The 144,179-nt window shown below is 39.6% G+C and overlaps 1 protein-coding gene across 6 annotated transcripts; it reads left to right on the top strand.

Annotated features, from left to right (window-relative positions):
• The first annotated feature begins 28,020 nt into the window (after positions 1 to 28,020).
• LOC127989788 (regulator of G-protein signaling 3) lies at positions 28,021 to 91,849 on the top strand. Of its 6 annotated transcripts, none has more exons than XM_052591449.1 (7): positions 28,021 to 28,218; positions 45,240 to 46,109; positions 73,376 to 73,446; positions 86,301 to 86,405; positions 87,674 to 87,735; positions 88,684 to 88,850; positions 90,071 to 91,849. In XM_052591449.1, the coding sequence occupies exons 1-7, from the start codon at positions 28,204 to 28,206 to the stop codon at positions 90,269 to 90,271; spliced, it is 1,491 nt and encodes a 496-aa protein (XP_052447409.1). In that variant the 5' UTR covers positions 28,021 to 28,203; the 3' UTR covers positions 90,272 to 91,849. The 6 variants fall into 6 exon arrangements, with proteins under 6 accessions (XP_052447409.1, XP_052447410.1, XP_052447411.1 ...); XM_052591450.1 differs by lacking the exon at positions 28,021 to 28,218 and adding an exon at positions 30,085 to 30,208; XM_052591454.1 differs by lacking the exons at positions 28,021 to 28,218; positions 45,240 to 46,109 and adding an exon at positions 73,166 to 73,281.
• Positions 91,850 to 144,179: the final 52,330 nt, after the last annotated feature.

Genomic DNA, 144,179 nt, shown 5'->3' with positions numbered 1-144,179 from the left:
TGTCAGACACATTAAACAAGTCAACATCTTAATTAATTTGTGGATTAATGCGTATTGGAGACGCGAACCGTTTAAAACGATTCAGTTCGATTTGGTGAACTGTTTCAAAAAGATTCGGTTACATCGAATGATTCGTTCGCGAACCGGATATCACAAACTGCTTTGTTTTTAACTGTCTTACAACAGAGACGGAAGAGAAGACAATGCTGAATAAAGTCGTAGTTTTTGCTATTTTTGGACCAAAATTTATTTTCGATGCTTCAAAAGATTCTAACTGACCCTCTGATGTCACATGGACTACTTTGATGATGTTTTTCTTACCTTTCTTGACATGTACAGTATATCGTACACACAGCTTCAATGGAGGGACTGAGAGCTCTCGGACTAAATCTAAAATATCTTAAACCGTATTCCAAAAATAAACTGAGGTTTTACGGGTTTGAAACTACACGAGGGTAAGTTATTAATGACATAATTTTGCAAATTGGGCGAACTAACCCTAGTAACCGTTTTTTGTTTACAAAAAGTTACAGTCAAATGAATTGTGATTGTCCTTTAGGTTAATCATTTGAAATAGTAAAAACAATATGTTCAAACTTTTGACTACGTTCTTTAATAGCTACATAACACAATACTTCTACTTTTACTTTCAGTACTTGAGTAGTAAATTTTAAAATAGACTACTTGCAATACTTAAGTACAAAAAATGTTGAATACTTTAGTACTTCTACTTAAGTGTGGTGCTTAAAGAGCACTTCAACTTCTACTCAAGTCACTTTTTTGATAGAGCACTTGTACTTTTACTCAAGTCTGGGTCTCTAGTACTTTATACATCTCTGCATATATTATAAAGTACATTTTATGTCCCTCATAAAAATTATGATTTTATTATTAAAAACCACAGAATAAGGACCTTAATTAAAAAGTTAACTTACTGACTGATAGGACTTTATTGCTGGTAAGGCGTAGTACGTCCCTGATGTAGATGGCTTTGAACACTGTATAGATTTTTCTGTACTTGATAACACCAACAGAAGTCTTGAAGGAAATGGAGAGTCAGGTACTTGCGTAGAACTATTAATTCTATTTGGCTTAACTGGGGTTGACTGAGGAACACCAGATAAATTTACAGCTGACGATATTTCCTCTGTAACTGTGTTTTCACTTTGATCAGTTACTTGTGGAAGAAGACCTGTAAGGAGTGGACCTGCTGACTGGGGGTCCTGACTGAGTTGAGATGGATCCTTTGATTCCTAAAACATTTCAAGTCAATGTTGTAACTCCGCTTAAATTCACTGTATTATGTATTATGTTTTTTTTATTTAATATATAGCCAAATACAAATAAAGACAAAACTAAATGAGTGTTTAATGACTTTAACAATTACCATATACTGCTTCCACTTACCTTACTGGTCTGTTTAAACAAGTTGGGCACAGCTGTTGATTTCAGTAATCTTTTCTGTTGAACTGATTTTAAGTCGTCTGGAGAAAAATGTTCACTGCACAACTTCATGTGCTTGACGAAATTAATTGGTAAATTAACATCCAGATGAGCAGCCAGCAGCCATAGATTCAGTCGCTCATGGTCATTTGATGGGAAACGGTGAAAGGTAAGCCGTTCATTTTGTGGCAATGTTAAGGCACCTTTACGTTTACTCGTTAGTTTTCCACGATTCGGACATCCAGGAAATGCACACTTTCTAACCATTGTAAACAATTACTTAGAGCGAGACCAAAAGCACGATCAATGTCGAATTCAATAGCTTACACAGCGCGCGCGTTCACCAGCTTGTAAAAAAAGTTTCACGCTTCCGGCTAAACTGTTTATTTTTTTTCACACTAAAAGTATTATTGTCGCTTGAGAAACGTACGGTTGAGCCACTGTAGTGGCATGGACTATTTAAACATTTTCTTTACTGACTTTCTGGACGGACAAGTTTGGGCCCCCTTAAAGCCAATGGAGGAGTATTCCAGCGCTCATATTTAATCATAAAAATATTAATTTGTGATCCGAAGATGAATGAAAGGTTTACATGGTTGGATCAACATGAGGGTGAGTACTATAATAAGTACATAGTATGTACATGAGGAACAGGACTGTAAAATAAAGTGCTACCCTTTATTTTACAGTCCTGTTCCTCATGTACATACTATGAACTTATGATAGTAATTACAATAACTATGTAATAACTAGGTACTAACCCTGAACCTACCCCTAAAACTAACCCTACCCCATGTAGTTACCTTGTATTACCAGAACTTTCTTAGATAAATACACTGTAAGTACATGTTAGTACACATACTGTAAAATAAAGTGCAGCCGATATTATTTGTACTCTAACAACAACATTACACACCAACTAAAGTTTAAAACATGGGATCACTAAGAATGGGACATTTAAGGACTCTTTTATACATTTTTGTGTGCTGTTTGATTTCAGTTTATTTTTTTCTCTGGTGTGCATAAGTAAACTGACCCTGACTTGAATTATATGCATTCTGTTAGCAATCATTTAGTACATGGCACGTGCTGATTGGGCTCTGCTGATTCTGCAGCCAATTAGCTTGGTAATGCAAAATTTGGTTCAGTGTTCGCTGAAAAGCTGGTTCTTCAGCAAACTGTCAGAGTTCCTCTGGAGGGCGCTATGAGAACACTGTCAGCGTGACTGATGTATGAAGCATGAATTAAATAATGACAATGAACTTGACATTGGCAGACGGATGCCTATGACATAAGCAAATGAGTGACTGCAGATATAAAAGGGCACCTGTAGAACACATCATCCTCTTTTTTGTTCCTAGGAAACACACGCATGATGCCGAAGCATGGCACAGAGATGCAGCGTCTCGTTCCCTATTCTCAGGGAACCATGGTTACATACGTAACCTGAGACATTCCCTTTCGAAAGGGAACTCAACGCTACATCCTCTAGAGGCTGCTATGGGAATGGTATACCAACGCCACCATGCCGAGGGATAATGCCTGGGTAACTGTTTCCCAAAGTCAGGACTTGAGGAACAGTATCCATACTATCGAAACCGCTAGGCTTTACGGCAGGCTCAAGCTCCAACCATCATAGACTAACTCACCCTCCAGAGTGGAGGTCTCAGCAAAATGATTCTCTAAACTGAGAGGAGACCTAGCTACACTGAGACTCAAGTAAAGAAAGCCTATTACTCACATTAATGACTAAGCTATGGGGAGCTATGGGGAGTGGAGGCTTCGGCAGAATGACTTTCTTAATTGAGAGGAAAACTACGCATTCAATCCTAGTTTGAGCTCTTAAGAGTGGAGGCCACACCATAGTGACTCTCTAGACAAGAGGAGGCCTGACAACACTCAGCACTAAAGACAGTTAGCGAGGCTCACAAAAAGGAGCCTACATACCAATAGTACTGTCTTAGCAGAGTTATGGAAAGTGGAGGCTCCAGCAGAATGACTCTCTTAAATAAGAGGAAATCTGCACTCCATCCTAGTTTGAGCCTTTAAGAGTGCAGGCTTCAGCATAATGACTCTCTAAGATGAGAGGAGACCTAGCCACACTCAGTGTCAAAGGCAGTAAATGAGGCTCAGAACAGAAGAGCCTACACTCCTCTTACTACCTAAGCTGAGCTCTGGGGAGCGAAGGCCTCAGCAGAATGACTCTCTAAAACGAGAGGAAACCTACATGCTTGCCTTGGTAGGGGAGCTCTAAAGAGTGGAGGTTTCAGCATAGCACATCTCTAAAGCGTGAGATACACTCAGCGCCAGAGGCAGTTAGTGAGGCTCAAAGAAATAGCCCATGACAGGATATCACTGCCGATGACAGGGCTCTGGAGAGCAGATGCTTCAGCAGAATGATTCTCCTAACAGCGAGGAAGCCAATAGGAGCACCCTGCTCACCATAACCCTCCATGCTGAGGGGAGTGTTGCTTAAATTGTGTTAGTATAGACACACTTGTTGAGTGGAACCCAAGGTACTGAGGTCTAACCAACTCAGGGAACAAAGCTAATACGCGTAACCCTTTCAGCTCTGGGGAGCGGAGGCTTCAGCAGGATGACTCTCTAAATGAAAGGAAACCTACTATGCTCAATAGAGCCATACAAACACTTAATTCCCTCAAGAATCAGGAAAGAGCAGAAAACACCACGAATGCGTTGCATTAAGCTTGTTCAACTCCCACCAGAGGCGAACGTGCTCATGCAAATGTTGGCAAAAAGCTTGAGTACAGACCTCTTCTCTAGTAGTTCCACGAACGCAACAGTGAGTGCATCCTTCTCTCTTATGAGTCAAACACATTTGTGCTTCGTACATAAGGTCTCTTGAAGACAAAAAAGAGGATGATGTGTTTTAGAGGTGCCCTTTTATATCTGCAGTCGCTCATAGGCTTCCACCTGCCAATATCAAGTTCATTGCATTATTTCATTCATGCTTCAGACACCGGACACGCTGACAGTGTTCCTTTAGCGCCCTCTAGAGGATGCAGCATGGAGTTCCCTTTCGAAAGGGAACCTTCCACCTCCCCCAGCTTCACCTTAGGGATCTGCATTTCAGTCCGATAGGGCCCTGACTTATTTATGCCCCTAGGGTTTCGGTCCAGTTTATTTATTTTATTATTTGTATTTATTTTTTTTTATTTATAAAGTATATTTAGCATGCTAGTTGTTCGTTTGATGTCTGCGAGGCATCTGCGATGCTTCAGTGTGCCTCTTTGATGCGTTGAGTAGTTCACACGTAAAGATTGCCGAGAGTTTATCACTCGCTGATTGTCCCCCAATCACAGCTCGTTAACTTGCTTGTGTACTTTTGTAATGGGGAGGGAAAAACAAAACAAAAAATAAAACACATGATCTAGTCTGACTCCGGCCAAACTTTCTTTCATTAAAAACTTTTTCCCTGCTTGCACTGGCCTCCATCAAGAGGGTAGGGTACCTACACCTGCACCAGCGCTCTCCCAGGTACCTGCACCTGCACAAGCTGTCTCCCAGGTAACTTGAGGCCCTGGCCCAGTTAAGTGCCCAAGGTTCCCAGCGCTTCCTTCAGGGATCAGGTGGTGAGCCTGCAAGCACTGCCCCCAGAGAATGCCATCTCTAAGCAGAGGATGGCCCACTGGATTGTGGATGCCCTCACCATTGCTTATTAGGCACAGGGTGTGCCTTGCCCACTCAGGTTGCGACCTCACTCTACTAGAAGTATTGCACCCTCAAGGGCACCTTCGTATGGAGCCAGTATCCTCCTGTGTTCTCACCACAAAGGGGTAGAGGCACTGAGAGGCCCTGGTTAGTGTCGGCTTGCTATTACTGCTCCAGAGTGTCCGTAACTGTAAACTCTGTCGAGCTCCCCCTTCCCCTCTGCAGCCAGACGTGGCAGAATGTCCAGTGCCAGGCCTTCACTCGATGAGTCCTTGACAACTGGTGGAAGGCTGGGTTCCATTAAAGTTGATTTATATAGCACTTTTAACAATACAGATTGTATCAAAGCAACTGAACAGCATTAAATAGGGAAATAGTGTATCTAATGAAGACATCATCCAGCTCAGTTCAGTTTAAATAGTATCTTTGCAACCAAGTCGACAAAATTGCAGGAAATTAAGTATCCCCAACTAAGCAAGCCACAAGGAGAATGGAGGAAATACCTTAGGAGAAATAAGGCTCAGTCTTACTGTCAGGGCCAGTTCTCCTCTGGCCAGATGAAATCAGCAGTTCAATTCCAGCAAAGTCAGATTGTGCAGAAGAATCATCTGTTTCATGTGGTCTTTGTCTGGTGGCCGCCTAGGAGACGGTCTTGACTATGGATCTGTCTCTGGTGCTTATCTAGTTGTCCTGGTCTCCGCTGACATTCAGGGCTGTAGAGGTCCTCTCTACAGGTGCATCTCAATAAATTAGAATGTTGTGGAAAAGTTAATTTATTTCAGTAATTCAACTCAAATTGTGAAACTTGTGTATTAAATAAACTCAATGCAGACAGACTGAAGTAGTTTAAGTCTTTGGTTCTTTTAATCTCAACAATTTAGAATATGGTGACATGCCAATCAGCTAATCCACTGAAGACTGGAAAGGTTTGCTGAGTCTTCAAAATGGTCTCTCAGTTTGGTTTACTAGGCTACACAATAATGGGGAAGACTGCTGATCTGACAGTTGTCCAGAAGACAATCATTGACACCCTTCACAAGGAGGGTAAGTCACAAACATCCATTGCCAAAGAAGCTGGCTGTTCACAGAGTGCTGTGTCCAAGAATGTTAACTTGTAGTTGAGTGGAATGAAAAAGTGTGGAAGGAAAAAATGCACAACCAACTGAGAGAACCACAGCCTTATGAGGATTGTAAGGCAAAATCGATTCAAGAATTTGAATGAACTTCACAAGGAATGGACTGAGGCTGGGGTCAAAGCATACAGACGTGTCAAGGAATTTGACTACAGTTGTTGTATTCCTCTTGTTAAGCCACTCCTGAAACCCATAGACAACAACAGAGGCATCTTATCTGGGCCAAGGAGAAGAAGAACTGGACTGTTGCCCAGTGGTCCAAAGTACTCTCTTCAGATGAGAGACAGTTTTTTATTTCATTTAGAAACCAAGGTCCTAGAGTCTGGAAGAAGGTTGGAGAAGCTTATAGCGCAAGTTGCTTGGAGTCCAGTGTTAAGTGAAGTGAGTCTGTGCTGATTTGGGGTGCAATGTCATCTGCTGGTGTTGGTCCATTGTGTTTTTTGAAAATCAAAGTCACTGCACCTGTTTACCAAGAAATTTTGGAGCATTTCATGCTTCCTTCTGCTAGCCAGCTTTTTGAAGATACAGATTTCATTTTCCAGAAGGATTTGGCACCTGCCCACACTGCCGAAAGCACCAAAAGTTGGTTAAATGACCATGGTGTTTGTGTGCTTGACTGGCCAACAAACTCACCAGACCTGAACCCCATAGAAAATCTACGGGCTATTGTCAAGTGCAAAATTAGAAACAAGAAACCAAAAAATGCAGATGAGTTGAAGGCCACTGTCAAAGAAACCTGGGCTTCCATACCACCTCAGCAGTGCCACAAACTGATCAACTCCACGCCATGCCAAATTGAGGCAGTAATTAAAGCAAAAGGACCCCCTACCAAGTATTGAGTACATGTACAGTGAATGAACATACTTTCCAGAAGGCCAACAATTCATAAAAAAATATTTTTATTTTATTTAATTTTTTTATTGGTCTTATGATGTATTCTTATTGGTTGAGATCATGAATTGGTAGGTTTTTGTTAAATGTGAGCCAAAATCATCACAATTAAAAGAACCATATACTTAAACTACTACAGTCGGTGTGCATTTAATTAATTTAATACACAAGTTTTACAATTTTAGTTGAATTACTGAACAAAATTAACTTTTCCATGACATTCTAATTAAATGAGATGCACCTGTAGGTTCCTAACTGATGACAAAGAATTGACAGAGCAGCCATCATGTCCTAGACAGCGTTCTGGGTTATTACATCCAGAGTTTTTAGGTCCTATAATTAACACCACTGTTTTTTTTTCTTCAAAGTTTAGCAGTAAGAAATTACCCCTCATCAGGTTTTTATATTTATTTTGCATTCCATATATTTTTTAAATTGGTATGTTTTTTCCGGGCCTCAAAGAAATATAGAGGTGAAAGCTAACTCCGTGCTTCCTTATGATCTCCCAAGGGGAACATGTAAAGCATGAAAAGTAACAGCACTAGTACTGAACCTTGAGGTACTCCATATTTGTGATCAATAGGATACCTCTTCGTTGACTGAAACAAATTGATGGTGTTCAGATAAGTATGATTTAAGCCATGATAATGCACTTCCATTAATGCCTGCAAAGTTTTCTAGTCTACTCGAGAGAATGTTGTGGTCAATAGTGTCGGATGCAGCACTTAGATCCAACAACACTAATAGAGAGACACAACCATGATCAGATTATAAGAGCAAGTCATTTGTAACTCTAAGGAGAGCAGTTTCAGTACTATGATACAGGCTAAATCCTGACTGGAAATCCTGACAAATACCATTTTTCTCTAAGAAGGAATATAATTGTGAGGATACTACCTTTTTTAGTATCTTGGACAAAAGTTCTTTGGTGTCTAGTTTTTTGATGAAAGGCATTATAACAGCCATTGTCAAGGTTTTTATTTTTTATTTTTTTAAAGTGACAGTACACATTAATTAGCATGAGTAAACAAGTCTTAACATGTAAATGTGTTAGATTTAGCCATTCAAGCTAATTTTCATCTGCAGTCCTTGCATGGTTTGGGGACATATCCTAAAGACAATGATGAATTAATAATAGTCTGAAGAGGATCTATGAATTCTGGTAGCACGTCTTCTAGGAGCTTAGATGGAATAGGGTCTAACATACATATTGTTGGTTTAGATGATTTAACAAGTTTATACAGTTCTTCCTATCCTAAAGTAGAGAATGAGTGGAACTGTTCCTCAGGGGATCTATAGTCTGATGTGATACTGTATCTAGCGGCTGCATGGTTACAACTTTATCTCTAATAGTATCGATCTTGGAAGTAGATTAGTTCATAAAGTCATTACTGCTGTGCTGTTGGGAAATGTCAACACCTGTTGATGCTTTATGTTGCATTAATTTAGCCACTGTATTGAATAAATATCCGGAGTTTTGTTTGTTTTCTTCTAAAAGATAAGAAAAATAATCAGATCTAGCACTTTTTAATGCTTTTCTGTAGGATAGATTACTTTCCCGCCAAACAATACAAAATACTAGTTTTGTGAGAAAGCGATCCTGAGAATCAACATCCAGGACCTCTGAGGGCGGCCCCTGCTAGGGAAAAGCGGGGTGCACCGCATTGCACACTGTCCGTCTCTCCTCAGAGCCCTCAGGAGATGTCTGCTTACCCTGCCAGTGTTCCAGGGTGCAGCAGTCTCCAGCGAGCAGTTAGTTCAGTCGTCTCCTGCAGGTCCTCCACTTCAGGGCACCGAGCTAGCAACTCCGAGTACATCAGGGACCAGTCTCGAGAGACTGGATCACTTATTTGACTATTTAGTAGTGTGGAAACTTCTACCAAATGTGTCTCCTTTGGTCTTGAAGACTGTAGAAAAAGGCTATTGAATTTTATTCTGCACTCCACTGCTGCCTTTCAAGAGGGTCTTTCTGCTGGCTCAGATATTAGAACAGGAAGTATACACCATCGAGGTGGTCCCTCCTCATGACAGAGAGTCCAGGTTCTACACATACTTCATTGTTCCAAAGAAGGATAGAGGGTTGGGTACTATTTTATATCTGCATCAGTTAAACTGCTCAGTCATGCGACGGAAGTTCAAGATGCTTTCTATCAAACAGGTTGTGTCTCAGATCAGATCTGAGGACTGGTTTGTCACGATAGATCTAAATTAGCTTACTTTCATGTCTCCATCCTTCCCACTCACAGGAAAGTTCCTAAGGTTTGCTTTCAGGGGCTAAGTTAACCAGTATCGAGCCTAGCACTCTCACCCCGAACTTTCACAAAGTGTTTGGATGCTGCTCTGGCTCCACTATGACTCCAGGGCATCCGCATACTAAATTATATCAACGATTGGTTGATTCTGGCTCAATCAGAGCAGATGGTGGTTTGGCACTGAGATGTTGTTCTTGCCCACTTATCTGGGCGTGGTGTGGGATTCGACCACAATGCAGGCATGATTGTCCCCTGCTTGGATCGAGAGTCAAGGAAGGCTGGTCATACACTGTCAAGCAGTTTCAGAAATGAATGGCAGTTGTGTCCATTGTGATACTTTTTAGCCTGCTGTACATGAGACTTCTACAGTGGTGGCTCAAGACCATCAACTTGACACATCAACTGCTTAGAGATGCTGGCCGTATTTCGAGAATTTAATCATTTTCTCCCAGACCTAAGAGATCGCCATGTGTTGATGTGCACTGACAACACAGCAGTGGTCTCTTATATCAACCACCAAGGGGGACTGCACTCACGCCGTTTGTACAAACTAGTGTACCAGATCGTTATGTAGTCCCAGGGTAAACTCCTTTCACTGAGAGCAGTACATATTCCTAGGCATGTGAATATGGGAGCAGACATTCTGTCGAGGCAGATGCCCGGGGAAAGGAAGCTTCACCCTGAGGTGGTGAAGCAGATATGGAGAATTTTTGGCCTGGCTCAGGTGGATCTGTTTGCGACTCAGATGACATTGCATTGTCCCCTTTGGTTCTCTCTGACTCATCAAGCTCCACTGGGGATGGCATGGTACAGACATGGCCGAGGTTTCGTCTACATGCTTCTCACCCGATCGCTCTGCTCCTGGGAGTTTTGGAGAGAATGCGCCTGGACAGTGTCTGTCTTCTATTAGTACCCTGTTCTGGCTTGGTCAAGTATGTTTTTTGTACTTGATTTCTCTCCTCGACTGTGCTCCATTGGAGATTCCCATCAGGAGGGATCTCCTCTAACAGGCGGAGGGCACGATATTCCGCCCCCGCCTGGAGCTGTGGAAGTTATGGGTATGGCCCCTGAAGGGGCACATCTCGTAGCTTCTGGTCTCTCAACTGAAGTTGTTGAGACCATACCTTAATCCAATGCTCCCTTGGTGAGGAAACTGCATGCCATGAGGTGGAATCTTTTCACTTCTTGGTGTGAAGATCACCAACTTGACCCAGTTAACTGCCCAGTTTGTACAGTGCTGGAGTTCCTGCAGGCCCATTTCTACACAGTGTTGACCCACTCCACTCTGAAGGTCTACTTGGTGGCCATTGTGGCCTACCACGCTCCTCTTGGTGACCAGTCAGTGGGCAGACACCCACTAGTTACATGTTTCTTCCGTGCTGCATTGAGGCTGAGGCCCCCAGTACAATCTCGTGTCCCCACGTGGGACCTGGCTGTGATGCTAGAAGCTCTTTGTAAGCCTCCTTTCAAGCCTATTGAAGACGTTTCTGATCACTATCTCAGAATTAAGACTGCCTTTCTTAAGGCTACACATACATCCACAGAGCTGCCCTGTGGAGAAGCGTGGACCAACTGCTTGTGTGCTATGGTCCCCCTAAGAGAGGTCTTCCAGCTACAAAACGGACCCTTAGTAGGTGGATAGTGGATGCTATTACTATTGCTTATGGGTCTTGATGAGATTTTATGGTCTAGATCTGAGAGCCACCCCGGGTTCTTCTGTTCTTTTGCCTTGGCTGTGCTTTTAGGATATACACTAGGCAGGGATTTGCAAGTCTGGCAGCGTGTGCATTCTCATTCCTATAACATTTTCTAACACAGCTCGAGTTCCTGAAGGGGAACATCCCAGGTTACGTATGTAAATTGAACATCGCGTTAGTTTAGTCAGGCCACGTTAGTCATGCTTGAATCAGCTGACAGTCAGCTGTTCCTAACGTGTACCAATCCAGTCTTGACCCCTATCACATGTGGTCTATTTAAATTCCCATTATTCAGTGTCTCTTCCATCGCATCCCTGCTTGCAATTAACTCCCTCCTCCAACCCCAACTCCACCAACTGAACCTGTAATCTGATCTAACTTTGATCTTTCTTTACAGTCACTTCAATGGAAGCAGTCTCTATGACATTTTGTTTACAACTCATGTAATTGTGAATTGTAATTATGTATGCTTATAATGGTTCTGTTCTGTACCCCAGGGGGGGGTTTGTCTGGCTGCTCTCCCCGCTCTGTCCAAGCATGGCTGCATGGACAGGCGTGTGGAGTGTTACCCAGAACATAACCATACCTTCAACACTAATTGTATGCAATATAATTGTCATGAAATATACTTGACGTAAGTGGTCCTGATTGAACCACTGCCCGAAAGGGCAACGAGATTCTGCGTCTCAAGAACATACTTCCGGCATCCCTGCCAGAGTTTGCTTCATAGAATTTGATGCCGGCTCCACCTCACATGCTTTTATAGCTTCCTGGACGATACGTCACACGCCTTTGATGTCTCGCCCTTTCATTGGACTGATTACACATGTGATTACACATGTGACACTGATAGCATTCCCATAGCATTTTCCAACACATTATCTCATTCCCCTAGAGGAACCATGGTTACATACTGTACGTAACCTGGGATGTTATCCAAGCATGAATGGCAAGAGAATGGCCACATATGAAGTATTTCTTAGAGATTATAGTAGCTCACCTCATTTGAGTGTAAAAACTTTTTTGTGATAAATAGGAGTTTTTGCGTGATTGAAGTGTTTCCATTAGCCGCATTTTCAATTTGCGCAATTTGAAGGGTAATGGAAATGCAGATGATACTGTGCATGTTCATTAACGTGATATATCATATTATCAGATATCGGGCACATATCTCACAGGAACATAAAGTGATTCCCGACCTACATAATACAAAATGAAATAAGCCTTGCAGAGGCACGCATGTAAGGGGTAGAATTAAATTTTGGTTTGTAGCTACTGAATCAAGTCTAAAAGTTTTTAATTTAAAACAAATGTACTCTCACAAGTTTTGTAACACTCTGTACCAAAGAATCCAGAAATGTACATTGTTTGTTTGTTTTGCCATTTTTTTAACCAAGCAAGTAAATTAAGAATGCTTTCTATTTTAACAAAGACTAGAAGGAGAGAAACATACATTCTGCAGTAATTTCTGCAAATTATTCCAGTCGGTAGGTGTAACAAAATTAAAATCGTGACCATAAGCATTTTTTTCTGAGACACTGAAAATAGTACTTTTAAAGAATCTAGTATGTTATGCTACAGGGTGATAATGCAAAACATTTTAAAGATGAATGTATACAAATGAAACCATCACTGGTTTGTGTATATATATATATATATATATATATATATATATATATATATATATATATATATATACTTAAGTGTGTAAATGAGAAAAATCATTCATTATCAGCCTTAAAATAAACCCTGGCTGTAGTAGCAAAGCAATTTGTCATGGGATGGATTAACATAGATTACATAATCCAAAAGATCTACATATCAAAATGTGTTTCCTCTGATATCGGCTGCAGATGTTTGAATGGAAACACATTTACTCCTGGGCTGACATCATCTGGGCTAGTCATTTGCCTCTCAAGGCCTGGAAAATGTGTGCAAGCAAGCAGGGAGTGGGAGCACCACCTCCCCACCCACTGACTCTAAGATGCTGTGCTGTCCTGAACGCTGTGTGTGCACATGGCCACTCGCCTGTAAAACACAGCCGCTGTGTGCCTGCGTTGATCCCATCACACCAGGCCGACTGCTGAGGATCTGTAGAAGGGAGGTAAGATGCATAATGTTGGTTTTCATGTGTCGAGGATGTGTTTTCCCTTGAAAAATTTTGACCGGAGACAGACTCTGGAGGTTTTGGCTCAAGCTAGTTTACAGTTCAGAAATGGGAGCAATTTCTGTGTGAAAACTGATAATAATTATAAAATCTTGAAGTAATAAAGGTTTAGTAAAAATGTATGGTTAACCAGAAGTGGTTATGTTTTTTGCAGAAGATATTAGTAGTTGCTTATACTTTGAACAAACACACACCTTCAGAACTAAACTTCTTTTGTGCTGCAAATGACCTCAAATAGTATTGTTTACTGTATACTGTTGAGATTTACTACTCGTTCTTGGGCCTTTTTATTTGGCAAACCCATAAACTGACATTGATGAAGGGGCTTTAGCCATTGAGACCAGAAAATGTTAGAGACATGGGTGTGGGCGAAATGGCAACCACCTAGTGACACTATTGCATCGTGGCATGGGGGAAGCTCCAGCTGGCACTGGATGCAGCTGGCATCAAATGAAAACACAGTAATCTTTATGCTCATAATAACATTTTATGTAAAATCTTTCTTTCTTTTCTTTCCTTTTTACAGTTTGCATCCAATGAAAATGTTTATTTTTTTCCTCCAGCTTAGCAGACTTCTCATGGCATGCTACAGATAAAGATGGTGAGATGATGGCAATTTTAATATACCAAGTCACTTGTCTAGACTACTTGCAGAGACCCTCTTTTGATTTGTTTTTGTTATTTTTTTCTCTCTACTAAATTGTGCTCACTCACTGTCCCTTTAAAACAATTTAAAGGTTACAAATGGTCCAGTGCTCTTTTGCTGTTCTCTGTGCTTTGTTCAGAAGTATTAGTCTAATAAATGGATTTGATGGGCTTCTCTCATCTCAGGTCACAATCGCCAGGCACCCCACATCTAAGAAGAAGTCTGATTATTTTAACATCATGCTTAGGAGCCCTTACTGTAGATTTCTACAAGACAGAATTGGAGCACAGAAAGGGTGAGAATGCAGTGGCATCAGACAAAAAAAAAAAAAAACGAACTGTAACTAAATTAAGTTGTTACGTTACATGAAATTAAGTAATGTGACAACAGGTCAGCACTTTAAAACATGTAGAAGTCATAATACAACCAACAGTAACATGACCAAATGCAATGTTATTGGTTTTATTTACAATATTAGATAAAAATATGTTTTAATGTTTAATGGAATTTCTTTTTTTATTATTATTATAATTTTAAAAATAAGTCTCCTATGCTCACCAAGGCTGCAATTATTTGATCATAACACAGTAAAAACAGTAATATTGTCTAATATTAATATTAATATTTTTTTTATTGTTATTGTATTACACCTTATTGTGAAGCACTTTGTGATTTTTATCTGTGAAAAGCGCTATATAAATACATTTTACTTACTTACTTACTTACTAATATTATTACAATTTCAAATTGTATTTGAATATATTTTAAATGTAATTCAATGACACATAAACCCTCAGAAATAATGATAATTATTCATTATTTATAATAATTTCAATATTTAAGTTATCATTAATTATTATTAATTTATTAACAGTCATAGAATAAATATATTTTTTAATAAAAATTAAGGCACCCTTTTCGAGCCTTTTCAAAAACATCAAACATAAAATTATTATTAGTAGCTGTAGTAGTAGCATTTTATTATTAATTATTCCAAACTTTTGACAGTGTAAGCAGCTTTACAGATAAGCTGATTGAAGGTGTTGCTTTATTTTCGGTAACTGGTTGGTTTGTCCTGAGTGATCGAGGAAGCTTTGGCAATTAACCCTCTTGGTAGATGTCATAACTATTATGCATTATGCAGAAAGTAATTAAAGAAATATGTAAATACTGGGTAGCTTGTAGCCTGGCCAACATTCATGCACACAACACTCATTCTCAACATGAAACACTTGTGACTGAAAGTAGCAGATTATGAGGGCCTGATTGCTTTGTGGTAAAAAGCAGCAATCCACAGCTCTAGAGCATCAGTTAATGGGCGGTCATAAATGTAATCTTGGTAAGTTGAGTGTTTGACAGCATTAATTATTCATTGTGTTCTGAGACTGTAATCCACCCATAACATCCAGTATAGTTCGATAAGCAGCTCTATTCTCATGGGCATCTTTTTACAGTTCACTCAGCCTTCAAGGCACTGATATACTACAGATGCCTCCGTTTTTTTTTCTCCCCGGGTTGTGCTTTCAGGGAAGTGTGTGGTTATTGGATTCTGTGGCCCTTGTCAGCAAATTTGCCAGCTATATGGTTGCCATCTGTCTTCTTTGCTCTGCTTGGAATTTTCAGAAAATGGTTTTGCCCCTGTTTAATCCCATAGGCTTGGAAAATTTGTAGTTTTGGAAAATAGAAAAAGACTAATAATTATATTACATAATATAGTACACTGGACACATTTAAGCTACGTTTCCAAGCCTAGTGAGCTATATTGCTGCCTACTATGAACACAGTCAGCTTCTAAACTGAAGCTTCAAACAGCTTGTAAGTGGCTGAAAAAGTAGAAACTTTCAAGGGAAAAATATACCTAAAATAACATGCAGTGTGCTTAACTGATTATGGTTAATGTTTAAAGCACCTTTGTATTTACTACAGCAGAGAGTGATTTTCAAATTAGCGCATCTTGATTTGTCAATTTTCTTGCCTACGACCAAAGATGAAGCACCCCACGACCCTACAGGGGACAAGCGGTTCAGAGAATGGATGGATGGATTTGTCAATTTTTTCCCACTCTTCCTTGTAAAAGAGCTCCAGATCGATTAAATCTCCTGTCTACAGCCCTATTCAAGTCATTCCATTAGTTGTTCGATTGAATTTAGGTCTGGGCTCTTGCTCGGCCATTGCAAATTGTTTTTTTTTTTTTTTTTTTTTTTTTGTTGATCTAGAAATGTGTTTGTGGTTATGATCAAGCTGAAAGATGAAATTAACATTCATCTTCAGCTTTGAAATGCTGGTTTTGTGTCACATCGGTCCAGTTTTACTATCAAATTTTCTTTTTGTCTTGACTACTGCCCCATTCCCAGCTAAAGAAAAACAGTCCTATAGCATGATGCTTGCATCACCACTCTTTATCATGGTTATGGTGTTGTTTGAGTTACGAGTTGTTCTTACAGCAAATATTTTGGCCAAAATTATATTTTCAACTGTGGTTCATCAAACTATAAATTATTTTGCATCATTGGTTTGCCAAAATTTAGGCGAGCAATGTTTTTGTAGGTTTTTTTTGTAAGTAATGGCTTCCATCTGGCTATCCCACACATATAAAGAAAAAGGATATTGTTGTTACATGCTGCAAGTGATCAGTACTTGCCAGAAATTCCTCTGCAGATCCTTTAATGTTGCTGTAAATCTAATGCCAGCCTCCTTGATAAATTTAAGTGCTACAATGCTCTTTTGGCAAGCCTTTCAGTTCACTGGAACTGCAACTCTGACCTCAGTACAATCATGCTTCCCACCAGTTATTATAACTGAATGAGCGGCCCTTGACTGTTTCTTCACGAAGAAGCACAAAGTCACTTTCCCCTCCACCTGGTCTGCTGAGATGATCACAGATTTAAAAGAAGCAGCTAAAGGCACACCTTTTCTACAAGCATAATACAACTTATTTTCTGTCTGCGTGTTAACTTCACTCTTTTATGGCATTGTAAAAGTTTATTTGCCTTTCTTCTGAGGTTTTCCTGTGCTCCAGAGCGTTTTTGTTTGGTCATGTAATACAAACTTTTACAGTACTGCTGACTACTCCCTCACTTCAAACCTCTCCTTTACCTGCACCAACTGCTGATAATGGATCTAGCAGCAGCCACCATTCACCCACAAGACCAAATACTCTGCCTGCAAGAGAATGGGTGCCCACTGGAAAAATATGTGGAGGAGTTCATCAAGGCACTCTCAAGGTCTGCTTCTGGTGTGGGTTGGATGATACCCTGTTTGTATGGATGCCAGCTGAAGTCACCACTCATTACATAGAGTATGCACTGTGGCTGAGTGGATCCTCAATTACCACTTGTGAAGTTGAAGAGAACAACATCACCAATTTGGCCATAGTTTCTCCAGTCTACTCTTATTGTCTGGGTGTTGTCATCTTCACCCAGAACTCCTCCCTGGTCCATCCCCACCCCTCTTTCCACCTGTTATGAGCCAGCAAAAAGACATACAATGGAGCATGTAGCCTGTCATCCATCTAGCTTTACCAGGGTCTTTAAACACTGTTTTCTTCTAGGCCTGCAGCTGCACCTGAGCCCTTCATTCCTTCTGCTCCACCAGGTTCTTTCAACCCTCTGGCTCTAACCTTCATCTTTGTTCCCACTGGGTCTGCCTAGGTTTTCTGAACACCCAGCTGCCCTTCGGTTCCTTCAGCTCTGCCTTGGCCCTCCAGTCCAGTAACTTGGTCTCCAGCATCCCTGAATCCACCAGTCTTTTTTTCTACCTAGTACCACCTAAACTCTAACATGGTCCTTCAACCTTCCAGCTCTGTCAGGGCATCCCACTTGACCAGTTCCAACAGTTTGTCTTTTCCCGTTCCAGTGGTCTCTTCCTCTGCTGGTTCGTCCATAGAATCATCCTCTCCAGAATGGGTTCAGTTCCAGCAGAGGTGACTGTCAAATATTTTTTTGTAATTGCAACAGCTTAGCTTTCTGATAAAATAGCCCACCCCAAGAGAATAAAGTGAATTTGTTTTATATTAAATGCTGTTGACGAACCACAGTGGGTCTTTTTTTATAATTTGCCCAGTGCTACAGACTAGGATTCAAAATAATTGTAAAACTTCACATAGGCTAAATGTTGTCTGAGATTCTGATGATTAGTTATATGGCATGTTGATTTTCTTACGGTACTGTAATTGGCTGGGTATTTCAGTGGCCCATAGTGGAATTTCCTGTGATGAATGAAATCTGTAAATTGTCGGTAGAGATGGTGTCCCTAAAAAAAGCCTAAAGTCCTTTTAGATATGTCCACTTCCAAAATCACAAAATAAAGACATGTTAGCCACACAGGTCCTTCATTAAAATGTTAGGCAGACGGGCCCTTAAAATAGTCTCTCTAACTGCAGACTGATCTGCAGTAAGAAGGGAAAATACTGAATGACTAAGACCTGTTTCCCATGTGTGTTCAATATTATTTAACGTGTAATCAGTACTGTATCTGACTGCATCACAAGAATGTCCCATGTGCTGTGACAGTTATCCTAATGTGCCACAGCCAGTCTTCCTGGTTCAGGGGCTCTGGTTTGTGGCTGGATGAAGAGACCAACAGCAGCTGGGAAATGTTGGAACAGAAGTCTCTTGGTCCCCGAGGCGGCCAGATGCAGTTTATATCTGAGCTGCAGATCTGGCTGATAGTTGTCCAGGAACACATTTCTGGAATAGGATGTTCCCAGTTACAGTGTTTCGTGGTGGAAGCTGTGTGAATTTGCAAATCTTTTATCATCTCAGTATTTTTGTTTTATCCCATGTGATGGAACATACAGTAATGATTTAAAAAATAAGTCATCCTGAAGATCTGTTGTCTATACATCATTGTCCATTTCCATTGTTTGCAAAAGAGACATTCTTCCTAACATTTCAATGAGGAAAATGATACAGGGCTGGAATAACACTAGTAAAACGATGACAAATTTTCATTTCAAGAAACTGCTCCTTCAATAACTTTCTTTAATGACTTTCAAAATTGACATCATCAGCACTGGCTATATGCAGCTTTATAGGGACTGATGGTCTCAGGCCGCTTTATTAAGATGAAATGATGGATCGAGGAGAATTGACTTGTATTGATTTTGGTGCTGGACTGAGAAGCCACTGCGCTTCATCATTCTTCACACAATAAAAGAGCAGCTTCCCCTTAGCATCTGTGCTTTGTTTCTTTTCTGTCTGACATTCAGGGCATAAATGCTTCATAATAATAATAAACTTCATCCATGACCGTGAGACATGATCTGGGTGGAGTTTATGATCACTTCAGTGTTTACACCTGCTGCACAGTTTTACAGATTAAACACCATCATGATAACACATGACACACTGATTCAAATATACGCCTTACTGTATAATGTTGTTTACTGATCTCATTTATATTTTAACCTTGCCATTGTGTTCTTCAAACATAGTTGGCTCTTACAGATGGCTTGTAATGTTCCTCATTTGTAAGATAAAAATCTCTATATAAACAGCATTAAACACCTTCCAGCCCTTCAGAATTACATTTTATTTCCACCACGGAATAAAAAAATAAAATAAAATATAAAAAATGAAAGTCCTTTCAATGATTTGAGAACCAATGTGTGTGTGTATGTCTCTGTGTGTTGTTAGCATTTGTCATTTGTCTGTGTAGACAATGTGTTCTTGTGGTGCATCAGTTAGCATCATTATGACATCATCCTTCTGGATCACACCCATATCTCTAATCACTTCTGGCAGTGCTTGAGACACACAGGCACATAAGAGCTTTTCTCTTTCTCTCACCACAGAGCAACTGTTCTTCACTTGACCAAACCACTGACCAGACCAAATATTTGCATACTACAATATACTGTACATCTCTGTTTCTCTCTCTGTGTGTGTGTCTCAGCAGAAATGTGATTGTCTTCTGGGTCTGGAAGAAAATTCTCTGGAGCAAAAAACAAGAGTGTGTCAGTGTTTGAGTGAGAACATAAAAAAAAAAAAAAAAAAAAAAAAAAACAGCTACAGCTGCATGGGAGACAGACTTTCTTCCCACCTCAGCAGGTACAATGCATCGCTTTTTCTCTGGACATATACAGGGATTAACAATAAGGGCCTGAAGCTGACGTGGTACTGTGTCAGTGATTCTGCACATCTTACATTGGTTATCATGTACATGCAGTGTGTGGTACGGTTCTCCAGACTCTCATTATTTGGAATAAACAGTTTCTTTTTAGTTTTTCATACATATTTGTAACATACTTTCTTATCTGGTTAAATGTAAGTGCCTCAAGCCTTAAAGGAACAGTTCACCCAAAATGGAAATTTGCTGAAAATGTACTTCTCAGGCTATCCAATATGTAGATGAGTTTGTTTCTTCATCAGGTTTGGAGAAATGTAGCATTGCATCACTTGCTTACCAATGGATGCTCTGCAGTGAATGGGTGCCGTCAGAATGTCGTCAGAGTCCAAATAGCTAATAATAACATCACAATAATTCACAAGTAATCCACACCACTCCAGTCCATCAGTTAATGTTTAGTGATGTGGAAAGCTGTGTGTTTATAAGAAACAAATCCATGAATAATGCTACATTTATCAGATAAGGAAATAAACACATCTATGTCTTGGATGGCCTGAGGGTGAGAAAAATTGTCATAAAATATTTGGATGAATTAATCCTTTAAGACCTGTAGTCTCTCCATCAGCAGGTTCACACAATTCATGACTCCATGAGCATGGGTGACTCAAGATTACTGTCAGCATACTGAAGACTGCAAGGAAATTGTTCTGAAGTGCTGACATCTGTTGTACTATTAGCTGTCAGTCCATAGACATCACAGTCTGTGGCACTGTTTTCTCTCTGAACAGAATGAACAAACTGGGTAATAATCTCTTTCTGGATCACATTGCTCATCCAATTGCCTCTTGTTATCACTCGCTCTCTTTCCATAGGTAGATTGTAGGTGTGGCACATTTCGATATCAACTTGCAAAGCATCAACTAGAAATGCTTTTCTTCCGTTCATCACACAACATGATCATGTTGCTTCATAAGACTTGGATTGAACTACTGGTTCTTTTTGGAGATTTGTGATGTCACATGAACACTGTGGCACCCTGCTAATGATAAGCATTCACCTTTGATGAAATAAAAACATCAGAGCGTGTATGTTTTGAAACTAAGTCTGTTAATATGTGCTAATAATGCCATTTTTTGTATGTGAGTCTTCAGCCAACAGAGCACTGATATATATGGCTGGAAGTATTATATTTAGTAGAAATATTCCACATTGATTGGAAGACAGAATAAGTCCAATAGGCTTTGGGTCAGATCTTGCACCATATATCACCACATGAAAAAAAAAGGTGTGTGTTGATCACATTTGCTTTTATCAGCCTTTGAATCAGCTTTCACTGCTTTTCAATCATTTTCTCTGTCCATCTTTTGCTTTATGCTACTGTTCACCTCTCTGTTCCACGTTCTGACTGTGTGTCTGCCTGTTTGTGGGGTTCCATACAGGTTGATCAAGCAGGACTCGCTGCAGTTGTGAAATGTGGCTGAACAGTTTAAATGTCTCTCTGTGTGTCTGTCTTGTATATAATTTAGGACTGCAGTTCCCAAAATGGAAAACAATAAGACTTTCGTAATTGAGTGATGTTGCATTTTTGCCACCGTAATCATTGTAATACTCAATTAATTAAATATTATAATTAATTATTTCTGTATCTGTTTCAGACATACAGACATGTAATAAGAAATGTATTTGGGAAAAAAGAAGAAACTTTCAAATCAATGTCCATATTTTTGTGCAAATTAATCTTTTCCCTGGTAGATACTGACCAAATTAGGAATAATAATAAAAAATAATAAAATAAAATAAATAAATAAATAAAATAAAACAAAGATGGAGGGCTGTAACGAGACAAGAACCTAAGTGTAATTTTCAGTTTAAGTTACTGTAATTTAAATTTAAATCGAATATTTCACAATATAGATAGTGAAATGTCAATGGGAAATGTGTGAGAATTCTTCTTGGTTAATGTTTTAGAAGATTAAGCAATGCAAAGCCTTTGTTACGTTAAGCTTTCCCCTTTGAGGTTACCTTTTAGATATATTCTAATAATGCTATATCATTATTTCTGGAATGTTGATTTCATTATAAAAATATTGCTACTTTAATCTTGCTCATGTAATGTTAAGACTTTATTCACTTAAGAAGCCTATCATGAATTTACAATTTACTTATAATAATAATAAATAAACAAAATAAATGAATAATAAAAAACAAAACACCAAAACTGGTAGGAACCAGCTAAAATTGCATATATATATATATATATATATATATATATATATATATATATATATATATATATATATATATATATATATATATATATATATAACTATAAACGTTTCAGATCGCAAATAGAGGTAATGCAAATTACTTTATACTTCAGTACTGTACTGCTGTGAGGGAGTCGTAGGCGACAACATGGAAGCTGTCTAAGATCCAAATGCAGGAAATGTAATAACACTCAGCAAGCTAATCCAAATCCAAAGGGCGTATCAGAGTAAATAAAACTATCAACCTTGTATCAAACTATCAAGAAATCAGTCCAACAAGGCAGAAACAGTAATCCAGAAATCAGTAGTCAAAAGGCAAGCACAATGGTCATAACAAAAGGGCAAATACTAAGGAAAAAATAAGCTTGGTAAGGCAGTGGGAGCTGGCAATACTTTGCAATGAGAGATAGAAACAGCATGGTTTAAATATGAATAACATTCAATATTCGAGAGGATGGATATTTGGATGGATGGCCAACAGCCCCATCTGTTACAGAATTACAGAATTCTCCCCTCTACAAACCCCTCCAGTGGTTCTTCTCCTTGGTCGACCCATAGGACGTGGTGCTATGCAGATGGGATGCACTCGATGAAACTCCTGAAAAAGAGACGGGTCCAGTACATCCTTGGAGGCCACCCAAGATCTCTCCTTTGGTCCGTAGCCCTCCCAGTCCACCAGATATTGCAACTGACCTCCTCTGCGGCGTGAGTACAGGATCTCATTAACTAAGTATGCAGGTACGCCATCAATCTCAAAGGGTGGAGGAGGCTCAGGGCCTGAGGTCCCGGGGGCAGATGCCAGGTGCACCAGTTTCAGGAGGGAAACGTGAAATGAAGATGTGATAATCAGCAGGAAGCTGTAGATGGTATGTAACTGGATTGATCTGCTTGAGAATCTTGAAAGGTTCTACGCACCTTGGAGTGAGATTTCTGTTCTATAGTCGTGGTCAGAGATGTCGGGTGTCAAGCCAGACTCTCTGGCTGTGTTGATAGTTGGGGTGAGGTCACCTACTGTGATCTGCTTGGATCCTCTAGGATCTTACTGCTCAGATGAGCGCTGACCCACACTTGTTCACTGAGCTTGATCCAGTCATCCACTGACAGCACCATGGAAGGCTCTCCTGACAAAGGAAACACATGGGGCTTGTAGCCTAGAACACACTGAAAAGGGCTTAGACCAGTGAATGAATGGGTGAGGGAGTTCTGAGTGTATTTGGCCCATGGGAGGAAGTTGCTCCATTTATCCTGCTTTCAACTACAATAAGACCTGAGGTAACATCCGATTTCTTGATTCAGTGTCCCACTTGACCATTAGACTCTGGATGATACCCAGAGGTCAGATTGACATTAATGTCCTGTTGCTAACAAAAAGCCTGCCACATTGTAGAAATGTAAATTGTTGACCTTAGTCTGACACAATATCCTCGGGGATTCCGTAGATTCGGAATACATGCTGAAAAAGTTCAAGGGCAGTCTAAATGGCAGTGGGTAGACCCTTCAGTTTTACCAGTCTGTAAGCCTTAGAAAAGCAATTAACAGTTACTTGATGGCTGCGTAACCAATGGACTTTGATAAGTCTGTGATCAAATCTATGGTTAGGTGTGACCAGGGACAGTGTAGGATTGGCAGAGGTTTTAGCAGACTGGCAGGAAGTTCACAATCTGGTTTTGGACTGAGTGCAAGTGGTGCAAGACTTGACAAAGTTAGTAATCTCTCTGTTCATGTGAGGCCACCAGAATGGATTCTGTACCAGAGTAGAAGTTTGATGGTTACCAGGATATCCCAAACTTAGTGAAGTGTGAACCCACCTGATAGCCGATTACAGAGTGCTTGAGGAACATATTGTCGGTTAGGTGGGCATTCTGGTGGGGGTGGTTCATCCTGTTGTGCCTGTTGTATTTCCTCCAAAATGTCCCAACTGATCTGAGTGATGATATCGCTAGGTAAGTGATAAGATGTAAACACTGGTAGGTGATAAGATGGAAACACTGGTTTGGTCACCTTGGTCTATGTCATGTCAGAGGGAGAAAGTGTCAGTCTTGAGAACCATGTTGCCAGGGCTGTACGTGACAGAGAAACTAAAGTGGGTGAAGAATAATGACCAACTACCTTGTCTGGGGGTTGATTCGCTTGGCTCTCTTGATATATTTAAAATTCTTGTGGTCTGTGATAATCTGGAAGAGATGAACGGCTCCCTCAAGCCAATGACACCAGTCCTCTAATGTTGCCTTCATTCAACATTACAACATTAATGTTCAATGTGTGTTTCAGTGTTTAATGAAGCAAACTTGTCTCTTGTTGACTGTTTTACAGCATGAGCTCATGTGTAATTCATAAGCACGATGTAGTCCTTTCTATGTGTGATGTCCCACATTTAACATGAGAAGTTTTATGTCCAGGGATTATAGAAACATTGCTTTTTGCAGTTGTTGTTCTGTGACATTCCTGGAAGAGGCTAAAAATAACCCCATATCGCTTAAAGGTTCTTGCATCATATTGGACACTTTATCTCACACTAGTGTGCGTGCACATACACCTACTGTCTATCATTAGTGTGTGTGCGTAAGATGGGACAAAGCAGTTTGTGAGCAAAAATATATGATTGTCAAATTATCTTATGGAAGAAGTTTAGCATTGGGAACATACTTAGGTTGTTTTAAAAATCACTGGTATTCCTTCAAAAAGTGTGGTTCTAGCACACACACACTTCCTACTACATTATAAAAGTATTCACAGTTCAGTACGTACCTTGGTTTTTGGGGTACGATTTGATACGAGGTTGGTACAACAGGAATTTATTTATTTATTTTTTAGTTATTTTGATCAGACAGTAGTGCTACATATATGTAGCATAGTAGTATTTGATTTGAATTTGATTTGCATCATTTCAAGATTTAAAGCAAAAATAAAATGGTCTGACTTCAGATATGTGAAATTATGTTTCATAAGACACCCTTAAAAAACAGCTGATGGATTAAATGAAAATGCTCATTTATTCTCTGACATCAGGTGGCGTTTATGGAACAGCAGCAGTGTAAAGTTTCCTTGTTTATCGTTGTAAACATAGCAGCTGCAATAATACACTACTTTACTATGCATTATATCAAAGACTACAGAACATCCAAGATGTGCCACTTGTATAGTTTTGAATGGGAGAAAATGCAATGCTCAATATGGCCACTCCATCGAAAGAATCCCTGCCTTTTGAGTAAAAGAGCCAATCGTTGTTAAAGAAACAATCAGCATTCTCAGATGCACCCTTAGGATTGTGCATTCGCACTGGCTGGTCTAGCCTAAAGATTATATATATATATATATATATATATATATTATATAATGCTATTTGCGCAAAAGAAACAACATTTAGTTTTAACAACATTTCAGATTTCATTGGTTATTTCAATTATGAAATTTAATTGTAAGCTTGGTGTACAATTTAGGAGAATTTGATGTTTCCCCATTCAGAGAGTTAGTAGCTGCACTTGCATCTTTCAAAGCTGGCCACCGAGTGAAATGACTTGCCTTAAAGGGACTTTGATTGTATTGAGTTGAGGAAAAGAAAATGCCATTGAAACATCTGAAGACATTCATGCAAACCCCCACATACTGTATTTATCCCTCCTATATTTCAATCATCACATACAGTGAGCTTGATCTGTCTGGTACAGTCAGATCCATCCAACCAGAAGTTGAATTTGAATGATGGAAATAAGAATGCTTACAAATAACTTATATCTGTTTTTATTTTTATGAATGTCAATGAACCTTCAAACTTCAAGTCTTTAAAACATTTGTAGTTTTGTTTTTTTTGTCTTGACAAACTGTAAAAAAATAAAAAAAATAAAATAAAAAAGAAAATGTATAATTCTGATTCACAGCTCTAGTCCCAATATCACTTGCAAATACCTACAAATACTAGTGGGATGATGCTGGCAGCTCACTAGGTTTTGAAACAGTGTTTAGGTGTAAATTCCTGAAAATTGTTGAGATATACTTAAAGCACACACACACACACACACACAAACACACGCACACTGACCGTTTCTCATTTTGTTCTTTAGGAGAGTGCAATTAGTGAGTAGAAGCTGTACAGAGAGAAATGGCTGTGCAGTAAATCTGTGTTTTTGTCATTAAAGGGATAGTTAGGGATAGTTCATTAATCAATATTGTGTAAATGAAAGCCTAAATAAAATATGTTTATCATTGTGCGATTGTGTCTCTTCAGAAGACTTGGATTAAACTGCTTTATTTATCTAGATTACCTTTACAGTAAACATTTTGAACTTGAGAATTTTGGTGGAATGGACTTACAATAGATGGACAGAAATCTTTCAGGTTTATTTGAAAAATATAATATTTATAATTTATAATATTTATATTATTGTATGTGTTTCAAATAATAATTAAAGTGAAGCAGTCAGTCAAGTTTTCCACTTCCACTTCTACTTTCCACATGATTTCCACTTCAATAAAAAGTTAATTATATATATATATATATATATATATATATATATATATATATATATATATATATATATATATATATATATATATATATATATATACTTGACTGACAGCTTCACTTCCACTTTAAAGTCTTACTAATGATGACATACTTTTTATTTTTAGGTAAAAAATCAAGATGTATTCTGTCTTGTTGTCTCTTTATTATAAATATGAATTCGCTTTCAGTCTTTATAATTGCCCACATTTATTTAATTTCACTTCATCAATTCTCTTGTCAAGCTTTAAACAGGAATAGTTTTTGATGGATCTTGTTTGGTTGTCTTTAAAAAGAGGACAATCTATAACTATTCATTACTTTAATGTTATGTAAAGTCCTGTATGACATATATGTTTCATGGTAATTAAATAGGTCTTGAGACAGATCTCATTTATTGCTTTCTGATGAACAGATTTCAGCATAGGGTTTATGAGTCTTTAATGACACTGATGTGCAAATGTAATCTGATTTATATTCAGTTTGCATTAATATGTATATCATACAGGCTGATGCAGTTTAATTCATGTACTGCAATTTAGACAATATGCACTCAGCTTATTAAAAATAGACATTGTGCATCATCCATTAGCATTGCAACTGCTATTTCAGGGTGGTTTTAACTGTGTGTGTGATAAATGTGACATCTCTAATTAAACTGATTGTTGAAGAGCTGAAGGGTTAAAGGTTTCACATGACCTTGATTGATTGTATTTGTTTAGGATCTATCATGTATCTACAGGTCAGGCGGCTTTATCTTTGGCCATTATCGCTGAGTCTAAATTATAATAGCTGATATATTGAGTTTTCTGTAGTGTAATATGAGAACACAATGATCATATTTCCTCAGTAATGACCTCACAAAAATCAAGCATCTTGCAGTTTCTCTGCACCAGGACTGACGAAATTTGCACAAATGGCTGAGCGGGGATTGTTTGTGTTTGTGTGTGTGAGATACAGATCCCCTGATCTGCTGGCGTACAGTATGTATGACATGTGCCCGTTTCTTTTGCGAGCTTTTGATTCACGTCTAGGCTGCTTCTAAAAATAACAGCAAGCAGAGCGGGACAGCGGCCTGTCTCTGGAGAGAGAGAGAAAGAGAGAGACAGGACATGGGCAGTGCTCCTCTCGTTTTCTTTCTCCCTCTCTCACTCTCTCTCTCTCTCCAGTCATTTTGTTCAGCAGCACAGTCGCGCCTCAGAGCAGCTGCTAACACACACACACATACACACACACACACACATACACACAGACTCTGCAGCAAATGTAGTGGTACTCGCAATGAAACCGTGGACAGAGTGAGAACAATCCACAGAGAGAGAGGTAAGGAAAAAGGTAGACTTGAACAAAACAGACGCAAAAAGGAAACATACAGTACATTTCTAGGCAAAAGTACAGAAGAAGACGTCTACTGGACAGGATTCAGAATCAGCACATGTGAAAGAGACACGTTCACAGCGGCCAGATGCCTGTATTCAAGGTACACCTGCTTTACTGCTAATGGGATCAAAACGGAGCTTTTACTCCTGATTTAACACAGTTTGTGTGCATGAGTGTGTGTGTCCGGGAATAAATGTTTCTAAAGCTGCATGGTTTACCTTGCTGTTTTATCAGGTTTTTTTTTAATAAATGTGGAGCTGACATTTATGTTGCAGTTTCATTTAATATCACAACAGATTTCAGTAAAGTTTACTTTTTTTTTTTATAATTTTTTTTTTACTTAAAAAAACAACAACTTTATATTTTACAATATATTATATTATTATAATATTTAATATTTTGTGGATATTGTTTTGGATTTATTTCCTTTTTTAGGAAGCAATATATTTTTTAAAATAAGCAATGACGTTTATGATGAGTGATGAACACTACATATTAAATGTTTACCATGGTCATATTTTATGTATGCCTGTTTAAGTGTGTGTGTGTGTGTGTTTTATTGGTAATAAATGGGGCTTGCTGAGATAAGCAAGTGGTAAATTGTTAAATAAAGTTTCTTGTACTCATTTTCACATAGAGCAAAACATACACAGAGAGAGAGGTGACTTGCGCGACGACAGATTGCTTCATGAGGTTGATATGAGTGACATTTCCAACAAAGCTCACAGAGGCGAGGTAAACCACAACTGTATGAGACAGACATGTATGTCTGCAGAGGAAATGTCCTTTCAGGAAGTTTCTGATGTGCACATACCTGAAGACAATTTCTCAACTTGTTAGTTTTGAACACTTTCTGAAATAGTTGTTTTGACAAGAAGTTTTGTTTTAAAAAAAAGCTGAAATTCAAATATCAGAAGTATTACTTTTTACAGTTGAATAGTTCAGATAATTTACCCATAAATTCTGTCATTATTTATGCACCTTTGTGTCAATCCAAACCCGTTTTGATATATTCTGTGAAACACAAAAGGAGAAATTAAGTGTTCATACTGCTCTTTTCCATACAAAGACAGAACTATAAAAATAGTCCATATGACCGGTGTGCTATATTTGAAACCATTCAGTAGCTGTTGTGTGAGTAATAAACCATATTTAAGTTCCTGAAAATCTTCCGTCATTGCTTGCGCAAATTCAGATATGCCGTGCCAAGACATGTCATGTCAGGTTTCACGTCAATGATAAGACACATTTAATTAATGTCAGTGAGGTCAAATATGGCGTGATGTGTACGTTGCAATAGGACACACAGAGACACAATGACAAATTAGATGTAAGAGCTGCTTGTTTAACATAGAGGCGTTTCATAGAGAGAAAAGGGGGATGGGGAGGGAGGAAATCTAGACAGATAGATAGATAGATAGATAGATAGATAGATAGATAGATAGATAGATAGATAGATAGATAGATAGATCCCCTTTTGTGTTTGAGAGAAAAAATAAGATGAACAATTGGCTTACTGTATATATCTGACTTCATAGTTGTAATTTTTTAGTTGCATTCAAATATGTTTGCTCTTGTTTACTATTCTTGAGTGTCTCCTTTTTGGGCCATTTTGAGCAGCACAAGCAGAACAGATAGGCCTCTCTCTCTCTCTCTCTCTCTCTCTCTCTCTCTCTCTCTCTCTCTCTCTCTCTGTGTGTATAGTGGACGTTAATGATTGTGTATTCAGTCATACATGGAAGTCCAGCCAAGTGGCATGATGTCTTGAGTGAGGCTGGGGTGAGTGATCAGTGCTTAATAGTGTGTTTGTGAAAGACACTTTGACACACACACACTCACACACTCTCTCTCTCTCTCTCTCTCTCTCTCTCTCTCTCTTTCCTTTCACTCATGATGTGTTTATGTGAAGAGGGTGACGCCCATTTGACCACTAGATTTCTCTCAGCTTTTTTTTTTCTCTCTTTGACTTCTTGCCGTCTCACAGAAGAAACTGGAATCTGCATGCACTGACACACACAAACATTTACACACACATGCAGATGCTCATCAGATTTTGATTCTTGTGTCTTGGCTGCATGTCCATCCTGACGGTGAGTGTGTGTTGATGGTGCGCATTACTTCTGTCTGTGTGTTTACAAGTGTTTCTGTGAAAGTGCTTGTGTCCTGTATGTGTGTTTGATGCTGTTGTGTAGAAGCTTACAGGAAGTTAAAAAGAGTCTGTGGAAAACATTTGTTTTTTTTCTCAGAGGTTGCTCTTTCATATCTCTAAAGGGATCATCTTTGTCTCAAATAACAATTGAAACTAATGTGTTGCCATACAGAGTGATAAACTAAATGTATTGAATGAGTGAAAGAATGAAAGAATGAGTGTTGAATGAAAAATGTTTGAGTTCGTATTGACATCTCAGACTTCTCTTAAACCTGAGCATGTTTTGAAACATCAAGAACAAGCATTTTTAAAAGATACACTATTGTCATTATTATTTTATTATTTTTTTTTTACAAGAGAAACATCTTAGATACAAAACCTCTTTTTAATGTAACTGCTGTCTAAGAGCAACAATTGATACATTAAGGTCAGCTAAATTTTGTTGCGTCTGTTGAAGCCAATTGAATAATGGCTCATCAGATCTTGTGGAGTCCATGCAACCTTCAGTGCTGCTCTCAATAAAGCAAAAAGAAGTCAAAAAACCAAACCTTTAAACTATAAAGCCTACTGTATCATATTCTATACGCAAATTTCTAAGGCCTCTAAATTATTAACATGATCAAAAATCTGCTGATAAACTTGTTGCACGCAATCTACTACATTACATTTTTAAAGGTCTTTTAGTATAATTGTACAAAGATCCACCTTTAGCTTGTGGCTTGTGTCTTTCTGCCATGAAATATTTACAAATGCATAGCCTACTGTATATTAAACTACATGTTGTGCTCCTTTAAAGTTAAAAAACTTTCACAAAAAGAAAAAAAAAAAAAACAGTACCAGTACCAACAAATTTTCCTTAATTTCAACAGTATATGTAGGGCATGTTGTAACACTGCATTACAATGAGCCCTGCTATAAGAACTAGGTGATTCCATGTACTTACAGAGATAATTCACATAATTCCCGTTTGTGAATTCTATTTACTGCAGCATGAGAAAGTATGGAGTCCCCCAAGGGTCATGTACAGTAGGATAATGATTTCTAATAATCTGGTGTCTACGGTTTTGCAGCCGGTGCTCTGTTTATTGTGATTTTGTAAACACTTCCCTCATTTAAATGTAATTTGAGCTCTCAATTTAGTAGTCTGTACTCTCAGATTTCACAACAGTGTACTCTGTATGGACAGGTTTGTAGCTCGATTTTGATTTGCAGCTCGTCCCCTCAATTTAGAAAAATGTAATGCTATAAGATGCTATATATTTTTCCTCCTTTGTTACTTCAGAGGGGGTTTCTGTAAGAAACAGTACCTAAATGTAAAATGATTACATGGATTTTACAGCATTTTTACCTTTCATAGCTGTTTGTGGAGGGTATAGTGTGCTAAACTATATGTGTTTTATTGAACATGTTTTCCTTTTTTTTAAATAAAGGTAATTAGCAAATGCTTTATTTTATTTGGAAAAAGTTGCTTTTTTTTATTTTTTACTTATTTTGTTTGTGGAGGATAGGGAATGGTGATACTGGGCATGAGGGATCAAGAAAGCAAGGCTTCCCTGTGGCGGCCATGTTAATGACTGATCAGCCACAATGCACTGTGTCAGTTGGCCAATCAGAGCAGATGTGCTTGTCAGAAGGAGGGACTTTGTAGAAAACGACGCATTTGGGAGATGCGGGGCATAGAGGACAATAATAAAAAAAAAAAATAGTAATAAATCAACATATTCTGTTACACCAAATACTTAAAATAGAGATCTTAAAAAAAAAAGAAGAAAAAAAAAAAGATTCATACAGGTATGACCCCTTTTTTTCCACATCTGGCTACATTTCTAGCTGAACTAAATTATTTGTATTTCTATACAAAAGCAAAACAATAGAGTGGGTGCATGATGCTGTGGTGGGCAACTAATGTAATTGGTGTATGACCAAACACCATATAATACAACAAGCTTAGTGTTATTGTAACTTCGTCATTCTTGTTATGTGCCAAATTGCGGGATGGCGGGACCTATGCTGTATTTTTTTGACTGTCCACTCCAACCCCCGAAATAAAGGTAAAACGACCTGGTCCCACAAGATTTGCATTGCATTCACAGGATCCCAATCCCAATGCAGCTGTTTACTTTAAAGTACTAAAATATACCATTTAGGGGTAAACAAGGTGCAAATGTACCTTTTTTGTTCCGACCACACTATTGCCTTAGGGTAACAGCCCAGTGACAGCTTTTTGGAAAGCTGAGTGTGTACAGTGTAAAGTTCCCCTGAAACCCTTCACCTCTCCCAGCTCGGCCTGTCTATATCTGCTAAAACATATTCATGCAGCAGCAGCATATCTTCCGTGCTCACAGCAATGTGTCTGTGTATCTATTGGCAGTAGGGGTTGCATGACTACTAATTTCTACTAGTCGATTTTTTATTTAAAAAAATAATCGAGTTACTCGACTACTCGTGGTTCATGCTACTGTAAATGAAAAGACATTAAATATATTTTTTTATTATCAATAAATGCTTATTAATTCATAGCCTTATTCAACAATTACATATATAAATTGTCAAAACTATTATGACATTACATATTTACATTTTCATGTAACAGCCAGTATTTGTATTTGTGTCTGTAACAATCACACAATTTTTCATATCTACATTCGGATACAATGCCGTACAGTACTTGATAAGTCCATAATGGCTATCTTTTTTTTCATAGTTATCACTGAACAAGTATGCCGTGTTAAACTAAAATAATTATTAATTTCTAAAATAATATTTATCATGCAAGCAGAGAGATGTCATGACAAACGTTTAGTGATCATTTGAACATGACTAAATCACAATAAAGATGCAAACATGTAGGCCAAATAGAAAATGTATCTGTATCTAAGTTGATTATTAGCCTGCTCTCTCTAGAGATGCGCAGCATGCTGTTTGATTGGTGAGCACACTGTGCTTATTCCTTTCATTCGTATCATATCATAGCCTAAACTTTAAAGCATTGCCTTTTAAATATATACAAATAATATAACGTGTATGATGTATTATTATAGGTGGTATTATTCTTGCCAAGCTCTGATTTCTGAAAGATGCAGGGAGAGAAAACAGTAATGTTGTGTTTGATTTGCGATCTTTTCACTCATAAAGTTTACATTGATTCACTTCACACTCGTGACTTTAGAGGTCTGTGTATAATATTGCGCTCATCCCCTGGCTCCATTATCTGTGCCATTGGGAATAAGGTATTCGGCTTCAGGCACGCCACTATTTAAATATTTTAATTTTACATGCAACATAGATAAGGTCATAGAAAGTAACAGCTACATGCAATATTGTAATCCTAAAATTGACATCGTACTTGCAAACTCTTTGTACGCATTATGGTTAATGCATGCTCGAGTAGTCAATTGTTTCCGACAGCGCCAACTAGTGGTTGAAATAGTCGATCACTCGACTACTCAACTAGTCTATGCAAGCCCTAATTGGCAATAAGTCTCTTTTACTAAAGCAGCAGCAGTGCACGTAGCAGATATAGTAAACCAAGACCAAATACATTAACATTGCCATATCCATTAACATGCTAAAAGTATTCAGAAAGTTGTCATGATTACGGTAAATATGTGTGTATTGTCTCTGTATCTCACCTCGTTCCTCTTGTTAGTGGGTATGCATGTGATCTGGAGGTGTTTTGGTGTGTGAGGCACATCCCCTCGCCTTGTGTTTGCCCACCATCCCAACAGTTAGGCCTTTAATCTGCTGTTTCTAATGCTGTACTGATGCCGCTGTAAAGTCATGTCTCTCCCACTGATTTCCCTCATTCTGGGAACGTGGACCCACCGGGACAGCTGCCAATTATCTTCAGTGTCCCATTGATTTATCAATCATCCTAGCATTAATGTTCACCAACATTACTCTTTGGTCGATTCCTGGTGACTGAATCTTTCAAGACAGTAAAAAACACTTAAACTGACAATGTGTGTCTGAATCCTGAACATTATGAATGCAATTCCAGATAGAGAGTAAGATGTTGGCTTTGCATTTACTTCTAATGGATTGACAAAAATTATGAGAGTGTATACATGTTTGATCAGAAGATGATGGTAGCTTTAGGCAGGTCATGTTAGTCAAGTGTGCCTCTAATGAGTTGAGTGCCAGAACATTATTATTTAATGAAAATTATCTTTTTTTTTCTTTTTTTTTTTTTTGGTTGACACTAGCTGAACTTAGCAGAAAACATATGAAAATGTTCTATAAACCTGTCAACACAAGCTTTTGAAATATTGGATGAGACAGCACACAATAATGCAGTCAACTACTCACCCACTACTTGCAAAAACACCTCTGTTTGGCTTGATGCAATTTACAGTACATGCAGTTACCGATATACAGTAAACCTGACTAAATCTGAAATTCTAAACAGTTAATATTCTGCACTCAATATTCTGTAACTTAATGTTGTATTTTTGTTTAACACAAATTTTCCTCAAACAATAATTGGAGTATTCCCTGCAGTGCCACCACAGAGCTGCTGGGAGTTGCAAAGCCCTGAAAAATATCACAAAGCAGACAATATTAATGGTCCTTAAAATGGGCATACTTTTCCTTATTTAATTTCCCTTTTCTTGCTTTTGATTTTTTAATAACATATGTATGACAGGTTTCTGAGATTCATCCATTTAGTTTACTTGATTCAAGGTTCTTAAAGAAATATTTGCAATAAAAAAAACCTTCCTGATAATTATGAAATAATACATTTTGTTGTGAGGTATTACTTTTGTCTGGGATTCTTTATCTTTTAGATTCTCTAGTTGAGATTACTTAAGACGGTAACACTTTAAAATAAGGTTCCATTAGTTAATGCTAGTTAACTACTTTCGTTAACATGAACTAAGCAAGAACAATCCTTCTACAGCATTTATAAGTCTTAGTTCATGTTAATTTCAACATTTACTAATGCATTATTTAAATCAAAAGTTGTGCTTGTTAACATTAGTTAATGCACTGTGAATTACCATGAACTAACAATGAATAACTGTATTTTCATTAACTAACATTAACGAAGATGAATAAATACAGTAATAAATGTATTATTCATTGTTTGTTCATGTTAATTAATACATTAACTAACATTAACTAATGGAACCTTATTCTAAAGTGTTACCCTTAAGACAACTCAAGTGTTGAAGGCTACTGGTTTAGACAATATTCCAGCTAGGTTTGAGATGTGACTGACATTAGTGCACCAACTATAACATATTAATTAATTTATTAATTTATTTATTAAAGGCAGTGTTCCCTTTCAAGTCATTCACTTCAGTAACTGACACTATAGAAAATATGCCTAGGAGTGACAATCTCTGAAGCCTGTATAGCATCTTGCAAATTCACTGGCGGATGATGCTCATCCCTGTATGGAGGTGTCCTTGTTAATAGGTATATGTATTAACATAAAACCACAATTTTGTCAGAATATTGTTTTCAGCATCCTAATTCCATCTTGTCTTTGTTTCACCCTGACTCAGCTGAGCTGCTCACGTCTATGCACATTACGAGTGCATGAGGCTAAAAATTGCTTCTCTCCCAGATTGCTTTCTTTAAAAAGAAATCTCTCCAACCTTTGTGGTGCCTGAGGGGCCATGTGAGCTAGGGAAGCAAGAACAAGACACTGATCACGAGGTCTCCAATGATAAGCTAATGCCTGCTCAAGGCTTATGAGTCTCATCTTCTCTTGAAATGGTGTTGCTCTATTAGTTTGCTTGTGATGACATGCGCACAATGGGTTCGCCGTGTCCGGTCATGTTTGACTGTGAAGATGAGGAGATCAATACTTGCTGGAGGCTTCTGACAATAAGGCTTGGTCATTCTCATATGAGGCGTGCTTAGAATCTCTCCCGTGTTGTAAAGGCCTTGAAAACATTGTACTCTGCTCAAGTGCAGGTTCCACTTCCTTGGACCGTGCTGCACAGAGTGGGTATCTCTGATGGTTCCTTCAGTCTTGCATGCCCACTTAAAGGCACAATTAAAATGATTATTATTATAATAATTGAAATATCCAAAAATCACTAGAACAGTGTTATATAGTTTGCTGACTTGTGTTCTTATATTATACAAAATGTTTCAAAGAATGTTTAAATACAGAGAAATAAGCTATTTTAAATAGCGACACAGGCCATGTCCATAGTGTCATTGTTTCGCCTGCCAATGACACCATAACCTCTCTATTTAGTTTTTTAGAAAACATGGAAACACCATAGATGCTTTAAAATGTTGTGCGTTTTAATAATCCGGCAACGACAGCACAGAGTAGCATTATAACAGAACTTTTAAACTGCTTTTCCCCCCGCATATTCACAACAGGAAGGAGGAGTTCTGCTACTTTTGAGCCGCGTGTTGCTCTCGTTCAGCGGCCTTGTTTCACTTTGATGGCTTTCAACCTCACCATGCTTCATTCTACTAAGTTAATAAATCATTAGCTCATCCATGAACATGATCTCTGCCCAAGTCACATCTTATTGCAATGGCTGTGAGGATGAAGACCAAAACTCCCATTATTCCACAAAACTCCCATTATTCCACAATCAGTCATGGCGTCATCAAACTACACTACCTGGTCTTTGTTTATTTTGAATACGCACTCTTCAGTGGCAAAAACGACATATTTAGCCTTTAAGCCCATTTGTGGAAATCTAGGCAGTGCTTCCATTCAGGTGTGCATTTCCCAAAAACATGGTAAGCCGACTATGTTCATAAGTTCCTTGTTAGTATGACATGTGGACTTGAGTAGCTAATACACTTGAACAAAATAAGCAATCTAAAATGCAGTCCACTTTGTATCTTTCAATCAGTATTGAGGATGGGCAGCTCTGCTCCTTTCAACGATTCCAACCTCAAACCATAAAAACCAAGTGAACTGTGGTTTCTTGTTTTATATGTCAGTCAGACAATCAATAAATAGATAATGCTTTGTTTACGCGCTGCAGTGTTTAATTCTCAATGGAATGCGCTAAATCATTCCCCTCATAACCCTTACGAAAAATACGTTTATTCAAATGTGCTATTAGTATACTTCTTTTAAACTAAAAATAGGAAAGTATTCCTTTAGTTGACATATGTACTTCCCAGAAATGGCCTTTATGTTCTTCTGAGAAATATACTTAAAATGACATTTAAGTAAACTTGACTCATACTTATAAAAAGTTTAAATATATTTGAGCTATACTTGTGCTCCTAGAATCTGTGTTTTCATTGTTATATGGTAGAGGGCGCTAGTACACATCTTCTGCACAGAATTTCCACAAAAAAAAGTGAAGAAGAAAAAGAAACAACAGATACTAACACATGTAATCTAACCTGATCATCTGTCATGAAACAGCATCAAAACTGTAACAATATGGAAATAAAATGTCGACCAATGAAGAGTTAATAATTACAGTCAAGCTTTTGGGTGCTGATCGACTCCATCTACATTTTGATTATCATTCTGAATCCAATTCATAGTCTTTTTTCAGCTTTTTGTTCAAAACTGTATTATTTTTTTTTATTTTTTAAGAAACTTTAAAGTGTTTAAAAAAAAGAATGCATGGTGATAGAATCACTGTTGGAAACGTTACTTTAAAAAAGTAATTAGTTATAGTTACTCACTACTTGTTCCAAAAAGTAACTTAGTTAGTAACTGAATTACTCTATATAAAAGTAACTCGTTACTCAGTAATTTGCATTACTGTGAAAAAAAAAAATTGCTACATGTCAAAGAATATATATTTTACAGTTTTCACAAGTCAGTTAAAATGAGTAGAACAGACAGGTGTTCGTACATAACTTTCGATATTTATTGCATGTCAACAGACAGTTTTATCCTGCACTTCAAGTATTATATTTGTAAGAAAAGTGTTTTTTGGCCACTAGCTTTGGATGCGTGTGTCACACATTACATGTACAGGTTACATGCACGTTCTTGCCTTTGACTGCAATGAATTTGAAGTAGTGCTTATATCTCCATCTTGAAAATGCCAACTTTTCATCGGATTGCTCCTGATTTGCCATTTCTGCTGCTGCTGCGAATCTCTGTGTAGCTTTTGCGTGTGTGTTGTGTGTTTAGCGCTGCTTGCGCATGTGCCGGCATGTGTGTAAAAACACTGGCTCTGATTGGCTACCATGAAACACATGACTCTGCCTTAGCCAATCATAATCGCTTATCTCGTTATTAGCCCACCTCCTCACTCGCTGTGTGAGCCAGAGGTGCATTCAGATTACATAGTTTATTAAATTAATGCATAGTAATGCACCACATTTAATGTCCAATAATGGTAACGGCGTTGTAGTTAGTTAGATTACCCCGTTACTGAAAAAATAACATCGTTACCTAACGCCGTTCTTTTAAACGCCGTTATTCTAAACACTGGATATAATAACATGTTTTCATTTACAAGCAGATAGCCTGTTCTTTCTTTGGATTTTTTGTATGTTCAGATATTCATATAACAAAATATATACAAATTTAAACCTAAATAGGGACATAGTAGTATACTTAAAGTATGACGTAAAGTTCACTTAAAGAAAACGTATTAGTATACTTGCAGTATAAAACTACTAAACTAGTAGTTTACTGAGACTATAATTCAAAGTGTACAACGTATTTATTTAGTAAACTATCGGTATAACTACAAGTTCACTTTTAGTATAATTGCATTACAAACTACAAACATAGAAGTAAACTAGTTGTGTACTCAAAGTGTATATAAAATACTTTTACATACTAGAAAGTGGGCCACTTTAGTCCCAAGCAGTATTAAAACAGTACACTTACAAGTATACTACTAGAACACTGATATTAGTATACTTGCTACATAAATTATACTTAAAAATATACTTGTGCCTTGTCCAAATACCCACACTTGCGATCTGGCCACTTGTGAGCACATGCACTCGACAGAAAGTAAGCCAAAGCGCAGTGCCCTTAACGCACACTTAGTCCACACTATCTCAAATACTACTCCAGAGCAGTATTCGAGGCTAAGTGTATCCCATCATGCAACATGTTGTGGAAATAAATATTGAGACTTTTTGCCAAGATCGCAAAAGGTCAAGGAAAACTTTCCAAATATTAATAATAATTAGATATTACATATAATTTGATAGTAAAACAAAGTGCTACACAGTTTATTGTTGCATAGATTAGTATATTTGTTTTGTACAACATTTGGAACTGCATTTTATCACTTAATTAGAAGTACCACAAATTAAAATTGTCATGTTATAGGGACCACTGAACAGACATTTAGAAGTTGATTTCAAAATGCTAAATATTCAAAATTTTAATTTAAATTAAGCTATGTTAAGCTGGTTGTGTGGAGGTAAATCATTCATGACCTACATTTGCTGTAGCTCTTTCCGCCTCATTCAACAATGGCTTTGCCTCTTGTGTGATCTGTGACTTCCTCCAGCATGACATTTATTCTACACACTTGCTGTATTTGACATTTGCAGCAGGGGATCACAGCTCAACACCAGACCTATTGCTCTCAGAGTCTTATACCAGAAAAGCTATCACGCAAATATGCAGATGCAAATTCTTGGTTATATTAGTGAGCTGTCCTTTAAATACACAATGTGTTAACTTTAAAGGTGTCATGAAATGCAGTTTAATTTGTAAAGTTAGTTTATAAGCTTTGCAACTTTTTTTGCATAACAATATTTGTAAAAATGACCACTGTCCATCCTTATTTTCACTCTCTGTGAAAAAGTCTAAATTTCAAGGAATGTTACCTCTTACAGAAACGGAAGTAAATGGCAACTGCTGAGGTTGGATAACATTATTGCATCGTATCCATGTTTTGATACTCAAGATGGCAATCACTGTGACAGAGCCATATAAAGTATATATGAGTCCGAGGCAGAAGAAATTGAAACAAAGAAACCACAACAACTACAACAGCCTGTTACAGCGTGATACTTGGTTTTGCTTGCTTAATTGCTTAATTTTCATTAGTGTTGGTATTAGGGATATGCTGGTATATAATTTTCCTGTGATTAATTGCTCATGCTTTTTTCACGGTATATGGTATTGGAATTTTTTTTTTTATTATTATTTTTAAAGTGTTCATAATACATTATAACATATTAAATTACTTTTTTTTCTTATATTGAAAATAACTTAACATTTAAATACAATAAAGTAATATTTCTATATTTGCTACCGAAGTTATTAATCTTTTTTATTTTTATTTTTTATTTTTATTTTTATAGACTTGTAAAAATACAAGTCTTAGTTCTTGTTAGCTCATTAAATAATACAGTTGCAACTTTAGATTTGAATGTTAAATATTGGAATACCTACGATTAATGAATGTTCAGAAGAATTTTTAATTGGCAGTTTGTGTTAACTAGTTAACTAACTAACTACTGAATCCCTAATGTAAAGTGTGAATGAATAATAAAGAGTCATAACACTTTCCAACAATGTCTAGGGCATGTTGTAGTCCAGATAAAAAATTAAAAAATAAAATAAAAAGTTTGAACATAAATAGCCTATTTAGTCTAAATATTTAAGTATTTGGCACTGTGATGGACATCACAGTGAATACACAAATCTGAATGGCTATTTAAAATTATTTAAATATATTTTAAAAGTAGTGCAGCTGCTTTATTTATGGGGTTTTTAGGGCAAGGGCTGCATTTTCTGCAGTTTAGCGTCATCTGCTGTCAGAGAGTGAATGTGCTTTCATTCTGAGCGTCTCTCACATGTGCTTCTCATGTGAGCTTGTTTACATCAGAGCATACATGAGTTTTTAAGCAGCATACAACTGTGTTGTGCATTTTTGCCAGTTGATGGGAATAGTATTCTTAAAATGCATTCCAAATTCAGAATAATTTGTAATATATAATTATTCACGGTATTTAGAAGTGCCCACATAACAATATTGTGCATATTCATTACTGTGATGAATACTGGCACATGTCGAGTTGGTATTTAGTGGTAAATAGTGATATTATTATTACAAAAGACACTGCGGCAAATTAAAAATTTATCTTGATGTCATTAAAAAGAAACTAGGAAGGATATGCAAAGTTTTAGGAGATGCAGTTTCTTTTCATCCTCTGACAGAACAACATGTGAGTTTGCCGGTCTTACTCGACATCTATATCCAACAGCAATATGACTATTGTGATTGATGGACATACACGAGTTGTTCCGAACACTCCTCTTTGATTACACAGGACACAAGAAGGGTAGAAAAGAATCATTCATATTTTAAACTGGGGAGTTACTCTTATGTTCTGAAACTTATGGTTTTGATCACTTATGGTGTGTAAATATCAAAAACATTTTGATTCTCCAGGTCATGACCCCTTTAAATAAAGATGCTTCATACTGTTGCTCCTTCTTTGCAGTAGCTGACCTGACTGAGAAAATTTTATGTAGAAAAAGACAGTTTGTGTTAATGTTTTCTGTACCGCCCTTTCAGCGCTGAAGAAGAAATTCCATTAATTGCAGTCAGACACATTTCAGAACACAATGCAATGAAAACAAGACATTGCATTGCTAGCTGCACACTGTCTGTGTTCACGTACTTGCATAGAATGAGTCTAAAACGTCACACATCTTATATTAGGAACGACTCTGGTTTCACATGCAAATGTAAGTGTCCATACCATTCAAAGTTATTTTGTATAATCCACAGTATCTTGGCAAATTCTGCAGACTCATTTGATGAGAAAATACATTTTCCAGTCATTATGTTGGACAGCTTAGTGCTTTGAATGAATAATAGATTAGATGATTTCCTTGGAGTGACTAAAAGGTTGTACAGTACAAGCATCTAGAATAGAGTAATACTGCACCCTTATTGGATAAATAATTAGTGGTGTTTGCAAAGGCATAACTTTCACTTTGAGTCAACCAGAAATCACCCAGAATATTAACAATTACCTAGAAATGTGATGAAATGCTTAGAACACCTTAGCAATACCCTCAAAATGACCTTTTCATTTTGGGAGTTTTGTACAGGCAAAACATTGAGTTGATATATACTTTAGTCTTTGTATAATCCACTCTCTTCATTTCTTTCAGATAAATAAATGTAGTTGATATCTGAGTTCTCATATGTCGCTGTCTTATTCTATATGTTTCTTTTTATCCAAACACTTTCAAGTTTTTTTCTTTTTCTTCACATTATGTAAGTGTGGAAAAAAAAGTGATGCATGAGGGACTCAACGAACACCAACTGAACCATCCCGTCACAGATAACAGAGCAAAATTCAGAGTTTAAGGAAATCATCTGTCTTCGGTTCTTGTGTCCTAATTTCCTCAGCGTCGCTCGGTTCGGTAGTAATCTTTCACACAACCTAAAAATACCACAGGCGAGATAAGAGGCTCATTCGTAGTGAAGCTCCAGTTATGGATGGGAGAGAGCTAATATGCCGTACATCATGTGAGCAGGGTAATATGAATTCCGTCTTATGACTTCTGCTTCTGGCTGCATCAGCTGAGCTTGTTTTCTGTTGCAGTAAACCCTTCTGAAAAGCACTCAGAGGAGTTTATTTCTCACCAGCTTTGGTTACACACTATTAGAGTGAGTGGTAAGCAGCATGGGCTGGTTTCGAGGGAGAGCTGATTAGAATAGTGTTGTGAAACATTAAATGACACAGTGATGCAGAAGGTAGACACAGGCTTCCAGTAGGTAGCTAAAATTAAATATGCATTCCTGGTATGTAGACCATCATTTGCTATAGTTTTAGCATCAAATAAAAATATATATATGTACCTGTCTGTCTGCCATGTAATGATGTTTTGAGAGGCAGCAAAATCTAGTTAACTGTTTGATCTAGATGAAGAACTAGAAGTAGTAAACTAGTTTCCCTGATAATCAGGGGCGCTGCACAAGATCCCGGGCCCTATGCAAAGGCAGTCCTAATGGGCCCCACCCCCTTGAAAATATATATTCCAGACTTTTCAAGGGCCCTCTCTTCCTTTGGTGCCCTGGTAATCAGTACTGGTTTTATCCCCCCTGCCTGATATGCCCACTTCTGGTCATTTATATATTTTTCATCATCTTCTACTGTTAAAACGGGATGCATTTCCGACAGAAGATGGTGAAATATGTTTTCCTGACAACTTAAAAAGCAAAGACAGAAAAAATGCATAGGTTAATATATAAAAGATAGAATGATATGTTCCCCCATTTAAAAAAAGAGGTTTGTATTGTAAAAGAGCTGACCTGAGGCCCATCTAATGATTAAATGAAGTAATACCATGTGACTTTTATGGGTTATGATGAGTAAAACTCCATTGGGACGGGTCTAATTTTTGAGAGAAATTTGTATTTCACTGACTCACATTGTGGCGAGTGAGTTTTTTTTTTTTTTTTTTTTTTTTTTCACACATTCTCTGTACACATTCCAGTAATTCCAAATTACTTATTGTGTCTATTTTTGTTTGTTTGATTTTTTGGCTATCCCCTCTGAGAAATCTAATCTGAAATCTAATCTAATTTCATCTAAATGTGAATGTCTGTGATTACTGCTAGTATATTTTCAAACCTCTTTTCCTCAAGTGTTTTGGCTTTCATGAACTACTGTAAATAATCCTTTTCAACCTTCATTCAACCTTTCACTGTCTAAATTCAATTACTTCTTTTTTTTTCATCATATCATTGTATCCTTTTTTTGGCAGTGTACCTGAGCTCCCATTAAAGTCGGCATGAAATAAAAATGTTGTTTACTAGCGCAAATTGCTAGCCTTGATGTAAACAATTAATCCGTGCAAGTTAATCCACTGTAAAAAAAAATAAAAATAAAAATAAAAAAACGTAAGTTTCATTTCATAATTTCAATCATTTACTTCCACTCTGGAATGGCATTGCTTTTCTGATGACATCAGTTGATGGCTTGAGCAGAATATCTTTAAACACACCCCTCCAACTGTTAGATTGCTATGAGTGAGAGACAGGGAGGAGGAGCGCAAACATAAAACCATTCCCTCTATTCAGTATTCCGTTTCAGATGGAAATGCGTCACAACACTGAAATAAAGTTGGCAGCAACTTCCGGTTCACACGGACTTTAACAGCATCATTTATCTGCTTATCTATGATAACACCCAGGTTGCACAACTGTGTTGTTGTGCAAGTTTAAAGATAAAGCACCGACAGTAATTGTCAGTATTAGCAATTCATAATGAAGAGCCAAAGACAGTCTGTCTTCATCGAGCTTGAGGCCATTTTTAGACATCCCTAATTTCTTTTCTCAAGGCAAGAGATGAGATTGCTGAAAAAAGCAGCAATCGTTTGACCCGACAGGAAGGTAAAGACATGTACACTATGTCTGCATAAAAGTGATAAGTGACTAAAAGAGAATAAAATAAGATAACTTAGCTCAGCGTCGTGAAGACATTCTGAGATGAATAGAGGGTGAAATATAGCCAGCTGATGTGGATGCTTGAACCTCTTCTTGCTATCCTGTTCCTTTACACAAGGAAGGCAGATTGTGACTGTTCTTGGGGTAGTCAAATTAGCCCAACTTCAGTGATAATTTGTGGGCAAAGAGTACATGTCAATCAACTATGTAATAATACTGAATAGACCTTATATAGGAATGCCGTGATGGGCGTCATATCCCTATAGGTAGACATCAGGTGAGCAACAAATATCATATCGCTGGGTATGGAAATTGATATTATATTTTATCATGACTAACTGTCTGATTAACACACATAACTTCCAACAAACAGCAAAATAAAATGTTGCAAGATTCATGTTCATATGTTTAAATCAAACTGAATAGCTTTTAGTGCCACTTTGAACATTGACAGAAGCACATTACACTGAAATGCATTTCTTCTTAACTACAGCAAATTACTGTATATTTTCTGCACTATTTCTACAATAATTGTTCTGCAGTTACTGACTGTAATTAAGTGATATTGTGACACTAGTAAAGACACTAGTAATGTAACGGTTTTGCAACACTGTGTTCTTCTGTTGGTAGATGTTCGAACCCAAACAGGATGAGCCATGTGACCTCAGGGGCCTGAGAATGACCTCTGAGGATGACTGTTCCCTGGGCCACCTGTCCGATGCATTAGTCACCGCTGCGAGCAGCCCTCAGTCCAGTGGTCTCACCCTGCTGGAGGATCTGTGCAGCCCTCTGGTTCCACCAACACCTCCGCCCTCTGCTGAGGGGGAAGATGGGAAAAGCACAGAGAGCGGCATGAATGAGTTGTGGAGGGAGGATGAAGACAAAGAGAAAGAGGAGGAGAGGGGGAATACTGAGCCCGTGACCGAAGCGAAAGAAGGAGAGCAGGAGCTCTCGCAAGCACACGCGAGAGATAGTGAAGATGAAAAACATCTGGTTGTTGATGAGGATAATGCTTCAGAGGCAGTGGACACAAACGCTCCACCTTCATCCTCTTCCTCATCATTTGTCATCCCTGAGTTGCGATTAGATCGGTCCTTCAGTACAGATGCCCTCTCCACCCCCGGAACTGATGAAGAGTATGAAGAAGATGAAGATGAAGATGATGATGAGGAGGAGGAGGATGAGGAGGACAGTGATGATAACTACCTGGAACGCAGTGACAGCAAACGGAGGAGCATGGTAGAATCCACTTCCTGTGAAAAGCACTCGGGTGGACTCAGCGTGCAGAATTCCCTGCGCAGACGCACACACAGCGAGGGCAGTCTTCTCCAGGACCCTCGCACAACCTGCTTCACATCTGACAATGCCATCAACTGTGTGGAGGTGACCGGGACACAGAAGGGAGGCTGGATGCTTCCGTCACCCAAAACCCTGAAGAAAGAGCTGACTAAGAATGGAGGGTCCATGCACCAGCTGTGTATGCTGTTCTCCGGACGAAAAGTAAGTCCTTGTTCTAGCTCTGACAATCAAACGGTTTAGAAATCATTTCTTTTCGTCATGTTACTTGCTTTAGCTGATATATATTACTGAGGCCAAGGCAAGCAATACTATTAGAAACTGCTTTAACATTAAGGACTTTTCTAGGGACATTTAGGGAAAATAGAAACGTGTCCTTCACCATTTGCATTTTGGACACTTGCTATTACTTGTCCAAATGGTCAGACAATGGTCAGACAATGGTTGGATTGGGACCTTGGGACCGGGCTTTTTGAATTAATTATTTTTTTTACTTGGGCCAATGAAGCAAAGTAAAGTAAAGCACAGGAGTAAAAGCAAAGCAAAAGCCTGTTCTGGCAGCAAGCTACACACAGGTCTTCACAAAAGCACATGCACAGCACGAGACAGAGACAGAAATGTCCCATTAGCACTCACACGAAAGACGATTTTTATCATTTGTATCCTCAGCATAAACTGCAGAACAAGGTATAGGGGTTTGGTCCAGTCACATCAGTTCATCCTGACACTTGCCTTCATAAACAGATTCTGTTTCTGCACAGAGAAAAAAAAATGAAAGTAGTTTGTAGTAATGTGTAAACTGTCATTTGAAATTCTACTGATATTTTAATGCACTATATTCCATGTGTAATTTGCTTCTAGATATTTGTTCATATGCACATAGGGATGCACTCTCAGTTTTGTCCACCAAGTGGCGTTCTGTCAATTCATTAAGTTCTCCAACCAGAGTGACAGTATTTGAAGATGTTAACTAGACAAACTGTTTTAAGAACACTCGCTTATATACATGTCTGTGAATACATGCTGAAATGACTGGTTTTTTAAATGTAAGTAATTGTGAATTATATTGCTCTAATTTAAATATAATCAGAAGCAAGTAAATACATAGCCAATAATTCACTGAAGACATTCCTGTAGTGCAAAACCAGTGAATTTGTGAATCAAGTGAAGCTGCCATCGATTAAAACAATCCTGCAAAAACATTTTATACTGTTTACAATGCAAAATAATTATCCCTTAATATCATGGTATACATACCTTGGTATTACCACCTCATATCATCACTGTAACATGATTTTTCCACGACTATGTAAGTGTCTTAGAGAAGGTTTGTAGTCAATAGTGACACGTGCAAATTATGCCCTCAAGCAAATGTTTGGTTGCTGTTTTTGATTAAAGACTAAATAATGACTCTGGACACTACAAGAAGATAAGGGTGCATGATGGGATGTCTGTGTTCTAGTAGTAACTAATGAAAAGTTTGAGACTGATTCAGTGTGAGAGAATGAGGTGAATGATTCAGAGTGAGTGACTGAATCAGTGACTCACAAGTTTTTTTTTTTTTTTACATGTGTTCAAAGAATCCTTCCTTGATGCTCTTCTTTTCCTAAGGTCCATTGGCATGGTCTGTAGCAGCCTGCTTAAAACAAATGAGCTCGTTCGCTGATGTCTGTGAATGTCTTCCTTTCATTCATTTCACATATATTGACTCAACAACATATTTAAAGACAAGTAAATAACTAGCAACGTTTTAGTTATATTTATATTCAATTGTATTATTAGATGTTTTGATAGTATAACAAATACTGTAGTATTAATTTGTATCTGTATTTTACAAATATTGTGAAATAAAAATAAAAAAATAATAATAATCTATTTATGATTATGATCTTTCCAGCTCTTGTGATGAAGGGAACTTTAATAATTTTAAACAATACCAGCGCATTTCAGCCTAAGAGCAAAAATAAACATTTAAAAACACATCTCCATATCAGATTACTAATTCACATTCGTCTTCCATTAATAAATGATCATTAGTAAGATGCTCCATCACCTACAGCTTGTATAAACTTCTACACTACATGAAATGACTTCAAATCATTTATAACCTTCATTGTATTATGCAGGCTGTCTGTCGCATACAGCTTTTAAGGCCTTCCATTGATTAGCACTGCCATATTTAACTGCTTCAATCTCTCCTTACTGTATGTTCCTATTGTCACCCTTAGATCCAGTGCTGCTAACTTGCTTACTGTACCTTAGTTTAAACTGTGTTCAGATTGTTCTTAAGGGGGAAATCACCCCCCATTTAAACCTGCCTATTAAAATAAAGTCACATCATATTGAGCTTTTTTTGTTCCTACTAACTGTTGTTCGGCTCATTCTATCATTTGTACCTTAGTCACTCAATTCTTTTTCAGAAACTTGTGTCACTTCCATGACATTGCCGGCACTGCCTCTGAAAAAACTTGTCTTATATGCACCCAAAATTAGCTCAGACAGCTCATTGTGAAGGACAAACTTCTACACATCGCCACCTTTATAGTTCACTTAAGGAAATGTGAAACAAAAGCTATAAATCCAGCACTCCAGTGATGATAGTCAGTTCGCACCCCGTTCTCAGCCGCAGGCAGTTTCTTTCGGCCTGTGTCTGGTGCATAATGAGACTATTAATATCCTGAATGGGCACATGATCCTGTGTCCGTCTGCGCATGCATTTGGAGAAAATTACTGCATTCCTAGGAAATTAAAATCTTATCTTAAATTAAAAAAAAAAAAATGTACATCATTACTGTGTTTAGCTTCTTTTTTTTTAATCAAATAAATGCATCCTTAAAACCAATAAAAAACCATACCAACCCATACTTTTGAGCAGTGGATACTGTTTATACAGTAATCAGATATGATGCAGGATGCAGTTTCTGTCTGTTTTCTCTTTTTCACAATGTGGATTTCTTAAAGATTATTTACTTGGTCAGTAGAATTATGTGACTTTGCCGGTTCTTTCCTAGTAGCTATTAGTCTTTCATCATGACCCAGAGAGCCAGAGTTTACACCAGGGGCCAGCTGACGAATCTCTGACAGTGCGTAAGAGCCAGAGCCTGGAAATCCTCAAGGAGTTGAGTAGGACATTTTTGCCATGTAGGAGCAGAGGAGACGATGCCTAAAGAACAGGAGCTATCGATCATATCTTCCAGACTTGTTATGGGGAATGTGAGATCACTAGTGAAAAAGATGGGAGAGTACTGTAACATCACTTAATAAAAGTAATAAGATGTTTTGTGAGGGTTGTGTCATGTTCAACTGAGGATTTCGGCATGTACATGTGATGAAAAATGTTGCCTGGTCTGATGAGTCTCGATTTCTGTTGAGACATTCAGATGGTAGAGTCAGAATTTGGCGTAAACAGAATGAGAACATGGATCCATCATGCCTTGTTACCACTGTGCAGGCTGGTGGTGGTGTAATGGTGTGGGGGATGTTTTCTTCGCACACTTTAGGCCCCTTAGTGGCAAATGGGCATCGTTTAAATGCCACAGCCTACCTGAGCATTGTTTCTGACCATGTCCATCCTTTTATGACCACCATGTACCCATCCTCTGATGGCTAAATCCAGCAGGATAATGCACCATGTCACAAAGCTCGAATCATTTCAAATTTGTTTATTGAACATGACAATGAGTTCACTGTACTAAAATGGCCCCCACAGTCACCAGATCTCAACCCAATAGAGCATCTTTGGGATGTGGTGGAACGGGAGCTTCATACCCTGGATGTGCATCCCTCAAATCTCCATCAATTGCAAGATGCTATCCTATCAATATGGGCCAACATCTCTAAAGAATGCTTTCAGCACCTTGTTGAATCAATGCCATGCAGAATTAAGGCAGTTCTGAAGGCGAAGGGGGTCAAACACAGTATTAGTATGGTGTTCCTAATAATCCTTTAGGTGAGTGTATTTGCACTGAAAACAGTGAAGTGGCTGTGTTATTTTCATTTGGTGATAAAACTCTACTGTCAGGGTTACTAAAGACATGAAGGCAGTTATTTTTGTGCTTGACCATATTAGTAGTTCCTCTTCAGGAACTCGAGCTGCATCAAGTGCTTTGGGGAAACACCTTTGGCAAGATCAACACTGAATATTGTGTGCAATATGTTCAATGGAAGGGCGTGACGTAGCGACCAGGAAGCTATAAAGGCACCTGCCATGCAGCTGACTTCAGCTTCGCGTCTTTCAGCAAGCGCTCTGTGTGTGCATGTCTAAAGTCTGTCTTGTGAGTCTTATTTATTGTTGTCTGTCCCAATAAACAACATAATGCCAAAGAGCAAAGCAAAGACATGACATTTGAAGGATGATTCCAGATCACGCTATAGATTGTGTGTTCCTCCCTGCCCATGCTGTATTGAGGTGGTCACTCCTCTAGACAGGGAGTCCGGACAGGACTGGTTTGTCACAAAAGATCTCAAGATGCATACTTCCATATATCCATCCTTCCACAACACAGGAATTTTCTGAGGTTCACTTTCGGGGGGAAAGCCCACCAATATCAAGAACTTCCCTTCCCTTGCACTCTCACCCCGCATGTTCATGAAATGTGTAGATGCTTCTCTGGTTCCCCTCCGTATGCAGGGCATCCGCATTCTGAACTATATCGATGATTGGTGGATTTTAGCTCAATCAGAGCAGATGGTGGTTCGACATCAAGATGCCGTTCTCGCACATATGGGGGAGCTGGGTTTGAGACTGAACCCCAAGAAGAGTGTACTTTCTCCAGTTCAGAGAACCACCTATCTAGGCATAGTGTGGGATTCGATCATGATGCAGGCACGTATGTCTCCTGCTCGGATCGAGTCAATCCTTACCTCAGTCAAGAGGGTCAGAGAAGGCCAGTAACTCACTGTCAAGCAGTTTCAGAGACTGTTAGGGCTTATGGCAGATGTGTCCAAAGTGATACCTTTTGGCCTCCTGCACATGAGACCCCTAGAGTGGTGGCTCAAGACGAAGGGATTTTCCCCGAGCGGGAATCCATTATGAACTATCAAGGTCACGCAGCGAGCCTTCGTGCCTTAGACATGTGGAAGAAACCTTGGTTTTTGAATCAGGGCCCGGTGCTGGGAGCTCTTGGTCACCGTGTAATGCTCATTGGTTGGGATAAGTGGCCACCCTGCCCGCGGTCTGTGGAGCGGTTGCCATCTGACATGACATACCAGTTGTCTAGAGATGCTAGCTTTGCATCGAGCATTGAAATATTTCCTCTTAGACCTGAGAGGTCACCATGTGTTGGTGCGCACCGACAACACATTGGCGATCTCTCATATCAGTCACTAGAGAGATCTGCATTCGCGCCCCTTGTACAAGCTGGCACACCAGATCCTTCTGTGGTCCCAGGACAGCTCGTTCTGGGACCACAGAGCAGTGTATTTCTTGGGAAATTGACTGTAGGAGCAGACATAATGTTGAGACAGGGGACGGGGCCGGGGGGCTTCACCCCAAGGTGGTGAAGTAGATATGGAGAGTTTTTGGACCTCTTTGCGACTCAAGAAACATTGCAATGTCCCCTCTGTTTCTCTCTAGTTCATCCAGCTCCTCTGGGACTGGACGCTATGGTACAGACCAGGCTGAGGCTTCGTCTGTACGCCTTTCCCCCTATCGCTCTGCTCCCGGGAGTTCTGGTCAGAGTACGCCGGGACGTGGTCCGTCTTCTATTAGTAGCCCCGTTCTGGCTGGGCCCAGTATGGCTTGCAGATCTGATCTCTCTCCTCGACGGCTCTCCATGGGAGATTCCGATCTGGACAGATCTACTGTCTCAGGCGCAGGGCAAAATAATTCACCCTCGCCCGGAGTTGTGGAAGTTGTGGGTGTGGCCCCTGAGGGGGCACAGCTCATAGCTTCCGGTCTCTCAACCAAGGTTGTTGAGACCCCCCCTCCAATCCAGAGCTCCCTCTATGAGTAAACTGTATCCCCTGAGATTGAAACTCTTCTCCTCATGGTGCAGAGACCGCCAGCTTGACCCTGTTAACTGCCCAGTTGGTACAGTTCTGGAGTTTCTACAAGCTAGGCTCTCTGCGGGGTTAACTCACTCCACCTTAAAGGTGTACGTGGCGGCCATAGCTGCTTACCACGTCCCTTTCAATGGTCAGTCAGTGGGTAGACACCCCCTAGTTACACATTTCCTCCACGGTGCACTGAGGCTGAGACCTCGAGTACGGTTCCGTATACCCTCGAGCGGGTTATGTTCCTTAAGTTCCCTCTGTTACGCCACAGCCTATAGTACTACAGGCCTTCTGCCCTCCTCCCTTTCGGGAGCCAGACCAGGAGAAGCTAAATTGTATGTGTCCAGTACTCGCACTGGACGCATATGTCCACAGAGCTGCCCTGTGGAGAAAATCTGACCAAATTGCTTGTTTGCTAAGGTCCTCCCAAAAAAGGTTCCCCTGCCTCTAAGCAGACCCTTAGTTGTTGGATAGTCGAGGCTATCAACGTCTCCTATGAGTCCTCTGGTCTTCCCCTTCCTTTGGGAGCCAAGGCTCACTCTACTCAGGGGTATGGCTGCCTCTAAGGCCTTTCTAGCAGGTGTGTCCCTCTTGGACATCTGCAACGCTGCAGGATGGTCCACACCCTCTACATTTGCCAGATTTTACAATCTCGATATGCGAGCTGCTCCTGGCTCTTCTGTCCTCTTGCCTAAGCTGTGCTCTTCGGATACACTCTAGGCAGAGGATTGGTAGTCTGGCAGCGTTGGCACATCGTTTCCCAAAGTGCTTGATGCAGCTCGAGTTCCTGAAGAGGAACGTCTCTAGGTTACGAATGTAACTCTAGTTCCTCGAAGGAACGAGACGCTGCGTTGCAGAGCCATACTCCCGGCACCCCTGTCGGCGCTTGCTTCCCTACTCGAAGCTGAAGTCAGCTGCGTGGCAGGTGCCTTTATAGCTTCCTGGTCGCTACGTCACCCCGCCTGTGACGTCACGCCCTTCCATTGAACAGATAGCATACAATATTCAGAGTTGATCTTGCCAAAGGCGTTTCCCCAAAGCGCTTGACGCAGCGTCTTGTTCCTTCGAGGAACTAGGATTACATTCATAACCTAGAGACGTTTTCTTTTCAGATGCAATGATTATGGGAGAAGAATTTAAATCTCTGATAGCACTCATACATCATGGAGACGTCTAGCTCATGTCTGCATTTACATCTGCAAGACTATTTTTTTTATATTTTCTCATCTGCAATAGAACTGTAGGACATTTCCTAAAGGCGTGTTACTTAACTGGATTCATGTGGATCCAAACATTTAAAAGTATCAAGTACCTGACATATTAAACACCAACTGTGACTATTTCAACATACAATATGGTTAATGAAAAAAGATAGACTCGGATGCACTGTAGTAATAACTATATATATATATTAAAAAAATATATCTCTTTGCTGAGAGCGCTGTTTCTCACACACATGCAAAGAAAGAGAGAGAAAGCCAGAGAGTCTACATGCTTCATGTAAACCATATTCTTTGTTGTATTTTCCTGTCAAAATAGAGTTCATTTGGAATTCTTTAGCTTTTAAGAACAACTCTGTAATGCTCGCCCTTATCGGAAGAGGTTACATTTATTAAATGTGGTTAAATTACACTGTGTGAGGTAAAATAAGTGCTTTAAAAGATGAGATAAACGACAAAAGTAGAATGAATAAATTCAGAAGGAACTTTAAACAATAAAACTAGAACAACTTAAGCTGTTAAAGCAGATTGTCCATTTGAATCATACAATACAACAGTCCTTAAGAATCCTATTGTGTAAAAGTGAAAGTGTCCTCCAGTGTATATACAATCTAAAGAAATTGAAAAGCCAAAACAAGTGAGATACTGGAATGGAAAGTCCATAAAACAACTCCTAAGTGCAGTGTTCTTGTCATTGAATCTGCTTGCTTTAAACATAGACAGTAAAAGAAATGGACACAGCAACCCCATTGAATTCAACGAAGACAAGTGAAGTCAGTTAGATGCATGCACTTCCTGGGGGTCGAGCGTACTACGCTGACTCAAACTGATCTTGATGAAGTAGATGTCACGTGAGCAACCTGTCCCCTTACGAAAGGAAAATATATTTACCAATATATTTCTTAAAATATATTGTGATATATTGTAATATATTATTTTCTCTTTTTATTTCTAATATTTTATATATTTGAATACATTTAATAATATATTGATGATACATATATTATATAATATATTGCAAAATATACAAATGATTGCCGCTTTCAATATATTGCAATATATTGGAAAAAATAAATATATATAAGAATATATGCCTAATATATTACATGATATTTGCCAATATACTGCAATATATTTTTGTTTCATAAGGGTCTGACAATTGTAAGTCTTCTAATCGCTGTGCCAAGACAAATCTGAATCACCCACATCTTGCAGACGTTGTTGAATAATTTTGTCCCGTTGCTTTTATGGACTCTCTATGGGCTTTTACCTTGACTTCATGCCTCCACATCCCCCCGATAGCCTCATAGAAAGTAAAAGATTGTCTGCGAGCTTCTCCTCCTGTCCATACGGTAATTTCTCTACTGTGCGACATCGTTAGCCTATTTTTCTTCTTTTTGCTTCTTTTTTTTTTTTGCTTCTACGGGGCCACAACGTAAGATACAAAGTAATGGGACCTTACATTATAAATTTTCGTGTTTCTTTAAAAATAATTAATGGACAAAAGGAGTCTTAAACACATCAGATGTAAAGTTATTCGCTGTCAAAGTGAAGCCAAAATGAATGGGAGTCAATTGAATGTTAACAGCAGGTGGGGGTCCGCTAGCCAATGGCGGCGCCCAGGGGTGTCTGGGCCCTCGTCCGAACGCACCCATAAACGTATTAATGTCTGGCATGCTTTAATGCTCATTGCTTTTATAAGACAGAAGAACATTTACAGCACATAGAAAAAAAAATTAATCCACTCTTAAGGATCTCTGCCAGTTTGTTTGACTGATATTCACGTTGTACTTTTGCAGCAGGCTTGTGGGGATCTATCGGACTTTGACACAAAATCAGCTTGTATTTAACTATTCGTTGCACATTTTTTGGTTGGTGGCCTAGGTCAGCTGTGTACAGAACATACTTATCAAGCAAAATAGCCCCAAAAAGCTCAGATTCACAGATTTACAGTTTAATTGAAAGTATTTAAATCTATACAAATTAACTATTCATATCTAGTATTATCTAACTACACATGTGGGTCAGGAAATAAGCTCAGCTGCTAGATAGCAAGATATGATAGCTCTTATTTAGTTTAGGCCTTCAAATTAATCTATGGATCTTTAGCAAAAACTTTTCATTGAAAGCAATGAGCTTACGGTTTTAGCCACATCTCAATAAAGTCTCTACAAGGCTCTTTTGAAATCTGTATAGTCACACACACAAAACACTTGGCCAAACAGCAGGATTTGGCGCCTTGAGAGTTAGCACGGGTTGTGATACATGATAGATGTGTCTGCATACCCAGCTGTTTTAAATGTGAGAACCAAATATCATTTGCCCTCCCAGCAGGAAACAGATGGCTGTAAAAGACAAATACTATTGAAATTGGCATCTTAAACTGAACTAAAGATGGGTTAAATATACTCAGTTGTGGTAAATTTGAACTATTCTGAGTACAATAAAAATGTTGGTGCCATTACAAATGCATCTCATTCAAACTGTGAGAGTGCCAAATGTTGTTTTATTTTACTTTTTTTTTTTTACATCCCTAATGGCTGCATTTATTTGATAAAAAATTGAGGTAAAAACACTTTGTGAAATATTACTACAATGTAAATGTCCTGATTTCGCATTTGTTCATAAAATGACTATGATTATTTTGTTTTTATATGTTGTTGAATGTGGTTTGTGACTTCTGGATTACAGATGTGATAGGACGTTGAGCAGGACATTTCCTTTTCGCTGCTGCTGCCGCCATATCTTTTCTGTACTCTGCTGTGTGTCTTGATTTTTAATGATAAATTCAACTTGTCATGTTGTATGTTTTTGCAGATGTACCCCCTCTAGACAATTCAGCAGAACAGTGTCTGCCATTTTTTGCGTCTTTCTCTGACACAAAAAATGTTTCCACACTGCCGACATGCTTTCTGCATTTAAAGCATGTGCGCCTCTGACTCTACTTGCTATTTTATCGCATAATCAAAATTGTTCGGTAAATTTGATTCCGTCATTTCACTTATTCGGCCAAATACCGAAAGTGCTTTATATACACACACACACACACATACACATATACATATATATATATATATATATATATATATATATATATATACACATACATACATACATACATACATATATACATATATATATATATATATATATATATATTTATATAGATATAGATAGATAGATAGATAGATAGATAGATAGATAGATAGATAGATAGATAGATAGATATAAAATTTTTTTTTTATTTTTTTCAGCGCCAAATAATTTTGGTTGCAGAACATTCAGGTGTATCCCTAGTATCATTGAAATAAATGTATTGCATATTGCAGAGTCATGCCAGTTACATTTGTACTGTATGTATGTCACCATTCCTTTATGCTTATAATAACTACAAAATTAATACTGGCACTGCTTTAAAAATGCAAAAACAGAGCATTGAAAAAAAAAAAATCCGATGTACCTAGCATGCAAATGTCTACCAAGTATGCACAACTCTCAAATCAGTCACTTTATTTTTGTATTAATAATTATGAGAGGGGTGCAGTTCCCAGCTGAATGAACACTAGAGGCAGTAACTGATTAATAAATACTCATTTTTACACAGTTACTTATACAATACTATGTCTTGGCCAGTGTTGACTGCCTTAAGTAACATGAGTTTTTTTATGTAACTAGTAAATGCATTACTTTTAGAAGAAACTATTTGAGTTTTCAATGTATTGACTCACAGCCCTCTGGTTGCCATGTTGAGAAAAATCAGGAGTGAGTGCAGAGGTGTTGTGTGAACATGATGTTACTATAGTTCTAGACTAAATGGGAATTTACTCATCTCACTTTAACAAAGTTTCATCATCAGTATATTAAACTCATTATGCAAACCTGCAACTACAGAACACAAAAATTCTTAATGTAAAAACTAATGCAAAAGTAACGTAATGGATTACTTTTTACAATAAATAATTAAGTAATGCAATAAAAAAAAAACTAACGCAATATTGTAATGCATTACCTTTAAAAGTAACTTTTTTCAACACTGGTTATAATCTACAAACACTTTTGCCATAGTGCAAAGTCAAACTAAGACATGTTCAGTGATGTCAATGACACTCTACCCACCAGCTATCTCTATTGTTTTTTGTAACAGTGCATTGGGCAGGCCATTTTTCAGCAACATTGTGCTCGTCCTACTATTCATCTGCTTGTTGCATTATTGAGTATATTACTGGAAAAGCTGCAAGAGTCAGCAGCTGACGTTAATTCACTGTAGCCCATCAGTCGTCATAGACACAGGGTGATTTGCCGCTATGTGTTTTACCCCGCTGTGGTTGCCATAGCAGAGCTGGTGCCAGTGTGACTGTTCTGACGGAGGCAGTGCTTCAGCTCACTCTACAGCAAGCCAGTGATGCAGTACAAGTGACTGTAAACCCACCGTGTAACAGCCAATTACCGTAAGTCATTGGGCTCTGTTGTCATTGTTTCAAAACCTCTGGCTGGCATGGAACTGTGCTTTAAAGTGTGAAGAGGGGGGATTTATTGGGTGTTTTTAAAAATTTACAAGTTTGTTCCTTAAAGGGATAGTTTACCCCCCCCCCCCCCCAAAAAAAAATAAAATAAAAATAAAAATAAAAAATCTTCTCAGATTTTTCCGTTTGCAGACAAAAGACAAAAAGACATAATTTTGAGTTTTGGGTGAATTACCCTCGATTCATTAGTGCATCTGCTCTTCTTCTGTGTTTTGCGTGTCTTTGGTCTATATCTATGTATGTCTGTGTCTGAGTATTCACCATGTAGAGGTCAGCATGTTTAACCCTGAGATGTCATGACACCAGCCACCTCTGCTCAAATTGATGGAGTCTTAGTTTCAGTGTGTCTGATAGGAAGACAAAATTATTCACATGCTTTTGGGCTTTCACGAGGCCTTCATTCTTCTTTTCCAGCTCTATTGTTGGCTCTTCTACCAGAAATTGCTTGTGATAATATTTTTTATTTGAATAAAAGTGTCTAAATGAATCTAAATGAACATTCTGTGTTTCTTTGAGAAACACAAACCCGAGGCATTGGCTTGATCTCCAGGAATGCTACGATTTCAATGTAAAGTCATTGACAGTGATTCAGGGCTGTGCTGATGGCTATTCAATGAATGTCTAAATGATTTTCAAAAGCTGGAGCACTTAGCAACACATCCCTGCTGGATTATGACCCATTTAGTCTTGAGAGAGGAAGTCTAGAGGATGGTGAGCCACACAGCACAATATTCACAAACATCCTTCATCACAGGATGCCACCACACAGTCAGGAAGTGACTATGTTCTGCTTTAACAGAGATCAATAACAGCAGGAAAGCTGAAAGTTAATACACACACACACACATACACATTCATCATTCCCAGCTTCAGCACTTGTTGTTACTATTGTTGTTGATTACATGGTACTTGAGGCATCACTATTATTAATAATTAGGGCTGTGGACTGAAACTAAGATAACATTTTATTTTGATGGTCTCATTTAGACATTCTGTCGACTATAAGTATCGTTGCAACTCAATGTCAGCTAGCAGTCATTAGAGGATTAGCAGATTGTCTGCTTAATATCTGCTAACACTTTATTTTGATGGTTCCCCAGCACATATTTTACAGTGCATAACTTGAAAAAGCATGCCAACTTATTCTACTAACCCTAACCTAAACAGTCTACTAATACTCTAATGACTACTGAGAGTTTGTTCTCATGTACAGTAGTTGAAAATTGGCTTATTGTTAGCAGAATATCTAAAGGGGACCATCACAATTAAGTGTAACTGACATTTACCAATTATTAAAATGTGTGCATAGCTCATCCCAGACTACTTCAGATCATGTGGCTTGTTGATGGGAGCTGTGCTTTTACTGTAGGTGTGGACAGCAAAATTGAACAGGCAAAAAGTCCATTGTCAGTAATGTAGCAATGTATGAAGCACATCTCATAGAGAAGTCACTTTCAAACCAAGTAGCTTTCTGTTGGTCAAAATCTGTGCTGGTAAATCTTTTGCCCTCAAGCTAAATTTCTGATATTGAAATGTCTCGATTATGTCCATGAAATGTGACTTGACCTTTCTAAGGTGTTTATTACACTGAACACATCAATTTTTGATTGCATTGACGTAAGTTGTTAGTAAATCTGTCCCTAGATGAATAAGCCACAATAGTCCTTGTAGGCAAGAAATTGCAAAAAAGGCCCTCACACTCCAAAAGTGAAAAAGGACAACAACAACAACAAAACAAACTAACAGTCGGTCACAAACTTTAGGCACTGCAGAAGGTCATGTGAAACGTTTGCCGTGGTTTGCTGTAGTTTTCATCTCACATTTACTTTTTTGTTGTCCTCTTTCAGCTTTATAGTGGACAGGCCTTTTCTGCAACTTTCGAAATATCTTAATTCAGCAGATGTAGAGGAGAAGGCAGCTTACAGTTATTATCCCCAGCACGACAGCTTTCACAATACTTGTTTTTATGCAAACCGTGCTTTTTTCAGACTAAACTGCCGGTGTGAAAACTCTCTTTGTGATCACACCTTCAATGTAAGTCTAATCTCTTTTTAAAACCTGTTTTTCCTGACTATTCATCTGACCAGAATACCCAGAGATCAATTTACATTGACACATGAAAAAAATCTAGTAGCAACCAGTGAATCTGACAGATGTGCACATGAACGTGTGAGTTGTTGTGTGTGTGCTTTGGTTTAGTGTATTTGGATGCACATGACACCTGCTAGCTTCTACGACAGGTTCTTATTTCTAGCTCTGCTAGGCCTGTTCACTTCCTGTCTTTCTTGAGCTATGTCCCTCTCCATTGTGAAAGGGAGCCCTCAGGAGTGCAGCCATGCCCTTAGGGTTCTTATCCACATCAGTCTCACCCACAACCAGCACAATGCAAGGAAACTCAAATCCTGAGCACTCACAGTAACCAATGCAGAATAAACAGGAGAGGTAATTTGGAAACATAGAAGTTACAAAGAGAGGAGGGAAATAATAATAACATAATGTGAAGGAAAATTAGGTCTGCAGAGACTGTGGTTGCCCAGAAAGAAATAGCATGGTTGACCTCTGTGTTGGATACTGTCAAAATCTGCAATAATAAAGACTGTTTTCAATTATCTTTCCCCCATAGATTTGGCAAATAGAGCCAGAGGCGAATCTTTGGAATTACATGGGAGGATAAAAGGATTGATAAAAGATGTTAGTGACTAGATTGTTACAGTTGGGTTGTGCAAGTGAAAATCCAGGGGAATTTATTTTTAATAATAACTTATGAACAATTAAAGACAGACTTACTGTGAGCTTTGAGGTTGTTTATTAATGATATATGCTTTGTTGAAGCCCAATATTTTTACATTATAATAATAATAAAAATAATCATTATTTTAAAATAGTAATGTTTAGAGGAAAAAGCCCAGCCCAAAAATTTAAATCAGCTATAAATTTACTACCCCTTGGGCCATCCAAGGTGTAGATGAGTTTGTTTGTTTTTCTTCATGGAAACATATTTGGAGAAATTTAGCATTTCATCACTGTCTCACCAATGAATGTTCTGCAGTGAATGGGTGCCGTCAGAATGAGAGTCCACAGCACTCCAGTCCATCTGTCAGCATCTTGTGTAGTGAAAAGCTGCATGTCTGTAGGAAACAAATCCATCCTCTATCCATAATGAAAAAGGAGAGAAATATGCACAGAATCAGCACCAGTGGTTTAAAGTTAAAATGACCTAAATTATTGATTTGTTTCTTACAACACAGCTTTTCACTACACTAGATGTTAACTGATGGACTGGAGTGCTGTGGATATATATATATATATATATATATATATATATATATATATATATATATATATATGCTTGTTTTGCAATACTGTACATATAAGTATATTGTTACTATATACATAGCAATCATATTTTTTATCTTTATATTTCCAAAACCATGGCTGCTAAAAAGTGCAGGAACTCTTACAGTCTAGAAAGAAAAGAATAAATGCATAATGGAATGAGCGAGCAATAATAGTAATAATTCATCCCTGGATAAATAACTAATGCAGCTGGATTATAAAGGCTACTGTATGTAATTACATGCATGGCTACATGTGACTGCAATCCAGGCTCAGATTGGTTTATAGGTGCTCGCACAATCAATTCATCTGTCTGTTTTCACCCTGGCATTTGTGAAGAGTATAATAGGTCAGTACAACTGATGTAGCCTACCTAATCGAGCACTGCAGTTGTCCTTCAAACCTAGTGAAAGCATTCATTATTAGCTTGTGGTTTAAAAGTGTATTTTTGCAAAACAAGGCAAAAAAATGAAGAACATGCACAAACTTATTGAGTTGTGCTTTATTTTTGCTTAAATCAGCTTCACTGTTGGCGCATTCATTTCAGGCGTTACAGTTATATTATGCCACATACATGTCAGCTAATTTAAAAAAAGTTATTGCATTCCTATGTCCTCAGTGTGTTATAGTTTTACAGTAATTCTGTTACAGTTCTAAAATGAGCTTCCACAATTGTGTGGAAAAACACCTATTGTTCACAATGATCATAATGATGAAGAAAGGGAATCATGCTAGCTCTGTCTGTGTTTCACTGATTGGCTGTTCAGCGTGTCAGCAGTTTAGCCTGTATATTGATTGAAGCACTGGGACATCCATGAGCACCTGCTCTTACCAGTGACTCTTCAACGTTTCTGTCTTCTGTTTTTAATTTCTTAAATCTAGCTTTCTAGATACGTTTCCAAACAGATTTCCCTCCCTTTTTTGTCCTGATTTTTCCCTCTCTTTCTTTCTCTGTGGTGCGGCCCATGTGGGTAGGTTATTTTTAGCTCAGGGCCAGTACACAAGCCCGGCTCACGCTGGGAGAGATTCAGATGGAGGGTTTGAGCATGTGTTTTGTGGTATACACAGGAAGATATGAGCCAACAGTGTTTTCCCACAGACTGGGATTCAGAGTCTTTTACAGTGTCAACAGTATTCAGCTAATCTTAATATTGACAAAGCTGATGTTAAAGACTTAACTGTCCTGGTGAAAATGGAGCTTGCTTTTAAAAAACAATGCTTTTATTTATATATATATATATATATATATATATATATTTTTAATATACTGTAACTATTGCATGTTGTTTGTGTCTAAAATATATAACAGTGTACATGCAATTATTATTAACTTCAGATCATTTTTATTTTTAATATTAGTGCATATATTTTATATATAATTTCATAATTAATACTATTGTCTTCAGAATATGGTTAGTGTACAGCTGAATGTACTGATAAACATTTATGGTAAACTATGATTATTTTTTTTAACCATATAGAAATTCTATTGTAATTTTAATACTGTTAATATATTTGAAATTACATATTTGTAATGATATAGTTGCATTTAGTACATTTAAGATATATTAAATGTAAATGTAAATGCATCAGCTTTAAATGCAATATTGAATGACACATTACAGTTAAAAGTATTTTGCAGATCAAAATAGGTGCACTTCTGTAAAGCATCACAAAACATTTAAACAAAAAAAAAAGATTTAAAATGTAGTCATGAAAGTGTCTTCTTTTTAATTACACTTAAAATATATACATATATAAGGTTTGAAGTACACTAAAAGTGCACATTCAATGCAGTTAAGCATACTTCCTTTTCACATATGTGCAGAGGACACACAATGGATATTAATGATATAGTTCCATCATCACTGACCGTTTCATACAGTATGAAAGTATTATTGAAGTTTGCAAAGATCATACCATTGATGCCTGCAGTATTATTATTGCGTTAGGGTTTTAAGTAATGCCAAAGCAACCACCCAGATCACTCTAGCAATTGCAGATCCGTGGGTTAAAAGCACTCAGAGCAGCTGATAAGCAATGACCTGGCGACCAAAAAGCAAAAGCAGTCCTGCTGATGAATAAATCAGTGACGTTCAGTGGTTCCTCTGTATTGGAACATAACTATGGCCACCCTTTAGTGTGCCAAAACATACACTTCACCAAAGTCAAGAATATGGCCCACTTGCTCTGGAATAAATAAACATAAAAAAACAGTTATAGCAACATAAACTGTGTGATGAACTGTTTACATAGCAATCTGACACTACAGTCTATACTAGCCAGAGTGTGAGGAACACTTCACCCACCACAGCCTACATCGACCTCTTCATTTAGGATGGACTCCAAAAACTATAAATCAAACATTATCCTTATAAGTTTTTAATCTTCATATATATATATATATATGACAATCTTACAGAGATTATTTATTCATTTACTGCCACAGATGTATTTAGCTTGCTCACTGCATAGCCCGAGAACGGTTTTCTGTAAAAATGTTTTGAAACAATATATTTTAAAAAAAAAATTGGCATGATCTTACTTGATAGGTGATGGAAGCATAATTTGAAAGTGACATACAGCCAAGCATGGTGACCCATGGTCAGAAGTTATGCTCTGCATTTAATCCATCCAAAGTGCACACACAGCAGTGAACACACACACACACACACACACTGTGAGCACAGACCCAGAGCAGTGGGCAGCCATTCACAGTATGCTGCGGCACCCGGGGAGCAGTTGGGGGTTCGGTGCCTTGTTCAAGGGCACCTCAGTCGTGGTACTGCTGGCCTGAGAGTCAAGCCCACAACCACTAGGAGTCAAACTCTCTAAACACTAGGCCACGACTTCCCCATAAACAATTTATAAACATCCTGTTGAGAAACACTAGGTTCATACACATCCTGTTGAGAAACACTATAGGGTAAATATTGTTACATCTGTGGTTCACCTGAAGGCTTTATGTGACTGTTTTATAGAAGCCTGCTTTTCACACACTAAAAGACTTCCTCTAAAGTAATTTTATGTGTGTGTGGATTTACATCAGTAGCATTCTGATGTTTTACTTGACATTTTAGTGGGCTCTTTTTATTGAAGAAACAGCATTTCGTACATTAACTGTAGGGAAATCCTCCTGAAGCATAGCTGAGCAGCTCGCTTTAAAGCACATTAATGTTTTCTCTGGTTTCTGAATCACCGCTACTTTGGACAGAGTCCAGGGCACTGAAGAAATAGTTTACCCCATGAACTAAATTTAATTTTGCTACCATTTACTCCAAAATAAATGTTAAGACAAGAAAGTATATGTTGAATCAGTGATGTTAATGTGTCCTCTATAAAGAAAAGCATATAAAAGCACCAAGTTCTTAGAAATTTAAGAATTGTTCTATTTCTTCTATTCAAGTCAAAGACATTAAGATGTCCGAATCAAAAGAAATTTAGAAAAAAGATTTTAAATCCATAGAAAGCACATTACATATAAGTAAAGTATCTTCATTTAAGGTTTAAAATACTTTTTTGAAGAACAAAATTTGGTTTAAAAAATGTTACATTGTTATTCATTGTAACACATGAACTGGTGAACTGGTTCAAGATCCGGTTACATCAAATGATTCGTTCGCGAACCGGATATAACTACACTACACAACAGACACGGAAGAGAAGACAATGATTAGATTAGATTAGATTTAACTTTATTGTCACTGCACATGTATGTACAAGGCAACGAAATGCAGTTAGCATCTAACCAGAAGTGCAATAAGCAGTAAGTACAGAATATACAAGGTCTATAATATGTACAATAACTATACAGATAAGTATTATGGACATAATTTACAGACTTTAAATACTATTAGCATGATATACAGATAGGTGTACTATGAACATACTGTACAGATGGATTATGTTAAAGTGTTTGTACACTATAGGCAGAACTATGAACATATGAACATAATTACACTATTGCAATGGACAGTAAAGTGCATAGAAAATATTTCAGTGTGCAAATGGATTATTCAATGTTCCTGTATGAACAGACAGAAGTGCAAGTAATAACAAGTTACTGTTTTTTGCTTGATGTGAATAAATAAATAAATAAATCAGAGTGTTGAAGAGGGGGAGGAGTCTATGTGTGGTGTGGGGGATGTTGAGGGGTGTCAGAGGGCAGAGTTCAGCAAGGAGACAGCTTTAGGGAAAAAGCTGTTCCTGTATGTTGTGGTCCTTGTCCGGAGGCTCCTGAAGAGGGTGGTTAAACAGTCCATGGTCAGGGTGAGAGGAGTCCTTGAGAATACTGCGAGCTCGTCGTAGACAGCGTTTCCTCTGGATGTCCTCAAGAGCAGGAAGTGGTGTCCCTGTGATGCGTTGGGCAGTTTTCACCACCCTCTGCAGTGCCTTGCGGTCAGCAACTGAGCAGTTCCCATACCAGACTGTGATGCAACTGGTCAGGATGCTCTCAATCGCACACAGGTGTGCGTGTTATTAAAATATAATAAGGTTAACCAGGAAGGATGAAGACAGCTGGTTCTTCTTCAGTGTCCTGAGGAAGAAAAGGCGCTGGTGAGTCTTCTTGACCAGGCTGGAGGTGTTTGTGGCCCAGGACAGTTCCTCCGAGATGGTGGTTCCCAGGAACTTGAAGCTGGAGACACGTTCAACAACCATCCCGTTAATGTGGATGGGGTCATGCGTGCTTCCTTTCTTCTTCATGAAGTCCACACTGAGCTCCTTGGTCTTATTGGTGTTAAGGAGCAGGTTATTGTCAGTGCACCATGTGGCCAGGTGCTGTACCTCTTTCCTGTAGGCAGTCTCATCATTGTCTGTGATGAGGCCAATCACCGTGGTGTCGTCTGCAAACTTAATGATGGAGTTGGATCCATGCACAGGCTTGCAGTCGTGGGTGTAAAGGGAGTAGAGGAATGGGCTCAGCACACAGCCCTGTGGTACGCCAGTGTTAAGTGTGATGGTGGTGGAGTGGGTGTGGCCTGAACATGCTGAGGCCTGTTGGTCAAAAAGTCCATAATCCAGTTGCAGAGGGAGGTGTAAATGTCCAGGTCTCCAAGTTTTGTGGTCAGCTTGGAGGGAATGACGGTGTTAAATGCTGAACTGAAGTCAACAAACAACATCCTAACATACGTGCATACTGCATCCTCTGTGCTCCTATTTCTGCGGTAGGCAAATTGGTGTGGGTCCAGTGTGAGTGGGAGGCAGTCTTTCGCGTTTCCACTGTCACTTCCGGGGCTTGATCGTGCCTCGCTGGGGCTTCCTCGGGGCCAACGGCCAGGGTTTTTTGGCCCGACGAAAACCTTGGGCCAAAGCGGGCCAGCTGGGGCTAGAGGAGGGGTTATGAACGAAGGTGGAGTTTCTCCGTGTCTGGAGAGTGTTATCATTACAGAAAGATAAGAGCGATATAACTTTAGCATTAAAGACTTTTTAAAATCAGTGGAGTTCAAAAATCACTCTTAGCTACTCAGCAGCAAGTGTTTGAAATAACTTGATCCGATGTAGATTATCACTAAACAAGGCAGAAATCTTTATAAGCGATGTAAAAGATTATGCACGCTAAACATTAATAACGTTACCATAGTAAACATGGTAAATGCAACCAGGAGAGATCAGACGTCAGCTTCTTATTCTCTATCACAATTGTGTATTTATTTAACATATTTTATCTGTCATAAGTCTTGACTCGAGAGTTTAGCTTCACGTAGCATATATCATCAAAATATAATAAGTTATAATATTATAATATAATATAATAAAATATAATAAAATAAAATTTTTGTTCGGGAGCTTTTATAAAAATATAGAGTGTCTGCCCTGCGGATCATTTCAGAAAGCTAACAGCTATAACACCAGCATTAAACACTTTAAAATAAGTTGAGCTCAAAACTCACTTTCAATCAGCAGAGAGTGTTTGAAATAACTTGATCCGATGTGGAGTATAATCACGTAAACAAGGCAGAAATATTTTAAGCGATGTAAAAGACTATGTAAATATGACCACTTGAAGAAATCAGATGACTCAGCTTCTTATTCTCTATCACAATCTTGTAATTATTTACACTTATACTATCCGTCACAAGCCTCGTCTCGAGAGTTTAGCTCCACGTTGCCTATCATAAAAAATATACTAATAATGTTTTTGTTCGGGAGCTTTTATAAAAATAGAGATATTATCATTCTTTCTTAATGTGATGGCTACTGTGGCTACAAATAAACAGAAAGACTCGACTTAATAAGCAGGCTATTTTCATAAGCGTTAAAAATAAATAAATAAAATAGAAATAAGTGTATTTATGTGTGATTAATTTTGAGTCCTGATAAGTTAAATCAATATGATCAATGTATCACTTATTCTATAGTAGAAGAACATCGATGCTTTTGAATTTGAATATTTAACAATGCATGCAAACAAACGGCCACTTTTATCATGTTCGTTTTGTGATTGTGCATGTTCCAGTGATTTATTTCTTATTAGTTTTCTGATAACTTCTCTTTGTTGCTGAAATTATGAGGTTGCATGACGTTGTTCTGAGAGGCGTGTAAAGGACGTGTTTTAGTGACGCAGCAGAGCTTCAGGCCCTGACTGTGGAAACCCTGCGCTATTCTGGCCTCGGTGCTACTGGTCCGAGGCTATGAGCCCTGCCCTGCCCGCTTTAAGCCCTGGCTCGCACTGGCCCGACAGTGGAAATGCGGCTATTCAGGCACGTTGGGGAGGAGTGTTTCTGTACTGGCACAATGGATGTGGACTTGAAACATGTTGGCACAGTTGCTTGGGTGAGGGACAGGTTGAAAATGTCTGTGAAGACCCCTGCAAGCTGCTCTGCACATGCCCCAAGCACACGTCCAGGAATGCCATCAGGGCCAGCAGCCTTGCGTGCATTGATCCGGCTCAGTGCAGTGTGGACATCTGTGGAGGTGAGTTTGAGAGGTTGGTGGTCTGCTGAGTGTGTAATTTTGGTGGCCATTTCCTTGCTGTCACTGTTGAAGCGAGCATAAAAGTCATTTAGCTCGTTAAGGAAGGAGACGTCCGTGACCGTTGGAGTGGAGTTGCTTGACTTGTAGTCACTGATGATCTGGATGCCCTGCCACATGAGTCGGGGGTCAGAGTTGGAAAAGTGTTCCTCTACCTTCAGCTTGTAGCAGTACTTGGCCTTTTTGATGCCCCTTTTCAGGTTAGCCCTGGATTTACTGTAGGCCTGAGCGTCATCTGACCTAAAGGCAGTGTTGCGGGCTTTCAGCAGAAGTCGCACCTCCTTGTTCATCCATGGCTTCTTATTAGGGTATGTTGTTGTATGTTTTTCTGTTGTAACACTGTCAATGGTGGAGTTGATGTGATCCAGTACAGAGGAGGTGTAGATATCTATGTTCGTGTGAGAGCCACAGGAAGCCTGAGAAGCAAACATACTCCAGTCAGTGTGTTGAAACCTGTCTTGAAGTAAAGAGTCTGCTCCAGTTGGCAACACTTTCATGGTCCTCACTGATGGCTTCACACGGTTGATGAGGGGTGAAAACTTAGGGGTGAGAAACAAAGAAAGGTGATCAGACTGTCCGAGGTGGGGGAAGGGGGTCGCGATGTAAGCTCCATTAATGTTTGTGTTTGTCCAAAGTTTTGTCTCCTCTAGTGTGGCAGGAAACATGCTGGTGAAATTTGGGGAGCACTGTTTTTAATTTGCAGTGATTAAAATCATCCGCGACAATAAAAGCAGCCTCCGGGTGAGCAGTCTGTTGTTTACTAATGGCTGCATGAAGTTCGTTCAAAGCAAGCTTGGCATTAGCATCCAGTGGAATATAGACTGTGGTTGTTATTATGGTGGAAGTGAACTCCCGTGGCAGATAAAAAGTTCTACATTTAACCATGAGAAACTCTAGGTTAGCTGAGTCGTAGTTTTTGCTATTTTTGGATCAAAATTTATTTTCGATGCTTCAAAAAATTCTAACTGACACTCTGATGTCACATGGACTACTTTGAAGATGTATTTATTACCTTTCTGGACATGGACAGTATACCGTGCACACAGTTTTAATGGAGGGACTGAGAGCTCTCGGACTAAATCAAAAATATTTTAAACTGTGTTCCAAAGATAAATGGAAGTCTCACGGGTTTGGCACTACAAGAGGGTCAGTTATTAATGACATAATTTTGATTATTGGGTGAACTAAGCCTTTAAGTTCTGTGTTTTCCACTGGTGCTTTTGTCTATTATCATTTGGATTTGTGTTTGGTGGTGCCGATTCTCTCCTGTGGAATATTAAAAGCACTCTGTGATTATACTCCTTTGTGTGCTAACTTTTCTTAAGTTTTTCAAATAAGAACTTTTTACCTTCTCTAATAACTAATAATAAAATATTGTCAAAATACAAAAGTTTTTCTTTACAATAATTTCATTCTTTTAATTTTTTTCTTCATCGTTATTTAAGAAGTATCACCCTGATGTTTCATTGATCCATATGACTTGTGCCATGTTAGTAGTCTACTGAAGCCAAATGATAGATATGTGGGACAACCAAAATGTGGAAATGCAGGAAAACCTTCCTCTGCTGGGATGCGCCAAGATTGAATAAGCTTTGAAAGGCATAGTGTAAAACTTGATTTTGTGAACTATAACTCTTAAACTTCAGACATGGTACCCCTGGTATAAATTTATGTTATGATTAGCTAAGCAACTAGAAGATGCCCTGTTTTCAAAAGGTACAGTATGAGGTAAAATAAACCCCCCACCTTTGGCAAGTATCACAGCTTGGAAATGTGACCCTGGAGCACAAAACAAGCCTTAAAGGGATAGTTCACTTTCAAATAAAATTTTGGTATGTTTTAGCTTACCTCATACACGCACGAGAGATAACTTCCGGGGCTTTCCGCGCTTGCGCAGACTAAGCCAGAGCACGCGCAAACATCACACGACAACAGGAAGCACGTGCTCCCTCAGAGCAGTTGGATGTGGTTGTGTACAAGAGGTAAAAACAATAAAAATTATCTTCGTTTTCTTACACAAACCGCTCGTTTCGTGTCTTAGGTCATCAATGTATGATGGGGAATTGTTTAATGTGTAATTGTTGTTTAATTGTTTAATGTGCATGCTCTTTGAGGTGGTGACCATAGACCTCCATTATATGAGTCACAGACAAGAACGGTTTGACCTAAAAATATAAAAATGGGAACTACTGCGGAAACAAAGACACCTACATCTTGGATGCCCTTGAGCTAAGCTAAAACGTATCAAAATATAATTTGAAAGTGAACCATTCCTTTAAGTCTCTGGGTTATATTTGTAGCAATAGCCAAAAATACACTGTTTGGGTCAAAATGCTAAATTTTTATTTTATGCCAATAATCATGTTATTGATGTGATATGATATTTGTGCAGTGCACTTCAGAGTCTTCTTGAAGCAGTCAAACACAAGTTTTAAAATGCATTTTTAGCAATCTTGCACGCAGTTCTTTCTGAAAGTGTTCTTGTTCTTCCAGACCTCAGCTTGACCTCCACCATTCCTGTTTACTGCCATTTCTTAATTACATTACGAACTGAGGAAATTACTGCTTAGAGGAACCCGTGGCTTTTGATTGTTGGAACTTTTGAGAAGGCAGAGTGTTTATAAAACTGAAATTTGCATCAGCTGGCCTTTTCTAACAATGATTGTGATCAAGCTTTAGATCTAACAAGCTAATGTCTGAGACCTTGGTAAAGGTTATCTGATAGCTCAAGTCTTCTGCATGAGGCACAATTCGTTTTTATTAATTAATTTATTTTACTCTGACACTGTATTATTTAAAAACAATGCACTACTCTTTCTTCAAGATTCAAAATGCAAGATTTTTATTCGTGACATACAAAATTATATATAGCATATATAACCAGCAGTGAAATGTGAGTCAGGTCCGCTCCATGGACAGTGCAATTATTAAAGAAAACAACACAGATGAAAATATACATAAATAAAGCTATGTTAGAACGAAATAAAAGTAAACAATAAAAATATAAGAATAAAATATAAAAAATGTATATTGTAGAATTAAATATAGCACGCAAAATAATGTGCATGAATGTAAACTGTAGTCTTAAATATTAAGATGTACAGGGATGTACAATGTGCATATATGCATTTTACTGTAGTCTTAAATATTAAGATACCCAGGAATGTACAAGAAGCAAATGTGCAAAACAGGGCGACACTGTCAGTGTGTCTATGTGAGGTAGTGAGTAAAAAGATAAAGTGAACATTAAGTGGAGGCATGAGGATGTTAAGAAGCTGGTTTAGAGTTTAAGAGCCTGATGGCCTGGGGGAAGAAACTCCTCCTGAGTCTCTCAGTTTTTGCCATCAGGCTACGGAAGCGCTTACCAGATGGCAGCAAAGTGAAAATATGATTACTGGGGTGGATGGAGTCTTTGATGATTTTTGCAGCTCTACTTCTGCAGCGTTTGAGGTAGATGTCCTGCAGAGAGGGGAGAGCAGACCCTGAAATGCGCTCAGCTAAGCGCACAACTCTCTGCAGGGCTTTGCAGTCTTGACTGGAGCTGTTCCCATACCACACTGAGATACACTGAGTCAATACACTTTCTATAGCCCCAGAATAGAAAGTTTTCAGGATTGCTGGTGAGACCCTGAATTTCCTCAGCTGTCACAGATGGTACAGTCTTTGCCTGGCTTTATTGACCTGTGTTTGAATGTGAGTAGTCCAAGTGAGGTCCTCCGAGATGTTTACACCAAGGTACTTGAAGCTGCTCACCCTCTCCACAGAGGTCCCGCTGATCATAAGAGGAGTATAGGGCTGCTGCTGTCTCTACCTGAAGTCCACAATCAGTTCTTAAGAAGTTGAAAAGACCGATTCATCTTTATAGATCTATATATCTGTTGGACAGTGGTTCATAATCTACTCACTTAACTATTCATAATAATAAATAGATAAATGAACAAATAAATAAACCAGGGATGCACAAATTTCGCATGCCACTGTATCTGTGCAGGTGTTTTTTTTTTTTTTCATGCATTCTCCGGCAGTTTAGAGTGATTATACTGTGACATTTATGTAAAATGTCATATTGTGTGAATCTCTTTTATTGCAATGTTTTACTATAAAGTCAATAGTACATGAAAATTATTTTACAATTGAGAGGTAAAGAGAGGGGAAAAAAAAGATCAATCATCTATAACTCAGCTCTCCAGCTCTTGGCATCAGAGCTTACAGAAATGGCTCCTTTGGGAGTCTTGGTTTTCTGCTTCCCACATTCAAGGTCCTAAGATTAGTTGCTTTATTGTGATGCCACAGTTAACCTTTCTGACCCCTTGAGATTATGGGTGGGTTCTGATAACTGTATACCCATGTGACCTCTAAGTTCTGGAGTTTGTTAAATTTAAGACAACTCAGTTATGCCCAGTCAAGTTATTAATGCTATTAATCCTCTTAAACTCCACATATGTTTCCATTCCTTCCATTTTTGGTTGTTACACCCATATTTTTTTTCCCAATCAACAGTCAAAAGCCTACTGTTTATTATTATTATTATTATTATTATTATTTTGCTTTTGTTTTTGTTCAAATAATCTGTTGCACTTGGATGTACAACACAATAAAGAAGAAGAAGAAGAAGAAGAAGAGGAAGAGGAAGAAAAATAACTGTAAATCCTTCAGTTTCATTCCGACATTAGATTTTGCATGAACCCAGGTCTAGTTTCAAACACGCTACAAAAAAAGTGTTGTACAAATATACAAAATATGACCTTACAATTTAAATAAAATAAAAAAGAAGAAGAAGACAAAAGAAAGACAGCAATATTTCTTATAGTTGTGCCAGTGTCACAAGAGATTGTTGAAACAATGCTTTTGCACAAGATGGCCTAATTTTCAGAGGTGTGACTAATCCTGAGGGAGCTCAGATGCGATACAAAACATGATATACAGAAGGGGAAATATTTGTCTAACAAAGAGAGCCAAGAAAAGCTGTTTATTGTCCAGTCGCAACATGAGAGTTCTATGCCTTGAACGGCCACAGCCAGACCATGGGTCAATATGTGACCTACACACAATGGCTAATTCTTTTACATACAAAGTTGTCTCAACCCTTCAGACTGACAGCCCCCTCCCCTCCCCCTGTTTTCCCCTCAGTCCATTCCTCCTATTATATCCCTCTGAGGACAGGAAGTGTAATGTGACTCCACGGTCTGAGCCCCTTGTTTTAATCTGGGCATGGCTGGAGGCCAAGTGAGTCTATCACATTCACACACAGTCTCACACACTCGCTGTGGAGGATTACAGCGACCAGGGTCTCTCACACACACAGTGTAGAGCTATGGCCTGTACCAGGCGGTGAGGATTAACTTGTCTTGGTTTAGCTACTTGTGGAACTGGAATTCTGCATTGTTTCCTTGCTGGATGATGCCGACTGTTGGTCTCTCCACAGCTGAGCGCCGGCTCCGAATGCAGCTGTGAAGAGGGTCCTGACGGGACCAAGAAGAAGAAATCCAAAAACCTGTAAGTCCCATTCCCAATTTCTCATGTTTGTCACTAATGTTGGAGAGCGTTAGCAGTCTCCACAAGTTTCTTATTTTGTCATCTAATGTGATGTTTTGAAATAGCTAAGGATTCTCAGAAAAATCTAATAGTTGTTCTTCAGTTCTTCCTTAGTTCTTTCAGCCTAGTTCAGTTTCCACTAGTTTTGTGACGCAACAATGGCAAATGCAAGGCTAGACCCTGAAATGATTTCTCTTTTTAAAGAGGTCTCATTTGTTAACATTTAATGTTGTCTAATTTAGTCAATTCAGTAACTTACAATAAGCAATACATTTGTTACAATATCTTTGGTAATGTTACTAAATAAAAAGCAGCTGTTCATTTAAGTTCATGTTAGCCGAGGTCAGTTAAATAATATTAACAGATACATTTTTTTTCTTTTTCAAAGTTGCAAATAAAAGAAAATTGAATTTCAGTCTTTCTACTTCAGTATTTTACCTTTCATTTAATGTTGCTTCATTGTTTTTGAGGCTGAATCAGTATTGATCTTTCATAGACTCAAGACAATAACACCACATCATGAAATCAGAATGATTATAGTCAGGATTTAGAATGGCTAGGGGTTTGAATTGGAAATGAATGAATGAAGGGCACGCTATCTTTTACCTAATTTGGCTAATTTTAAGGTAGAATTGCATGCATCCTTCAAATATAGTTTAAAAATGAACACTCTATTTGTGTGTGCTCTGTATTGTGTTACTAGTTTAGAAACATGCTGTTAAACTCTATTTTTGAGTTGATTCACATTCTTAGTTCCATGTTGGTTATGTTGGTTATGAGCTTGTGTGTGTGTGTGTGTGTGTATGCGTGTGTGTGTGTGTGTGTGTGTGTGTGTCCCATCCTGAGTGATACTATGTTAAACTTATCAAACAGTTAATCTGAGCCTTTGTATCACGAGGTGTGAATCGTGCTGAAGTGTCTCTTGGATTATATTAAAGGGGTCATATGATGTGATTTCAAGTGTTCCTTTCTCTTTGGCGTGTTACAAGATGATTGATAGATAAGATCCCTGAAGTTGCAAAGACTAAAGTCTCAAATCCAAAGAGATATTCTTTATCAAAGTTAAGACTGCAACGACCCTTAAACGGCTTGTTCAAACATGCCCCCACATGTCTACGTCACTATGTGGAAATATTTGTGTAATGCCGCCCAAATGTTCACGCAAAGAAGGAAGGAGTGGTTTCAGTAACCTTGCTGCAGTTAGTGTTGAAGCAGCTGTGTCAGGGTGTGAGTGTGTGGCGTGCCTGAGAGAGAGAGAGAGCAAGAGAGAGAATGTGTTATGATATGGTGAATCTCATAGATAGATATTTAAAAATGTATCATGTCATATACAGACATAATTTTTTGAATTAATTATTTCCAAAAGCCTTTAACTTTAACATCAGACTTCAGCAGGGGAGGGACCCGAGCCTTTTTTGCTTTAATACAGTATATTGTAAAAAGTAATTATTTGCTGTGATCAAAGCTGAATTTTCAGCAATGTTGAAAACGGTTGTGCTGCTTATGTTTTGTTTTTTTGTTTTTTTCAGGTTTCTTTGATAAGTAGAAAGTAAACATTTATTAGAAAATTCCTTACTGTTACTTTTGATGAATTGAATTTCTAAATAGAAGTATATGTATATATATATATATATATATATATATATATATATATATATATATATATATATATATTCAAAATAACAAATAAAAAATGTTACTTAACCCAGATTTTTGTACATACAAAAGCAAATACAGTTAAAGAATACATACATACATACATATATATATATATATATATATATTTTTTTTTTTTTTTTTTTTGTCATTAACATGAATCATCTTGAATTTAGAATTTGCTGAAATGTGTCTATAAATGTATTTCTTTTTAACAGTGTTTTTCACTTAGAATTGAATTTAAACAGACACAAAGAGAAGTGTTTAGAGCATTGACACCATTTTATTAGCCGTGCAGATCTTGATCTGTGGTGAAATGATCTGGCATCTTTACTAGCCGCTGCTTTCCCAGATCCGTTAGACTAGAGGGATTAAAACGTAATATTCCACTGACTTGTTTAGAATATCTCTACTCTCTCTCAAAATGTTGTAATGGTTGAATCTTGGACATAAACTAACTGGCCATATTATTTAAATCAGAAGGACATTAGATCTCAGTGCAAGTAATTCATGTTGTGGGAGAGGGTTATTTTACACACACACACACACACACACACACACTATTAGTTAGCAGCTGTTCCAGTTCTGTTGTTTCAGCTGCATTAAGTCACAGTAACACTAGACTTTGCACTGAATTCACTTCCATTCATACACATGTGAAAGTGGGAGATTGGAAACACAAACTCAATGTGAAGAAGTTTCATCTTCCACTGCGTATCGGAGTTCACCTGTAAAATAAGCTGTGTCCCGACAGAGGATGTAAAAATCACAGATTAACCAGTTAACCAAATTCATAGAAAACAAACTCAAAAGCATAGTCTGCAGTGTAGTAATAAACCCCGATTTGTATTCAATTATCCTTTCTTTTACGTAATGTCAGTTTGCAAATAGCTGGTTGGCAAATGTTATTTACACTAACTCCACCAACTACTGGGAAGTCGTGGCCTAATGGTTAGAGGGTTGGACTCCCAATCGAAGGGTTGTGAGTTCTAGTCTCGGGCTGGACGGAATTGTGGGTGGGGGGAGTGCATGTACAGTTCTCTCTCCACCTTCAATACCATGACTTAGGTGCCCTTGAGCAAGGCATCGAACCCCCAACTGCTCCCTGGGCGCCGCAGCATAAATGGCTGCCCACTGCTCCGGGTGTGTGCTCACAGTGTGTGTGTGTGTGTTCACTGCTCTGTGTGTGTGCATTTCGGATGGGTTAAATGCAGAGCACAAATTCTGAGCATGGGTCACCATACTTGGCTGAATGTCACTTCACTTTTTTTTTTTTTCACTTTTATTGTTTGATTGATCCAGACAGCATTACAAAAGAAACCAACTTGGCAATTGGGACAGTAACAGAGACTAGCAACAATGGATCTAGCTTTTGACAGTCGACCGACTTGAATTTGCCTTAATCTGATGCAATGCTTCTCCCTTTTCCTATCACATATCAGTTCAGAGAGGCGTTTATTTAAAATATTTTGTTGCCACTGTTGTTCCTTTCCTGGACTCTTTAGATACACAACAAAATGGCCTATGTGAGTCCACACACACACACACACACACACACACGTTTGTTTTTGTGAAAAGTGGGTTCATCCCATAGGTGTAATGGTTTTTATACTGTACAAACTGTATATTCTATGGCCCTACACCAACCCTACACCTAACCCTAACCCTCACAGGAAACTTTGTGCATTTTTACTTTCTCAAAAAATCTCATTCTGTATGATTTATAAGCGTTTTGAAAAATGGGGACATGGGTTATGTCCTCATAAGTCACCCTCTCCTTGTAATACCTGTGTCATACCCATGTCATTATACAGAGTTGTGTCCTGATATGATATAAAAACAAGAGCACATACACACACACACACACACACACACACTTTCATTTTTCTACAGGACTCAGTGAATGCCCACAATGCAGCATATGCAATTACAGACATGCTGTTATAGTGAGCGTGGAATGTGGGCAGCACTCTGTTGTGAAATGTATGTGAAAGTGAGCCTCATTTGGAGGAATGACATCACTAGGGTTGAATTTACATCTTTTACAGTTTGTATGACATCTCAGCAACCGTTGCGATTCTACAGTGACTTATAATATCATAAATATGTTTTTACAGTCACTTCCTGCTGTAATGTTTGTGAAATCCAGCATTCAGTTGCTCATGTGAAGCAGGATAGACAGTGTATTTACCTACGGAATATGGGGGAAGCTGGTATCATCTTCCAAGCTTAGCAGACCCTTTGCAAATATGAGTTCACTAGTGGTCTCATTTTATTAGCTGTATATCTCTAACATTTTTAATGAAAGATCAGGTCAAGGTCTCGCTGAGCAGCTAATATCTGTGGCATATGCAGGGAAATATGAAAGTGCTGACACTCAATTTAGTAATGCACTCAGATCACTCAAATTGCTTGTGGTCACTAAAGAGTAGAAAGATGTGCTCTGAAAGGATGGAGCACACAGACAAATGTATTCAGTTCATTTTTAGCCATGCAACATTTTGGAGAAATATGAATATGCGGATTCGTTTAACATGCACTAACCTGCACACAAATCCAACTGAATTACAGAAACAAATGTACACTTTTTGTTCTACTTAAAACTTTTGTCCTGTAAATCCTTTATATTTGAACACAGAGATGCTGTAGTGCTTCTACCGTCAGAATGGAGTAATGCATGTAAATAAATAAACAAACTTCATTCAACTTCTTTTCATTTATTTTATAAATAAATAAGTGAATAAAATACAAAGGTGTTACAACTCACCGCATTTTACAACAATCTCGCTCTCCCCTGTTTGTTTCAAGTTACAAAAAAGGACACACTTGAGAACGCAGTGGTGTGTGAAATTGATCTTAAGTTGCTAGAAGCGTTTTCAAGTTTGATCTAAAGATCAGAGATCAGTTCACATGATAGCAGCTGCACCTGGTTTGGCTCTAACAGCAGACTAGACACGGAAAGCAGACACTGGTGCTCATCTGAGATCAGTATTACTGCAGACCTCTGGTGAAAGAGAGTCTGCATGTTCAACTGATCTGAAAACAGCTGAGCTGTGGCTCACCCAAGGGTCCAGGACACAGCTGCTTTCACGTTACAGGATGCATCTGCAGACCTTCACTGTCAACATCAGCTTTCGAGCACGGTTCCCAGGTGTGGTGTCTGAAGTGCCTGTCACCTCATTACCACATTATGAGCATTTCCATTCAAAGACAAATTCAACAGAGATGAAATTAATGGGCATCTGGTGAAAGCTACTCAGTGTGATCGTGAATAGTCTCAATGATCCATAACATGCACTCTAATGCCATGTACACTACTTATATATATAACACCTTTATTTGAAAGAGAGAGAGACAGATGTGATACCACGTTTATTTGAAATGAACTAGTGAGAGCAAACAAAGAAATAAATAAATACAAAATGGCGATCACTCAACACCACCTAAAACGTTCACTTGAACATTGAAATCAATTTAACAGAAACAATTAATATTCATAGAAAAGCTGTCAACTAGATGTAGACGGACAGACTGTATGTGGAAGAGTGAGTGTGCTGTAAACACACTGACACACAGTACAGCAGTCTGGGGTAGTGGAGATCTGGACTGTGATTGGCTCACACTAGTTCTTCCTCCATGAGATCTTGTGCTATATAAAGACACAGAAGCTGTGTGCGGTTGGAGGAATGTGATGGTCCCAGCACCTTGCTTTTGCACTCCTCACACACATTACACACAATGGTGGATTTCTCTGAGAGGTACCTTGAAAGGTAGGGACCAAACGCTCCTATAAGTGTCTCCTCTGGCGCTCGGAGAGTTCTCTCAGTAATGAGATGAGGGAAGGAGGGAGGTCAGAAATACTTTAGAAGAGGGAGAAGATGAGGGTGACTGGAGTTGACGTCTCCTGTGGTTTGTCTGACAGGGCGTTTGGGAGGGCTTCACGTGATGTTTCAGCTTCTCTTTCTTTTGATATTTGGAGGTTCTGCTTTGGACTGTTTATGTTGAAACTTATTTACATGAAAGTGTCTTTACCATTTTGTCTTGGTTTAAATCTGACGGTAAACTTGAATGTTTTCTTTCCTTATGTTCTATCTATCTATCTATCTATCTATCTATCTATCTATCTATCTATCTATCTATCTATCTATCTGTCTATCTGTCTATCTATCTATCTATCTATCTATCTATCTATCTATCTATCTATCTATCTATGCACACAAAATATAGTTCACTTCATTTTAATGAGAAAATCATGAAAATGACATTAATACACTATTACAATGGTAAAATATTTATGCATAATTTATACATATTTATACCGACTTTATTGAATATTTTTGTATCACTTAAGTAATAAAAACTCATTTTTAATTAATATTATCATAGATAATAATGAAAGATATCAGTAATATGTTTGTTGTGTGTGTGTGTTAAAGTGATTTTTTTATGAGAGTGACAAAACATAATAATACATAAAATAAATAAATAACATGGAGTTTCAAGAAAACTTTTGTGACTTAATGTGATAAAATTCCATATGACTATAGTCCAACATTTCTTAGTTTTTAGTTGTGAAGTCTGTGAAATGGTCTTCAATAATGCACTGAGCAAAAGGTGACATTAAAGTGACATTTACAAACCAGGTAACGAGCGCAGATGTACAAAAACACATTGCTTGAACAAATACATCATTCATAGCTTAACCAGTGTTTTGGTGCAGAATCCAGAAACAGGACTCCTGTTGGATGGACATCTGTTTTAAACTGAAGTCTTACTGCGAGTCATCACAATAGCTGTCACATCCGAAATGTCTTTCCCAGGGCAAGTGTCCTGGTTTCACGGCCTGGAATAGTGCTGAGCTCTATTATGGGCAATAATATGAGCCGGGCAGAAAGGGAATTGGCAAAGCCTGGAGATAATTGTGGCTTGCAGCCATCTCCTCTCCTCCTCTATCTCTGGCTAACCCTGCAGGGCTGGCCGTGGGGAAATGTCTGTCGACAGGCCCAGAGGAGCATCCTAATTTGATCAATTCCAGTGAGGGCGTGTCCTTCCTGCTGAGAGATTACAGGAGGCACGGGAGCAGCTGCTTCTGCTTGATAATTAGCCCTAAATGAGGGGTCACGATCTCTCAAGAATGATAGACGCTTGTCTGCTGCCTCGCTCAAGCAATGCAGTCAGCTTTAGGCCGCATTTACACTGCATGGTTCAAGTGGACCAATTTAGATTTTCTCCTCCTGTGTGGGACAGATCAGAAATGGCCAATGAAGATGTAGGGAAAAAGCACATGGATTCCGTGGATTTTTTCCCGATCAGTTTCAGGGCTCATCATATGTGGAAATAAATCTGATAAGAATCGCATGTGTGCCTGCCGTGATAGCAGACAGATCAGATATTCCCCTTAATGTGAGTTGCATGTTTTTGAAAGTAACGAATGAAAGATACCTAGTTGATTAGAGGAGTATTCATTTTGTTAGTTTGTGTGAAATAAGAGGCGATCTGGCACTGAAATGTGTTGCTTTTGAAATCATTGCCGCTGTTATCAGTGAGAGCAACTTGTGCAAAGACAAGTGCTTCAGTCTATTCCTGACTGTTTTGGAGACTCTCTGTTTGTTTGAAATCACAAAATAAAATGCATGCAAAAACATGCCTCTGCTCTTGTTATACTATCACTGATGAACACATTTGGTTTTAATGAGAAAAAAAAAATATACAAGGACAGATTAGGACACAGAACCGCTAAATGCTAACCATTAACCGCTAGATGGTTATAGTGGATCTGTGTATATAATCACTGTCGTGAAGAATCGGTACTAATTCGTTATTTTGATACAAGGATGAAACTTGATTAAAATGTTTCTATGAGTTTTGTCAATAAATTAAACTCATTGCATTTATATTTTGGATTCATCTGCTTTTCTATACATAGTATGATTTACAAAGTGTGTGCAGTTTGGACTTTAATATTACTGTCTAATACATTAGCCCTGTTAAGCGTTCTTCAAGTTAAGGCTGTGTAGTGTAAATGCAGAGAAGTTGTAAGTGGCTCATGAAAAAAATAAAAAAATAAAAATAAAATACCTTTCAGATATAGTCAACCACATTTGCAGTGTAAATGCAGGCTTAATACATCAGCTTCTGACAAAACTGGACATGCAAACAATCATGTACTATGCCATATGGTGTCTGAAAAGTTTTAATTAAAGAGCTTAGCAGTTCAGATGTTTAAGCTTGTAAATAAGAAGGGGAGACCAACATCATCCAGTCTAAACATTTAAGTTGTAAGTGTATATATATATATATATATATATAAATGATTTGTGATCATGTTAATAGATGTTAAATTCTAATGTTAAATAACGTCCGAATCAGCAGATTTTATAGTTTAATTTCTCTTAAAACCTTTACCTAATTCTTTCAAGTCCGAGTTATGACCTTGACATTAATTTAATAGTTCTGATCTTATACTTTGTCAACCGTCGACTCCGGGAATTTTATTTATTTATTTATTTATTTATTTGTAGCTGAAAAAGTACAGCATCATACTAATGGCAATGGGTTCGATTTCCTGATATATGAAATTATAAAACTGAATGCACTTTGGCTAAAAGCATAGCCAAATATGAAATGGTGTTCTTCATAGGAACAGATTTGTAGAACTGTAGCATCACAACACTTGCTCAGCCAAGGATCCTCTACCGTAAATGGGTGCCGTCAGTTCAAGCATCTGATAAAAACATCACAATAATCCACAATTAATCCACTCCAGTCCATCAGTTGACATCTTGTGAAACAAAAAGCTGCATGTTTGTAAGAAATAAATGCATCATTAATGCATTTTAATTCCAAACTGAATTCTATATCCATAATATTGCATTCTCCAGTCAAAGAGTAATCTTGTCTGAATCAGGAGAGAAATATGCACTGATCAAGCACCATTTGCTAGTCAAAAAAAACAAATGTGGGTGGATTTTGATGTTAGATTACAACAGAAGATGGACTAGGGATTTTGGCTGGAAAGGTGAAGTTGAGTAAATATTCACATCACTTTCATAATTGTGTGAACTATTCCTTTAAACGAAACAACACTGAGATCACTATTTAGTCTCTAGGGCTACGAAACAGCAATAAAACAGGCATGCAGTGCATCTTATTTTCCTCTGGTGAAGCTCATCTTACCCTGCACTCTCTACTTACACTGCATTTTTTGGGAAGTACTGTAACAGCACTAAATGTGTCCTTGAGTATTTTTTCAGTCCACTTTCTTCCTCTTTTTATAGCTCAACTAATACTCTGTGACACATTTCAACTGGTGTGGCTTTCTTCTCGTGCAGAAGGGCAGGCGGACTGATGCCACATGGCCATTACTAATGCTGTTGCAAAGCAGTGTGGAATCTCAACACTGTGGCACTGAACGGCCAGAGGGGGTTTCCTTGGCCACGCACGCACACACACATGCACACACATACACACACACACACACACACACACACACACGCACGCACGCACGCACGCACACACACACTTGAATGTTCACTGAATGCCAATAGACACTAAATATGATCTTATCACTACATAGATATCCTGTGGCACCCTTCTCTACATGACACTTTTTTCATATTTTTTACTTTTTTCTTATCTCTGTTTTTCTTATCTCATGAAGAACATGTGCTGTGTTGATGGTTGTTTCAAGCATTTTGGAGAAGTTGCTAACTAGCAAGTAGCTTCTGTCTATGTGAGATCAGATCTTTGTTTGGGTCATACTTCATCTTGTTGGTCACATTGTTCCAAATATATATATATATATATATATATATATATATATATATATATATATATATATATATATATATATATATATATACATACATACACAGATTATTACAATATTACCTAAAGGAATGTTTGAGAATAGTGTGTGCACGCAAATTTAAACAGTATGTTAAATATTATACATTTTACTTATGGTTGACATTTATATAATAGTTTTGGTATAGTTATTTATCTTAAAATCCTTTATATTTAAGAGTCTGGAGGTGATTTCAAGTGTATTCCTGTAGTGTTTTTGTAGGTGGTTAAACTGGTGGTGTCACAGCTCTCTCCCATTCATCGTGTTAATAATGATCATATCCAGTAGGTGGAAGCATTGCATTTAATATCACTCTGGGAGCCTTACAAAACCTGTGTTTTTCTATGTGTTGAATGAGGACAAACTCAGCCTTATGTCACTGTGTACATTAGCTATAGTCCCAAAGCACTGTTCTTAGGTCTGTTTTTCTGTTGTTTGCATTTGTCTGTTTTCGCCAAAGCTACTCAGCTCAAAGTGAAACCTGAACTGGATCATAAAGTGTTTCATTACAATATTTTCCAGGTCCCATAAACTGACCAGAATCTTTCCTCTTGTGCGTATGATCCAACACCCTCCTCCTCAGACCTTCTCATTTTAAGCCAGATCTCCCACTGGAAGTTAAAAATAAATCAGTCTGACACATTTCTATTGGCCAACTTTCCTTTATTCCTTGTAAAAGCACTATTTCTGTACCAAAAAAGCGCTTTGGAATTAAATTTCTTGTGATTTATTTGTTTCCTCTGCTCCGTTATCTTTTGCAAGTGGGCAAAGTTTGACATACAAACTTAAATGCAATCAACCAGAATCCATCCATAATAGGCATTTTCAATGATTTAAGAGCTGTTTGAAATCTAAGTCATGTGTGTAAGTTAGTTTATCTCTGATGATTTCAGCATTGTAAGATGTTATCTAAGCAGACTGACTTTACATGTTTCAATTTACGTCTCACAATAATCCACAATAAGAAATGTTTACGTGTTAACGTCAGAGAGCTTAATATAAAACAGATTTGACTTGACGATTTTAGATTGTTTCAATTGTTTAGAAATCTCAAATCTTACACCAGAATGAAGTTCTCACGATACTGGATTCTCTTTGTTGTTGTACTACAGCATTCATGTGCGCACATTTATTCTCCCCAGTTAACTAAATCTAAAGCTTTCCTTTGGCACCATCCTCAAATGTTAACACCAGTTATAAATATTGTTTACTACAACTTTATTGTAGTTAATAAACTAAAATTGAAAGATGTGTGCACCCATTATGTTATAGGCGCTATAGTTTTTCAAGCAGTTGATTGCTCATAGCTTTCAAAATAGCGTTGTCGCCTTATTTCTGAAGCATCTGGCGTGAGGAACTTCCTCTCAGTTTTAGACACACCACAGCTGACTAATGTTTTTCCCAGCTTGCAAAGCAGACTGGATTCTCAGATACTAACATCCTTCTCTTTGGGACATAGGGGGTACTTTAAACAAACTATTTTAATTCTGTATTCTTGATGTATGAACCTTTCACTCAGAACTCGGGCTGTAATTTTCCCTGGAAAGAGAGGAGTCTGGTGTTGTATTTTGGTCACCAGATAGATCCGCTTAAAGAGGGGGAATTTTTAGCAGCTCCGGCCTACAGGACGACATAATATGTCATAAATAGTTGCAGACTTCCTTTTTCCTGTTGAGGCTTGTCTACGCATTCCGTCATCATAGATAGAGGACTGAAACTTCTTTGGTCAGATTATTAACTGGCACTTGTTACAGAATTTGACTTATTTCTGCTGTTGCACGGCAAAGGCTGTTGCTGTGTTCCCACTCTTAATACAAATTGCTGTATAATCAGTTATTACTTTCATAAATACTGTATTATTGCTATGTATATGCTGTACTGTTTAAAATAATTAGATTGATCAAAAGTGACAGCAAAATCATTTACATTGCTACAAAATTACTCTATTTCAAATAAATTCTGAATTTGTTTTCAAATGAAATCTTTTGAACTTTGTTCAATCAAAGAATCCTGAAAAACTGTATCATGGTTTCCAGAAAAAAAAAAAAAGAAGCTGCTCAACTGTTTTCAGCATCGATAATAATATTCAGAAATGTGTCTTGTGCAACAAATCAGCCCATCTGAAGGATTTCTGAAGGATCATGTGACACTGGAGACTAGAGTAATGATGCTGAAAATACAGCTTTGATCACAGAATTAAATTACATTTGACAGTATATCCAAATTGAACATTGTTATTTTAAATTATAAAACTGTTTTAGAATTTTACTGATTTTAATCTATTTCTGATCAAATAAAGGCAGCTTTGAATGGAGTGTATGTACAGATATAACAGATGTTAACACAAGCTGCCTGATAAATCCATTAATAAACGGTGACAAATCACAAAATGAATAGTTCTGACATTAAATTCTGGTGTTTTTATACAATAGACGATATACATTGTCTCAGTGTGACAAAAAAACAGCTATGCCGATGTGCTATATTAAGTGACAGAAGATTTGTTTATTCTGATTATTACTAGTCATTTATAAATTATATTTTGTTTCTAGCATCTTGTAAAAGGCATTTGAACTGTAGAAACGTCATGTTTTGTCTAACAACACCTCATGCCTATTCTCCAGTCATGGACCGCAGGAACACTCGGTGTGTGCTTTATGTGGGAACTGTGGCCTTGGGAGAGCCAAAAATGGTATTCAGCTTCTTTTTTTGGTACTGTCATCAGCGTGTGCCTGTGTTACGAGAGGCCAAATGGAGCTGATGAGGTCAGAGAATCTGTAAAGCCACAGTGGAAATCAGTGGGCAGAAACTGTGCGAAGCCTGTTCCTCTGGAAGAGGTACGTGAGGTCAGGGAGAGGGAGGACGGGCATCTCCAGAGACGTGGATCCAGGGGTGAACAGTCAAGTTTTTGGAGATTTGGAGATGCAGCTGCACTCTACAGCGGTCCCCGGGGCCCATTGGCCCTAGGTTAAGGCCTCTGAGACTTCCCGTGGCACCTGAACAGTGGAGCGATGGTTGTAGAGAGTGGCACAACCCTCCCTTCACTCATCCTCTCGCTCAGACGCAAGACTGGCGAGAAGGAAGAGAGATCGACGAGAGGCAGAAAGAGTTTCTCAAAACGGCTCCGAGAACTTCAGACGTCCTCTTAACTTGGATAACTGCGAATTGAGGAAAGCATGTACGGCGGACAAACTTTTTACGGGTTACTGCATTGATGATCTGAGTCGGATTTATGGGGTTGTTTTCCATGACTGCGATTGATTTGTTGGTTCGTTTATGACCTACAGAACTCAGCTCTTTCCCTTTTGTGCAGGGCCAAAGACATGAAGAACCGACTCGCTTTCCTGAGAAGGAGGAATGAGTCTCCCGGAAGCACCCCAGTCGGCAAGCCCGACAAATCCATGTCCAAGTCTGTCAAGTGAGTGTGTGTGTGTGTGTGTGTTTGTGATGTCCTTTTGGTTCCTGGGTAATGATCCAGCTGGTGGCTCTCTGCTCATGTGTGTGGGATGAAAGAGACAGAAACACTGAGTAAGCTCTTAAAACATGTCTTTTAGATGTACAGTATACTTTTTTTTTTTTTTTTTTGAAAATATAAATGATCTAAAGTTGAGCATTTTCAATGTATTTATAACCTTTTGATTTGGTGTTTTGCCCTAAATAAATGATTTCTTTTGGGAGAGTTACACATCTGTACTGCAGTAGTAATGTATAGACAGATCGGTGGTTATAGATATTGCATATTCAACAGATAGATGATTCATCACCACATTGTCACAGGATTACTACTAAAAATAAAATTGTAACAAAAACACAACAAATATTAACTCAAATAAATTAAAACATAAAATAAACTTATTTTATTCCAGTTTGTTGCCAATAAATAAAAAGTAAATAATATATGAATAATTAATAAAACTGTATAGCCATTAAAATTCTAAAACTTCAACACACACATAGATAATAATAATAATAATAATAATAATAATAATAATGACAGTCAAATAGAATTCAGATAATGGTTCAGATAATCACATTTGGTGGTTAGAATGACTTAAAAAATGTCTAATGTAGAGGATGCCATGCACCAAAGGGCTAAATTATGATTAGAAATGTGCTGCAAAAAAAAACATTTATACTGCGGAGATGGTCTGAGTGAGTGACACTGCTAGCATTAGTATTTCAAGTTTGTTCAGCTATACATGCTCTAGAACTTAAAAAAAAAAACAAAAAAAAAAAAAAACACTTGTTTCATGGTACAGATCTCAATGCTCAGAAGCTGCAAGTAGGTCAGAATAAAAAAGATCTTTGTTTGCTTGCTCTCTCTTTTGATTTATGGTTTTATTTTAAATAACGCTCCCCTGTTCCCTTATTTGGCAGTGCCAAAGTAAGTGTTAAAGCTGCAGACTGTAGGTGCTGAGTTTAGACAGACAATGAAGGCAAGAATGAGTCTTCGAGAGAAGCTGTGGGCGGAGCCTCTGACTGATTTGTAATCCTATTGGTGAAACCTGATCCCACCCCGTCCTCTCCACACTGAGAAGTATAAAAGAGAGACTTACTCAGATGCTCACACACTCAGACAGACAAACACAACTCAAGCGAGAGAAGGGCAGAGCTTCGAATGGGTCATACAATGAGAAATCTGACAGAGATGGGTCTGCTGAAAAACCGTTCTGCCTTTATTTGCAGGCCCACTCCAGAAGAGGCAATGAAGTGGGGTGAATCTTTGGACAAGCTACTCATCCATAAATGTAAGACATATTCTCTTTATATCATTTGTTTTCCCTTTGTCATGTATGTAATGAACTTGTTGTATTGGATGTGTTTGATGAACTCCATTGGCTGCTGTTAATGGCTCTCAAAGTAATCCCAGATTAATTGAATCCTGGACCCTATGGAGTCAGAGGGAGACCACAGATTAAAACCCACCATCCATATCATGGCTTTCAATCAAATTCATTTGTTTCGTGAAGTTGAAAGTGCTTGTGACGCAATTAATTCCTGAGATTTTAGGCAGGAGATGTCTTTTTCTGCAGTGATTGTTTCCCTAATATGAAAGGCTGAGAGCATCCACATGCTGTTATCAGCAGGCTCTTATGAGAACGGAAAGGTGATTGCGTGCTTTGGGACGGGGCCACACTTCCTTCTATTTTAATACTGGGCGCCTTTAGAGTGGAAAGGAAATCTAAAAAATGTCCGTGTGTAATGCTACTGAATACGTAAATCAACGTGATGCATATGCTGCAAAACAATCATGCTTAAAAAATAAAATAAAAAAATTATATATATATATATATATATATATATATATATATATATATATATATATATATATATATATATATATATATATATATATATATATATATGGAATTTAACTTTTGCATTGCATTTGCAACAATAGCAGCCTGCAGTACAAATAATGTGAGTTTAAGTTGAGTCATTGAAAGTGATTAAAATAATTCTTAATTAAAATACGAAATGCTGAAAAAAATAAAATAATATGAAAAGTCTTGGGGGAGAACAAATGAAATTGCTGTTTGGAGTTGTGTTCTCATGTTAATGCAGTAAGTAATGACTCAGACCCAGGCTCAGAGCTGCCTCTTCAGTGGAGGCTGTCGTTGCCATGGTTCTCTGTTTATCCATCTAATAACATCTCCCCTTTTCTGCCTCTTTATTTTTTCCCTCTCCCTCATCAGATGGGCTGGCGGCGTTTAGAGCTTTCTTGCGCACAGAGTTTAGTGAAGAGAATCTGGATTTCTGGCTGGCCTGCGAAGATTACAAGAAGATTAAATCACAGTCCAAGATGGCATCGAAAGCTAAGAAAATCTTTGCGGAATTCATCGCTATCCAGTCTTGTAAGGAGGTGAGTATATGGTCTCATATGTATTTCATGTTTCACTGACTGCAATCATCTGACAGTAAAAGTAATTATTTCATATTAATTGGGAGAAAAGAAAGTTGTGCACCACTTAAAAATGCCACCATTCTACAAAAAATAAACTGTTCCCAAAATAGTCAGCTTTGTGTTATAAGCCTAGAAAATTGGTCAAAGAAAAAGCCATGGAGGATATGATGTCATGCCTGACTAATGGTCTCCCTCTTGGCTGCATAACACAGCAGATATTATGAGTGCATGTTTTCATTTTTAAACTTGGAATGCAGTTTGGAAATTCAGAATCAGATGAGCAGCAGGACCTTGGAGCAGAAGTCACTCAGGCTGAGCTTTGTGTAGTTTCAATTTTCCATTTGCATTTTTAGCATAAAGTCCAGTCCAGATTTCAGCTTAATCTGACTATACTCGCTTAGACTGGAAGAGACCACCTTACCAGCATGTTAAACGACCAACCAAAGTTTGTTTATGTGCCATTTAGGAGCAGGTTTCTATAAAAAGATTAATGTTTCTCATCTAGTTTTAGATTCAGGACCCTGACTTTACATTGAACACCAAGCAGTGACCTTACACGATAATCAAATGTTGGGCAGTAATAATCAAACAAAAATGTACTAAATTACCAATGCCAGCATCAAAAGATACATAACGATTTTTTATAAAAAATAAATAGCCTGTCTATTTTGTGTGTTGATGTCCATGAATGGGTGTAAAGAAATTGTAGTAGAAACCTACTAATTTGTGTTTAAGTCTACTTGACTTGTCAGAATTTCCACAAATAGTAAACACTGAGTATGTCATAGTCAATGTAAACAAGACTTTTTTCTTTTTCCCATTTGGAAAGAAAAAACACTTGGATGCTGGATTTAGCAGTTTGCAATTTGTGCTACAGTGTACATGAAACCAAAGGGTGTCCAGTCTTTCCATCAGAGTTTAGCTACAATAGACTGCCTAGAAGTTTCTATTAATCCTGAAGACCTTGATTAATGGGTTCAGCTGTGTTTATTTAGGGATACAGCTGAACGTTGCTGGAAGGTGGCCCTTCTGGATCACGAGGTCTATAGAAAGTCCATAAATAGATGGGGAAATCCATAACCAAAACATGTGTTCTTACTAAACTGTCTGTGACCTCACTGTGACTTGAAGTAAAACAACTGTTAACATGGAAGTAATGACCTTTTGTTTGTCCTCAGGTGAATTTGGATTCCTCCACCAGGGAACACACTAAAGAGAACTTACAAAACATCAGTCGCTCTTGCTTCGACCTGGCCCAGAGAAGGATATACGGCCTTATGGAGAAAGACTCGTACCCTCGATTTCTGCGCTCAGAACTCTACGTGGACTTAGTGAATCAAAAGAAACCCATCACCACATCGACATCATCGTCCTCCTAAGATGACAGAGAGAGACTATAAAAAGTAGCATTGGAGAGGTTTCTTTCACTTCTCATTTCATTCTCATCAGCCATTCTGTGTGTTGACGTGGCGAAAAGACAAGGAGTGGAGAAATGCTCAAGGCATCGTTTACAGGTGGTGAAAGAGAAAGAAAAATGAATTGTGACCTGATCTAATGGTGCTGGACGAGTTGGGCACCACCATGCTGAATAATGCTGGTTATTCCCATTTGAATTATTTTATTTAATTGGTTTTCCAAGTGTGCTGGAGAAATTAGAGGCGATTATTTAACTCTAAGACAGCTGGGTACTGTTTACCATATTTCTCATCTTCACGGCCACCGTGAGAAGAGTCTTCTGCAACCAACCTCTCTTTGTTCTCCATTTCATGATGATTTTCCTGGACATTTCACAAATGAGTCGTCCCTAAGGGGATGGATGTCTGGATGGCACGTAGAAAATGACAATGATCATGCACTTATCGCTCAGTGGTGTTCCTGTGAACCATCATCCATGTCTGTCGACTCCATATCATATGAAGGGGTGCAAAAATGCATGCACAAAACATAATTTAAAACACAATTCATAAATAAATAACGCTCTAGAGGAATGGACTAAACTGCAGCTGAACACTGGAGCATTTCGCTCTGAACTTGAAATGGACTTGAAATTGGTCGTTGGTCTCTAAAGAGTACAAAACATGCTTAGCTGCGATATGTAAAGCCAATAAGCCATTTGTTGTAGCTCCACATTAAGAATTGAAGAGTCAGTATTCTCAGGACATTATGGCACTCAACTATGAAGCTTCCAGACTTATTTTAACCTTCTGTTTCTATGCTTAATTTTTTTTTTTTTTCTGACTTTAGGTTTAATCATGCAGTCTATATTTAATAGCGGTCATTTAGGATATTTCCCTATATTTGTTAATAAGACAACATATTTTACAAATACAGAAAAGTAGTTATTTATTTAGGGGTTTCACTGGTTGCTTTGTTCATTGCACTCAGCTGAACTTCCCTTTTCCACTTTGGACCAGGTCCACAGCTGTCCTGATGTAAGTGCAATATGTTTATTATTTTAGTTTTTTTTTTTTGACTTATCTCATGGATAAGTTTACCTTTTTTATGAAAAGACAATGGATTGAGATCTGTATTAATTTTATTGTAAGTTGCAGGTAATGTAAGAATTACATTACAGTACACAAGTTATTCTATCTGTGTTTCCCTGGCAGCAGGCAGCCAGGTTAATGGATGTATATATGATTCTTAAGAAAAAATGGCAAAAATATAAAAACACACAAGGTTTTGTGGGTGTACCATGAAGCATTGGTGTACCTATGTAAATATGTGAACCTTAAAGCGATAAAATGACATGTATTGTTATAAATCGGGGCCGAGCAGGTATGGTCGTCCTATGCCTTGGACGTACACTGCTTGTAAGTAGTTTTATGAACTGTACTTTAGCATTTTCACTGTTTACAATTCCAACGCATCTCCTAACTTAGCAAGTGCAAAAGAAATAGAGATTTAAAAAGCCAGTGTCATTGCGAAACACAAATAAAACATTAAGATGGTAAAAATATTGCCTCCTGCCTCTTTTTTATTATTATTTCTATATATTTGCATTTTGTGGCTTTTTAAAAAAAATGTATTTTGCATTTTGTTTTGCATTGCATTGCAACTTAGAAAGGGGTCAATATTAACCCCACACTCAAAATAAAGAAATACAAAATAATATTTTGCTTAAAAAATTAAGCCCATATTGTTCTTGCCATTATTTTCATGAGAATTTAGCCACATTTTCTCAAATATTCCATATATATATATATATATATATATATATATATATATATATATATATATATTTATGGTTATTTAGGGTGGGGTAAATACTTAATTGTCATGAAAACACAATGTCACAGTATATAACCCTGCTAAATGTTCTGATTTGGGGACTTTTGAAAATTTGGTGAGGAAAAAAACTAGCATTGAGACGAATAAGTAATGGGATATATGCAAAATAATAACTGTCTGTTTTTGACACTTTTTTTTTTTTTTTTGGTTTCCTTTATTACAATACATTCCTCTTCATAATATTCTTCAAAAGCTTTACTAGGATTTCCCATAATTTAGGTCTGGGGATCAAACAAATCCCAGGAGAATGTGTTGTTTTCATAGAGGAGATCTCTGTGAATGAACGTAAGGTTTGCCTCTCTTGCAGTCTCAACACTGCAAATAGCAGCAAATGAGTGACCTCTTCAGTGAGTTGCTAGGGAAATACTAGCTTCTTCTGCCAGCTGCCATTGGGAACCCATGGCCCTTGATCGCTGCAAGTGGCTCTGCTTACCCAACAAAGGCACTTTATCTGAATGAGCTTCACAATAGTCTTGGCCACCAGGCAGATCTGAATGCTCTCGCGAGCAGCTGTCTGCTCTTCAGTCAGTGAAAAAAAAAAAAAACAACAACAGAAAAACACACTGTATGATTTATTCAGATTTGGATCTACAAAATTGTGTTTCTGTTCTGAACTTGATTTCTTTGCTTTTGATTAGTGCAATTAAGGTAATGTGCTATCTATTGAAATAAAAATTGTGAGGTGAATTTGAACCAATCAAGAACTCAAAAATTTGTTTTGCTTTTGACATTGCTAAAACTCCAGTTCCCAGTATGCTTCACATGTGACGTGAATTAATGGAGAAAAATTGCTGAAATTCTGCACTATTTCAGATGTTTTTAAGCAATATGAATAAAAAAGAGACTTGATAGTTTTAGATAATGTTCAATTATTTTTGGTTACCGTTTTGGTGAAGAGTGGAGTATTTGCTTTGGCTGAGGTTTGGTTAAACAAAGCAAATTTTTTGCTACTTTTCTCAACATTTAGCATGGTAGTTGTCACGGTTTTACGCTGCCTGAAGGAATACGGAGTCGAGGATAAACGGAACAAGGCTTTTAATATATCCAACACAGGGGATATCCAACATGGAGCACAGAGGTAGACACACGTAAGTAGCAAATGTCACAAGTGAGCTGCAAGTGAGAAGACCCGACAACACAGAACTGAAGGGACACGGCTTATGAACAACAGATAATTGGGGAAACACAGGTGGATGGAATCATTAAATTAACAGGGACATGGAACACATGAGGAAGATAATGGACACACCTGGGAACAAATCACGGAAGACAGAAACTGGGTCACTGGGGCAAAAACACTAAATGAGTCCAGGTGTGTGACAGTACTCCCCCCTCCCGGTAGGTGCGTCCTCGCACCGTAGAAACAACAGAGGGAGGCGTGGGTGGGAACTTGGGAGGAGGTTCCGGTGGAGGACGGACTCCCAGGAGGGGGCCAGCAGACAGGGACCACAGAAGGAGGAGCCAGGGAGGAGACGACGGAGGGAGGAGCCAGGGAGGAGACAGGAGCAGGAGGAGCCAGATGGTCCACCAGAGACCAGCCAGGACGGAGATCCAAGGTGGAGTCGACGGCGGGAGGAGCCATGGTGAAGGAAGGGTCGACGACACCAGGGGGCCGACAGGCGGAGACTGTACCGGTGGGTGAGGAGCCCAAGATGGAGCAGCACAGCCGCAGAGCCAGGGTGGCGTCGAGGATCCGGAGGGCCTAGGTGGAGCTGAAGGCTCAGGCGACCAAGGCGGAGGCAGGGTCCTGGCAGACCGATGTGGAGCCGGAGCGACCGAGGATGGAGGTGGAACCGGAGGGAAGGAGGAGCCTGACAGAGCCGGAGGGATGGAGTGACGAGGTGGAACCAGAGGAGTGGAGTCCCGAGGCGGCGGATGGTCGACGACTGACCAAGGTGGAGCCGGAGGGACGAGGGAGCCCGGTGGAGCAGGTGGGATGACAGGCCACGGTGGAGACGAGGGAGCTAAGAGCCAAGGCGGAGCCGCTGGGTCGAAGGACCGAGGAGGAGTCCAGGGCTCGGAGGCTGGAGGCGGAGACAGGGCCTTAACACGCCAAGGCGGAGCTGGAGACTGGCAGTCCAGCGGCGAACCACCGCGCCCCGATGGCGCGGACTGAGGGTGAGCTGCGGGACTGGCTGGCACCAGCAGGGATGACGAGGAACTGGCAGGTCTAGGAGGAGGAGAGAGGAGAAGGATGGGAGGAAGGACAGGAGGATCAGGACTGGACGGAACCAGCGAAAGAGGAGTAGAGGGACCAGCAGGTTTGGGAGGAGGCGGGAGAGGGAGGCTGGGAGGGAATACAGGAAATACAGAAGATTCAGAGCTGGGCGGAACCAGCGGAGACACAGAAAATTCAGAGCTGGGCGGAACCAGCGGAGACACAGAAGATTTAGAGCTGGGCGGAACCAGCGGAGACACAGAAGATTCAGAGCTGGGCGGAACCAGCGGAGACACAGAAGATTCAGAGCTGGGCGGAACCAGCGGAGACACAGAAGATTCAGAGCTGGGCGGAACCAGCGGAGAAACAGAAAATTCAGGGCTGGGCGGAACCAGCGGAGAAACAGAAGATTCAGAGCTGGGCGGAACCAGCGGAGAAACAGAAGATTCAGGGCTGGGCGGAACCAGCGGAGAAACAGAAAATTCAGGGCTGGGCGGAACCAGCGGAGAAACAGAAAATTCAGGGCTGGGCGGAACCAGCGGAGAAACAGAAAACTGAGAAACAGAAAACTCAGAGCTGGGCGGAACCAGCGGAGAAACAGAAAATTCATGGCTGGATGGAACCAGCGGAAATGGAGCAGAGGAAATGACTGGAGGAGGTAGGAGTGGGAGACTGAGAGGGTATACAGGGGAATCAGGGCTGGACGGAACCAGCGGGGAAACAGGAATATTAGGGATTACCTCCGTAGACCAGTCCATCAGATCCAGAACTTGCTCCATATAACTTTCAGAGACTGTATACAGCTCACCCTCAGTTGCAGGAGTGTGGGCAGGGCTTTCCTCCATGCCCTCGATCTCCACGAGGACTCCCACGATGCACAGTGTTGCCGGCTCACACACCTGGTCAGTCGCGCTCTCGAGATCCGGCTCCCTGTCAGTGGATGGCTCGGACTCTGCGGCTGCGGTGGGCTCTGGCTCCGTGCGGCGTGATGGTGGCTGGCTGGTCTCTGGGTCGGGAGTGGGGCTGGCGAGGTCCTCTATTGGGCAGACGGTGAGAGGTGACCCATTTCTCGCCAGAGTCCACTCCACGTATGCGGCGAAATCCTCTCGAGGACCATCTTCGGACGACAACGCTCTGCATTTGGAGTTCAGGCTGGTGTTGTAGAAGGTGCAGAGCGCGTTGTCCGGGTAGCTGGTGGCATTAGCTAATAGAATAAACTGTCTGGTATGGTCCCCGAGAGAACGTCCTTCCTGCTTCAGCAGAAGGATGAGGAATTCGGGACGATAGAGGGGATCCATAGAAACACTACAAAACAAAAAGACTGAGAAAAAACGAAAGCAAAACGGAGGGAAAGACGCGGTTTTCTACTTTCTCTTTTGAGGTCGGGTCTTCTGTCACGGTTTTACGCTGCCTGAAGGAATACGGAGTCGAGGATAAACGGAACAAGGCTTTTAATATATCCAACACAGGGGATATCCAACATGGAGCACAGAGGTAGACACACGTAAGTAGCAAATGTCACAAGTGAGCTGCAAGTGAGAAGACCCGACAACACAGAACTGAAGGGACACGGCTTATGAACAACAGATAATTGGGGAAACACAGGTGGATGGAATCATTAAATTAACAGGGACATGGAACACATGAGGAAGATAATGGACACACCTGGGAACAAATCACGGAAGACAGAAACTGGGTCACTGGGGCAAAAACACTAAATGAGTCCAGGTGTGTGACAGTAGTATGTTATTGCTAGTTAAAATTCTGGCTAATAGAATGCAATCTGAATTATTACATATTATCAGATTTATAAATTTTTTATATATAAATTATATACATTTTTATATACCTACATATAAGAGATTCCATTCACCTGAATGTAGCCTTTGCCAGGAAGAGCTGGTGTTATCAAAAGTGAAAGTGAAAGTGACATTCAGCCAAGTATGGTGACCCATACTCAGAATTTGTGCTCTGCATTTAACCCATCCGAAATGCACACACACAGAGCAGTGAACACACACACACACACTGTGAGCACACACCCCGAGCAGTGGGCAGCCATTTATGCTGCAGCGCCCGGGGAGCAGTTGGGGGTTCAATGCCTTGCTCAAGGGCACCTAAGTCGTGGTATTGTAGGTGGAGAGAGAGCTGTTCATGCACTCCCCCCCACCCACAATTCCGTCCAGCCCGAGACTCGAACTCACAACCCTTCGATTGGGAGTCCGACGCTCTAACCATTAGGCCACGACTTCCCTAAATGTGTTTCAATGGTATTATGCATAGTGCAAAAAAAATATTGAGGCTGTGAACATAATGTGTGAGCATTTCTGTAGCTGAAACAGCAGAGAATATAGCATTAGTAAAACCAAGGTCATTGGTTTGATTCTCAAAAATGCATAAAAATAATGCATAAACTTGAAATGTAAACTGCTTGGGATAAAAGCTGGTTATCCCTATGCCTTGTAATAAATGTAAATTTTAGTAATTGTAATTTTCTGTAATTATGCCATTATGCATATTTATTGAATAAATCTAGACTGAAGAACATAAATGTATGAGTTACAATGCTGTAGATGCTGACATGTTAATGGGGCTTAATTCACTGCTGTACACAGGAAAACATCCTATTCCAGGGCACAACAATACAGAGCAGATCATCTCACCACTTTATTCAACTTACCTTGTTTATGTGTCTTGTGAAGCTGGCTGTTCATATCCTTCCCTAATTTTTTCCCCCACTACAATTTTGGAGAATGCAAACTAGTTCTCTGAGGCATGGACTTCTGGATCTGTCCAATGCAGTCCCGTCATCATTTACCTTCTTATTCTGTAATGATAAAGGTGAACGATATCTTGGTTATTAGCAGATATCCCTGATGCTAAAGGCACAGGAAAAGCCAGTCTACAGTCTCCCATCTGATCACTGGCAGTATCAGGTCTTCCATTTAGGCTACATGGGTCACCGGCCACCTTCCAAATACTGCCTCCCCATCATAGGCGTTGGCAGTATGGGGTGACAAGATTTTGGGACACTGGTTAACAGTCCCTTTGACTCTTTACTGTCAAACCCTCTGCCCCAGACTCATATCTTCATGACAGATGAAGACATCCCTCTCTGTAGAGACCTGACAAGACCCTGCTTAAGTACCACCCATTCCACATGTAGCAGGGTAAGGTATTAGCCCAGATATGATTGGTTGGCGTCATGCCAGCCTTGGAACCTATCAGTGTTCCTACTCCATCATTGGTTAAAATGGTTTAAATCCAATGAACGTATCAATGTTGGGATTGATCCTATTAAAAAGGTAATGGTTTGATTTACTCAAGATGCATCGTACTAGATCATTGTGGAAAGTCATGGACAAAGGATAGGGTTTGTTGTATCTCCCTGTTGGTGTCTTAAGTAGGCCTTTTTTCAGGTTAGTTTCCCAATTCTGAGAAGAGGATTTGCTTTTTATAAAGGGGTTTTATTGTTGTCTTTTGTTCATCAGCATGCTAGCAGCTGTGGTCTCGTGTGGTAAGCAACCATGCGTTTTGCTACATTGGAATTCTCTCTCGGTATGTATGATGTGAGGTTGTCATGTGTTTTATGAGTGTAATGTAGGTCATCTTTGTGTTATGTTCAGCAGGTGTAACTACACTTCCAGGGGTTTCCAGTACCTTGGTTCAAGATGAATGTACATCAGTATGACTGCACTGCTGCTTTGGTTTTCGTGTTTGTTGTGTAACCATTTAACTCTTGTGAAATGAATGTCTGAGTTTATACCAGTTAATTATGATATTTATGAGTAGTAACTTTTAAAGCGGGGGTTTTATACTTTCAGTGTGTCCACTTGGGGTAATGTGGTGTTTGGCCAATTGTATTCCTTTCACAATTAAGTGGTTTGTGGTATGATGTGAGGTGATAATCCAAAAGCCCCTGCTGGTCATTTTTCTCCTCTTGGTCATTTTGTATTTGGTAGACTTGTGTATTAGGCATGTTTTATATTGTATCCAAAAAAACAAAACAAATGTTTGAACCATTACAGTGGTGTGTGTGTATATAAATAAATTGCAAGTGTTTTATACTCTCTGTCTCCATGCTCAACCTGGCTGTTGGCCATGAACCTGTGTGCCCTTTCGTAGGGCTGTTATGTCCCGGTATATTCCGGGTGGCGTAGTCGATGTATATCCACTTTTGGTGGGTCCGCTCCCCTACCTGACCGCTTCTTGCCACACACAGTTCAACTAAATATTTTTTTTGAGCAAGACTGAGTTTTGTGAATGACCTCTGCTAATGCAGAATGCTGTGTGAAGGTCGTCTGTGATCTACAAATCTCCCTGTGGAGGACAAAAAGGGCTGTGAGGGTAATCAACGTTAGTGATGGAGCATCAGCTGTACCCAACTAGCCTCAGTTTCTACAGTTATTTCACGGAACATTACCTTAGCTTTTTTTAACATAAAATACAGTTCAACAGGTAAAGTGCTCTCCATCTAGCTGCTTGCTGGGTCTGCTATTCATATCCTATTGTATATGCCATGCTACATACTGTGGGTGGTCATACACTTTGTAAATTACTTCATTAAGCAGCGCAACACATAGCCTGACAACTCAATTGTTGTATTTTTTAAAACTGGGTTTTAGTAAATTTGTTTCTGACCTGCTGGTTAATAAGACCATACATTGCTTAAGATATTCAGTCTTAAGGTATACATGATGTCTGTCCAGTCACTGCAGGATCAGCCTTACATGATGGATAAGCTCATGAAGAGTGGCAGACACTGAAGATTTCCTCTATGTAAGACAGAAAGACTAAGGGGGCACTGACCAGGTGATACAGCATGACTCCGTACTGTCTTGGCCTAACAGTTAGAGGGTTGTAACCCAAAGGTCCCGGGTTCGATTCTCAGTACTGGCAGGAATTATAGGTGGGGGTGTGAATGTACAGAGCTTTCTTCCACCTTCAATACCCATGACTGAGGTACCCTTGAGCAAGGCACCGAACTCCAATTTGCTCCCTGGGTGAACGTCACATCACTTCAGCGAATGTGGATGAGGTTGAATGGCCCCTCTCAGGGGCTCAAGACTTTCAAAATAACTTCACTTAACAAAGATTGAATTCAAAGGATGGTAAAACATGACCAAAGACCCTTATCCTATTTGGCCTGTGGAAAGTGGATGTGGCAAGAGAGGTGGATGGGTGAATATAACCCCATCAAATAACATCAATATTCTCCTTCATCACCTGATGTTCTGGGAACAACAGGGTCCATTCAGAAAAAGGAGGGCCACTGAGTAATTTGATGGCACATTTGGAGAGAGTGGTGTGGAATATTGGATCTCCCAGAGGTAGAGTTGTGAGAGTGAGTGGGAGTGGCCAGAAAGACATCAAGGGAGAAAGTATAAGTTTCTTCTCCATTAGAAGTTTATGAAGTGGGTGTAGTGGATGGACCTTTCGAACTCTCAGGATAGGCAAATATACATGAAATGGTCAGCAACTCCACAATAGAGTTAAAGATGACATTTTTGTCTCCTCCTCTATTCTGATGCCATCTGTCAGGTGGTGATGAGATGCATCAGAACTTTTCTAAGTGGATTTGGCTGGCAGGGAAATGGAAACTCTCTTGATGTTATGGGGGAAATGTGAGCATGTTTCATGGCAGGATTGGAGACAATATTCCAATCTGAGGGATAACTGGGTGATCTGTTCAGGTTGCATAGTATCAATTACATAACTGAGTTTTAGTTTTAGTGTCATAGTCAGCACTTGGAGATACAGTAGGTGTCTATAAGAGCAGGCTCATTCCAACTATAATGACTGGCTAGATGTTCAAAGACCTCCTGAAATTGAGCGACAAACAGGTTGGCTGACTGGGAAACTGGATCTTCCTGCCTGCAATTCGTAGAGCACCACTATAAAGCTTTCCTCATCAGGAAATAGATGCGGACTGCTGTTGTATCCTGTCCTTACGACACTTTCATCGAGACTGCATCTTGAATGCCAGCAAACAATGTAGAAGGAAGATTCTGCACTCCCTCATGGAGCCAGAATAGCTTGCCTGGGTTGTCTTGTGCTGAATTAAGCCAAAACTGGAAGAGGTTGGCTCTGTGGAGCTGATGTGGAATGCACTGATAACCTGTAAATCAACTTTATGGGTTATCAGTGACTCCTGACTCCTGATGAAGTGGAGACTGAAGGGAGTGTGACATGCTTTACTCATGACATGTTTTCTTATCATTTGTAATGGAAATTATAAGACTGTAAAATAGCAACTTCACCTCCACCTTAACACTCCACTACAATATCTGAATAAAGTGTGATTGGTCACACTTTATTTTATGGTCCAATTCTCGCAATTAACAAACCATTAACTATGACTCATTAACTATCACTCATATGCTTAGAATTGTGCATGCCTCCTTTATCTATCACACCTGGTTGTACTCATCAGCTCATTAGTAGAAACTGCAAGACCAGAATTGGGGGTATGGGGGAGAATATACAAAGCTGGTGGTTTTGGGCACCACTGCCCTAAAATCTCAAGTACAGCAATTTATTACATTCTGTAAAGGATCCAATGTGACTTCCCCTACAACTTCCAATTCTATGTTGTCAATTTTCCCAGAAATTATGATTCACAACTGGAAGCAGAACCATTGTTGCCAAGTCTGAATATTGGAAAGGACAAAAACAATTTGAGAGCTGCGTTCCACAGATCATAGTTGTTCTGTGATTAAAGGATGACAATTTTGGGTGAACTACATCAGGACTGGTCACAAGGTCACAGAAAATATAACAGCTTGACATCTGGATAGGGTAATTTCCTGAGACTCAAATGATTAACACAGGACACCAAGGTACTGTTTATACTTCCCCCAATCATTTCATCAGCCAAATTATTTCTGTAAAGAAAATGCTACATCATGTGAAAGCAATGTTGTGCTATGCTAAAATATAACATTATAATCATGAACAAGCAACATAACTGTGATTATTTACATAATGCTTAATATGAGAATGTTATGTATACATAACTTTAATGATATATACTGTAATTGTAATGAGTGCAGTCGTATGACTGTGAAGACCTAAAAAAAAAAAAAAGAGGACGTTGTCAAAACTGGATATACGTCATGCCAATATGGCCCTTTAAATAATTTTCTTATTCTGCCTATTTGCTCTTGAGGAGGATTTGACTGGTGTGTCATTTATGTTATTGTGCAAGACTATTAAAATAGTTTGTAATCTCCCACACTGCAGAGGTTGTGTTCTCATAAATCCACCTGACACTTGAGACTCCCACATTTTTTTGTAATTTTATAACTGCAGCTTGTCAGTAGCTAGTCATATTGAACATTTCTTTATACCAAAAGTATATCATCATCATCATTGCAGTACTCCTTGGTTGTTTATTAGATGGCCATGGAAGGAGATTTTTCATTATGGACCCCATATATATATATATATATACGCACACACACACACACACACACACAAACAATATATATATAAATATATTAGAATCAAATGTCATTTAATCAGCCATTGTCTGGCATGTCACACGACGTGAATCTGAATTAATCTGTTCAAAAAAGCTATCCAAAATCTTTAAGCATTTGTAAAAGGCAATAAAACAATATATACAGTTCCCTCCATAAGAATTGGAACAGTAAAGTTTAAACTGCTTTCTCTGCTGTGGAGTCAAGACATTTGCAAATATGATTAAAAGATGAACATGCGACAAAACTATAGAATGCCATATTTTATTATAAACTCTTTCGACACATACATGTTCTACCAAATAAAAAGGACAGCACTTTTAGAGTTCATCCCACTTTTCGATTTGAGCATAAGTATTGGAAGAGTTGAACTTAAGGCAGATGTAAAGAAGTTTAGTTGCAGATCTCTTGCATAAAATAAGAGTCTGCAACCAATAGACATCACCAGACTCTTGGTCTTATACTTTGAAATGCTTTTCCCCAACCTTTAATGCAGCCAATTCCAACTGTTGCTTGTTTTGGCCATTTCTGTCTTAAGTCTCTTCTTCAGCTGGTGAAATTAATGTTCAATCTTATTTAAATCTGGAGATTGATTTGGGTAATATCCTTGACTGATCTGGCAGGTTGTTTTAGGTCATTGTCCTGATCCAATATGAAGTGCTTTCTAATGAGTTTGGTGGCATTTTTTTTTTATATTGGTAGCCAAGATGATTTTGTACCCTTCCATATTCATTCTGCTACTGCCATCATACATTAGGTCATCATTAAAATTAAGAGGTCCTGTTCTAGAGACAGCCATGCATGCCCAAGCCTTGACACTAATCCACCAAGCTTTACCGATGATCATGTATGCTCAGGATCATTTGTAGTTCCCTTTTTTCTCCACACTTTTGCTTTCCTATCATTTAGATAAAGGTTCATCTTAGTCTCATCAGTCCATCAAGAATCTTGAGTTTCTATTTTTGGTGCTGATCAGAGGTTTGCATCTTGCAGTGTATCTTCTGTAATTCTGTGTCAAATTCTCCTGCGGACTGTAGATTGACAGAGCATCACTCCAGCTTTCTGGAGTTTGTTGGTGATTTTACAGACATGTATTTTAGGGTTCATTTTCACAGCTTTTATGATCTGTCTGTCATAAACTAGTGTTGTTTTTCTCAGCCGATCAGGTCATTGTTGGTTGCTGATGTTGCCGGTAGTTTTCAAACTCTTGATTTCTCCATGCCCTTTGTTTTTCCTTTAGTTTCTACTTGACTTTCTCTTCTCTTTTAGCATCCAAATTGCTTGCTTTTCTTTCAGAGTCGGCTTCCTCGTATTAATCCTGGTTTGTGTGTGTCATCATCAAATGCAAGACTTAGAAAGGAGAAGGAATGGATACAACTGATAAGACACATTCCTTGATTTTAATATCTGAAGAATTAATGCAACAGGACACAACTGAACACTTAGAAAGTGTGGGGCAACTGTTCCAATACTTGTGCTCACATCAGATAGGGAGATGAAACACTAAAAGTGCTGATCTTCTTAGCTGGTACAACATCTTTGTATTGAATCACCCAATAATTAAATGTGACATTCCATAGTTTTGTCGAATATTCATCTTTTAATAATGTTTACAGATTTCTTGACTCTACAGCAAACAGGACAATTTTGTCTTTACTGTTCCAATACTTATGGAGGGCACCATAAATAAAATAATTAAATAAATATGTGTATTATGTGAAGGAACGTATACTGTAGTTGCCTTGTAAAATGATCCAAATTTAAGATGTCTTCTCAGTTAATTTAATCTGCCATGAACTATAAAAAAATATATATTTTTTAGAAGGTCTATAGAAGGTAATTTGTCCTTGGTTTGTTTCAACTCATCTGCTATACTTCTGGACTGAATCCACTATCTTCTCCTGACTGTTACTTAAAACTGTAAATAGAAGATTAAGATTAACCAGATTACTCTTTACACTGGATATTGAAATCAGTCAAGTCTATTCAATAATGCTGAAATTCGAATTTAGTCTCAAGTCACTTAACATTACATAATTCATTTAATCAAAAATTACAACATTATAAAATTATATAGCCAAAACCAGTGCTTACATTTGTGTTCAATATAATTTATTGCATTTTTAGCTATACTGTAATGTAATACATACGCATACGTCAAATGACCCAGAGAACACTGCAATGTGCTGAGCTGCCCTAATATGGTATTTTTTGAAAACAATTTTATATTTCATATTTTGATCACAACAAAGATAGAAATTCTCAGAATGTCTTGATTATTATTATTATTATTTTAACCCCTTAACTGTCACTCACAGTTTTGAACTTAGACTTTATAGTGCACATTCCAAACTTAAATTTTTATAATTCATGAATGAAAATATTTTGTAACATGATATTGATGTACTATTTATATGGTAATGCAATGTCTGATTTTAAAATGGGTTTTAAAGGATGAATTTTGAGATTTAAAGTTTTCAGTTGATAAATAATTTCTGATGATTTCTAAAATGTGTTAGAGAGAAAAAAAATATGTCTTTTTTTTTAACAAAGGTCAAAACTGCTGTTATAATTAAAATTTTTGAGGGTGCGCGTCATAAATTAATCTAGTACTTTTCCTACATAAAGGCCCCAATACCACTCACTTCTAGAAGATTCACCTTTGTCTAATTTACCGCCAGTGTATAGGCTTTGAAAACTTAGTCTATGATAAGTACAACAACCAATATAATAACATATTTCCAGATTCAGTTTTGTGGAAAACTGAACAAATTAAGAATTTACCAGGAATTTATTTTATAAAGCATATTTATGATATATATGATAAAACGGAGCACACAGTTTAATTTTAAATAGGGAGTGAATATGTGGGTTCAGTTGTAGGGGCGTTTTGTTTTTAACTAAAAATGAAAAACTGCATTATGCATTTTGTCTTTTGATTTACACAACAGAAGCATTTTTGGGGGCCTGTAAACCTGAACTTTTGAAAACAGGTTTCAAAGTGCAAGTATTTGAAAATGATACTTTTATTATCTGCATGTAAACTACAAAAATGCTAATTTGTGAAGGATTTCTTTACAAAGTGACATTACCAACTACTTGGAGTGGCATGCATAATACAGTATTTAAATTATTTTTATGGATCCATGTGACTGAAATTTAGCACATTGTCATCATATAAATGTACCCTTAAGGGACATAAGATATTATTGGCTGTTTATGAGAGCTGCACACATGCGTTCTTAGTTCTGCTCTGTGATGTTGCCAACAGTAAACAGTTATGCCTCTCAGTGCTGTGCATTACAGTTATTAACCTTAATCCACTGTGATGTTTCAAAAGACTAAGGCCAGTGTGAATGATTGGTAATAAATACATTTCCCATCATCCAATACTGATGTACATTGACCAGAGCACTCTAAACTCATGCTCTTGATTCCCTTTGATTATAACTGAAATTCTTGTTAAAGCTGTTTTGTATCATCACATGACAAAGCCAATTGCAGACACTGATCACTTCACGTGAAATGCACGAGGCAGTCTCACAAAACAACAGTCTGGAATCAGTCTTAAAGGGCTGACACATAACAGCTGTGTTTTTAAATGTTTCTTAAGAAAGACTGAAAACATTTCTTCAGGTGAACACCATGAGCTCGGTGTTTGGAAATGTGTTCCAGTTCTATTCTGGGAAACACAGTATCTTGTGCACCAATAGATTAACAGTGTTTCTTTAATCATCACTTAGTGCCACACAGACTTTACAGTGTATAGCAATAGGACACATAGCACATTAGAATTTGTTTCAGAATTGTTGATTAAAACTCCTCACACATTATTAATCATGGGTAAGGTAACATTCTGCCCATTGTGTAATCTAATGTTTGGACAATGATTTCAAATATTGGTAACAATATACAATACGGTTCTGTTTGTTGATATTAGTTAACTGCATTAGTTAACACTAAGTAACTATAAAAAAGAGCATTTATTAATTTTAGTTAATTTTAACATCTACTAATACATTATTTAAATTAAAAGTTGTATGCAATGATCACATTGTGATCATATACTGTAATTTAATGGATTTGAGCTAACATGGACTAACAATGAACAGTTTTACTTTTACTTCCTAAAGTCAAAAAAGATTAATGAATACAGTAAGAAATTAATTTTTCATTGTTAGTAAATGTTAGTCAGTGCATTAACTAATGTTAACTAATGAACTATGAGTGTTTCAAAGTAAATAAATAAATATAAATAAACAGTTTTATGACAACAAATGTCTACACAAACTTGAACAATATATATATATATATATATATATATATATATATATATATATATATATATATATATATATATATATTAAAGTACATTTACATCACTCGACACAAACAAAAAAACAAATAAATAAAACCCTGAGATACAAAAGTAGCAGTTAACAATATACAAATAGCTGTTAATGCCCTCTTATAGATGCAGAAAAAAAAGTTTCCAGGTACACCCACACATTGTAGGAAGATAACCATTTAAAGATGTGAAATCAGAGCTGTTGACTCAGTGGTGAATGAGAATCTTTTATATTCTGCAGGAATGGAAACCGGTGATATTGAATCATGTCGATGATGTCAGACTAGACAAGGTTTCTGGTATACAAATATTTGGTATCCAAATATTAATCTTTAGCAGTAGTTATATATGATGCAAAAAAAAATGAAAGAGGTGGAACCTATATCTAAAATAAGAGCTAGAGAGTTATAATGACAACAAGACAAAATCAAATTATTTTAGAGAAGTTTTGATATCATTGCAGTTCCTAAAGTGAATCATCTCACCACAAAAATAAAACATGATTTAGTATGTAGGTGATAGTCATGAAATATATTTTTCATTTATTCATTTTGAAGATGCTTTAATTCTTAGCAAATAATAATATTCTTAGAAATAAATCAGGATTTATATTTTAGCAGTAAAGTATGAATATTTTAGAAAACACACATTGGTAATTGTGATCATTAGGACATAAAAAAATAAAAATAAAAATAAATTAAGTTAAATTTCTCCTTTAATTTTTTTCCTACTATGAAGTAGGGGTGCTCCGATCTGGATTTTTGGGGCCGATCACCGATCCCCGATCCCCGATTGCTGGAAGCTGTATCACCTGATACCGATCACCGATTACAGGGTCTATTTGAAGCCTTCTATTTATCATGTAGCATAATTTTTTAAACAATATTTAACAACAATGCACATTAAGTATTACAATTAAGAGAAGACAACGCATCATGAATTGACAACTGTGTATTTATTTGGAAGCAACATTTCCAACAAATTAACTTAGCAGCATGTGTTTGGTTATTAGGAACAACTTAGGACTTGACTAATACAACTTTCCTGGAGAATATATAAATAAAATAAGATAAGACATAACATCTGAGTCTTTAAATTTAGCTTTAGGCTACTTTTAAAACTGCAACAAAAAAGGCTATAGACAAAATATTGTTTTAAGTCAGTCAGACATTGGTTATTGTAAAACACCATTTCAAGGAGCACAGGTAGTAAAGTGCACAGCAACAAAACATTCTAATAACTAACAACTTCCATATCTGTATATCTATAACAGCTTTCTGAGATACTCATTCAGATTTTGTGGGCATTTAGGGAGGTAGAGAGAGGAAGAGAGAGGTAGAAAAAGAGAGAGGGGGGATAGAGATTATTAGATTGCCCAAAGCTTACTTCTTAAGCATCAATGGCAGATTTTTCTTTATAAATATAAGCATCTCTGCATTTTTGGCTGACAGCTTGTTCCTCTTCTCATCAATAATATTCCCTGCTGTGCTAAAAAGTCGTTCGCTATCAACACTTGTACACGGTGCACAGAGGTAGGTGCGTGCTGCTTGTGCGACAGCGGGAAAGCGGCTTTTATTGTTCTGCCAGTAAACAAGTGGCTGTCCACTTTGAGCGATAACTGGCTCTGACAGGTAGAAATTCAATTGCAATGATGATGAGCTGCTGTTTTCACTGCTACCACATTCCTGATCTCCACCCAACAACTCAGCATACATAGCATGCAAGGAGCCGGTTCGTGGTACTTTCTCTGGGGGTCCGGACCCGCTTGCAGCCAAACTCACCTCACCATCCTGCTGCTCCAATCCAGTGGCCAGGACATTAGAAAGCAGTCCACGTATCTGGGGCTTGACTGCGTCAGAAAAATATCTGTCTTTGTACCTTTTATTTACAAGAAAACAAAACATTCATTAATTTATTTAAATGGAATTTGAATTTGTCAAAAATCAGAATCAAAAATACTTTAATTATTGGGTTACAGTTGCTCCATGTTAGAAAAGAAATATGTAACAGCACAGAGAAATTACAAGAAAAATTGAAAATCTATACTAAGAAAATGTTCTATTATTTAATTTTGAAGGTTATGATTGGCTCTTGCTATGATTAGTCAGCCTAGAATTCTCCAAAAAATATGCTTTTTTATTATTATTATTAATCTTATTAATAACTCTTCTAAATGCTCATGTTTACAGCAAATTTAACAGAATTTGAAGGAAATACCAGCCTACCCAAAATAACACAATTACACTATTTCAGTAATAATAGCTTCTTGTATCAATCATTTAGACCAAATATGCCTATCTTGCTATATGAATTAAGGAGCTTACTAGAATAGTCAAAAATATATATATTTTTATCAGTTATGAATTAAAACGTTTGAAATACTCATTTGCATGCTCTTTAATTCGCTCTGACGCGCGCGCACACACTCACACAAACAAATGTGTAAAATAAGTTTTCTCACCTCGGATCGAGGATTGTAGCAATGCTATACAGGCGCTCACATTCAATGTCACAGAATCTTTTCTGGACCGCTTCCAACAACGTGGCTTTTGAAGTTTTTACACCGTGGTCAGTCTCTGCTGTCTTCTCAAGAAGACGAGTTAAAGCTCTGATGGATGGTATAACATCTGCAGCCGATGCAGTGGATGAGCTGATCTGCTCCGTGAGCTCTTCAAATGGGGCGAGTAGCGAAATCATATTTTCAACTAATTTCCACTGGCTACTGGTGAACATGGAGGGTAAGTCATAGTCGGCTACATAAGCACACAGGGCACGTTTCTGTTCCAGCAGACTCTGCAGCATGTATACAGTACTGTTCCACCTGGTAGGTACATCTTGCTGTAGTCTCTTGATAGGCTGGCCCAGTTGTTTCTGAATACTTTGAAGTCGTGAGTAAGCAAGCGGGGAGTGTTTGAAATGACCGACGATGCGTCTTCCAGAAGCGATTATATCAGTGATGCTGCGTTGTGACATGACTCCCTTGGTCACGGCGAGCTGGAGTGAATGCGCCATGCACGGCAGGCTGGGTAGATTGGCATCCCTCATGGCCTTTTCCATGTTCTTTGCGTTATCCCTTAGAATAACATGCACTTTTTCCTTCGGGATTCCCCATGCTTGAAACATGTCGCTGAATGCAGCAACAAGAGCCTCTGCGGTGTGTGACCCTGAAAACTCTTGAGAATGTAGAACAACTTTTTGTAGTTCGAAGTTTTGATTAATGAACTGCGCAGTGAGGCTCAACATGGACATGGGGCATACACTCGCACTCCAAATGTCACTAGTGAAACCAATCGATGTTATGTTGTCCTTCATAAGGCTGTCGACATATGTAAACACGGTTTGGTATAACTGCGGCAGGCACACATCAGTGAAATATTTACGCCCTGGCAGAGTGTAACGTGAATCGAAATAGGACATGGGTCGCTGGAACCCTTCGTCTTCCACAACAGACAGAGGCTGGTGATCTAGGCAAATTAATTCCATTATTTTGTCTGGTATCTCTTTATGCTTCTTACTGTCCCTGCTGTAGGGTTGCTTTCTTTGAAATGTCTCTGTTACTGACAGCTGAGTGAGTGGCGCTTGAGTTGCCGAACTGTCTCGCTCTCTCTTTGCGCTAGCTAACTTTGAAAACTGCTCATATTCCTTTACGTGACTAACCTTCAAATGTCTGATGAGGTTGGTGGTGTTAAAATGTTTTGCGTGCTTTCCGCCTCGTGGAATTTGCTTGGTACACACGTTGCAGATTGCTAATGTATTATCTTTTTCGCACACCACGTAGAATTGCCAGACCGGTGAAGCCATTTTTAGCAGCGCGTAAAAAAATCGTCTCGCGAGTTTTGCGTCATCTGATCGGCTTTTCTGGATCGGCCTTTATAGAGACGGCCGATCAAACATCCAAAAGCTATTATCGGCCGATTATGATCGGCGACCGATCAATCAGAGCACCCTTACTATGAGGTTTGTGTTTAAAATAGGTCACAACTTTACTTTAATGTAAAACTTTCCCTATTAACTGTTAATTACGACTCAATAATCTCCCTGTTTGCCGTTTATTCATAGTTAGTAAAGTTGTTGTTAAATTAAGATATGGGGTAGAGATTAAAGGAGTTAAAATATGCCCATTCAGAATAAGCCATTAATATGTACTTATTAAGTACATATAAACAGACAGTATGATAGCAATATGCATGCTATTTAATAGGGAGAATGGGTTCTTACGATGCTGTTATCTTATAGTACTTATTGGTTTATAAACTATTTGTTTGTTTGTTTGAACTATGTGAAAAAAAACGAGCAAACAAACAAAACGTCTCGGGTTACTTGACTGTAACCCTATTCCCCCAAAAAGCGGGAACGAGATGCTGTGCTCAATAGCGCTAATGAGAACATTCTTTGTTCGACCGGTTGTGAAGCATGTGTGTCAAACACGCCAATAATTGGCTTAAATAACCTCGGCAGGTGACGTCACTGATAACGTGCACCTGCATGTTATAAATAGATGTGAAACGGAAACATCCTCAGGTTACCCCTTTGTCTGAAGAGACGTCCGGACACGACGACAGTGCGGCATTGAGGCGCAGCATCTCGTTCCCACTTTTTCAGGGAACAGGGTTACAGTCAAGTAACCCGAGACGTTCCCTTTCAAAAGCTACTCTCGATGCTGCGCTCAGTAGTGTTAATGGGAACGAGAATACCAACGCCGCCGCACTGTAAGTGTCTGGACCCCCAAGATTGTGTAGTGTGTGTGCACAAACATCGATGAGGTCTCAGACATGACTCTGGGATGTGGACTCAAGGGCATGCAAGCCCGGAGTAGCATCGACATCCAAACTATAGAATCTGACAAATGTGTGCAGAAAGGACCAACCTGCCGCATCACACACCTGCTGCAAGGGCGCACCTCTTGCTCAAGCCATTGAAGATGCAACCCAACTGGTTGAATGAGGCGAAGTCTGACCACGCGCCTCGTAGGCTAGGGCAATAGCAACCCTCACCCAATGTGAAACTGTTTGCCTGGTGGCAGCCACACCCCTGACTTACGCCATTGGCTAGTACAGGCGGAGGACAGAAGTCTTTGGAAATGAGTAGGATGGACATCCAAACTATAGAACCTGACAAATGTGTGTGGAGAGGACCAACCTGACGCATCACACACTTGAGCAGGAACATCCCTCACCCAATGTGAAACTGTTTGCCTGGAGGCTCCCATGGCATTTGAAAAGCTGCTCTGACTTACACCACTGGGTAGTGTGGTGGACATAAGTCTGAAGAGCACGTACTGGATACAGTAAGGAATATTCGGAAGATAATTAGGGTGAGGATGCAAAATAGCTTTGCCTAGGGGCTGAACTGGAACAGGATGGCAGGACTGACAAAGCCTGTAAATCCCTAATCCCTTTAGAGTCAGAAGCCTGGCAGGCGCTGATTCTAATGGTTCGAAAGGGGGGCCAGCCAGCCCCTTAAGCACTATGGCTAAATCCCCTGAAGGGGCCGTAGCTCTAGTAGGTGCCTCAACCTCTGAGCCCCATGAATGAAGCGGGCGACTAGAGGGTGCTTTCCCACAGAAACCCAGTCAATCAAAACATGGCAAGCCAAACTAGCAGCCATGTAAGTTCTGAGAGTACTAGGGCATGTGCCTGAGGACAAATTTCTATTGCAGGAACTCCAGTACTGAAACAATTTGGCAGTGAGCTGGGTCTGCATGGTGTGTCCTGCACCAGCCCTAAAAAACACTCCATATAAGGGCATAAGTTATTCTAGTGGAGGGAGTCCTAGCACTTAGAATAATCTCTATTACTGTGGCTGGCAGGCCAGCATCTCTAGTTGGTCCCCCTCAGGGGCCAGACGTGAAGGTTCCAGAGCTCAGGCCGGGGATGAAATACTGTCCCCTGAGCTTGAGAGAAGACCTCTCTTGACTGGAATCGCCCTTGGCGAGCCATCGAGGAGGGATATTAGATCTGAGAACCAAACTCTGGTCGGCCAACGGGGCGCTGTCAGTAAGAGGCGAGACCCCTGTCGACGGACCTTGGCCAGGACTCCCGGGAGCAGAGGAAATCGGAGGAAAGGTATAAAGACAGTCTGGGCCACGCATGGGCCATAGCGTCCAGACCCAGGGGAGCTGGATGAGTCAGAGATGTAGAGGGGACATTGTGCCATCTCCTGTGAAGCACAGAGGTCCACTTCGGCTACTTTAAATCTTTCTCAGATTTGACTACTCAGGGGTGGAGTTTCCATTTCCCATGTTTCACAGCTTGTCTGGACAGCAAGTCTGCTCCCACATTCATATGCCCAGGAATGTAAATCGCCCTGAGGGACAGGAACTTTTTCTGTGCCCAAAGCCGAACCTGGAACGCTATCTCGTTCGAGCGGCGGGACTGCAGTCCGCCCTGGCGATTTATGTAAGAGACTACAGATGTGTTGTCCACCCGTACTAGGACATGGTAGCCTCTTAACTGCTGGAGGAAGTATTTCAGGGCCAGAAATACAGTCTTCATCTCGAGGCAATTGATGTGCCAATTCGAGAAGATGACCTCTCCAGATCCCTTGGGCTGGACAGCCAACTAAGGCCGCTCCCCAGCCCATGAGGGAAGCGTCTGTCATTAGCATCTTGCGATGACAACACTGACCTAGAGTTGGACCCAAAGTCAGAAACCGGGGTCTGAACCACATAGATAGGGTATGTATCCCCTGGCGTGTAACCCTTAATTGCCACTGGGGATTGGCCCTTGGATGAAATCCCCTGGCTCTGAGCAACAACTGAAACAGTTTCATGTGCAGGAGGCCCAAAGATATCACCGTGGATGCAGCTGCCATGAGACCTAAAACCTTCTGAAAGTGATGAACATTGACTTTGTGGCCTAGCTTGATGTTCTAGTAGTGTAGTGTGTTTAGAATGGATTTGATGCATGCAGGAGATAGCTGTGCCTGCGTTATGATGGAATCCCATACCACACCCAAATATGTTGTCCTCTTAGCCGGAGAGAGAACGCTTTTCTTGGCATTGAGTCTCAAACCCAGATATTCGAGAGGAGCTAGGACAACATGCTGATGTTGAAGCGCAAGCTCTTGAGACTGGGCCAGATTCAGCCAGTCGTTTATATACATTTTAAATGTGGATGCCCTGGAGTCGTAGAGGAGCCAGAGCTGCATCCATGAATTTCGTATAAGTGCGGGATGACAAAGCTAGACCGAATGGAAGAACCTGACACTGGTAAGCTGGTAACGCTTTTGAAGTGCAGAAGACGATGTGCAAACTGAATCCTGTAGCCCTTCACTACAGTTCTTTGGACTCATGGGGAGATATTTGGCAGTAGCTTCCATGCTGCCAGCTTCTCCAAAAAGGGCACTAATTGTGACACTTTGTTTGTTGAGGTGGAGGGAGGGGGGGGGGGGGGCGGTTAAGACGCCTGGTGTCCTGAAACATGGCAGGAAGCAACAGAGCATGTATCATTTCACTGGAGGCCACTGCCCCCCGAAACACTGGTGGTGGCGGAAGTTGTTCAGTGATCCCCTAAGGGTGCCAGGGAAGAGCCTTATACTTTTGATGGAATTTTCCAGCATGAGCATGATATGCGTTCCATCCAAGTGCAGATGCTGCTGCAGTACGTGGCTTGGCATGAAACAATTGCTGTCTTTTCATATATATATATATATATATATATATATATATATATATATATATATATATATTATATATATATTTTATTAAATCATCATCATAATCATCATCATTTATTTATATTTTTATTTAAATGATGTTGCTCCAATAGGGGAGAGATAGCAGCTAGCGTCTCTCCGACCTATGAAATCATAATGTACAAAATCTAATTTTAAGGCTTTAATCTGGTCACTGCACGAGTCACCACCTAGTAACTCCTCATGTGCTTATAATCGCGAGAGGAGCGCTAGGAGAGAGCACTCTCAATGTCCATTTCAACAGAAGCTAGAGCTACAGCAGCCTCTGCCCAATCCGAAGTGCCTGGGCAGGCTTCGGAGGTGGGCGCGAGAACCGTTCGATTTTCCAGATCGGAGCGCGATCTTAAAGAACGGGAAGCAGCTGTCACTGTTGGTATCCGTGATCTCGGGTTGTTTACACTTTGGGGTGAATTCTGTGTGTTCCGCGTCTGCACTGATTAGTTGTGGGCTTCTCCATTAATTGTATCAGCAACAGCTGCCACTCATTACTCATTCGACTATATAATGGCTTGTCTCACGTCCTGTGTTTGTGAGATCGTTGTTCTATGTCGTTGTGTTTACCCCCCGTCTGGCTTCAGTGTTGCTTTGTGTGTGGATGTCTGTTTTTTCCCAGAACCTCATCCACTATTCGCACGTTCACTCAGCCACGGACACTTACCTTCAGCTCTATTCCCCGCAGTTCCTGTGCCACTCTCTCCTGCTGCCTCATGCCGTCAACATCCGGATTCCTCACCTTCTCTACACCACCGTCTGGACTTCTCACCGCTACACCATCCCTTCGGAGTATCGCTGTTTCATCGTCATTGTCTGTTTATGTACCATCACCATATCTTCTCATTAAAACCTTTAACTCGCGATTGTTTCCAGACTGTCCTTTCACCAGCCGTCACAGAACGATCTCACCACTATGGAAGCAGCCAGCACCAATACCCTCACCGACTTCATGCACCACAGTGTCAAAAGAATGGATCAGCAGCAGGAGAGTATCTTGAACACCGGACACGCTGTCCAATCGTTGGTGGCACAGGTGTCCGAGCTCACCCAGCAGATCCGTCAGCTCATGTCTCCCACTGCGCCCATCGCACCGCCTGCGCCGTCCGTTCCCCTGGGGATTCCCCAGGACCACTTCTGGCCAGAGCCGTGACTTCTGGCGCCGGAGAACTATGCGGGTGAGCCAACCTTTTGTAGAACATTTCTTAACAAATGCTCGATGCATTTTGCTCTGCAGCCCCGCACTTTCGCTACGGAGCAATCCAAAGTAGCTTTCACACTCACACTTCTCTCTGGCAAGGCTGCCTTATGGGGAATGGCGGTGTGGGAGAATCAACACCCGTGTTGTGCCTTGTTCCACCTCCTATTAGATGAGATGAAGAGAGTCTTCGACCAGGCCGGGAGGCCACCCATCACCTCTCGGAACTCCGGCAAGGACCCTCACCCGTAACCGAGTGCTCCATCGAGTTCCGTACCCTAACGAGGCAGCGCAGTGGGATAGATCCGACCGTGTTCAGCAGGAAATCTACCTCCTCGAGCTGCCCCCTACTCTCAATGAACTCATAGACCTGGCGTTGCGGACGGAGGCCAGGTTTAATCGTCTGGGCCACCAACACAGTCCTTCCAGGCCTCCCTTCTCTCCTAGTAGGGGGCGCTTGAGTCGAGAGAACACGGTCGGTTCTGTCAATGATCACGAGCCCATGCAGGTGGGTAGAGCTCGGCTGTCCCGGAGGGAGAGGGAATGGCGGAGGTCCCAAGGACTATGTTTATACTGTGGAGGCTCTGACCATAACAACTACTCTTGCCCGGTAAAAGAGTCAGCCCGATAGTAAATCTGAGGCTACTATTGGGTGGGATCTCCGCTGAGAAGTCCTCACCTACATAATCGACCCTCCTTCCGGTGAGACTGCGGTGGAAGAATCAACATCATGAATGTCAAGCCCTTCTGGACTCCGTAGCCGAAGGTAATTTCATTGATTCTTCACTTGCACATCACTTGAACATTCCTGTCCTTCCTGTGTCTCTCCCCATCCATGTCACCGCACTCAATGGCCAGGAACTGCCTCACGTCACCCACCATACAGAACCCATCACACTCATCACATCTGGCAACCATCAAGAAACCATATCCTTTTTCCTCATGGACTCCCCTGTTGCCATTGTTTTAGGTCACCCCTGGTTGTTCAAACATAATCCACGAGTGGAATGGGGTTCTAACACTGTCACATTGTGGAGTGAAAGTTGTCATGAGTCTTGTCTGGTTTCTGCTTGTCCTGTTGTTCCTGTTTCTGTTTTTCAGAAGGAGACCATGGTTTTGCCAAACGTGCCCGTTGAGTATCTGGACCTGAAGGAAGTTTTCAGTAAGTCCCGGGCTGCTTCTCTTCCTCTGCATCGTCCCTACGACTGTGCCATAGACTTAGTGTCAGGTAAATCTCCGCCTAAAGGCAAGTTATACTCTCTTTCTATTCCTGAGAGGGAGGCCATGGAGAAATACATTTCTGATTCCTTAGCCTCTGGGTTCATCCGTCCTTCCTCTTCTCCAGCGGGGACGGGGTTCTTTTTTGTGGGAAAGAAGGATGGTTCTCTGTGACCTTGCATTGATTACCGAGAGCTGAACAACATTACTATTAAGAATACTTATCCTTTACCACTCATGTCTTCAGCTTTCGAGAGGTTGCAGAGAGCATCTGTATTCACAAAATTGGATTTACGTAATGCTTATCATTTGGTCCACATCAGGAAGGGGGGTGAATGGAAAACTGCCTTTAACACCCCTAGAGGGGACTTTGTATATTTGGTGATGCCGTTCGGGCTCTCCAACTCGCCCGGGGTTTTTCAAGCACTCGTGAATGACGTGTTGAGAGATATGGTAGATCAGTTTATATATGTTTACCTGGATGACATACTGATTTTTTTCTTCATGTTCAACACATCAGACGAGTGCTCCAGAGGTTACTAGAGAATGGGCTTTTTGTCAAGGCGGTGAAGTGCATATTCCATGCACAGTCTGTCCCCTTCCTAGGGTATATCGTGTCGTCTGAGGGAATACAAATGGACCCTGACAAAGTAAAGGCTGTGATAGATTGGCCATCTCCAGATTCCCGTAAGGCCCTACAGCGGTTTCTGGGGTTCGCCAATTTCTATCGTCGTTTAATTCGTAATTACAGCCAACTAGCCTCACCTCTGACAGCCTTGACCTCTCCCAGTACTCCGTTCAGGTGGTCTGATGCAGCTGAGGCTGCACTCACTAACCTCAAGAACCACTTCGTTTCGGCTCCCATCCTTGTGGCCCCTGATCCCACACGGCAGTTCGTGGTGGAGGTCGATGCATCAGAGGTGGGGGTAGGAGCAGTGTTGTCCCAACATGCTGCTTCAGACGATAAGGTACACCCTTGCGCGTTTTTCTCACATAACCGACCTCCTGATGGGCTTCTTCAACCGCTGTCTGTCCCTTCGAGACCCTGGTCCCACATCGCTCTAGATTTTGTCACCGCCCTCCCGCCCTCTAATGGCATGATGGTCGTTTTGACCATAGTGGACCGGTTCTCGAAGGTGGCACATTTCATTCCCTTGCCCAAATTACCGACAGCCAAGGAGACAGCAGTTACTGTTTTAGATCACGTCTTTCGGCTTCACGCCTCCCGGTATACGTGGTTTCAGACAGGGGATCTCAGTTTATATCCAAATTTTGGAAAGAGTTTTGCAAATTATTAGGAGCGTCAGTTAGCTTGTCGTCGGGTTATCATCCCCAAAGCAACGGACAATCTGAGCGAGCCAACCAAGATTTAGAGAGGACGTTGAGATGTTTGGTCTCCAAGAATCCTTTTTCCTGGAGTCAACAACTCTCTATGGTGGAGTACGCCCACAATTCGTTGCCAGTGTCAGCTACGGGCCTCTCTCCGTTTCAGTGTAGTGTAGGGTATCAGCCACCAGCGTTTCCCAGTCCCCTCCACTCACGCGTTTGTCCAGAGGTGCCACCGCACCTGGACCAGAGCCCGGGAGACTCTGCTCCGGGTGAGGGAGCGCACTAAGTCCAAGGCTGATCGCCACTGGTCAAAGCCTCCCATCTACGTCGTGGGTCAAAAAGTGTGGCTTTCTACCAGTAACATTCCATTGCGATCCGTTTCTAATAAACTAGCTCCCAAATTTATCGGCCCGTTCACTATCACCAAAATCATTAGTCCGGTGACAGTCAGGATACACCCCTCCTTTCATGTGTCCAAAATTAAACCCGTGTTTTATGCACGTATTAAACTGCCTACTCCGGTTCCCCCGCCGCCGCGTCTCGTAGATGGGGAACCGACATATTCGGTTAATCGCATTCTGGACTCGAGACGGAGGGGACGAGGATTCCAGTATCTGGTGGACTGGGAAGGTTATGGTCTGGAGGAGAGGAGTTGGGTACCTGCTAGGGACATATTGGATCACTCCCTTATTGATGAATACAATCAGCAGGTAGGCCCTTAGCAGGTAGGGAACTCCATGAGGAGTTCTTGGGGGAGGGGGGGTTGGGGTACTGTCACGGTTGGTAACCGTGATCTCGGGTTGTTTACACTTTGTGGTGAATTCTGTGTGTTCCGCGTCTGCACTGATTAGTTGTGGGCATCTCCATTAATTGTATCAGCAACAGCTGCCACTCATTACTCATCCACTATATAATGGCTTGTCTCATGTCCTGTGTTTGTGAGATCGTTGTTCTATGTCGTTGTATTTAACCCCTGTCTGGCTTCAGTGTTGTTTTGCGTTTGGATGTCTGTGTTTTCCCAGAACCTCATCGACTCTTCGCACGTTCACTCAGCCACGGACACTTACCTTCGGCTCTATTCCCCGCAGTTCCTGTGCCACTCTCTCCTGCTGCCTCACTCCGTCAACATCCGGATTCCTCACCTTCTCTACACCACCGTCTGGACTTCTCACCGCTACACCATCCCTTTGGAGTATCGCTGTCTCATCATCATTGTCTGTTTATGTACCATCACCATATCTTCTCATTAAAACATTTAACTCACGATTGTTTCCAGACTGTCCTTTCACCAGCCGTCACAGCAGCTCGTTCCTCGTGAGAGCAAAGAGCAAAACGCGGATAGGAAGTGAACCGCTGTGCTTACAACTGCCACTCTAGAACGCGAAAGCAGCCTTTTTTTTTCTTGTTTTTTTTACAATAAACATGCGATTTCTCTTCAGAGATTGGCCATGGAGAGCGAGGCACACATCTCATTTAGAATCAGCAAGAATAGTTAGAATTTTTTCTCTTTTTTTCTTTTTCTTTTTATAACTCTCAACATACTTTTAAACTAATACTTTCATCAGTGTGACACACACACACACACACACACACACACACACACACACACAAATGCTGTCTCTGAAGACAAAGAAACCTGAGGATGTTTCCGTTTCACGTCTATTTATAACCTGCAGGTGCACGTTATCAGTGACGTCACCTGCCAAGGTTATTTAAACCAATTATTGCCGTGTTTGACACACATGCTTCACAACCGATCGAACAAAGAATGTTCTCATTAGCGCAGCATCGACAGTAGCTTTTGAAAGGGAACAGTTAACATGGGCTTCTCTTGACAGTGGTAGTCACTAGATCTTTAGACATGTTATGAAGGAAACCAAGATCCATAGGAACTAACTTCATATAAAGTTTACAGAACTGCTTTGAAAAGAAGAGTGCAGGAGGCTGCAGCCTGGGTGAGTTCAGCTGAATTTCATTTGAATAAAGTTATTAAAATGTTATTTGAATAAAGTTTTTTTTTTTGTTCTTTCCAAAAAAAGATGATGAGTTAGAGATGACCAAATCTGACTCTGGAGTTAAGAAGGTGTTTACCTGCTATAGCCATTCTCAAGGAGCACCAATGTCCTGCAGAGTTCAGTTGGCCCTTCAGGAGCAAGACCATATACCACTAACATAACCAAATACAGCATGTTTTTTGACCACCATTATGTAATATAGTGGTTCCTTATCCTGATCATGGATTACCCTCAACTCTGCACATTTTATGTCTCCCTAATAAAACACACCTGGTTCAATTCATCAGCTCATTAGCAGGGACCTCTAAACCTGAAATGGTTGAGTCAGATAAGAGAAACACCCAAAATGAGTACTGTTGGGGTATTCTGAATGCAGGTCAGTAGACAAAGAGTAAAGAGAAGAATATTTTTTCTGGAATTTATCATAAAGTAAATAAATGTATCTTATAATAAACTCCTCTTGGAGCATTTGGGGAACACATATTGTATATTTCATGCAGTGTTGGTGGAATGTTATTGTACCACATGTCCAATGAAGGTGAGTTGAAGAACCCATGTGCAATTCATTGAAATCCAAAAACATGAACAAATACAAGACAAACTGACACTTGACTAGGCATGAACAAACTCAGATTACACAAAACCCGAAATATGTGATCGTTGTCATGTGATGAATCTGGCCAATAGTAATAATAATCAACAGCTGTATCATTGTCAGTGTTCTTGCAGTCGCTCTGCAGAAACTGCAGCGACTGAGTCAGCCGGCTGCTCTCGCAACACTCTTCAAGTCAGATTGCGATCAGTTTGCGTGGCGCTGCATGAAGTCAAACGCACCTATTGAAACCAATGAGAAGAAGACACATGACCAGAACAACCAATAGGAACATGACATATGGACAAGGGCAAGGGACATGACAGAGAATTACAAAATGAAGACATGAAAACCTAAACAAGAAACAAAAACCAATGTGACAGTTACTTTTAAAAGTTTTGCATGACATTTTTGCATTACTCCCAAAAATATTTTCTAAGTGCACGATTTAGTTACTTTTTTAAGGAAAGTAATTTGTTTAATTACTTTCAGGTTAGTTATTCTCTCTGGGCTTGTTAACAATAAATAAATGAATGACAATAAGACTGTTATTTCAGGAATAATTATGTATATATATTATAAGTTAAATTAGACCATCAAAGTTCAGTTGTGAGATTAAATAAAGTATATTTGTGTTATCTTGTGGATTTAATTATGCAGTGGACTTTATACATATGGGATACATTTAGGTCTCTACATATGAAACCCTCATGGATTCATTGAGTGAGGGCCTGGCACCAGATGCTCCACCACGTCTGGCTGCCGAGGGGACGGAGGAGCTCAACAGGGTCTACTGTACAGACTCTCTGGAGTAGTTAAAGCCAGAAGACTCTGAAGCCCGGTCACTTCTTCCCTTTTGAGGTGAGAACACAGGAGGATAACGGCTCCACATGAAGGCTATAGAATCTAGCGAACGTGTTTGGGGTTTTGGCCAGCCTTCAGCTCTATAAATATCTGTCAGCGAGGCACCATGGGCCAGCGCCCAAAAGGATGCAACACTTCTAGTTTCTGAACTAGCAACCTAAACATGCAGGGCACACCCAGTGCCTGATAAGCAGGATGATGGCATCCACTACCCAGTGGGCCATCCTCTGCTCCTCTGGAGATGGCCTCCATAACAGACAAAGAGCTGGTCTGAGGCCCGGTTGAGCAGCCCAGGAATGTGAACAGCAACGAAGTGATCTCAGATGCTTCTAAGTCCAAAGGAGGGGGTGGCAGGCGAGTTTTGATATGCGATGGGAGCGCAAACTACCTTGTAGGTTGATATACTCAACAGTCATTGTGTTGTCCATGCGGAATAATGCATGCTTGCCTCATAAGTGCCATTTGAGATGGATCAAGGCAAAGTGCATATTGCCACGCCTACCTCGGGCAAGCGGTCTCATATGAAGCAGCCCCAATGGTGTCACTGCAGCTGCCATATCCCCCGGGAGCCTCTGAAATTGTTTCAGTGGAACTGCCATCATGCTCTTGAAAGTATTCATGCAGTTTAACACTGACTGAGCATGTTCCTGTGTGAGACGTGCTGTCTGTTCAACCGAGTCCAACTCCATATCGAGAAAAGATATCCTTTGCGCCTGGCAGAGTTTGCTCTTTTTTTTTTTTTTTTGCTCTCTCTCTCTCTCAAACACACAGACACATACACACATAATGGTTTAATGGATCCTTCATGAGCAACTCTCTGCCATTTGTTTCTTTGAACATTCGGTTTGAACAGTCTTTGTGTAGTCCTTTAGTTGTTTGTGTACACCTGTTTCTCCTTCCGTGTGCTTGCCTTTGTATATATTGTATATCATCCACATCTCTGTCGACGGCGATGCAGACCAGGATGTTGTCTATCATATTGGAAATGCAGCAACAGTCCAGCGACACCTCCAACCACTTTGGCACATGAACACCATCGCCCTCAAGACCAAGGTATGGCTGCTCAACTCCATCATCATTCCAACAGCTATCTATGCCAGTGAAACTTGGAAAATGACAGCCAAAATCATCCGCCATCTTAATACATTCAACAACGATATCTTAGGCGCATCCTGAAGATCTCATATCAAGATCGGGTGACCAATAAGGAAGTGCATCGCTGGAGGTCAAGTCGCCCGCTAGCGCAAATCTTGGTCGAGCATTGAATGCGGTTTTCCGGACATGTTCTCCAACAGCCACCAACCAGGCTCGCGCGAATGCCCATGCTTTGGAACCCATAGCAAGCAAGAAGGATGCATGAACGCCATAAGATCACGTGACGAAGGACATTCACTGAGGTCCTCAGACGCGTCAACCTCTCTTGGGACAAAGCTGCAACCATTGAGCCAATCGAGCACGATGGAGATCACTTGTCGCCCAATGCACCAAACGACTCAGGAGGATCTAAGTCCAAAGTAAGGAACTGTTCAGAAATGCATTGTTATGGAGATCATGGACAAATTCACTTTTATTTGTTGTTTTCACACGTTAAGAGTTAATTGAGTTTAGCTTACTTCATGTAACAACATTACACAGGATATAAAAAGTAAATAAGGTTGTGACTTCAAATGATACACACACTTTGCACTAAAATGGCAAAATTCAGTGGCATATATACTAATTACTTTCTCATAATAATTTATTGTACAGACCCCTCCATTGATTTCAAATTAAAATTCTAGATACGTTATTTTATTGAATAAAATGACTGTAAAAAAAGTCAGCAGCATTTAAATGGGCCCATCCACCGACTGTGAACAAGTTTATGATAATGTAATGGATTGTGTGTATTTGCAGGTTGTTTTTAAATTAATGGTCAGTCTGCGAGTTATGTAACATGAGTTAGCTCTCACCGCCTATCAAAATACATTTGCTTCAGACATATACATATGACAGAGTTATTCACATGGACCCTCGATCACACCATCACTCGCTGCATTACAACATCTTATATTTTTTTTTTTTTACAAAAAAAATAAATCTAAAAAGTTAAATCAAATCAGGATAAAAGTATTTTATTTTATTTATTTATTTAAAGCTAGGTAGCATTTTAAGGCATCGGTCAAAGAAAATGATTGATATACAGTAAATGTATTTATATTTCAATAAAATATTATCAGTTTTGGGTTAATACATTAGAAGTAGAGATCAGCAAAAATAGCTTTCCCAGTACTTTTGATTAAGACCACTGACAGATCTGAGGGACTTTGATGAGAGCCAAATAGAGATGGCTTGATCAGGAGGTTTTCCTGGGATGTAGTGGTTAATACCTGCCAATATAGGTGGGGGCTAAGGGTACGCTGTCTGGATCAATCATAGAGCTACTGTAGCTTAAATTGCAAAAAAAAAAAAAAAAAAAAAAAAAAAAACTTGATGTTGGTCACAATAGAGGGTATCAGAACACACAATGTACCATAGCTGCAGACCGTTCACAGTGTGCATGATTAACCTTGTTCACTGAGGAAACTTTGGATTTTTTGTCACCAAATCAGGACATTAATTAAGTACAATAATTAAGACCGTTTTTATGGAGAAGACAGATAAGAACAACTTTCTTCAGGCCCATAGCTGTATACCTTTCCTTAAGAAAAACACCCCAGTGAGACAGTTACATAGAACTAAACATATTTGTTCAACGGAGGTTTAATTTGCAGTCAAGAAAAATTAAATAAAGTTGAAGGAGAAGAGCTATAAAGATAGGTGAATGGAAATTGCAGAAGAAAAAAGCAGTTCAAAGGAAATGTTTGCTTGACTCTCTTAATGCAACACAAACTACTAAAAGTCGTCATTCTGTGCAAGTTATTACCACAATTCTTTCTACAATTTTAGAAAAAAGTCACACAGAAAAATTAGCACATTGTAAAATATGACCCAGACCTTTCAAAACATTTTGAGTGTCCTCCATGGATTCCGTAGAGCAATGAATTTAAAGTTCCCTCAGTATGCCATTTTAAATATTGCCTTTCATGCATTGTGTAATGTAGCTATCCGTAAATGTAAACTGTAAAATTTGTGAATCCGACAGTGCTTGGTAAATAAAGTTACTGTCTCTTAAAAAAACTCAAATCCCACTTCCATGATAGCTACACATCCCGGGGTAACACATTTGTATAATGCCTGCCTTTGTTCTATGTTGACCAGCCACAAATGACTTTACCCACCCTCAAACACAGTTGCATTTCTGTGTGGTTTACATCATGTTGAGAAGACACTATGTTCTTTGCTGCAAAAGTAAATTTGTTTTATGTTCAATTCCAAATAATGAGGCTGCAAAGAATAAGTGGTTGACATTATTTCAATTATACCACAGCAGTACAGTCTCAATTGTTTTTGTGTTCCCATCATTTTACTGATGGCTGCTTCTCTAATCTCATGAAACACGGGATTCACAAAATGCTTGGTTTTGAAAGATAGATCAGTAACCATTATTTGGAACAGCTGGCTCCATTGAATCACAACATGTAAGTATAATAAATAGTAGATTTTTATAATTTCTATTGATCATTCAAAATACAATTCATTCTATATAAAAGAGGCATATAATGCTTGACTAATGCAGAAATGTTATAATACTACCATTGTATTTCGTGGCAGCCGTGGTTTTAACCTACACTTGGAATTCGGATACAGTTCCACACGTGCACCTAAATTAATTATAACAATGACGCTGCAATCATGTCTTATAACTACCACAAACTAACTGAAGTGACATTCAGCCAAGTATGGTGACCCATACTCAGAATTTGTGCTCTGCATTTAACCCATCCGAAATGCACACACACAGAGCAGTGAACACACACACACACACACACTGTGAGCACACACCCGGAGCAGTGGGAAGCCATTTATGCTGCGGCGCCCGGGGAGCAGTTGGGGGTGCGATGCCTTGCTCAAGGGCACCTAAGTCGTGGTATTGAAGGTGGAGAGAGAGCTGTTCATGCACTACCCCCACCCACAATTCCATCCGGCCCGAGACTAGAACTCACAACCCTTCGATTGGGAGTTCAACCCTCTAACCATTAGGCCACGACTTCCCCGAACTAAGTAGTGAGAACCATCCTATTCCAGTCCTAATTGCGAATCAGTGTCTGGTTGATCAAATAGACATTTCATCAGACTCAAGCTCACATTTGTAAAATAAAATCTATACCATCTTTTCTCTTTATACATTCTCTCTGGAGCTATCATTCAGTTATGGCAGTTGGTGGTTCATTTCCAAAAAGTGCTGCTACTGTATGTCATCAGAGATGAAGGTGCACAAAAGAATCACATAGGGCATTATGTGAGGGGGACAGGCCTAGCAGGAACCCTGAAACTAATCAGCTAAGTGGTTATGCCTGATAGACAGGCATTTATTTATTTTTTTACAATAAAATGCATCAGAATAGAGCTATGCATGAAATAACAGCCATTACTGTTTACTTAAGTTTTACTTAAGAAATGCTTGGCGGCAGCAATAGAGACCAAGCTAGTGTCAACAAATGCCATGCCCCAAAATGCCGAGAATACCTTACCAAAAAGGCAATCCTTTTTAGGGGAAGGAGAGAAAAAGTGGGCTTAGTGCTTGTCCCCTGATTCAGGTCAGCTGAATATAGCCAGAGACTGGGCAAAAAAAAAAAAAAAAAACTTTTGGGACTTAATCCACATACTCACTTTCTCATTTTAAATTGCATTCACCAATCTGTGTCCAGACCTGGTTCTGTGGTCCAACTCCACCCAGTTCATCATAATAGTCTATCTGACAGTCGCTTGAGAAGAGGCCATTAACCAGGCATTTGAAGGGAAGAAGCTGCAGTATGCCAACTTGGCAGGTGAGGCAGAGGAGCAGGGCTGAACAGTGAAAGTATTGCTCCCGGTGGAAGTGGGCTGCAGGGGCTTTTTGACTAGTTCCACTATAAAGCTGCTGAATGAGTTGGGCATCAGAGGACAGGTCCAGCAGATGATAGTCAGGGAACTTGCCACTGCTGCTGAAATAATTTGCTGAAATGGATGGAAATGCTATGGGTATATATATATATATATATATATATATATATATATATATATATATATATATATATATATATATATATATATATAATTTTTTTTTAATGACTCCCCTCATCCCCTGAGGTAACAACACCTATAATGAAGGGGTTATATATATATATATATATATATATATATATATATATATATATATATATATATATATATATATATATTTATTTATATATATATATATATATATATATATATATATATATATATATATATATATATATATATATATATATATATATTGATTGTTTTTAATTTAATTACCACACAGCCAAGCTGGTGGAATTTGTTTTCAGTACAGCTCTTTGGTACAGGTACCAGCATTACATTAAACAAACAATAAACACATAAAATAAGATAACATACACATACATACATACAGATGATGTATAGGAGTCATGCTTAATCCACAGTCCTCAGCGTTCAGAGTTCAGAATGTTTATTGCTATTGGGATGAAACTGTTTTTGAAGCGAGTTGTTCTGGAGGCGATTGCCCTGTAACGCCTCCCAGAGTGCAGTAGCTGGAAGGCGTAGTGTGTAGGGTGGGTGATATCAGAAATTATTTTGTGGGCTCTGCGTAGTGTCCGTTTGTGGTAGAGTGATTCAAGGGATGGTAGGGGTGAACCAATGACTTTATATATATGCATGCTATGATAGAGTACCGGCACCTCTTTTGGGCCACTTAAAGCACTGAAAAAATCAAAAAATCAAAAAGTGAGCAGAAACACAATGAACCAGACTTGGTGAAGAAAAGAAAAGAAGAAGAAGAAAAAAAAAACAACTCACCAGTGGATAAGCTAGACAAAAGACAAAGGAAATATGAGGGCTATTTATTCACAGGTTACCAAGGCTAACAAGGGGGGAGGAGTAAATTAATCACAACGACAACTAATGAGTATTTATGGAAACTAAGGTCCAATCCCAATTCTACCCCTTAGCCCTTCCCCTTCCCCCTGTCTTGATTCTCTTTTGGTTGGAGGGCTAGGGGTAAGGGGAAGGGCCAGATTGCCCTTAAAACAAAGATTTTTCGGGACCACAATTCAAACGAAGGGGTATGAATTATCTTGGCAATATGGCTGCTACAACGAACAAAAAGACACAAATGTACGCTTTTTTGGCTTAAATAAAGATTTTAACGAAAACGAATAATTTGTTTTATGTTACATTCAATTGTTTCATATTAACGGTCATGTTAAACAAATTTTGTTTTGCAAAAATCGCTAATATTTGCTAACGTCATATCATTACAGACTACATGATAGTGCCACAGCATATGTCTGATCAGGGCGATAACTGCCGTAGACTCTGGTGGGGGGCTAATCCCCCCTATAATTAGAAATCGCTAAACCATTTTCTCAAATATTGCTTATTCGAGAGAGAGAGAGAGAGAGAGAGAGAGAGAGAGAGAGAAAGAAATGGAAGTTGCGTGTATTCGCATCTGTGCGTTTATCTTTTTAGAGTGAGTTTATTTAAAAACAGCGATTGTATCCTCTCGTCGCTGGAAAACATAATGTAGCGATTCAGTATTTAAACTGTATTTAATAAAAGCCGTGGGGCAGCGTTGACAAGTTTATTTTCTCCTGGATGTGTGAGCTGCATGATTTCCGATATGTGTGTGTGTCAGTAAGCAGCTCATTAATACAGAACGATAATTAAAGACTCTAATGCACACCAGTATATGTGTGTTTAATTAGACAACAAATGATGACGTGTGACAGCATAGTAGTGGTGTCCCGATCCTTAGGGGAATATTGTCTCCCCTACCCCTTAACACTCTGTTTCAAGGGACAAAGGGAAAGGGTAGGTGGAGGGGTAGTGGAAGGGGTATAAAATATAATTGGGATCGGGCCTAATAAACCAGGCAAAGGAAAAAGAGCTAAACACAAGAACATACAAACAAAAGTAACAGAACTTACACTTCAACAAATGTCAAACTGACTTAAGTCACCTTTTTGCATAGCACTCAAATATGTTTTATTTTGTTTCAGTAGAAAACAACACTGCATTGTTTCCTTGCAAAACAAATCAATGAAAATCATGCAATAACAAGATCATGGTGCCATTGTACATTTTATGTACTGTACATGATTTAGTATTATAGTATGAAAGTATCATGTTAGTACTATCTAATACCATGAGCAATTTGTATAGAAGTCAAATAGGCATGAAGATCACCTGTGTATGAATACCAGCTCATGTAGTGGTGAAAGTAAAAGGGGTCATATGATGCACTTTCATGTTTTCATTTTACTTTAGTGTATTTTATAGCTGTTTGTGTATGTATAAGATCTGCAATGTTACAAAGCTAAAAGTCTCCAACTAAATACATTCTTCTATCTAAGAAGTCTGATCCAAACTTTCCAAAAATGCCTCGACTGAATACTCACTCGCATATCGATGTCAGTATGTGGAAATAATATGCATAATACCACTCTGAAATGTATACACAAAAAGAGAAGGCATAGTTTCAGGCAGGGCTTGACATTAAGCTTTGACGTGTGCTTGTCCTTTGGATCAGTCATTTACTTGCCCAAGTAAAAAAGTTACTTGTCCCGGGGAATAAAGGTGTTTTTTGTTTGTTTGTTTTTTGGCACAAATTTAATTTATTCTGAAGCAATAGTCTCATCAGTACTCTATCAGGTATAATTTTAATCAGCATATTTGTGATATTTGCATTAAATTTATTGCTGCACTTTAACTTTATGAAGGACAATATTTTCCTAACCTGATTAAATGTACGTCACCATTTACGAATTCTTAAATTTGATCAATACATTAAGTTAGAATAATAAGACAGTATATGGTTGTTACTATTCACATGAAATCAGTATTAACAGACTCCACCTTTCCACTGCATAGGAAAAACAAAAGCTGCATTGAAAGTGCCATTTAGATGCATTTATAGATATCATAGATATAAGATATAAGAGGTTCCATAAATTAATTTACTTAAAATTGCAAATGCATAAATGATATTATTAGATTCATGTTTTACTTTTTTGACATACAAATATGGAATGTTGGGAAAATGCAATGATTCTTTTAAATATGAAATTAAACCACCAGTAGGTGGTGGCAATTCACTTGTCTTAATGAGTCTCAATTAGTTCAAACGGCTGATTCATTCAATAAATTAAGCAAGTGACTGTCTTTATGAATGGCTCACTGAATCATTGACTCATTCAAAAATGCTGAATCATTCAGTAAAAAAAGAAAAAAGTGTGTGTTGTTCAGAGTTGCGCAACTGCTCTGCTGTGGCATAGGACATATGGGGTCTCACTTGGGAGGCCAATCATCTTTGAGTTTAAGAGAAAACGCCAACGAAAATTGGCTAGTGGATTTAACATACCTGAGCCACTCCCCGTGCCAATGGGTATAAATGGCGACAGGTGCATCCACTCATTAGGTTTTACGCTGAGGAGACGAGAACGTGTCCCGGCAACAGCAAACGGTTCAAGGTTGTGGCATGGGGACATAACGTCTCCGTTCCCTCCATCAGGGAATGAGGGTTACATACGTAACCGAGACGTTCCCTATCTGTCGGTTACTACGAGTTATGTTGAACGACATATGGGGTCTTATGGAAAATGCCACAACTCGAAAACCTTCACAACCCTGTGGCGCTGCAATTGTCGGCATGCCGTGGCGTGCCCCAAAAGCTACGCTTAAGGTCGTAACATTCCCAAATCCCCTGCGCAAATTCACTGACCTCGGTACCTAAGGGGCCAAAGGGTGAGTACATCGCTGCTGGAGAAGGCCACACTACTGTTCCTCCAACACAAAGTTAGTGGAAGGGATTTCAACCTTCGGTGAAAGATTGCTAAAAAGTCTTCTCTATTTGTTCTTTTAGCTTGGCCAGACAATGGGGAAGCGAGCCTTAGGAAAAGGTCGCTACAGCGACCACATCCTACCCATATGGAGGTGACATGTGGAGATACTGATATGGACTGGCCCTGGGGGCAGTACTACATATTGAATGGGTCTCTGAGGCAGGTGCTACCTTAGATTAGGGATGGAACAGCTGCCAGAAGAGACTGACAGAGCCTCTGACAGAGGTGCTGAAGGATGCTCTGCCAGGGTACGCCAACTGGGGAACCCTAATGGGAGAAGAAAGGCGCTCACATCCCCGTGTTAGGTGGGAATGGCGCAGCAAGCGTGACAACCAGCCAGCTCTTCCCGCCAATTACCTGTTACCCAACACATGGGAAGAAACTGGCTCTTCACGGAGGTTGTAAAACCCAAAAAGTTGTTGGGTATCGCCCAGCCCGCAGCTCAACAGATGTCTGCTAGAGAGGCACCGTGCGCCAGCGCATAGGAGGAGGCCACACTCCGTGTGAAGTGGGCCCTCACCCCCAGGGGGCACGGCTCGCCTTGGGAATGGTACGCCATGCTTGGAGGTCCCCAACCCTCTGATGGAAGTGAGCGCGACCAGGAGCGCTGTCTTGAGAGACAGGAACTTAAGCTCGACTGAATCCAGTGGCTTAAAGGGACCCCTCTGAAGTCCTGCCAGGACAATAGAGAGGTCCCAGGAGGGAATCAGGGGTGTCCTAGGAGGATGTAACCTTCTGGCACCCCTCAGGAACCTAACGATCAGGTCATGCCTCCCCAGGGACCGGCCATCCTCTGCATCATGATGGGCTGCAATGGCAACCACATACACTTTCAGGGTGGAGGGTGACAGCCCACCCTCTAACCTTTCTTGCAGGAAAGAAATCACAACTCTGACCAGGCATCTCCGGGGTTCTTCTCGTTGAGAAGAACACCAATTCATGAATAGACTCTACTTCAGAGCATAGGCATGCCTCATAGAGGGGGCTCTAGTCTGAGTGATAGTGTCTACCAGCGCTGGTGGCAGATTCCTTAGGTCTGCCGCGTCCCGTCCAGAACCACACGTGGAGGTTCCAAAGATCTGGACGTGGGGCTGGGACAGGGAATAGTACAGCTGGCAGTGGGAGGACTCGTGGGAAGCGAACAGGTCTACCTGGGCTTCCCTGAATTGACTCCAGATCAGCTGGACCATCTGGGGATGGAGTTGCCATTCCCTGGGAAAGGTGAGCTGACATGTGAGCACGTCGGCTGCATGATTGAGCTCCCCCAGGATGTGGATAGCGCGGAGCGACTTGAGCCGCGTCTGACTCCAGAGGACGAGATGGCGGGCGAGTTGAGACATGTGGCGTGATTGTAGACCACCCTGCCAGTTGATGTACGAAACAGACGCAGTGTTGGAGTTGTGTTGGATGGCCCAGAAGGCATCGCGTTCCAAGTCCTCACAGCCACACTCCTCATGTTCCCGGAGGAACTGGCCAGAGATGCGTGGAGAGGTGTTGTGTCTCCGAACCGTGACCTCTTGACCGCTGGCGAAAGGGGGCGTCGTGGGTGAGAATGAGGAGGCAGTGAGTCGCTCATCGTCAACATGCGAGCCTTGCAACTCGGAGGAAAGGGAAATTGCTCTTATGAAAGCTAATGTCAGGGCCGCTTAATCATATTCCCAGAGGACTTCACAGCCGGAAGTGACACAGGGGGCCCTGCACTCCTGCGCGGGGCTCGACGCGCCGACCTCTAAGAACTCTCAGCACGGGGCGGAGCTGGTGTGGAGGACGCAGGGGGGGCGCCCACAGTGATGAGCAGGCTGAGGCACTGTCCGCGATGGAATGGTGGCAACCAGAGGAACACGTCGGGGCGATATGTGCTGTATGGCCTCAGACTGCTGTTGTTCTGTCAGGAACTGCTGGGCACAGTGCCTGACAGCGTCGCCACACAGGACAACCTGGGAGATGGGAGCGTCGAGAAAGTGCATTTTGTCAATGTCTCTCATACAGACCAGGCTGAACCAGAGATGGCACTACCTTGGCAGCGAGAGCGGCCGACAGCTTACGGGCCTTGGATGAGAGGCGCGGACTATTCCTCCCAGTGGCGGCGTTTTGCAGACACAAGTGCACCGCAATCGCACTCTCCTGCTGGGGAATGTCGATGCACCCCTAGCTGCCCTGCCGTCGAGGGTAGTGAGGACGGAGGAATGAAACGAGCTGCTTCCGTCCGTAAAAAGGGGCCATCCACGACTACATCACTTCCTCATGCACATCCGGGAAGAAAGGAACCAGAGAAAAACTCGGTTGTGAGCCGCGCTCTACAACGAGAATCAATCGAACAGCCATGAGCACTCAGGGCTGGGCTGTGCATTGACCTCCATCCTGATGCTCACAGCTGCCCGGGCAAGCATGGCTGTCAACGGCTGGGTCCAATTCGGCAGTGGCGACAACTCCCTAGGGGGGCAGCCCCACCGAATCTTCATCCACAGAGGTCAATAGCCCATCCCCGATGCTGCAATCGACATCTGATGCCCGGCGGCAAACTGAATGACCCGTTTGGATTGCCATAAGTCAGCCCAGCAAAATCACCCAGCAGCAGCACAGGACAAACACTGTGGAAGGGCTAAGAGGTCCATGAGGCGTGGCCCAGCGGAGAGGCTCTCACTGTCACCTTCAAATCTCCCAGGGCACTAGCCGACGGTCCTCTGCTCGTGACAGAGAAACCGGAATGGGTAGTGACAGAGGGGCCTGCTCCTTTCCCTTTAAGAAAGGAGAGACGCGATCGCAGTGTTGCCATGGTCACACACACAGTGCATGCATGAACCATCCACGAACGCGCCTTCAGCGTGCTGAATGCTCAGACACGGAAGACAGCGCTCGTGGCCATTGTCAGAGAACAGGAATCGACTGCATCCAGAAGGATGCGGACGAAACGGCATCTTTAAAAAGACGCGAATCGTCCGTGATTTGCTCTTTTAGGAAATCTGCTCTCTTAGTTGAAGCTCCCAGGGGAATCACTGAAAGGGACACAGCTGTTTGTGCCGTACCTCCAACCAGAACAGTTTCCCGACACACAGCAATGGCTGTGAATGGCTTTGTGGAGTATAACAGCTTTCATACAACCACTAAATTCTGAAGCAAAAATCTAATGAGTGTATGCACCTGTCGCCCTTTATACCCATTGGCATGGGTAGTGGCTCAGCAATGTTAAATTCACTAGCCAATTTTCATTGGCGTTTTCTCTTAAACTCAGAGATGATTGGCCTCCCAAGTGAGACCCCATATGTCGTTCGACATAACTCGTAGTGACCGACAGATAAGGAACTATCTTCATTAGCGAAATGGAGCAAAAACAATCAATAATGTGTCTAAAATGTAAGTCAGTTAATATACTCTGTTTATTGAATAAAAGTTGTATAACATCAATATCACATTTGCAGTCGTGCTTAGAGTCTGGAAGACACTTGGTCGTGTGATGTTACATGTATTATATCAAATTTTTATCTTTTTATTTTCTACTGCAATATGTTTGTTCATATTTGTTTCTTTGTGTGTGCTATTACATTAATAGTTTAGATTTTTTTGATTTTGATTTTGAGTCAGACAGGCTGCACAAGCACAAACTGAAAGTAATAAAATTAGAATAATGCGCGCCAAAGTTTCCGTGCTTGCCCTAGTTATTGTTTGTTATAAAAAATTGATCAACATTTTTTTAACACACTGTCCCACAACAGTACAACCCAAATGTTTGAGTGTGTGCAGCACTTTTTTATGGAGGAAAGTTTCCTGAACCTGTGAGAGTACAAGACCGGCTGTGCAGAAAGGTTGTTTCTAAAAAAATGGGGCAGTTCCAACTTTGCAAGGACAATCTGGAGCTTTTGAATCAGACCCCCAAAGAATGCTTTATAATTTGCAATTGACTGTTCAAATGCAAAGTTTTGTGAAGTGTAGAGAAACAGATATTGTTATTCATTCTTAAGATCACTATTTCAGACAGAGATGGATGTATGTTTACAAATATGGTATTGTCTTTTTTTCTGCTTAAAACCGGAGGCAAATAGACTGCAAACATGATTCACTATTGTTTTGCTTCACACTAATCCCTCAAGTAGAGCTGAAGCAGGATGTGTCTGTTGAAATATAGCAAAACTGATGACATTATTCTTATAATTGCTTTGGAAGCTGAAGCTAACAATTATGGTAAGGGACACTACATTTCGACACATTTGAGATGTTCAGCCAGTCACAATACACTTGGTCAATGGCCAATCAGAGCACACTTTGATTTTTGAAAGAGGGGCTTTGTAGAAATCATCAAATTTTACAAATGCTTTGAGCAGGAAAAATAATGCATTTTTTTAACATTAAAACAAGCGAGGAGACATGGAGTAGCTAATGCATATCAACAGGTTTTAATGAAGGCATGCTGGCGATCACAGGGAACACTTGAGACATCAGGCAAACAAAATGACATTTAACAGCCAACAGCAAATGAGAGGCAGAACACACTTTAAATAATCATAAACAAATGGGACACACCTGGGAACAATACAAACAAAATGGGGAAAACCTGGACTAAATGGACCTACGGACAGGAACAGGAAACAAATATGGGCATAAGGAAACATGAGGGAGAACTAAACACACACAAAACACGGAACAGAGTCTGACAATATAACCCCTTTCATGAAGTGGTGGACAAAATAGCTCACGATACAATGACACATGATGAGAATGATATTAGAATCCCATTAAGGGATAAAGATTAATCTAATGTGGGGACAGAAAGACATAAATAATTAGATGACAACATAATATCCAGGCTCCATATTAGGCATATCACTCTGCATCATAAATTGGTTTGTAAACTGCTATTAAACTGAAAAGAACCCAGTTGTTTTTTAGCATTAGTTTCACAATAGGTTTACAGTTGACAAAACCAAATAAACCCATATAAGATCAAATTCAGCAGATTCACATTGCTCAGTATAAAGTCAGCAAAGAGCCCAACAAAGAACAGTTAGAGTATAATTTTGATTCCCTTTGATTCACTTCACATTATGAAAAATGTAATGAATTTAAACAAGTTCACTACTGTCACCAAAGACTGAGAAGGCAGCTGAAATAAAATGACTAGATCAGTGCAGGAGAGTCTACTTGAAATATATCATATGATGTGAATTCATGCTGTCATTTGTCTTTGAAATGTTAAAAGCTGTCCGTGCATGCAGAAGATCTGTAAAGTCACAAAGATTAAAGTCTCAAACCCAAAGAGATATTCTTTACACAATTGAACGCCCATCCACACTTTCCTAAAAAGCCTAATTGAAACAATGCACTAACTTCAACCACGTTAACACATTGCATTACACCAAAATACACAAAATAATGTTCTTTTTAGTAATGTGATAATAATCAATAATTTATATAGATTCACAAAGAGCATAAATCACAGGTTAAAATTAAAAATAAAATGTTTTTAATTAAAAAATATATATATTTATGCATTGTATGTAATGTATTTATATTCATTTGAATATTAATTGTTACTACATAATTGTGTGTAATGCAACGATACAATAAAATCAAATTAATAAAAATAGATAATATATAATTCAGTTTAAATAAATATAAATACATTTTTCTTAATCTTCACTGTGACTATTTTGTAGCAAAATATACAGGGTGAGTGGCTTTATTTACACAGTTTATGAAAAGCTGTTTATTTAAAACAACTTTAATTAGTAGCAGATGGATGTGGGGCATTCTATCAAAGTCTGAGATGAAAAAAAACAAAAAAACAAATATATATATATATATATATATATATATATATATATATATATATATATATATATATATATATATATATATATATATATATATATGTATAAACATTAATGCAAAACGTGTAACATCCTATGATATTATATAATAATCTTGTGTATTTCTGTGTTGAAACATTTATTTGAAAACCAAATAACAGTATAAATTATATGAAATTATTGTCAACTCTGTTGTTTTGCTGCAGCATCCTAATGGGTTAAACACACCTTAACATCTAAGAAGTCTCTATGATAATTAACTGCTATTGCTACGTTTTAAACTCCTAAAATGATGATTGTCTTATCCTTTAAATTCGCCGTTGACAGCCTAAGCTAGTATCCTATTTTAGCTGTCACAAGGCAAAAGAATGACCACATGTTGCATTCACATGTTAGCATTGGTTTCTAAGAATATGTCTTTACCTAGCAGGATTTTTACTCACCCTTGAATGAATTTTCATACTGAACAGAAACATTGTGAGATCACAGTGGAACTAAGTAGTTCCTTAAATCCACACAAAACAGTCCATTCAGAAACAATTTCTAATGCTTAAGTGCATGCATTTTTCTTAGTTATTAATATCATGCTCTGGTTTTAAATAGACACATTATGAAAGTATACACGTCATTACTCACAGTTCAACAGGTCCGGTGACAGATATGGGCTGAAACCATTAACACTACAAGCATATGTGAGGAAGCTGACTACAGCAGTTGCTCTTGACTCTGCTCAGTGTTTGTCTTTTTACAGCAAGAGCTAGTGTCAATGCAGAATCATCATCCAGACTGCTGCTGAATCAGCATCATCAAATGTAATTTAACAATGCTTGTTAATAGCTAGGCCTAACTGGTATCCAATGACCAACTTCTACAGTATACAGAAGACAGGGAGTTTCCTTTTTCAGCTCAACTGGGGTCCTAACCTGTTTGTCGCTAGTCTGATTCTAGGCCGAGTGCTGTACTTTGATGTGCTTTAATGTAATGTATTTTGTCTTGCATTGTAAAATATTAGTGTAAATTCAGTATAATAATGTCACACCCCTGGACTCTTTATGTTGTGTTTTCCCCATGTTCCCCTCTCGATTATTCTAGATTATTATAGAAAATGGAGTCCAAAACTCTAAAAACAATTTCAGTGGTTTAATCTACTGAATTTTAAACCAATCAAACCAAACAGATCTAATATGGAGTATTAACAGAGTCTTAGACCCAGTTCTGAAAATAATCAAATGCTTGTCAGTATTTTAGACCTGTGCATTCCAGCTGCAGTCTCTGTCATTTACTCTTAATTAAACAACGATAATAAAAAAGACAGAATCATTCACCGCTCATCTTAGAATAACTTCAAGAACCAATGTGTATTTATACGTTGTGGACTATACAAAGTTTTATTGCTTGAATCAATTTCTATATAGTAGGCCATTATTTTTAATAGGCTAAATTGTTTATTTAATTTGGATCTTTTTGTTTTGTATTTGTCCTATTGTTTGTAATTTTATTTTATTTTTTATTGTATTGCTGTATGTTTTAACTCACTGTTGTTTTGTTGACAATGAAATAACAGATTAATTGTTCTTTATTAAAGAGGAAGGAAAGCAATGTTTTAAATATTGCTAGAAAATATATTTCCTTTTGAATTGCAAAGTAAATTGGGCTGTTCCAAACATTGTTCTGATGAAGAACATAATTTGATTCAAAAGTTAATTTATAAGATGCTCAGCTAAAATTATCCCAAATGCTTTAAAATGGCAACAAATCCCCGAAACACAGAGAAGAAAATGAGCAACTACTGTTAAAAAAAGATCAAAGAATGGTCAGAATGGCAAAGATCCAGCCATTCATCACCTGCATAAAGATCAAAGACGATCTAAAATTACCTGTAAATACTGTTATGGCCAGAAGTTGTTTGATGTAAGCTAAGCTATCAACAAGAAGTCCATGTAAAGCACCATTGTTGAAAAAATGTCATTTGCAGAATCTGTTAAAAAAAAAAAATTCAGAACTAGTGACCATTGACAGTATGTCAGAAAACCCACGGGTTCAAGCCTCATTGGACTGGAGAACAAAATGGCAGCTGCCATCCCAGGAAGCACATTCAACAGTGAAAAGAAACTCACAGATTTGGGACCAGGGTAGGGTTCCACCAGCCATTCGTAAGTTCTTAAAGTAGAATTTTAAAGGGTTCTTTCAGACAAAAATGAAAATTAAGCCATAAATTACTCACCCTGTAGTCCTCCTAGTTGTATATGACTTTCTTCTTTAAGACAAATTTAGTTGGAGTCATTTGAAAATTTGTCTTTGATCTTTAACAAGAGGTTGGATGAAACTCAGCGGGTATTGCACTCCATTGGTCCATGAGAAGTTAATTAAAAAGCTCATCCATTAAAAAAAAAGTGTCTCACATGGCTCCTTGGGGTGAGCAAAGGCCTCCTGTAGCAAATCGATGAGTTTTTGTAAGAAAAGAAAGAAAGTGCTTCATAGAAAGTATTTGTCACAGGGTGACGTGAAGTGGAACTATTTTTGCCCAATGTTGTTTCCCTGTGGGAGCGATCTCAATGTAACATCAGGCCGGTTCCGGGTCCTTCCGTGTAAATAGTCCGGCCAGGCTTAGTAAATGGGAAAATGAGTATCAGCTGTGCAACGAGTGGCGATTGAGCCGCGAGAGAGACACGTATTTGCAAAAGGGATTATAAAAGGACACGTTTGTGTGGAGAGGGTAGGACACAGAGCGGGGAGAGACTGCATCTTAGGAGGAAGTAGCCTTAAATTGGCGGTTTTGATGGATCTGGATCTGGATCCATAAAGGGAGATAATGCTAACAGAGGAAGAGAGGCAGTGGATCTATGTTACTTCTATGTTACTTCGTCAAGCAGACACTTCTCAAGTGTCATCTGTCATTTTTATTAGGAAACCTAATGCCTTCAGTACCCGCTGTATACAACAGTTTGGTGCAACTGCTCCGGAGTTTATTGAAATCCGGTTTGAAGCCTCTAATGCCCCTTGTATGTTCATAGTACACTTCCCACACTGTTTTGGATGTACAGTATCGTCAATTGAGACGAGGGAGTCAGCTGGGACTGCAAGTGGAGACCTTATTCACTGTGAGTTGCAGTGCTTAGTGTGAAGTGAACACGTGCAACCATTTAAAGTGACTGATGCATGCACCAGTGTGGACAATATAACTTTGTGTCTGCTCGTGTCCCCAGTTGGCACACTCGCTGGTCTCGAGTACCGAATTGAAATTAGCTAACTGCTGTGTGTTGAGTGTAAGCTGTATAGTATTGTAGCTCCATCCTGTCTGATTTGAAAACAATATATTGCATGTCCATGCATTGCTGTTTGACTCCCTGATTCGAAGAGGAGTCACTGTGTGTCTGTCCCATAATTTACCTCAGGCTGTCCGAAGAGGAACCGCTATGTGAACCCCCTACCAGTGTCTGCTCCATTACTTACCTCTGGCTGCCCGAAGAGGAACTGGTGTGAACCTTCTGCACAGCCTGACGAAGAAGAGAATCAGCTCAGCATGTGTCTTTTTTTTTGTTTTGTTTTTTTAAGTTTAGGATTTAGCCTATTTTAATTTAATAAAATGCAACGTTTAAGACCCATTACCATGTCTGGTCTCGTGGTGTCTTTGGGTAACTCCTCGAGGTGGTACGCTTAATAGGGGTGGGGTGAGACACTGGGGGAGGCCACCCCGGCCTGTGACATTACTGATATTTTTCTTACTCTAACTCATCCAATATAACCTTCACATATTGTACGCAAGCAGAACTTGTGGTAACACTTTCTATGAAGCCCATATTAATATGTTATAAGGGTATTCTTAAGGCATTATAATGAATGCATAATGCATTATATCAAACTTGTTATATCATTAATTATCATAACTCATGAATAATCATAACGACAATCATAATACTTACGTAGTAGACTTTTATTGTCACAAGTACCAGTGAAATTAGCCATCAACCTGTCCATACATACTTATACACAACATACATACGACAGGGGGTGGACAGGACAGGGAATTGAGGAAGAATACAGCATAACATGAGGAAGGGGAAAAGGAGAAAAAATAACCCCCAGAGTATGCTCCTTTGGGAGTACAGCGTGATAACAGGAAAAACACCTCAACAACAAAAGCACATAATCAATACAGCATAAACATGACTTTGCGACAGGCGAGGGGAAAAAGAGGAGTCAAGGTAATCCAGCACAGGCAAGCAGCCATCTGGTCCTGCAGCCATTCTCGGCACTGGTCACAGACCGCTTGTCAGGCTGGCGGTACAAAGCGGCGAAGGCGAGGGATGGAGGGGTTGGGCGGTGAATGAACATACACACACACATACGCACATATATATCTGTATATATGTGTGTATGTGTGTGTGTGTGTGTTTATGTATGTAAGAGTTTGTGTATTTGTAGGTCTGGATAGCTTGCATTCAAATCCAGGTGCCTCAGTCCACAGATTGTGATAGCTACACAGCAACTTGCCATGGAGACAGCCTTGATCAGGTCCCAGACAGAGTCAACCATCAGCAGGTGGCTGTGGTGTGGGGGAAGGAATGCAAGAGCATTTCACTTTATTGCTCTTCCGGGGTAGTTGTTGTTCCCAACATTGGCCTTGGCCGAGGCCAGTGCTGGTAGAGGGGAGCCGAAAGAAGATAAGATTGCAATTTGTTTGGTCTTTGTCCATTCTGGTCTCCAAATCCATCCATTTTCCTTTGCAAAGCCGTGAGTTTCTCCGTGAGTGTATCCATATTGCAGTTAATAGTCTCAGTCTCAGTGCTGAGCACTCTGCCCACTGCTTCAATCATGACGGCTTTGGACAGCTGTTCCCGTTTTCTGAATTCTTCGATAACACAGGTCAAAGCCTAATCCAATCAGCAGAAGACCTGTTATCATCGTTCCAAATAGGTAGATATCTTCAATGTCCTCCACAAAAAGATCCGCCAGACACACGACTTGCCACCTCTCCCACACGTCCATTGTGTAGCCAGCTGTGAACGTTCTGGCAGAGCAGTCATGTTCCCCCGAACTCAAGCTTCTCGTTAAAAGGATGGTGTCAATTGCGTTGAGAGACCAGTTGATCAAATTCATGATTTTTCAGTTTGGAGAGCAGTGCAGAGAGAGTATTAGACAATAGACAAGACGAGATGAGACGAGAGAGCAAGCAGGGAAGGTAAGTGGGAGGAGAAGGAGAGAAAATCCATCCGCCTTCGTTGAGAGCCAAACAGGAAAAGTAGTGTTTATAAGTTTAAGAGTATGATTATTCTACAACAATAACACACAACACAATAACACACAATGAACACCATATTAAATCTACTTCATTTATAATATAATGGACTGTATCATATCTTGACATTTTTCATTTAAAATCTGCACAGTATCTTACTACAGCTTGTGAGTGGTTAGAATGTTGAGTGTTATTTGAGTCTTTCCAGTGGGGCTTATGTTAATTAATTGATGTGAGCTTAATACTCCAACTGAAAAAAAAAAAAAAATCAATGTTTTATATGGTTTCATTTTATTTTGATGGTCCCCTTAATCAATCGACTATAAGCAACTTTGCAACTATATGCCAACTAACTCTCATTAGAGTATTTGTGGCGGAGTGACTGTGACGGGGCGGAACCAAAAATTAGGAAGATTATGGCCCGGACCATATTTCGCAAACACCGCCACTTCCAGGAACGCCGGCGAACCCAAATCAGCGTGTTATTGGGAACGGATGTCTTGTTGAGCGTGGCGATCACTCATTGGGCAATTCGGTGAAGAGGAGACACATAAATAGGGCATCAGAAACACAGGAAGTGTTTGGTGATTCCCAGTAGTTATTGTGGGTGTAACGGAGCGGAGGAGAGAGTTGGAGAGAGAGTGTATGGTGTACTGTGGAGCTTGGGCAAAGAGAGATACACACACAGGGCTGAGTATACGAATATCTTTATTGGAGCATTGTGTTCAGATGCATTGTGTGATGTGAAGTTAACACACATTGAAGATCTGCTAGGATTGCAGGAAGGAGATCGTGCTGCCAGTTGTGTCGGATGTCAGTTATCTGGAAGAGAGGTGGAAAGATCCAGTGTTAATGAAAGTGTGAGTACACTGAAATATTCATCGAGTCAACAGTTATTTTGCAAGTGTGGAATATCCATATACATCTTGTGAGTTGTGACCAGTGTGAGCGGCCCCACCGTAATAGGATTGGTGGGTGAGCCGGAACCAGCGAAAAAGGAGTCTGGTGCCTTGTCGTGGCTGTGACGTTTCCTCTGGCCGTCTGCTGCATCGGTGCCCCCAACGTCCAGGAACTAATCCCTGGTCCTATGTGGTTTTGACCCTAATTCACTGTGAATGTGTGGAGTCCAGTGGGTGAGTCCTTTTCTTTGCTGTGTGTACACTTGAAGTCTGCAGTGTCGTGCTGTGTCATGTCGTCAGTAATCACCCTCTAGGCTGGGAGAGAAAACCCTGTGGAGAAGAATGTGCACCGGTGTTGTGAGACGACCGTCTTTTTATATACATGCCTGCTCGTAGCTTTGGACGCCTACTCCGCCGAGTGGTGACGTGTCAACAATAGCAAGTAAGGAACAGTGTGCATTCTGTGGGGGACGACGACTGAGAGAAGTGTTGGCCGCTATATGAACATCCTGCTGTGTAGCCCTTGTGTATGAATACCTGTTTGTGGAGTGCTTTCAGAGTTTCACCCCTGTCTAGATCTCTGGTCCGTTGTCTGGAAGAGAGGAGAGGGAAGCGTTCGAGTCATTCCTGAGGTACATACCCGGTGGCACAAACCTACCTGAAGTCACCCAGCGTGGTGGCACCAGCTGAGGCCGTGGAAGGCCCAACGTGCACCAACTTCAATCTGTACTTCTATCCACTCTTGGTCAAATTCGAGAGGTGGTGTGTCTTTCTCCCTATATTCACTGAAGCTAAGTAAATTTGTGAAGGAACTCTGTCTGTCTGTTACCAGTCCTACAGGTCTGAGCTTGAGGCTCTGAGTCGTCGTGGGAGTGTTTCCACGGTTGGAGGTGACCGTGTTGAGTGTTGGTCTGGGAAGTCTGCCCCGGTGAAGAAGACCACAGTTGTCGTGACATATACACCTTCTCTAGACTCCCGAGCTGAAAAGGGCTAAAGCCTGACGTCCACCTCTTCGAGGGTCTGTGAGTTGTATCCATTCAGTATTGTCATTGTATACCCACCTGCGTGCACAAAGCAAAGCTCCAGTTGCCCCTGTATGCCCATCTGTACGCCTCAAGCTAAGAGCTAGCGTATTGCCCTTGTATACTTACTTGTATGCCCAAAGTCAAACTCCAGTCGCCCTTTGTATGCCCTTCTGTACGCCCTTCTGTACGCCCACTGCTAAGAGCCAGTGTATAGCCCTTGTAAACTTATCTGCATGCCCGAAGTCCAACTCCAGTTGCTCTTTGTATGCCCTTCTGTACGCCCACAGCTAAGAGCCAGCATATTGCCCTTGTATACTCATCTGTACGCCCAAAGCTAAGAGCCAGCGTATTGTCCTTGTATACTTGTATGCCCAGAGTCAAGCTCTAGTTGCCCTTGTATACTCACCTGTACGTTCAAAGTAAAGACCCAGTTGTCCTTCTGCATATTTACCTGTACGCCCCGAGTGAAATACCAGTGCATCGCCCTTGCATACTCACCTGCAAACTCCATCCGTAGGGTTTACCTGGACGAAAATCGAAGTTAAGGATTGTGTATCTTTCTTGCATACTTACCTATACACCGAAGGCCAAGACCCCAATATATTCACCTGCATACTTACCTGTGGACCTTTTAGGCGTTTCCAACCGCGGACCCAGAATCTCGTGGCGAACGGCGTCAGGTACGCACCCCACCCAATTCATCAGAATTACTTACCTTCTTTACTCTGTGTGCAGGGACTGGAAGGGCCTCACCGACGGTTCTCCTGCAGGAGAAACACAAAGGCACTACTGAGAAAAACCCTGTTGAGCCACATGAAAGAAAGGACACAAATTACCTACAGGCTTACCTGAGAGTCCCTATGAGAGAGTCAGAAGCGACTCGGACCTATACTCTCTGGCCCCGAGAGTGGATTTTAGATTCCCTTTTCCCTTCACACCTTTTAAATAATTAAAATAAAGTTGTTTTAATTATACTCACTCTCTCTCGTGTGTCTGGTCATTGGGGTGTTCTTGGGACCTCCTCGAGGTGGAAACTAGGGAGGGGCGAGACTCACGACATCTGTGGTCCACTCCGACCTGTGACATATTTGTATTCTCAAGAATGGTAGTATGGTATAATAAATTGACATACATACAAAGACACTTATAGTCAGTTTATCTGTTGGTTGAC

Source organism: Carassius gibelio, chromosome A5 (genome assembly GCF_023724105.1).
Source record: "Carassius gibelio isolate Cgi1373 ecotype wild population from Czech Republic chromosome A5, carGib1.2-hapl.c, whole genome shotgun sequence".
NCBI lineage: Eukaryota > Metazoa > Chordata > Actinopteri > Cypriniformes > Cyprinidae > Carassius > Carassius gibelio.
Note: the sequence above shows the minus strand (reverse complement) of the source record. Positions and strands in the feature narration are given on the sequence as shown.

Coding starts and splice junctions, on each gene's coding strand:
- LOC127989788 (XM_052591449.1), top strand. Junction 73,447..86,300: donor AAGAAGAAATCCAAAAACCT/GTAAGTCCCATT, acceptor CCTTTTGTGCAG/GGCCAAAGACATGAAGAACC. Junction 88,851..90,070: donor CTATCCAGTCTTGTAAGGAG/GTGAGTATATGG, acceptor GTTTGTCCTCAG/GTGAATTTGGATTCCTCCAC.